General features: G+C 39.3%; 2 protein-coding genes across 5 annotated transcripts; one reads left to right on the top strand and one right to left on the bottom strand.

Moving 5' to 3' along the window:
- Positions 1-47428: 47428 nt before the first annotated feature.
- LOC101685991 (APAF1 interacting protein) lies at positions 47429-67722 on the bottom strand. Of its 3 annotated transcripts, none has more exons than XM_004755977.3 (7): positions 67506-67722; positions 57782-57882; positions 53026-53074; positions 51819-51936; positions 51337-51472; positions 48371-48538; positions 47429-47750 (listed from the first exon to the last, which is right to left on the bottom strand). In XM_004755977.3, exons 1-7 carry the CDS (start codon positions 67560-67562, stop codon positions 47651-47653), a joined length of 729 nt encoding a protein of 242 aa, XP_004756034.1. In that variant the 5' UTR covers positions 67563-67722; the 3' UTR covers positions 47429-47650. The 3 variants fall into 3 exon arrangements, with proteins under 3 accessions (XP_004756034.1, XP_044921976.1, XP_004756035.1); XM_045066041.1 differs by having other exon boundaries at positions 51337-51409; XM_004755978.3 differs by lacking the exon at positions 67506-67722 and having other exon boundaries at positions 53026-53218.
- On the top strand, positions 67521-137112 carry PDHX (pyruvate dehydrogenase complex component X). Of its 2 annotated transcripts, none has more exons than XM_004755975.3 (11): positions 67521-67647; positions 85113-85193; positions 97590-97690; positions 103575-103774; positions 106503-106601; positions 115860-116040; positions 117604-117751; positions 124973-125031; positions 129022-129180; positions 133345-133409; positions 136002-137112. In XM_004755975.3, exons 2-11 carry the CDS (start codon positions 85133-85135, stop codon positions 136258-136260), a joined length of 1332 nt encoding a protein of 443 aa, XP_004756032.1. In that variant the 5' UTR covers positions 67521-67647; positions 85113-85132; the 3' UTR covers positions 136261-137112. The 2 variants fall into 2 exon arrangements, with proteins under 2 accessions (XP_004756032.1, XP_004756031.1); XM_004755974.3 differs by lacking the exon at positions 67521-67647 and adding an exon at positions 67885-68106.
- Positions 137113-144179: the final 7067 nt, after the last annotated feature.

Here is a 144179-nt window from a genome sequence, read left to right as displayed (position 1 = left end):
TGACTTCGAGCTTCTGTGTGTGTGGACGTGTGTGTCAAACCTAAGTCACGGGGTACAAGGATGCCTGGATGCCTGGAGAAGAGAAGCCATGTTTCTGGAAGGATCTAGAACATGGTACAGTCTATGCCGATTCCCCAGCCCCCAGCTTTCAAGGAAGGTGTTCTCTTAGTAGCCACTCAGAATCAATCTTCTCAAGGGGCTCCACCAGGACGTCCCCCAGACATGGCCGAGCAGGGGTCAGGGAGGGGAAGGGACATGGAGCAACATGGCGGCGCCCAGGGCGAGGCTGCCACGGGCACACTGGCGGGCGGCCGGGCCAGGCCTCCCAGGTGTCTGACAGCCTGGCTTGTTCTTTCCGGTTAGCTGTCAGAAGTGAGCTCACTGTTTTGCTAACCTTCTCAGCCTGCACATTTTTGTGATGCTCTGTCTAGCTCCTTTTGGGTCTGGCCCCACTCTTTTGTCTCTTTGTGTTTTTATTGCAGGGGCTTTATTTTTTTAATCTCCTGGATTTTATTTTCCCTCACTTCATTTCCTAAGCAGAAGCCAAAACCCTCCCATTTCTCTGGGCTTAGTTTTCTTGTCTGTAAAATGGGGGGAGGGGCAGAGGGTTTCTTTCAATTCGTTCTGTGTTCAAAGAACGGGAGGTTAGAGTTTTCAAAGTTTTTTCCCCACGTATTTAGAGACTACTAGGGACCATATGCCACACCATAACCCTTCGGGGTGCTGTCATTACCCCCACTTTACATACAAGGTGACTGAGACACAGAACTTACCAGACAACCCCCCCCCCCACATCACATAACCGGTCTGAGGTGGCAGACAGGAAGGGTTTGAGCACCAGGGTTCATACTCTTTTTCCCCTCAGCTTTTCTGAGGTGTGATTGACAGGTAGCATTGTACAAGTTTAAGGTGCACGATGGGACGGTTGGATGCAGGTATATATCTGCCCTGCCCAAACACGCACAGACATATGTGTGTATATTGGGAAATGAGCACCACAGTAGGGTCAGTTGGCATCCCTCACTGAGCACAGTTACATCTGTGTGTGGGTGTGTGTGTGGTGAAAACTCTTAATTAAAAGTCTACTCACTTAGCAGTTTTCAAATACCCAATACCTATTGTTAACTGTCATCACCGCGCCATGGAACGAAGAGACAGCCGCACCCCCATGTTCACTGCAGCATTGTTTGCCAGAGACGAGACATGGAAACACCCAAAATATCCATCCGTGAATGTGAATGGATAAAGGAAATGTGATATTTTGGGGCGCCTGGGTGGCTCAGTTGGTTAAGCCTCTGCCTTCGGCTCAGGTCATGATCCCAGGGTCCTGGAATTGAGTCTTACATTGGGCTCCCTGCTCAGTGGGGAGTCTGTTTCTCCCTCTCCCTCTCCCTCTGCTGCTTCTTTCTCTGTCAAATAAATTAAGTTTTTTAAAAAAGAAAACGTGATCTATAATGGAATGGAGTATTGGAATATAATGGAATATTACTCAGCCATAAAAGGAAGGAAATCCTGAAGACAAATACTGAATAATCTCACATGTGGAATCCAGAAAACCCCAACTCATGGAAACAGAGCATGTTGCCAGATGCAGGAGCCGGGACAGGGAAGCAGGGGTCAGTAGTACCAGATGCAAGGTTCATACTCAACCACCCCACTATTTCCAGGCCAGTTAGATGTTTCTTCTGCTGTGTGACCGCTGACGCATTGTGTGGACTTCTGGGCTGAACTTTCCTCATTTGGCAAATGGAGACATTTGCAGAGCTCCTGTCAGAAATACAGAGCTGCTATGTATGTAAGCCCTTTAGTGGTCAAAGTGCCCGCAATGTCCTGTGTCCGCAGCAGCTCTCTGCTCACGCCTACCTGTTCTCTCTCCTTGCCTCCAAGCTGGCAGCTTTCTGGGTGATCGGGCTGCTACCTTTCCCTGAGCATTCTACGTGAGAAGAGCTAAACGTTTGGGGCACCGATGACACACCAGCACTGGGTGTGCTCTGCTTTCTCTGCCTTTCATTTAACTTCAAAACAAAGCCGGGAGGCAGGTGCCATGATTCTCTTCACTCCACAGGGGAAGCTGAGGCACAGAAAGGTTGAGTAACTTGCCTAAGGTCACACAGCAAGTTAGTGACAGAGCTGGCACTCAAAATGAGACCTGTCTGGCCCATTCTGTTACCCAGTGACGCTGCAGCTCCAAGACGGGCACTAGGGTGAGGGCAGCGGGGAGAGAGTGTGGCTGAAACTGGAGGCATCTTATAAGCTCTCCCCATAAGCAAGGGGATTTGCTCAAAGATTTAAGTTGGGAAAACAATTCTCACTTATTTTATTTTTTAATAACCGACCCTGTCACCTTTTTGTGTTCAGTCAATCAGTGCACTTCTCTAAATGTCCAGATACCAGACCCGCGACTCTTGGGTGAGTTTCTGGGTGTGCATATCCAAGCAGGTAAAGATGGGGAAAAGAAAACAAGGTAGGTAATTGCTCGTAGCCTTTGGTCTATTTCTGAGTCAAAAACAAGACTGAAAATACTGCTGCTACCGGATTGAGATGTCAGCTCCTCACTTTCAAATCCCTGCTTCGCACTTTGTGTTGCCCTGGCAAAGACAAGGTCCTTCCTAAATTGTTCTGGGTGGCTGAGTTTTTTCTAGCCCTTCTTTCTACCCACTGCTGAGGATCTGAGTTACCTCCATTCTGGAAGGGGAGAAGGCAGAGCCTTCTAGGGGAATGGCCTAAGAAGAACAGTGTGGTGGGCTCGACTGGGCTCACAGACCCGTGATGCCAGGGAGCACGGGGTGGGAGGGCGGTCCCAGAGCTGAGCGGGAAGAGAGTCAGGGCCTCTCTCAGGCAGGGCCGCCCCCACCCCCCTGCACTCAAGGCATAAGATGCATAAGTCTAGCATCAGTACCTGGGCAGCCAGCCCTTGGAGGTGCATCTCCAATGCCCATCACCTTCTGGCTTCCCAGTACACTTTCAGTGACTATTCCCGGGAGGTCTTGCTCCCTCTCAACTAATTTCTGCTATGATGTTTATCTGTGAATTTCCTTACTCGGACCAGCTACCCGACTGTAATTGAATTCTCGTAGAAGATCTTTGGAGATCCAGGAGAATTAATCATCAAATTACAGTCTCTCAGAAGGGAAGGGACGAGCCATCACCCGATCCAGAGGTTACACACTCTCGAGTCCGGGGCAGGCTGGTAATCAAGGACGCCCCACGCAGGGACTTGACATTAGAGAGTGGTGACCCACTGCGGCAGCAAGGAGAACCAGGCCCCTGTCTAAAGACATTCAAATTCCAGCATTGGAGAACACCTTTTGGATAAAAAAGCAGACACAGGAACAAAGTAAACTAAGCAAATATGAATAACTACACCTTTAATGCAATGTTGTATCCTGGCTTGGATCCTGGGGCAGAAAACAGACATTTGTGGAAAAAACAGTGGAATGCAAATAAGGTCTGTAGTTTAGCTAAGAGTAATGCACCAATGTTAATTTCTTGGTTGGCAAGCCTACTGGGATTGTGTAAGACGTTACTATCAGAGGAGATGGGTCCAGGGTACATGGGGACTCTCTGTCCTATCTGCGACTTTTTCGGTAAATTAAAATTATTCCAAAATGATAAGTTTATTTTTAAAAAGCAGCTACCTCCATAGGTGAGATCTAGGATTATAGTAGCCATCGCTCATTCACAAACGGGCTTACTGTGTCTACGCGCTTTATAGATCCTTGTGACAATTCTATCAGAATTATCCTGTGGCAATAAAAATTGCTGGCCTCCTTTTATCCATGAGAAATCTAAGGCCCAGGCAGGTTAAATATCTTGCCCGAGGTCACACAGCTACCGTGTGGTGGAGCCAGGCTTCTAAGCCAGCACACAGCATTTCTCTCCTAGCCAGACCCCCTGTGGGATTGTAAAACACACCCGTCAAGATCAGAGGCTCACTAGTGTCAACTTGTGACAGGGGAGGGGGGGGACGCGACACCTGTAGGGAGATGAATGAGACACCTCCTCCTTACTAAATTGAAGGAGTTCTTCTACCTCATACCCATTAGGATGGCTACTACTTAACAAAGAAGAAAAAAGAGGGACGCCGGGATGGCTCAGTCAGGGAGGCGTCTGCTTTCAGTTCAGGTCATGATCCTAAGCATCCTGGGATCGTGTCTAGTGTGGGTCTCCCCTACTCTGAGGGGGGTGGGTCTGCTTCTTCCTCTGCCTCTCCACTTGCTCATTCTCTCTCTTTCAAATAAATAAATAAAACCTTTAAAAAAGAAATGAAAAAAGAAAGGAACAAGTGTCGGCAAGGATGAGAAGTTGGAACCCTTGTGCACTGCGGGTGGGAATGTAAGGTGGTGCAGCCATTGTGGAAAAGAGTGTGACAGCTTCTTGAGAAATGAATGCTAGGATTAGCACATGATCCAGCAGCTTCTCTTCTGGCTGTCTACCGAAAAGGATTGAAAGGAGGATTTCAAGCAGATATTTGCACCCATGTTTATAGCAGCATTGTTCTAGAAAAGCTGAAAGGTAGCAGCAACCCCAGTCCCTACGACTGGATACAGGGCAAAGCAGATGTGGTGTTCACGCATACAATGGAGAATTGTTTGGCTAGAAGAAGGCAGGAAGTGCTCACACAGGCTACAACATGGAGGAACCTTGAAGACATCATGTTGAGTGAAATAAGCCAGTCACAAACAGAAATACTAGAGGATTCCACTTACATAAGGTACCTAGAATTGTCACATTTATAAAGGCAGGAAGTAGAATGCTGGCTGCCAGGGGCTGGGAGGAGGAGATGGGGCATTGCTGTTTAATGGGTATATAGTGTTTCAGTTTGGGAAGAGGAAGACCTCTGGAAATGGTTGGTACTGTTGTCTCCACAAGAGGGTGAATGCACTTAATGTCACTCAACTGTGCATGGAAGCTTTTACACTTACACCTCCCAATACTTAAGACAGTAAATTTTATGTTATGCCTGTTCTGCCACAATTTAAAATATAATATAATAATTTAAGGGGCACTAAAAACCTAGGTCATGAAGATAATATTCTAATGCAATATTTAACAAAATAAAAATTAATGCAAAAAAAAGAGTCCAAAAGGAAAACATACCAACATTTTAGCTTATTTTATTAAGATTTTTATTTCTTTATGTCAGAGAGAGAGAGAGACACAGCGAGAGAGGGAACACAAGCAGGGGGAGTGGGAGAAAGAGAAGCAGGCTTCCCGCAGAGCAAGGAACGGGATGCAGGGCTTGATCCTAGGACCATGGGATCATGACCTGAGCCGAAGGCAGACACTTAATGATTAAGCCACCCAGGCGCCACTATACCAACATTTTAAATAAAGGCAGGATTAGGGGCAGTGTCATATCAAACTGTCCTGGAATCTGCCTCAGGAGGAAAAATGTGTGGCACAGATCCTGAAGGACACACTCCCCTGAGAGCTCGTGGTAATCTTAAGGGTAGTTGGGGCATGGAGTTCCCCAATATTGAAATACGGAAAAGGCTCCTAGATGATTCTGATAGTCAGCCTTCTCTGCCCCATTCCACCCACCCCACCCCACCCCCAAACAAAGGAAAAGAAAAATTTCAACATGTGTTGGAGATCTGAGATCCAAAGCACTTAACTTGGACTTACTGGAGGTCACAGCTAGTTAGCAGATGAATTCCTGGTGGAATGCCTTGTTGCTCAGTGACCAGAACTAAGGATGCATCTGGGAGCTGGAATGCCCTGGTGTCCCATTCCAGAGCGGTTCTGCTTCAGGGGCCCTGTAACTCAGTTTTGAGGTGCCCTCTAGGACACTGAGCCTGCCCGTCTGTGGCCAGAGCTTTTTGGACAGTTTCCCCCACCTTCCAGCCGCAGGCTGATTTTAAAAAACGTTTCAGACCTGACCTCCCAGCACCCAGCCACCCTTTGCCAACTCTCTTGGGAAGTCCCAGATGGGGAGGCCGCAGACAAGTTTGTGCAGCAACGCCTGGGGTGTAGGTATGACCATTAGCAATGCAAATGCAGGGGAGTGTCAGCTGATTTATTAAATGGAGCCCTTGGCACATCATCATGCCCTACTTGGGTTCATCTGTCATCCCCTCGTCAGCCCGGGGAGCCGGGTGGATGGACTGCGTGTGCTAACCCAGCTCCATTAATTTTGTCTCAGGGCTCCGGATTTCTGGAGCCTTCTTTCTTTCGGGATCCCAATGATTAGAGGCAAGAGATCTTGTCACGAACTCTGCAGGCTCCCACCCTCTCTCTGCACGTTTTCTTTACTGGGGAGAAGACCATTCATTTCCTTCTTTTTCAGCCTACGGGGTCCGGACCTGCCTGCCTCTCCGAGTTCATGGGCGGCCCCTCGAACTGCACTCTTCTCCCACCCTGGACCTTTGCAGACATGGCTCCTTTCACCTTCCTGCTCTTTTCCATTCCCAGACACCTGGCCTCTTCCCGTCGTTCCAGTGGATCTCAAGTGGGGGTGATTTGGCCCCTCCGGAGACATCTGGCAATGACTGGAGATGCTTGGATTGTCCCAGCTGTGCCATTGGGGTGGGGTTATTAGCATCTAGTGGGTAGAGGGCAAGGCTGCTGCTGAAGATGGTATAGTGCCTAGTACAGCCCCTCCCTCTCCAGCCCCCACTGAGACAAAGAATTAACTGGCACCAAACGCCAATAGTACTGAGGTTGACAAACACTGCCCCAGTTCACCAGACCCACCAGCTGTAGCTCAAGCATCATTTCCTCCCCCAGGGAAGCCATCCTGATGGAACTTGGTTACCATTGTCACCCCCCAACACAACACCAGGTATGTGCCAGACTCTGCCATTTCCAGCAGATGCCCTTATTTCTTTAGAGTACTTATCCTTGTTCGTTATTTTTCTGCGCTCCTGTTTGATTATGTTCATGCCTGTGGTCTAAGCTGCACAAGGTCAGGGACATTGTCTGTTCTCACTCACCTTAGTATCCCCCAAGCAGAGCACGTTGTTTGATGCATACTAAGTCCTGTTGGATCTATTGATGAACCAATGAATACATCGTACTTCTGTACTCCCCATGGAGGACTCACCAGGTTCAAGGCAACCCTGGGACCTGCTGGACTGAAATAGATCAGAAAGGGCTCAGCTGGTGAATACTCCTGGGAGCTGGGGGTGGGGGACAGGGGGCTGATGGGCTCTGATCAAGCCTCTCCCTCCCACTCCAATTTCCCCTTCCTCCCATACCTCCCCTCCATCATCCTCACCCTTCCTTTCTTCCTTTTCCATCCTTACCCGTCTTTACCCTCTTTCCTTCTCTCTCCTCTCTCCCTGTTCCTCTCCCTCTCTCTCCCTCTCTTTCCCCGCTCTAACCTTCCCTTTTTCCTTCCCAATAAACAAATGCTTGTTGAGCACTTACTAAATACCAGAAATAAGTAGGTATCAAGTATACGATCATGAATAGTATGGACACAGAACTTGACTTCATTGACTGTCAGTCTATTGAGAAGATAGTCAAGAAACAAGTTGTCACAGGTGTGATAAATTTCACAAAGAGGAAGGAAATGGGGTTATGAGCACCAAGGCTAGGGGACTCTTAAGCGGGACAGGGAACAACCAAAATTGCTTTGATATGGATTTCTGATATGATTAAATTTTAATTAACACAGTGATTAAGAACCTGGGTTTGCAACTGGCTCTCGGGGTTCAGATACCAGTTCTACTGCTCACCATGTGAACTTGAGCAAGCTAGTTAATTTGCCTCATTCCTCTTTCTTCATCTATAAACTAAGAACAATATGACACTTACTTCATGGAATTATTGTGAGGATTAAATGAACTAATGCATGTAAAGTGCTTAAGACAGTGTCAGACATAGTAAGCACTCAAGAGATGTCACTCACTTTCATTAACCTGCATGGTATTTTTTTCCCCCGGGAAATAGAGGACTGTTTTTTTAAACTATTGGGGGGCCCCTTGTATCAGTTAAGATTAGACTTGAATGTAACAAAAGACCTGAAGTAAGAGGTAGAAGTTTATTTCCCTTTTGTGGTATGCATTGTCAGCTAGAGTGGCAAATCCACAGTCTTCAAAGACCAAGAATTCTAGGTTACTGCTCTGTTATCTTCAACACAAAGATCCTACCTCATGGCCCCACTGTAGCTGCTCTAGCCCTCGCCATCACATCTGCATTCCAAGTTGGTTGGAAGAAGGACACCCCCTCTGCCTTACAGAACATTTCATGGTAGTTGGATGCTTGCTTCTGTATCTGTCCTTTGGGCCAGAATTTCGTCTCATGGTCAAGCTTAGCTTCATGTGAGGCTGGGAAATGTAGTCTTTATTCCAGGTAGCTGCATGTTCAACTGAAATGTGGCAGGGAGTCTATTGCTTAGGAAGAAGGGGAAAAAGAAATATTCCTTCTAAGAGGACAATTAACCATATTTACCAATAGTCCTGACTTTGCTCATAACATTGGAAGGGCAGGAAGGCACAGCCCAGTATCCAAGGTGCTTCACTGATAACTAATGATGAATCCAGAAGGACATATAGAACTATTCCCTCCTTTGGCCTGAAGTTGCCCACTGTGGTCCCTCAGAGTATACATTTGGATTGAAATCTGGAATGGATTCTGACTGAGCCACCTGTTGAAGGGCTTCTCTCCTGGTGCTTTAGGGAACCACTGTCTTCTGGGCTGTCTCTTAATCATACAGCCCTCGGGGGTCCTAGATGCCTTAACCCTGTCTATTCTCTTCCTCATTCCACCTTTCCCCTTCCTTTAAGTCTCGCTTTTAAGTCTGATTGTCCAGCCAGTCTTTATATATATATATATATATATATATATATATATATATAATTTATTTATCTGACAGAGATCACAAGTAGGCAGAGAGGTAGGCAGAGAGAGGAGGAAGCAGGCTCCCTGCTGAGCAGAGAGCCCGATGCGGGCCTCGATCCCAGGACCCCGGGATCATGACCTGAGCCAAAGGCAGAGGCTTTAACCCACTGAGCCACCCAGGCGCCCCCAGCCAGTCTTTATCATTAGGTTTTTAGTGTTGTGGTCATTTTCCCTGGCTGGAGGTAGAAAACCTTAGGATGGCCATGCTCCAAGAGGAGGGGTGAGGGAAACCAGACCCCAGAGGCCAGCCTCTGTCAGAATTCCTCAGATGTGGATATGCCAGCTGCATAGGAACTGCCTCCTTTAGCCACTCCTGTTGTCCTGCAAAGCCATCTCAGGGTCTTCTCCACCTCGAGGTCCTTCTGACAGAAGCCCCCTTTCATGAGCCTGCCCTGGTATGTGCCTGGCTCAGAAGGACAGGGTGGGTTCTCAGCTATGTTCCAGGACAGGCTCCCCACTTCCCCCTTCAGGGACCACTAAGGATTGCAGCTCAGAGTTGAACATAGCACTGTGGATTCTCCAGGATCAATAAACTTTGTTCCTTATCAAGGCCCAGACAACAGCCTAGTCCCACCAACTCTTGTGTGACCTTTGACACTCAGAGAGGTTGAGTAACTCCCAGAAGGGTAGAGATCTTGAAAATGGTGGGGCCAGGACTAGAATTTTGTTCTGATTCCCAGACTTTGTTCTTTGTGCTATAAGAGTTGCCTCTCACCTGTAAGATTAGCCAATGGTGTGGGTTGGGGAGAGTGGAGAATCAACAAAATTAACTGAACAAGAATTATTGAGCCTCTACTAAGTGCCAGGCATGGGGGAACAAAAAATGAATGAGACACAGCCCTTCAAGAAACGTCAGATTAGCCAGGGAGAAATAGTCATAGATGAAAATTATTTTGACTTAGTTCATCAAGAGCAAATATTATGGCTACCCAGCATAGGATATTATGGACATCCAGTAGCATAATCCATCCCTGGCTGGGCATTTAAGGATGGGAGGGTGGAATGAATCATAGGAGGCTGCCTGGAGGGGACAATTTCTGAACTTGGTCTTAAAGAGTGAATTTGATATAAGTGGCAAGAGTGGAAAAGCATTCCAGACAGAGGACATGGCATATACAAAGGACAGGAAGTAGGGCCCAAATAACCAAGCATATACTCTATAAGTACTGGCTTTATTTTTTTTTTAAGATTTTATTTATTTATTTGACAGAGATCACAAAGTAGGCAGAGAAGCAGGCAGAGAGAGAGGAGGAAGCAGGCTCCCCGCTGAGCAGAGAGCCCGACTCGGGGCTCTATCCCAGGACCCTGGGATCATGACCTGAGCTGAAGGCAGAGGCTTTAACCCACTGAGCCACCCAGGCGCCCCTAAGTACTGGCTTTAGTGTAGCATTCTAATACATGCTCAGCAAATATTTTTCACCAAATTAATGTGTTCTCCATCTATAGAGCCTGAAAAAAACCTTTCCAGTCACTCAGCTAATTTGCCAATCACATTCTTCTTTCCTTCTTGACTTTTTCACCTGCCTTGGCCTGGCTTCTACCTCTTCCACACTGTCCCTAGTTCTTTATGGAGAATGGTCCTTCCCAGGAGACCCTTTTGCCATGTTCCTCAGACTCCAATTTGCTTGAGTTCATTGAAAGCCAAATGGGTGTTGCTCTGCTTGAGGTTCTGCTGAGATGTTGGGTGGATGAAAGTTGCCATCTGGAGTGAGTGAGATCTTTGCAGGGACTTTGACCTCTAAAGGAAGGCTGAGCCCATTTGCATCCTCCATTCTCTTCAAACACGGTTTCTAGGCAGCTCTGGAGTCAGCTCAGCCTGTTAAGAGAGATTCTCCTCCTGTTGGCCCAGATTTCAGTTGCCAGGAAACCTGGGAAGGGGGTGGTTGTGTGGGTCTTCAATTCCTCCAGCTTTAAGTTTCTGTGACTTCTCCACATCTATGGTTGGGTCCCAACCTCTTTAGCTCCCCTTTTCAACTTACTTCAGGCTCCTTCTTCCACCAATTCCTGGTCCCCACACACATAACCTATACTCAGAAAGCCGCAGCTCACAGGTTTCAATCGGAGACAACGGTTTCTAAGAGTGGAGTTTTATTCTTCATATTTATTTAGATTTTATTATTTATTTGAGAGAGAGAGCATGAGCAAGGGGGAGGGGAAGTGGGGGGGAAGCAGACTCCCTGCTGAGTGTAAAGTCCGACATGGGCTCAGTCCCACAACCCTGAGATGGTGACATGAGCCAAAATCAAGAGTCAGATGTTTAACTGACTGAGCCACCCAGATGCCCCATAAGGGTGGGGTTTTAATATCAGGATTTCAGGGGATCTTTCCCTCAGCATTTCCTGGAGTGGGAAATAGCACCCCTGAAACCATATCAGCCTTTTATGAAGATGGTGCTGTATAGACTTAGGAATGTATCTCGGCACTCAGACCAAGCTCTTTCCTGACTGGGTGTCCCTGAGCGGGTGACCGATACTCTCTGAGCTTCTGTATTCTTGTCTGGAATGCAGAGATGATAAAAATCCCACCTCAGAGAGTTGCTGGAGGTTGAGACTGGGACCATACATGGATAGCACTTGACATGGAAACGATTATTACAACAGCCCTTGACAGCTTGTCGGTTGCCTGTAGGCTGCTCTTGCTCATACAATGATTGATTTAGCAAAGACTGAACGCCTACTGTGTGTCACATGCTGTGCTCGGTGTTGAGCACCCAGGGCCAGACGCCATCATTGAGACCACGTGATCGCTATGTGTGAAGACATCCAGAACAGGCTTCTTGGCTCAGAGACTAGACTGTTTGTGAGGAGCAAGACCCCTACTCTGTCCATAAGCATGTCAGAAAGAAAGAAGCCATTCACCAGTCCTCCGCTCTGATCTAACATCCTCCTGAGAGTTTCTAAAGCATTTTCTTTAGGTGATGGTCTATCTGTGAAAAGCACCCAAAATAATGTCAACTGCATAGAACTACCAGTTCCTACTTTCTTGGAACATCTCAAAGAATCATCTTAGAGCTCTGGAAAATCCAGGACTCCCATTCAGGTAGAAGAAACTCGGATCCAACTGAATGTGTGTTCCTGCGGCATGACTGTAAGAAATATATTTTTAAATTGTTCTTACATTTTGTAATTACAAATTCATATATGTTTATGATAAATAGGTTGAAAAATACAGAAGACCATTAAAAAATATATAAATGGGGCACCTGGGTGGCTCAGTGGGTTAAGCCTCTGCTTTCGGCTCAAGTCATGATCTCAGGGTCCTGGGATCCAGCCCCGCATTGGGCCCTCTGCTAAGCAGGGAGCCTACTTTCCCCTCTCTCTGTCTGTCTCTCTGCCTACTTGTGATCTCTCTCTCCCTCTGTCAAATAATTAAATAAAATTTAAAAATATATATATATGTATATATATAAATGATTTATACTCATAGTTAATGGGTTAGTGTAACATTCTCAAAGTGTGACCCCCTGGAGGGGGTCTCTGAGACTCTCTTAAGGGGTCTACAGAGTCTGAATTCTTTTCATAATCATTCCAAACCATTATTTGTTTGCTTTAGTCTTACTTTCTCATGAGTGTACAGCAGAGTTTTCCAGAAGGTTTGTAATGTGTGATGATATCCTTACTCTAACAGCTTCTGTGCTGGCACAGAACTATGTATTTCCATTTTCTCATGTTAATTTTGAATATAATAACCACCTATAAGTAGAACTCATATGAACAAAAGCTGTCTGTGATCCTTAATAATTTCTAAGAGCATAAAGGAATCCCGAGCGCAAAATGTTTTTGGTTTAATGGTTACTTTTTCCCAGTCTTAGTCCTGTGAATATGGCTAATCATAAAAAAGTTGGCATCACATTGTAGGTTTATTTTGTATCCTTCATTTTCAATTAATTAATATATTATATATTAATATTTATGTAAGACATTAATATATCGTCATGTTTTCTCTCCTAAACAATAATAAGCAGTGCCGTGAGCCAGGCCCCATTCTAAGTGCTGCACATAGCAACCCTTTGAGATAGGAACTATGATAATTTCCTTTTTAAGAAAATTAATTAATGTTAATTAACTCACCCGGGGTTATATAGTTAGGGAAAGACAGAACTGGAATTGGAATCTAAACCTAGGTAATCCTACAACACAATATTTCATCGTCCAAATGTCCCAGCCTTTATGTACTCATTTTATAATTTTTTTAACATTTAAGATTTCAATTATTCGCTGACATGAAATAATACTAGATGAGTACTGCTGAACACATAGGTTTGTTGGGATCCTTGATTATTTTCTTGTAATCCATTCTTGGAAGTGAACCTATTGGGTTGGGGGGAGATAACAACTTTTCAGTTTTGAAACATATTGCCAAATTATGTTCAAAGAGTCTATACCCGGGCGCCTGGGTGGCTCAGTGGGTTAAGCTGCTGCCTTCGGCTCAGGTCATGATCTCAGGGTCTAGGGATCGAGTCCCGCATCGGGCTCTCTGCTCAGCAGGGAGTCTGCTTCCTCTTCTCTCTCTCTGCCTGCCTCTCTGCCTACTTGTGATCTCTCTCTGTCAAATAAATAAATAAAATCTTAAAAAAAAAAAAAAAGAAAAGAAAAAAAGAGTCTATACCCATTCACAAGTCCACCCCCAAAACTTGAAGACTACCTTCCTCACTTCTTCCTCATTAATATTTTTGCAAACATGATAGGCAGAGGAAAGAGAGCCCCTTGCTTTAATCTCGAGGGAAGCAGAACATTATTTAAAATCTATTTTGGCCATTTAAGTTTATTCTAGTATCAACTGTTCTTTTTTGATGATCTTGTTTTATCTAACAAGATGAACCTGATTTTTTATTCACACATTCCTGAGCTTATGTCTTAAAGTGAGTGTTGCCAATATCAGAGCTATCTCTTAGAGACTTGATCTGATAATAATAACGCTGGATAAAAAAAAATCTGGAACTCCCTTATGTCCCAGTGCATGCAAATCATTATAAGGCACAGAGGAAAGAGGAAATTCTGTTATTATCACTTAAAAAAAGTTATTGTTGTTTCTTTTAAACCCACAACACTATATATTGCTTACTAAGCTTATTCACCAAGGTGGAGCCAAACAATTTTTTGGTTGTCTGCTAATATCAAGTCTTCTCTCAGAGGATGCTGGGAGGTAGGAGCACAAGGGAGTGTTTGCTAATATGGGTTAATGGCCTCAGGTATGTCTAATATATGGCTGTGGGAGTTGTTAGTATCTTAGAATAAGTGATAGGGCATATTAAATGACATAGAGAGACCAGACTGCCTGGTAAACCTTGGGGAAGAGAGGAAAAGTCTCTGAGAACTAAGCCTGCTAAACTAGGTCAACTACATGGGACAGAAAATCCCAAAGCTGACTTTGTTCCTTTTTTTACCAACATGAAAAGGAATGCATTGGGAGGGGCCGAGGGAAGTTACCAGTACTACTGAGAAGCTGTGTAGAGGCTGCTTTCTTTAGGCTGGGGATGATAATAGAAGAAGCTGTTCCAGAAGCAGGTGCCCTAGCATCAAAAATAATAATGGTGTCCCAGAAAAGCAGAGGTTAGATGATAACTCTTAACTTTCAGAAGCCAGGGCATGGGCAGCAACATCAGAATGGTGCGGCAGGAAGGTTGACCTGAAGTTATCTGTGAAGGAGGCTAATAGGTCATGTTGTCCCTAGAGCCAAGATAGATGGACAATAAAAACATTTACTTAACACATGAAGTCAAAAGAGATCAAGAATGGATGAAGAGGGGCGCCTGGGTGGTTCAGTGCTTTTGGCTCAGGTCATGATCTCAGGGTCCTGGTATCGAGCTCTGTGTCGGGCTCTCTGTTTGGCGGGGAGCCTGCTTCCCTCTCTCTCTCTCTCTCTGCCTGCTGCTCTGCCTACTTGTGATCTCTGTCTGTCAAATAAATAAATAAAATCTTTTAATAATTAAAAAAAAAATAAAAGAATGGATGAACAGTAGCCTAAGGTCAAACCTTCCAAAAGAAAACCAGGATTTCTTGTCCAGGCTCCAGAATTCAGTCAATTCTAAAATCCAGAACCCACTGATTACAAAAGAAGTTGGGTCCCCATGTGAGAAGGTAGGGAGTTGGGTCCCCATGTGACAAGTACATAACAAGTATGTCCTGTAGCGGTTCACCAGGTCCTTCTCCAAAAAAAACTGTAGGTCTTTACACAGTAATTATACACTGAGGAAAAGGGAAATATCCAGTTCTTTCAAGTGTGTTGAATTTAAGGTCAGAGGTGATCCTGATACTAGAGAACCCAAAATGTCATCAGGACCCCTTCTAGAGTAGAGACATAGGCAAGCCAGGCAATAAGTGGAGCCCCGACCCAGGTTTGTCTCACAGCTGGTAAACTGAAACCATGAATGCACCCAGTGATCATTTTTCCAGCTCCCAAATGTATAAATGAAATGGACATTCTTAGCAATTTGCAGAATATTTATACTTATTCTTAGACCTGTAGAGTAAAGGCAATTGTAGTAGGAAAGGCTGTGTGTCAGTCTCCTAAATGACACCCTTTGGTGAATTTAGTATAGCCAGACAGTCTGCCCCATAGGGAGAATGGCAGATTGCTGCCACCCTTGAAGACATAAAGGATGTAGGGGTGGTAGTCCCCATTATATTATCATTTAATTTTCCAGTCTGGCCCCTAAAAAACTGAATCATGGGGTATAACTGTGTACTGCGGAAAACTGAGAATACCCCCAACTTCAGCCATTTTTCAGTAGAGCAGATTAACAGATCTTCATGTGCATGATTTCAACTCTTCCTGGCAAATACGTGGTTCAATACCCATCAGAAATGAGGATCTAAAGCAGTTAACATGAATATGTGCTGAACAACAATATCCATTCACAGTTTTACCTTAAGACCACATTCATTTTCCTCCTCTCTGTCCCAGTGTAGTCCAAAGGGTTGTAGACCATATGATGATTACACAGAACATCACCTCTGTCCACTATATTGACATCATATTAACCAAACCTGAGGAGGGATGACAAATTCTTTGGATAACTTGGCAAGATACAAGTGCTTCAAGAATTCAGGGACTAGCTACACTGGTGAAGTTTTTAGGGATTCAATGATGTAGATATAATATCAAACCCATGTTGGATTATCCTATCTAAGGTAAATGTCAAGTTTTTGTGCTTTGTACCTTATATAACAAAGAAAGGGGCATAGTGCTTGATAGGCCTCTCTGGATTTAGGAAGCAGTATATTCCACATGGGAATACTGGGCCATTTATTGGGTGACACAGAAGGATCCCATGGAGATTGAGTGAACAAGCTATTTATATTATGGAACATATAACATAAATCAATAAATCTCTAATACTCTATTTCCCATCTCAGGCTTTCTTTCTAAGGAACCTGATATGAGACAGCTTCTTCCAAAGAGACCAAGTTGTTCAGGGCCGGTAGATAGAACTATAGTCCTGGTGCTATAGACTTTTCTCCTGACTGAATGGTCTAGGCATGTTTTCTGCCTCCCTAGGCCTCCATGTTCTTGTAGGTAAAGTGTAAGGTTTGTGTTAGTTCAGCATTTTTTCAGCTCTTGCCATCAGATAACAGATAAGATTTACTGCACGCCACACTCCCACGGGTGTGTCCCTCCCACCAGTAAGAGAGGCTACAGGTTACGGGCAATTCCCAGCAGTCTGGCTGTTAACTCCACCCCTTCTTCCCACTCGAAATATTGGAATGCAGTGCAATAAAAGGGGGGTAATATGGTATAAATAACCTTGGCACCATTCTAGTTTGTTTTTTGAAACATCATTCACGATCTATACTACTACTGTGAGTTTTAAAATTTTAACAAATTTCACAATGTCTTGAAAACATGGTTCAGAACTGGTGGCTTTGAATGCTCTTTAAGGTTACTCTTCACCTCCAAATTTTTAAATTCTGAGAATGGGTCCCCCCAGTAAGGACTTCCAAAACCTTTCTATAATATCAAATGTCCCTGTGATAGTGGAGGCAAGAGCCCTGCTTTGTAAACATAAGTTTGAATGTAGGTTGCATGTGTATTTCATTCAGCCTCAGCTATTATGGCCCCTATATTTACTGATATTTACTGATGCCTACTTTGTGCTATATCTAAGATTTTAGAAGGGTAAGTTGGGAGAAGTTGTTTAAAATTCACTGCCCTTGTTTTATTTTAGCCTTTCAAAAAGTGCAGCTTAATGAGAAAGAAAGGGGTCTGTGGCCAGAGAACTTTCTTTACTATAGGGGTGCCTGGGTGGCTCAGTCAGTTGAGCTTCTGCCTTCAGCTCAGGTCATAATCTCAGGTTCCTGGGATCAAGTCCTTCTTCAGGCTCCCTGCTCAACAGAGAGCCTGCTTCTCTCTCTCTCCCTCTGCGGCAACCTGGCTTGAGCTCTCTCTCTCTCTCTCTATCTCTATCTCTGCGTCAAATACATAAATAAAATCTTTAAAAAAATGTATTTCTTTACCACAGCCCTTCTCCAGTCCTTTAGTTTACTCTGTTTATATGCCTTGTGAATCTCCAGGAGAGAAATTTAGTCGGCAGTGTTTGCCAAAGACTTTGAACATGGAACCCCGTAGAACAAATGCTTCCAGGAACATACTTTGGAAAAGTCCGCAATACAAGGTTTCCAAGTTTCCCAAGTAATTTGAGATAATACCGCAGTGACACCATCCATGCTGGCATATTCGCCACCAACAGAATTATACTCCTAAGTGATAGAGCTGTCTCCTAAATGTCCCTCACTCCCTTCCCCATTCCTTCTTTCCTCATCTTTAGTCCAGATTCCACAAAAGCCAACAATGGCTCCATTCTGAAAAGTGTATTGCTACCCCTCTCAAGCACTGACAGATTTTTGTGGGAAAGTGTGGACCAGTGGTCAAGATGTCCAGTTCTGGACCTTGCTGTGGCACCCAATAGGAAGATGACCTAAAATAATTAAAATACAAGTGGTTGTGTTCATGAAATGAGCTGACACGTTTTTAATGTTGTTTAGAGATGTAGTTTTAAAAATAAAAGAAATTACCTGTCACACTTCAGGCACATAGTCCGTAAGCTTCTTGAGGATAAGAAACTGGAAAGTAATATTGTGAATGGTCCCATTTATTGAGTACTCTATGCTCAATCTATGCTAAATATTTCACATTCTTAACCCTCTTCACATGCTACCTCCTCAGAGAGGCCTTTCCTGGCTATTCTATCTCAGATAGCCCCCGTCACTCTTCATACCCTAATCAGGCTCTATGCTTTATAGAATTTATTTTTCTGCTTAATGTTTGTGTCCCCAATTAGAATTTAATCTCCATGAGGACAGAGGTTTGGGTTGTTTTTTTTTTTTTTTTTCTGTGTGGTATTCTTAGTATCTAAAACAGGGCTCAGAACAATGCAAGCCCTCAATAAAGTATTTAAACAAGGAATACACCAATGAATGATCTCGTGGAATTCTAACCACAACCCTATGAGCTAAGTCCTATTATTAGCTCCATTTGATAACTGAGGAGACTGGGTCACAAAGAGATTAAGTCACTTGCTGAACGATGTAGTAAGTAGTAGAGCCTGTATTCAGATCTAGGTATGACTGACTCATCTTTAGCTACCAGGCTCTCCTGCCTTTTAATGAACCCAAGTGTTGCTTCTCAGAAGGTCATCTCTGGCCTCTGTGGGAACTCATTAAAATGCAGATGACTGGCATTCACTCAGATATATTGAAATGAGTGGAGGGAGGGCTGGGGGAGAAGAATAGGTAAGGAAAGGCAGAGAAAAGAATCATGTCTGTCTGAGATATCAGTTCCCACAAGGACCAGTGTGACCTCTTGGGGGTCCTGTTTGAATTCTTCAAGAGAGAAGGGATGCAGGAGAAATGGAAGGAGCCGTTTTCACAGGGGGCTCTGGAAGACCTGCGATACTTTGAGGCCAAGGTGAAAAGATGGCGCCCAATCTGGCCCCTTTCAGGTTAGCAGCTCTGGTAGCAGCATGGGACAGCCTCAGCCCAGACACCAGAATTGTCACAGAAACCATAGAGGGAATCTTGGGAACTGGACATCATCGACCCAGAGGCTGGAATGGAAAACAAATGCCTACGGAATGTCAGCAGGGGACTCCTGGAACACGTTGGAAGGTGGGCAGCATTTGCTAGGGTCTGAGGTCCCCGTTTAAGCAAGTGTGGGCAAGGGCGAGCTACAGACACGGGAATCGTTATTGTTACAGTGACTCCATTATTACCTTCAAATATTATTTTTCTTCTTCCAAGATTTCTGTTTTCCTTTGTCTGATTGGTCCTGGGTGGTTCTGCTCCCTTAAGTCATGCTGGCCTCCTGGCTCTCCCCATGATGTTAACCAGAGGACAAGCTGCAAGTGCAACATTGATCCTTTCCTCCCTGGGCCCACCTGTCATTCTCCAATAGTTTTAAACAGAAAACAAAAAAAGGCTGGAATAAAAACTACATGGGAGGATTCAGAACGAGCTCTGGAGTCCCACCTCTTGGCACCACATCCATATGGACATGGGTGAGCTCCAGAGAGAGAAAGGAGGCTTTTGTCCTCCCCTTGGTCCAGACCCAGCCACCCGGCTGTGCCTACATCCTGCAGTGTCACAGGACTGGAGAGAAGTTGCCCTTAATTTCCAGCAGCTGAGCTGCTTGCAAGGCGCCCCCAGGATTGAGCTGTTAACTCACCACTCCTTTGTTTACACGTTAGTTAGATGAAGTACACCCACTCAGATTGTGAAACACCATTCATTGTTTTTGGCGAGTTACTCTTTAGGTGTAGTCAAGAAGTCTTATTCGGAGGGGTTCAGAAGCGTTTCATGGCCATGTCAACTCCATAGTTATGGCCAAAGTAAAAACCTTGACCTGAGAAACAAGTTAAAACTCCCAATAGGTGAGGTAAGTAATTAAGCAAGGGACTGCATTTTATTGTGTAAATTACACTCCATTTACGGTAAAGCTCAGCTTCCAATAACCCTTATAAAGTCCTTGCAGGTAATGACTTACCCATGAATAGTGAGTTCTAGGGCTGCAGAACAGAACATGTTTGTCCTTTAAATGCTGTTGGGAAAGAGAAACTAGATTAAAATTGAAGCGGGGGGGGGGGGTGGGTGGGGGGGAGGGAGGCCGTTTTCCCAGTCTCCAGTCATTGAAGGCTTGGCGTGGGTTCAGGGGTGGAATTTTGGTTTTCCCCCCAAACCTCCCCAGGACTGGCTTATGCAAATCTTAGGTGTAGCAAGAGTTGAGCATGAATTCAGTTAGCAGTTTTGGAATGGTTGTAGCATACAGGCAAGTTGGTGGGACTTTCTCTCTCTTCCCCTGGAATATTTTGCATCTCATTTCCCTGGGAATGAGTGGCATGTAATCATTGCTCTCAGGCCCACAAGTTTGCACAATCCCACATGTGAAAGTTGAACCCCCCAGTAGTGCAAAACACCAATCCTTCTTCCTTTCTAATGGAGCCGTTTGTATCACTGGCTGCCAAAAATGAAGTTCCTATCCAGCTAAATATTCCCTTCTAGCATTCTTTTCCCACCACCTGGTTCAGGTTAAGCGATGTTTTCCAGCTCGGTCTATTTTTACCTTTTCCTGTTCATCCTTCAAAGATAAGACCTTTCAGGCAGTGCAAAGGGTTGGTGGTATGTGCCATCTGACACGAGGGAGACTTGGGGGGTGAAAAAGAAAAGAGTCCAAGGTACGTGTGAAAAGGCTGGGACATTGCTCTGGAAAAGGTGTGAGAACTTGCTTGTGACAGAAAATAGTAGTTTTGATCCTGAATCTTGTATCTGGTGTTGAGTGTTAATAGACTTTGAGTTGAAATGAGGGCATATGGCGTCCCTGGGAGGTGAGGACAAGTGTGAAGTCTCCTCTGCAGCCCCACCTCCCGATCGAAATAGATTTTTTTTTATTCTTTCTGCAACAGGCATTTACTTACAAGAACAGCTGCTGCCCTTAGGAAGGATGTACCCAACTAATCCTCCACATAAATACTTGGCTTCAACAGAAAATATACGTTTGCCATATTCAGCGTAAAGCTTGATTGCACTTGCCTCTAGGAATCTGAGCGAGCCGGGCTGCTCTGTGCACAGAAAGCCCAGGCTAGCAGCAAGGGCATTTCAAGATCCAATCAAAATATCTGAGACTTGGGGAAAAAAAGAAAGAAAGGTTATGCTTCCAAACTCTGGAAATTGTGAAATCAGAATCTTAAAATGTTTACTGACATTGCTACAAATGGCAGCATATGTCAATTTCATTGACTACTGAATTTGATATTCATAAGGATCTAATTACAATGAAAAACTGTGTGCACATTGGGTTTTCTGAATTAAAATGTCTCCTGGGTTCCCAGCAATTGCTAAGAAATCATAATGAGTGTGAATCGAAGAAGTTACCCTAGAAAAGAACTTTGAAAGTCAAATTAGAAAATGCCTTTCCCAAATGTTTTTGCCCCCAAATTGTGATGAACATGGGTATATATTAATATGTTGGATGAGAGCTGCCTCGGACTTATGAAGCTCAAGTGACCCTCTCCCCCTTGTGGGGGTCATATCTCCTTTCTGGGATTCTTTCAAATTGTATCTACAATCCATATTCTTCCACGGACTTAAACCTTTACAGGAAATGTTCCCAAGGACTTTGTTTTGTTCTACTCTACTTCTCTCCTTGACTGTTCCCATAGCAATCGTGCATGGGAGGACTTCCCAAGTAAAGCATAGTATTCGGCCCTTTCCTTCAAGATGTTCACAATCGAGAAAGGCAGATGGACAGGAAAGGAGAAATTCGAGCACAGCTGCTTTCTGGAGGCTTCCTGTCTGTTGTTTGAGAAGCAATGGGCTCAATATGTTTTTACTTAATGAGCATTTTCTGTGCATCAGGGACTGTTCTCAACACAGGTTCTTTTTAACAGTTTTACAAATATTAACTCATTTAATTCCCAAAGTAATCCTAGGGGGTATTATTATCAGTCGCACTTGACAGATAAGGAATTTGCTCAAGGTCAGTCACACAGCAAATAAGTAGTAGAGGCACAATATGAACCCAGACAGCTTAGCTTAAGAGCCCACACTCTGGCATTTTTAAGGTCCGAACCAACCCATATGACCAGAACCAGAAGCGTTTATAGAAAAAGCTACATCACTAATTATGCACAAGTCAGATGAAAAGGCATCTCACAAAGGAGATGATATTTGAATTGCTTTGTATCAAACAAGAATTCACCCAACAGATAAATATGGAGTACAGGATTAAGAAATATACTCCAAGTAGAAGAAATAGCCTATGCCATCATCTGTACATATAAAACAAACAAACCGATAAAATGATTTATTTTGGGTGATGCAGATAGTTTATAGCTTTGGGATTCAATGTGCCGGGGAGGAGGTGTAGAGATGAGATCTGAAAGGGAAGCAGGGAAGACATAAATGTGGGGGTCATTTTGAGGAGTTTGGCTTTTGGTCACTTTGGACTTTGGTCCCATTAAATGTTGGTGGGCTACCCCCCCAACTTCCATCCCTCCCAAACCACAAAAGAAGAGCTTGATAACTCAATCATGCAGAACAAAAAGTTTCAATGTGCGTGGAAGGAAATGACACCAAGTCAAAAGCCAAACAACACTCGAGGATGAAATATTTGCACTGCACGGCACAGTCCTTTTGCTTAATGTACTAAGTGTGTTTACAAATCAATAAGGGAACTCCATGTGGTGACGGATGTTACCTAGACTTATTGTGATGACCATTTCGCAACCTAGACACATATCAGGGCATTATGTTGTACACCTGAAACTAATGCAATGTTACATTGTCAATTTAAAAAAAATAAGGGAAGGGACACCTAGTTGGCTCAGTCAGTGGAGCCTGTGACTCTTGATCTAGGGAATGTAAGTTCAAGCCCCACGTTGGGTGTGGACATTAATAAAAAATAAATAAATAAGTCTTAAAAATTAAAAAAAATTTTTAAAAATTAAAGATAAGGGGAAAAAAGACCAACACATCAAGGACAAAGGACATGAACAGAGAGTTTAAAAAGCAAAGGCATCTAAACATTTGTGAAGGCACTCTGCCTTCTTAAAAGAGAAATGCAAAGGCAAATCGGAGTAAGATATATTTGTCACTGTTGATATGGCAAGGATCAAAAGGTTTGGTAACACATTGGCCTGGCCAGGGTTTGGGAAACAGCTGCTTTCATACACTGTTGGTAGGAGGATAATTTGGCACAAACTTTATGAGGGTAATTGGGCAGCATCTCTCAAAACTACACATGTGCAGTTTTTTTTCACCTGACATTTCCACTCCTGTGAATTTATTCTGAAAGCATATTCAAGCATGGATATGGTGTTGTACATACAAGGACATGTATGTTACATTATTTGTGATAGCGGATGATTGAGGGAAAAAATCTAAATCTTTTTTGTTAAGAAATTGGTTGAGTCCATCATGGCGCAATCATACCATAGAATTCTTTGCTGTCATTAGAAAGAGCAAATCTGTCCTGTACTTACTGATATGGTTGAATCTCCCAGATATAGTGGCAAAGGCAATGTACAGAATAATGGTTTAGGTTTTTGCCATTTTATGTGCATGTTTGTTTCAGGAAATGAATACATAAAGCTTGAATATGCATTAAACACTTCTGTAAGAATCGAAAGAAGCTGGTAATTCTGGGTGCTTCTTGGGAAGGAGATGGGGCAGCTTGGGAGAGAGGGATTATAAAGATCTATTTTTTTGTTGTACAAGTCTAGTGCCTTCTGAGTTTTTGCCCTGTATTTCCCATTTTTTATTATTATGCTTTACCTTGTATTATCTGATTCTTAATTGTTAAGTTTTAAAATGTCGGTTGGCCACCCCCCCCCATACACACACACACGCACACCCCCATTGCCTTTTTTGCATTTGGTAGGAAGATCAACCAATAGGTGTTCCATGGATTTAATGTTCCATAAAATTCCAAACTAAATTATCTTCCTATGGGAGAGTGAAGAAGGAGGAGCTTGACCACCATGAGCTGGAGCTACAGGCTGAAGGTGGCCTGGGGAGGAGACCGCATCAGTCCCCCTCTTCGGGCAATGCCAGGACAATCAGCCTTCCTGCAGGACGGGCAGGTGGGAGAGATCATGTGTCTGGGCAAAGGTGTGCAGCGGAGCTCGTTGGAAGATTTGTTTGATCACCCTTCCAAATGTTAGCTTTCTCTGACTTGAACCCAGAGATAAAGATTGTGAAACTGTCTCACTACAGTTTTGGTTACAACCCTCGGTTTGTACTCATGAATGCTTTCTAGCATGTAAACAGTCGTCACTGGCCCTACTCGAAGCAAGGCTCAGTTTTGCTGAAAGAGATGAATCTGTGCATCTATTTTTAGTGAAATATATCAATGCGCTTATGTAACCACCGAAGGACAGATTTCTTCCCTTAATAAGGACGAGTACAGAAGACCCAAGTGTCCATTTAAGAGAGACTGTGTTTAGACCTCTCAAGGTATAATTAATAAAGAGAATAAAGGATCAAAGATTATTTCAACTGACAAAGCCAGGCCCTTCTAATTAGTGAAAACTGCCCAGTGGCCTGGCAATATTTTCTTTGCCAGGAGACAACTCCTAACCTAAATGTTTAAGTGACTTCTTGTTGAGCTGGTTTCGGAGGATTAAGCGCAGTGTAATTTCATCTTTCCCAGGTGTGAGGCACTTGTGTGTGCAGTAATACGATTCTGTCCTGGCAGAGAAAACAGTGTGTCTTTGTCAGCACTGGCTGACAGAGTCAAAACCCTGAATCATGACCTCACTCGCGGCAGGCCTAAGTCCCATGTGGTTACCACTTGCCTTCTGCCTGCAGATGTGAGGGTTTGTGCGCTGGTACATGGTCATGCCAGTTAGCAGAGTGGAGGTGATGCGAGCCACCGGGCCCCTGCCTGGCCTTCAGAAAGCATTTCCTGTCTGATTTCTTCAGATTTAACTCCGAAGGGCTGAGCAATAATGTCTCTGTTTTCATCAAGGATGGAAAAGTAAAATGCTTGATAATTAATTTGTGTTTGCTTTAGCCAGTAGTTAGTTATTTTTCTGATTCCTTGGATAGTGTTCTCAATAATGGTTTCCTGCTCAGTGTTTGCACTTTGATGTATAGTGTGGACACTGATCTAAAAGGTATTACCTACCACCTATCAATAATAATGGTTAACTTTTCCCGAGTTCCAACAAGCGCCGGGGACTGTTCTATGTGCTTACATGGGTTATTGCATCTGATGCACACCACTGTGATGATCATGTCCATTTTACAGATTGGGAAGTGAAATTCAGGACAAGTTAAGTAAGCTGACCAAGGACACAGGGATGATAAGTGGTACATGTGGGATTCAAACCCGGGTGGATGAGTCCAGCATCTTAGCACATAACCAGAAAGTTATCTTTCTGTATTTATTGTATTCCAGACACAAGAAAACTCTGAGACATGATGACTGTCATCCCCATTCTACGGATAGGCAAATAGAGTCTTTGAGAGCTGAAACCAGCTACCCAGGTCACACAGGTAGTAAATGGCTCTGCCTAGCTCACTGGGATCCAAATCTGAGTTCTTAACTCACAAATCATCTGACCAAGAAAAGTGAATCCATTCCTGTCTTGGTTGGTCCACATGGAGCACATGTGATGGACAGAAAGATATGGGCTGTATTGCCGTTTGTGTGCACCTGTCCATAGAGGGAGGCATAGGAAATGAGAGATGGTTGTACTCTGAGCTGGGAATTCTAAAAACTTGTTACTGTGAGTCTTACTGTCTTACAGTAGCAAGGAGTAGAAAAGAGTCTTGAAGGATGGAACCTTAACCATTATAGCTCAAACCCCTAATTTCACAGAAAGTGAGCTATCATGTCCAAGACAGAAAGCAACTTAGGCAAAGTCGCAGAGGAAATATTGTGGTCTTGCTGGAGTTAGAACTAAAGTCTCCTGACCCAGTCTAGTAGTCTTTTACACCTTTCTGTTACTGCAGAGTTTCCCTGAACATTGTATTGCAAAATACCACTGGGGCACTGTTCCTCATTGCGTGCTTTAAGCTCAGCCCTCCTCTCTAATGTCAACACTTTAAAGTTCTTTATCTGAAGTCTTTATACATTTAGTCCAAACCGTATGATTTTGCTGTGATTGTGTTTCAAAAAAGATTGAGTATGGTCATTGTCCTGGGATTCTACCCGATAGGTTTTCATTTAGATAGTAGCAACTAGCAGAGTAGGTCTTGAATTTAGTAAATCAAGAAATCATGTTCTTTAACTGGATTACTTCTTTATCCAAATATACCCCCCTAAACCTGTGTGAATATTTTATCATCTTCTCTTTCCACTCAGAAGAAACATGGAACAACCTGAGAAGAATAGAGGAAGGAGGCCATATCTCAAGACTTTCCCAAGATTACCAAGTGGGATGAGCTATTCATGGCCTTAATTCCACCATCATTCCCACCAAAACCAGGTCAAACTTCCTTCTCATACATTCCCATATACCCTATAGCTCTCTTTATAGCATTGAGCTTTTCTATTTACTTGTAAAATGATTTACCTAAATCCTTCCAGCTCTTTGAGGCTGGGAATCTGACTGGTATTGCTTGTTCTACATCTCCAGCACTTAGCTCCATATCCAGCACATAGCAAAGGGTCAAGAAATACATGCTGAATGAATGAATGGACAAAAGTTAAAATGCAATGCTTTGTTTTATTCCTGTCCTCACCATCCAGCAACCTAATGTCAAAATTTTTTATTTAAGTTTAATTCCAACAATGGAAATCTATAGAAACATCCCATTTTATCACTGTGATAGGCTGGACTGTCCTATGTCAGTCCATGACCTATACCAGGTATCAATGTACTCAGAAGGGAACCCTGGAAAGGCCTTGAAATTTCTTTGTATGGCCATGAGGCTAATATGCAGATTTACATACAATTTGGACCATAAGCCATAAGGGGCTTTCAAATCTCCTAGCCAGACATCCCTATAAACTCTTATTCCTTGTACTTTCCCACTATTGGGGGGAACGTTCTTGTAGTTCCCCCTTCACTGCCCTGGCTGGCATAGATGTACACACAGCAGGTCACAGGTAGCCCCGGTGGCTAATCTAGCCATGTGAACCTGGGCTGGAAGTGCCACTTCCATAAATGAGGACAGAAATGGAAGTTTCAGTCTCTCCCTGTTCATTAGGATCAGAGTTAGGACCAACTGGAACATAGTAGAAGATGCTCTGGGGTAGATTTGGGATGGGAGGGAGATCTTAGGAATTTTGTGTCAAACTATAGTCTTCATCCTCCTTCACTGACCAGAACTTCTTTGAGAAAATGATCTGACCATAGAGTTGATCTATAGCCCATCAGTGATTTGGAAGGCCAAATATGGAGATGACCTAGATGCTGTTCTACCTGCATTCCAGAGTGGGAGCTGACCTGAAACCTGGTGTCACTGTAGGAAATGGGACTTTCAGTGATTGTTTTATTTGCCTAAGCAAAGGCATAGAAAGAATGGTCCTCCCCCACATGGAATAAAGACAGTGTGTTCTGGCACCCTCGTTGCTCTTACTGGCAGTCTTCTGAGCAAGATCATTATCTGCAGAGTGGGCATACGAAAGGTAGAGTCTTCTCCACTGACATCTCAGTAAGGATTACAATCTTCTCTGCTTATGGAACACAAGAAAGTCAGGTCCTGGGAAATAGCTGAGACAAACTGCTTGTTTGAGAAACCAGGTCATCAAAGAGTACGTAACTAATTGATCTTAAACTTGGGCTGAAGTTGACGGCAGCACAGCCATAACTCCCTGTATCTGTTTTTGCATTACCAAATTTCTCTGAGTGTTCTATGCATGCTTCTCAAGGTCTTCTCCTTAACCCTTCTCTACCAAGCTTTCACTTTTCAGTCTTCTCCAAACCTATTCGTCTCCCCTTTTGGATTTGTATTTGTCAGTGGTTTCCATAGTTGCCCTGCTATTTCTTTTAATGGTTCTCTGCTATTGTCCCTGCCTCCAAAGTCCAAGTTAAGGGCAAGAGAAAAATAATTTGTAGCCTTCCAATTTGGGGTGAGTCTCATGCTGGATTTATTCATATGCTACTCTGGCTGTGTGAGACAGAACCTAATTCAGCCCCAAAGTTCTGAGTTGTAAGAGGCTGGATATAGACTTTGCTTCAATTTCTAGCAGTTTAACTGATCACATCCTCCTCTAAGCTAAATTGAGGCATCTGGGTACCAAATGGTGGCCCTAAATTATTATCACAAATGTCCCTGGTATTGCCCTTCCTCCTACATCTTATCAGAGGGGTGTGTAGTGGAAGACTGTTGGTCTGAGATACATAGACTGGAGGGTTTTATGAAGAGTCTTTTGGATTTTAAAGTTTAAGGAATTAAGGCAAATTTTTAAGAATTCATTGATTCTCCTTTTTGCCAAATTCAAAGGTGTCCAAAAAAAAAGCAAAATAAAAAACCAAACTTCTATGTATTAAGCAGTATGGACACTTTTGCATACATGATCTCACTTACATAGCCCTTAAAAGAGGCATTTTAATCCCCACCAAAGTCACATCCATAGCAAATGGACTAAAAGTTTATTTTTCTGAAGTTAAGTCCGTGTTCTTAACAATATCATGCTCTATTTTTTTTTTCCTCAGTCTTACTCTTGATTTTTCTCTTTTCCTTTGGAAACTCTCACATTTTAAACTGAATGCTATGCTCTTCTGGTTTCCACCCACTTCCTCTTTCTCTGTTTCCCTCGTTGGTTTATTTCCTCTTTTAGACTCTAGAATGTGCCCTCAAAGCTCAGTCTTTCTCTTCATCGTTAGAAAGATCATCTTTACTCATGGCTTCAATTAATTCTTCTATGTTCTCACCAGATTCTAAGTTCCAGAACAACAGAGACCAGATTTGTCCTATATACTGAAAATCTCAAGCATCTTGCAGAGTGCTTGACGTAGAGTAGGTGTTCAATAAATATTGTTAAATGAGTGAATGAGTGAATGGGTGAGTCACTGATCTGCTGACATCTTTCAGATACTCTTTTTCCAAAGTCTAGACCCTTATTTCCAGCTACCTTTTGGATATTTACCATAGTGCCCTGCTATTGCTAATGAAATGGCAGTAAGAGTTTAGCAGAATAATTGACAGTTTGCTAGGGCAGCCACACCAGTTGGGTTCTCTTATGTTTTCCCATTGAAGGAAACTATATAGACTTTCTGCAAGGGAGAATAGAAGGTTGTTGGTTCCTTCCAATGATTTGAGCTCTTTTGGGATGATGTCAGTGCAGCTACTGGGTGGAGTCCTTTGCTAAGTAGACGCGGATGAAGAAGGATCACTGGATCCAAAGCAACCAGTAGCTCATTTGAAGGTGACAATATCACCACACTCATTGGGTAAATTCATCCTAGTATTGAATGCCCAGGAAGACTTATGTCCAGATCAAGTCTAGGCATGGAAGAATAATGAGCTCATAGCCATGAAGTCATGATCCTATCAGAACTTCCAGATGTGTCCCTTTGTTACCTCTTCCTGTTGTGAGTCTTCAGATATTCCCATAAAATTTGGCTGTGAATGCCAAAATTGGTGGCTAGCCTTAGTTACTAAGGGCATGGTCCATTGAGGATTTGTTCATTCTTAAATAATTAATCAAACAATTTGTGGGAAGTATAATCAGAGAGAGAGAGAGAGAGACTTAGAGGCTGGATAACATCTACTGGCTGAGTCATGCTGTCCATTTGTTTCATGCCTTTTCTATGTTATGTGCTTCTGGTGGGCATTACCATGGGATCCAAAAATCTGCACACTTCATTATGCTATTTTGTATTTGTTCTCATGTTTCCATTCCAGACTAATTTGATCCCAATTTTCCCACGTTCCTTCTTCCAGACACCTGATCAGCCAGTCAGGCCATTTGCCATTGCCAGTGAGTCCATATATATTTTAATGCTGGGCCACTTCTGTCCCTGCAAAGGGGATAACAAATTCATCACTGGATACTCTGCCAACTGGAAGAATTTTTACCTCACCACTGTCTTTCAAAGCCATCCCGGGTGGGAATAGAGTGCAGCTTCTTGTCCTTTTTGGATTATATCCATATGCTGAGATTACCTATGTATGATGCAAACCCAGGCTTGTTCCTTCTCTGTCAGTTGGTTGTAAGGAATCCACAATGAGACCATAGGTGTGAGCTAAGCCAGAAGTGTTCATGTGACAATAATACATGGATGAAAGGCGGAGCTATCTGCTATGGCAGATTTCTTGTGACCTCTGGCCCAACCCATACTTGACCCTAGGTCTTCCACCACTGTCTTGTGAATTGTGGGTGGGTCTGAAAAACCCAGCATGATGATGGATGATGGTTGTTCTGGATGCATGATCGTGTGACATACTAGTCAGGGTTCTCCAGAAAAACAGAACCAATAAGACAGAAACATTGGTTATATATTGTATATTTTAAACACACACACACACACACACACACACACACAGATTTATTTTAAGGAACCTGGTTCCTATGACGATGGGCCTGGCAAGTCCAAAATCTGCAGAATGGGCCAACAGCCCAGAGATGCAAGGAAACATTAATATTGCAATCTTGAGACTGAAAGCAATCCAGAGGCAGTATTCTTTATTCATCAGAGCACCACAATTTTTTCCTTTAAAGCCTTTGACTGATTGGATGAGGCCCACTCATATTATGGAAGGTAATCTGCTTTACTCAAAGTCTACTGATTTAGATGTTAGTTATATCTAAAAGAAATACCTTCAGAGAAACATCTAGGCTGATGTTTGACCATACGTCTCAGCACCAGAGCCTAGCCAAGTTGACAGATAAAACTAACCATCACTATCAATGTCCCAAGTTCTACATATCTACAAAGGCCCAGAAGCACACTAAAGTTTTTCAAAAGGCAAGTAATTTTCCACTGCAGAAGTCCAGGACTTGCACTGTGACTCTTGCAATGAGACTTGCCATAAACTATTCATGACATCTTTTTCACCACAGATTCTCAATACAAGAGGGTCTTCTGGGTCATGTGGCCCAAGCACCAAGGCTGCCAGCACCACAACCTAGAGCTGTGGCAGAATTCTTTCCTGCTTTGGGTCCCACTCAAAGCTGGCACCTTCCAGGATATTCAGCATATAGACTGGAATAGTATTTCCGTGTGTGGAATATGTTGCCTCCAGAACCCAAAGGAATCTACTAGGCATTGTGCCTCCTTCTTTTTAGTGGGAAGTACAAGATGTAATAAGTTGTCTTTCACTTTGGATGAGATATACTAACATGCCCCTAACTATTGGACTTTTAAATAATCCAGCCAAGGTTGTACTGGGCCCCAGAAGAGAGGAAAGAGACCCTTAGGGAGCCACAACACCATCTATAGGTATAGGCAGGAGCCAGGGGAATGATTGTTACAAACAAATGCAGTTGCCATATCAGATACAACATCTTTGCTAGAAAGGATTGGCATGGCCTAGATACTATGGAGACATTGATTTCTCTATCAGAAAAGAGGGTCACAAAGACTTTGCCTTCATGCTCAATGGGCAATAGTTAGAGCTCTCCTCCAGGACTGTGTTAGCTCTCACTCCCATCATAGAGTCCAGAGAGATTTTGACTTCCTGCATATCTTATAGAGCTTTGATGACATTATGCTGAATGAGCTGAAGGGGCAAAAAGAAACTAGCCTCTGCTTGGGCAGATGGGAGATAAACTAGATTCTGAGGCTTGACACAGGGGAAAATTTAAAGGTCCAACATGGGGCTCAATCCCAGGACCCTGGGATCATGACCTGAGCCAAACACAGACACTTAACCTACTGAGCCACCCAGGCACCTCATGTCTTTAAAAAATGCACTCATTTATCAAATATTTATTGAGCGAAGGTAAAGCTAGATAAAACCTTCATATTTACAGATTTAGAAGTCTACCATACCTCTTGATAAACAAATGGGTAAAAATATTTCAGTTCTTATTTTTCAATCTAAACCAACGTAGTTGAATGTGAATGTTCTTTTTCAAGCTAAACCACGATAGCTACATGTGCTGGGTAGCACAAGATGAATGGTGATATTAAACTGAGGTGTTAGGGAACTGCCACCTGATTTTTCACAAAATCTAAACAGTATATCCACCAACACTAGGCTTTAAACATTCTTTTTCTTTTTTTAGCCTTAACGTTAGCCTTCGATGTTAATATTTACATCTATATTTCTTCCTTTCCCACCGCTTATCCCACAAATCATCTTATGATGTAAATTTGTACATGGTCCTCAATCTTTTTTAGAATGCGTATAGGTAGGTGATATATAAATGGCATATGGGATCTACAGGGCTGAGGCAGACCACCCAACGTGTTACCATGTTTATGGGACTATGACACCAGAGCACAAATAAAAATAATAATATCACTAATAAAAACACCAGCATGGTTAACTCTCTTCAGTGTTCGAATGAGCATCACCATTAGCTAATCATTTGTTTCCTTAGAATTCCTTTAAGATGTGGTTCTTATGAGGCATTTCCTACTAGAAGACTCTATTTTCATCAAATTTAGAATCTGATCCTGTCTGAGGCCTTCCTCATGAATCCACTGTTTTATGTTGGGGGAAATTTCTTGGGTCTTCATGCACACCTGCCCCGGTCAGTGCAATGAAGTGAAAACGGTGACAGCTCGTGAGATCATTAGATCAGCCCCACTCTAACTCCCCACCCCACTGCACCACTTTTATCCTTTGACTTCAAGAATGAACTTCTGCAGGATTTTCAGTTTTTCCCCAAGGTTTCCATGTATTTCTAAAACACTCTCATTAGTTGTGAAAACTTGCCCTGGTTGCTTTAAAACAATGTGCGGAGAAAAACTATGTCTGAACCAACCCAGTTTCCAAGACACACTGGGACACCAACAACCTTTCTCTGTTTGCTAATTCTCTACAAAATCATGCACACAGAAACCTATGTCTCCTCAGTCTTCATGTGAGTTAGCCATTCCTCTCACATGACTGCATAGCTTCTGCTATTAGTGACACAGGATATCAGTTGAGATACCTATATGCTAGCTAGCATATAGGCTGAGAATCTAAGCATCAGGAGAGACAGTAGAAGTCAAGACAGAAGATGAAAGGAATAGAATAAAAGATATATGTTCAACGAATAAAAAAGAAGAGAAACAAGAAAAAGGCCTCCCCAAAAAGTGGGAGGGGGGGAATAAAGCAACAAATAAAGCCTCACGTCTTGATAATGGGTGGGCAGAAGAAATTAAAGAAAAGGAGAACGTGCAGGAAAGCCTCATTCTCAGGGTGTGAAAGCATTGCGAAAGATTTGAAGTGATAATACATACTTTTGTGTTTTGTGGATTTGGGGTAAGGGTCAAGTTTTCATTTCATATTGGGACTTCAGGTGGTGGTGTGTTTTGTAAGTAAATAGGAAAAATGCCTGAAGACTATGTGAATGGCATTGAATGATTGAAGATTAACAGCTAGAAGTAGTTAAGGCCTGGGTTAAAAATCACACTTACTTGTAAGCATGGTGAGTCAGAATCATTGTAAATGCAAAAAGGTAATTCTTAGGCCAAAGGAGTCTCCTTCACAGCAGCCAGTTTTCACAACAGAGCAGGGGTTTTTTTAACAATCATTCTTGGCTGGGAAGGGAAATCAGCAACACGAAGTAAGAGCTCAATTTTGCTTTCTGGATAAAAAGGCGTCAAGGAGAAGATGATAGGAGGTTCTGAAATGTAGGAGAATGGAGGAAGAAGTCTTTTTCAGAGAATTTCTATTAAAAGCACCCAGTGATTGCTGCTGTGACATTGAGGAGCAGTAGACTGAACTGAGTTCATTCATTCCACTAGGTGATAAGATCACCAGTTAGAGATCCCGCGTGATTAAAATAACTGCAGTAATGGCTGTGAAGAGAACTTAAAGGGCAGACTTCGATTTGATATCCTGTAAAACGAATGGTTTTGAAAGTACCTTTGGGAAGTATCTCTTATGTGCAGCGCCCTTAGAAGTTTGAGCTTAAAACAGAATCAACACATTTATTTCTAACTTACATGAGACAGAGGCTTATCAAGATCCTCATATCCCTGAAAAAATATTGGAACAAAGCAGGAAGAAGAGAAATGTGCAGACTTATCAGTTAGTGTAAGTTCATTATTAGGAATTGTAGAGAAAGGAATATAATTGTTTCTGTAATAACATCCTAATACTCTAATATTGTGATGTTTATCACATCTATGAATATTGTTAAAATATGCATGCAGTTTTACTAAAATGTCAGAGAGAATATACCTGAAATTTATGTAAGGAACAAAAACAGATGGCAACCAAAAAATGTCCCTATTGCATTTTAAGTCTTGAACAATTTAAAAACGTTACAAATCAAGTGCATATTGCTGTATTTGCTGAGAGATAATTGTTCATCCAGTTTGGACAAATGTCACAGACTTTAGAGGCAAAGGCTTGGGACAAATTCTCACCCCTGCCACTCACAGGTGTTGAGCAATTTAACCTTTTGAAACCTATGTTTTTATCTGTAATATTGAGGTTTATATTAAAAAACAAGCTTTTGGGGGTGCCTGGGTGGCTCGTGGGTTAAATAAAACCTCTGCCTTTGGCTCAGATCATGATCCCAGGGTCCTGGGATCGAGCCCTGCATCAGGCTCTCTGCTCAGCAGGGAGCCTGCTTCCCCCTCTCTCTTTGCCTGCCTCTCTGCCTACTTGTGATCTCTGTCTGCCAAATAAATAAATAAATAAATCTAAAAAAAAACAAAAACAAGCTTTTGGGGGGCATCTCGGTGGCTCAGTTGGTTGAGCAGCCGACTTTTGGTTTCAGCTCAGGTCATGATCTCGGGGTCTTAGGATGGAGCCCAGCATTGGGCTCACTTAAGGATTTTCTCTCCCTCTCCCTCTGCCCCTCCCCCTGCTCGCTCTCTCTCCCAATCTCTAAAATAAATACCTGGGGTGCCTGGGTTGCTCAGTGGGTTAAAGTCTCTATCTTCAGCTTGGGTAATGATTCCAGGGTCCTGGGATGGAGCCCCGCATCGGGCTCTCTGCTCAGCAGGGAGCCTGCTTCCTCCCCTCTCTCTCTCTCTCTGCCTGCCTCTCTGCCTACTTGTGATCTCTATCTGTCAAATAAATAAATAAAATCTTTAAAAATATACAAATTAACTAATTAAATAAAATAAAATAAATACCTAAAATCTTAAAAAAAAAAAAAAAAAACCTTTTTGATTGTCTGCTATGTGTAAGAACAGGACTATGGGAATCAGTGGGACAGGGTGCCAGTTCCCCAGAAGCTTCTGTGTGTGGGCAGATGGTGATAACAGTGCAATCACAGGGATGTCAAGAAAATGACTAGGAGAGTGGAAGTGTTTGCTAAACTACAAGATTTTATGCAATTATTGTTATTAAGCATAGTTAATGACTAAAGTGACTCATAGTTTGTTAATGGGGAGACTCATAAAATATAAAGACATTTCAATAAAAAGATTAGATAAGCTCTATTGCTTCAAGATTTTAGAATCCTATTCTTTCTAATCTCTTCTTTTGTGATGTAATATATGACTGATTTGTTTACCTATAACTCCCCCTTCCAGTGCTGTCCCAAGCAGGGATTTAAGACTTTCCCAGTCCTACTCCATTAACTACCATGGCCAATTTTGTCCATAATATAAAAGTTAATACAGGGCGCCTGGGTGGCTCAGTGGGTTAAGCCGCTGCCTTCGGCTCAGGTCATGATCTCAGGGTCCTGGGATCGAGTCCCGCATCGGGCTCTCTGCTCAGCAGGGAGCCTGCTTCCCTCTATCTCCCTCTCTGCCTGCCTCTCCATCTGCTTGTGATCTCTCTCTGTCAAATAAATAAATAAAATCTTAAAAATAAATAAATAAAAGCTAATACAGTAATACAGCATTCATTCTTCTTAGGCTCATTTCTCTCCCAATGGAATTGGGAGGAGGAGGTGAGACCAATACTTCATTTCATTCCTAATTCCTAGCTGCTTTAATATTTATGGGGCAGGGGCCCAAGAGTCATTCATTCAACATCTATTGACATCTACTTACTATCTTAGGTTTGCAGCCATATCATTTGAAAGATCAAGATTTCCCACCCAGTATTAGATAGGAACATTCAGTGCTCTGGAAATGTTGATCTATTTCATTCCTTTGCTGTATCCTTCTTGTGGTTTCTTTTAGTTCATTTATATCAAACCAGTAAGTTGACAGATGGCCAGAAGTACTTCAACTGGGAGAACCTTATATTGGACACCAAAAGAACTGCCTGCTTCCAGAGAGAACTTGTTACACTAATATATTGTATTTCCTTGGGATAGGATATTTTGCTTTTTACCCAGTTTTCATAAAATAATGGAAGCCAAAATGAGCATAAGATTACACACACTCACACACACACCTTTTTATATTTAGAACATAGGAAAGAAAATTTTTCAACTGAATAGTTCATTCATACCAGAAAGAGAAGGAACCTTAACTAGCTAGTGAGTTCCTGTTACAGTAGTATGTTATCATGTTCAGGGTAATTAAAGAGGTTGTATACCAGGACAAGAACCCTTTTTTCTTATATTAAAAGTGATGGATGCAATGAAACTTGAAACCAACAATGAACATTTGTGAAACCAATGGAAAACATTTTTGAGTGATTTTAAAACACATTACTCAAATAGAAGAAAAATTGTTGGTAATAATTTAGTCCATATCCTCAAGATGGGAAATACTTATGACTGAGGGCCATATGTGAATACTTACCAATGAAAGAATGAAAAAAACTAGGCTAAATTCACAAATCACATATATAATGTTATACTTTACAAGTGATTGAAAGAATTTTTAAGGTAATTTTGACATTTGGAAGTTTTCACTTAATCAACTTTCAAACCTAAGATGTAGCTCTACTGTACATTAAGAAATTGATTCCTTAGTTTTGTTGTCAAAGATGTGGCCCCTCTTGAGATAAAAGTAATATCAAGTAGGAAAGTAAAAGTTAGTTAATAAAAGTATAAGTAAACTAATAGAAGGAATAGAATGCTATATTTATATTTAAAGGAATAAAAATTAATCATACAGCTGAATAATAAATGAAAACTCAATGTACCATCAATAAATGGTCCCCAAAGAAATTTTGGAAAGTATTAAGTCAGTAACACCAAAGATGCTTCTTTGTGAACATAATAAAAGTTCTTAAGTTCCTAAGTCTCTAAGACCTATCTCAGAAACCACATATACTTTAAGAGGCAAGCTCTTTTTATAGCCATAAGAGTAGAATTATATCACACTGACAAGATCAAGTTAGTTAATGTGGAAAGTGCAGAGAGCTTACTGAATGGGCTTGGTAGATTTTTTATTTGGATAATTTAACCTCTGGATTTTATTTTCTTCATCTTGTAAAATGAGGGGTAATAATATCTTCAAGAGTTACTATAAAAATTGAATATAATGTATTTAAAGGTTCTTACCATATATGCCAACAAACTGGGCAATCTGGAAGAAAACAGACAAATTCCTAGAAACATACAAACTACCAAAACTGAAATAGGAAGAAATAGGACACTTGAACAGACCCATAACCAGGACACAAATTGAATCAGTAATCAAAAACCCCCAACAACAACAACAAATCCCCAACAAACAAAAGTCCAGGGCCAGATGGCTTCCCAGGGGAATTTTTACCAGACATTTATATATTTTTAATTTATTTGAGAGAAAGAGAGAGAGAGAGGTAGAGGGAAAGATAGAATCTTGAGCAGATTCTCTGTGGGGCATGGAGTCGAACCCGGGGCTCAAAGCCTGATGTGGGGTTTGATTCCACAACCCTGAGATCATGACCTGAGCCAAAATCAAGAGTCAGACACTCATTTGATGAGCCACCAAAACACTCATCTCCCAGACATTTGAAGAAGAGTCAATACTTATTCTCCTCAAATTGTTTCAAAAAATAAAAATGGAAGGAAGATGTCCAAACTTCTTCTAAAGTCCAGCATTACCTTGATTCCCAAACCTAAGACCCCACTAAAAAAGAAGAATTATGGGCCAGTATCTCTGATGAACATGGATACAAAAATTCTCAACAAGATCCTACGAAATCAAATCCAACAGTACATTAAGAATTATTCACCACGATCAAGTGGAATTTATTCCTTAGCTGCAGGGGTGGTTCAGTATTTGTAAATCAATCAGTGTGATATACCACATTAATAAAAGAAAGGATAAGAACCATATGATCCTCTCAACAGATGCAAAAAACAAAGCATTTGACAAAACACTGCATCCATTCTTAATTTAAAAAAAAACCCTCAACAAAGTAGGGATAAATTGAACATACCTCAACATCATAAAGGCCATATATAAAAGGCCCCTAGATACTATCATCCTCAGTGGGGAAAAACTGAGAGGTTTTCCTCTACAGTCAGGAACATGACAAGGATGTTGACTCTCACCCTTACTATTTAACATAGTATTGGAAGTCTTAGCTTCTGCAATCAGACAACAGAAATAAAAGGCATCCAAATCAGCAAGAAAGAAATCAAACTTTCACTATTTGTAGATGACATGATACTCTATGTAGAAAACCCAAAAGATTCCACCAAAAAATTGCTAGAACTCATATATGAATTTTGCAAAGTTGCAGGATATAAAATCAAAATACAGAAATCTGTTGCATTTCTATATATCATAATGAAGTAGCAGAAAGAGAAATCAAGGTATCAATCCCATTTATAATTGCACCAAAAACAGTATGATACCTGGGAATAAACCTTTATCCAAAGGGGGAAAGGATCTGTACTCTGAAAACTATAGAACATTTATGAAAGAAATTGAAGAGGGCACAAAAAGGTGGAAAGACATTCCATGCTCATGGACTAGAAGGACGTTGTCAAAATGTCTATACTACCCAAAGCAATCTACACTTTTAATGCAATCACTGTCCAAATACCATCGGCATTTTTCACAGAGCTAGAACGAACAATCCTAAAATTTGTATGGAAACACAAAAGACCCTGAATAGACAAAGCAATTCTGAAAAAGGAAAGCAAAGTTGGCGGCATCATGATTCCAAATTTCAAGCTCTATTACAAAGCTGTAATCATCAACACAATATGGTGCTGGCACCAAAACAGACACATAGATCAGTGGAACAGAATAGAGAACCCAGAAATGGACCCATAATTATATCGTCAACTAATCTTCTTTGACAAAGCAGGAAAGACCATCCAAAGGAAAAGAAATTTTCTTCAACAAATGGTGTTGGGAAAACTGAACAGCAACATGCAAAAAAAAAAAAAAAAAGAAATGAAACTGGACTCCTTCCATACACACAAAAAAAATTCAAAATGGATGAAAGACTTAAATGTGAGACAGGAGTCCATCAAAATTCTAGAGGAGAACACAGGCAGAAATCTGTTTAACTTCAGTTACAGCAACTTCTCACTAGACATATCACTGAAGGAAAGGGAAACAAAGGCAAAAATGAACTATTAGGACCTCATCAAGATAAAAAGCTTCTGAACAGAGAAAGAATCAATCAACAAAACTAAAAGGCAGCTTTCATAATGGGAGAAGATATTTGAAAATGACACATGTAATAACAGGATAGTAGCCAAAATCTATAAAGAACTTATCAAACTCAACACTTGAAAAACAAATAATCCAGTTAAGAAATGGGCAGAAGACATGAATAAAAATTTTCTAAAGACATTCAGATGACTAACAGGCACATGAAAAATGCTCAGCATTACTAATAATCAAGGGAATACAAATCAAAAATATTTTATATCTATCAGAATGGCTAAAATTAACAACACAGAAAACACAGATATTGGTGAGGATGTGGAGAAAGGGGAACCCTCTTACACTGTTGTTGGGAATGCAAACAGGTATAACCACTCTGGAAGACAGTATGGAGTTTCCTCAAAAAGTTAAAAATAGAGCTACCTTATGACCCAGCAACTGCAATACTAGGTATTTATGTAAGGTATACAAAAATAGTGATTCAAAGGGGGCACATGCTTCCCAATATTTATAACAGCATTATCAACAATAGCCAAACTATGGAAAGAGAAAAATTATACAGTTAGAACTGTGACAGGGCGCCTGGGTGACTCAGTTGGCTAAACATCTGCCTTCAGGTCAGGTTGTGATCTCAGGGTCCTGGGATCAAGTTCTGCATTGGGGTGGGGGTGGGGGGGGGTCCTTGCTCAGCAGGGAGCTTGCTTCTCTCTCTCTCTCTCTCTCTCTCTGCCACCCCCCCCCACTGGTTGTGCTCTCTCTCTCTCTCCGTCAAACAAATAAATAAAATATTTTTTAAAATATTTTTAAAAACATTTTATTTATTTGTTTGATGGAGAAAGAGAGAGATTATAAGTAGGCAGAGAGGCAGACAGAGGGAGAGGGGGAAGCAGGCTCCCCTCTGAGCAGAGAGCCCCATGCAGGGCTCGATCCCAGGACCCTGAGATCATGACCTGAGCCAAAGGCAGAGGCTTAACCCACTGAGCCACCCAGGTGCCCCAACAAATAAATAAAATATTTTTTTTAAAAAAAGAATTGTGACAGAGTAAGAGAGGAACACTGCTTATAACTTATAACCACATAAGAAGTTACTTATTTCAGTGATTATCATCCAAAATGTGATGATTCAATGCTTATAGATTATAGATCAATGAAATAAAGCCAAATTCTCTTTCTGTCTTAAACTTGGAGGAAGAATTCTAAATGCTTATAGATTATAGATCAATGAAATAAAGCCAAATTCTCTTTCTGTCTTAAACTTGGAGGAAGAATTCTAATTGCTTCTTGAAAAGTGCGACCAATCATGACTCCCATATCTGACCACCTTGACTAGAATTCCTGATGAGATACCCATTTTCTTCATGCAAGGGGAAGTATTTGAGCAAATTGAAATACAAGATGAAACTTTATCTTTCTTCTTGTTTGGGACATTCTCTGGGGAACTATATTTTGAGAGGGGGTGGGACAAAACAGCCCTAAAATCAGTTGAGAAACAGATAACATACTCTTGACTAAACTATGTTAATCCTTTATTCAATCTGAACGTGAATGGAATGTCCTGCACTTAATGAAATAAAAGTGTTTGATCCAGATCTCTTACCAGTTTAATCCTTCATTGGTAACAAACCTTTCCCTTCCTTGTTTAAGGAAGTAGGAATAATTGGGAGAATAGTCACAAGGGCAACTGAAGAATGCCCGTCCACGCCCACCCCCCCAAATCTTCACTCAACACCTATGTGTCAGACACTGAGAATAAACCCTCCCACAGCTGTATTTGCATTCACTTTTGGACCTCAGCTCCTAGAATCCACATTGTAAGGATCTTAAAAAAAAAAAAAATACTGGGTCATACAGACTTTCAGCAACCATTTCTCCACCTCAGGTTTTGCAAATCTTTTCTGCATTTCCAGGGGTAAGAAACACACAAAAGGAGAGGTGCTATGGTGCAGCCAGACATCAATGACTTCTTGCATTACAGCTATCTCCAGGATAGCTAAGTGAGGGCTATTTAGGAGAGAAATTGAAGAGGTTGAGTTGAATGCCTTGGGTGCATTTCTAGTTTGAGGCACCACGGTAAGACGTTTATAGACTTCTTATATTCTATGTAGTTATTATTATCTGAGCTTCAATTTCCTCACTCAAAAAAAAAAAAAAAAGGACAATACCTACCTCCAAACACTCTTATGAGAATTCGATGGGACTTATAGAAAGAACGTTAATTAATTTTTATTGAAGTATTGAATACCTGCCAAAGGTCGAGCACTATGGTCTGTTCTTCTATGTACTTTATCTCATTCATTAACTTCAAAGAGCTGGAGCAAATAATCCAAAAATCTGTATGGAATCAGAAGAGACCCCAAATCGCTAAGGAAATGTTGAAAAACAAAAATAAAACGGGGGACATCACGTTACCTGATTTCAAGCTTTACTACAAAGCTATGATCACCAAGAAGCATGGTACTGGCATAAAAACAGACACATAGACCAGTGGAACAGAGTAGAGAGCCCAGATATGGACCCTCAACTCTATGGTCAATTAATCTTCGACAAAACAGGAAAAAATATACAGTGGAGAAAAGACAGTCTCTTCAATAAATGGTGCTGGGAAAACTGGACAGCTATATGTAGAAGAATGAAACTGGACCATTCTCTCACACCATACACAAAGATAAACTCAAAATGGATAAAAGACCTCAATGTGAGACAGGAATCCATCAGAATCCTAGAGGAGAACATAGGCAGTAATCTCTTTGATATCAGCTACAGCAGCTTCTTTCAAGATATGTCTCCAAAGGCAAAGGAAACAAAAGCGAAAATGAACTTTTGGAACTTCATCAAAATCAAAAGCTTCTGCACAGCAAAGGAAACAATCAAGAAAACAAAGAGGCAACCCACGGAATGGAAGAAGATATTTGCAAATGACAGTACAGACAAAAGGTTGATATCCAGGATCTATAAAGAACTCCTCAAACTCAACACACACAAAGCAGACAATCATATCAAAAAATGGGCAGAAGATATGAACAGACACTTCTCCAATGAAGACATACAAATGGCTATCAGACACATGAAAAAATGTTCATCATCACTAGCCTTCAGGGAGATTCAAATTAAAACCACATTGAGATATCACCTTACACCAGTTAGAATGACCAAAATTAGCAAGACAGGAAACAACATGTGTTGGAGGGGATGTGGAGAAAGGGGAACCCTCTTACACTGTTGGTGGGAATGCAAGTTGGTGCAGCCTCTTTGGAGAACAGTGTGGAGATTCCTCAAGAAATTAAAAATAGAACTTCCCTATGACCCTGCAATTGCACTACTGGGTATTTATCCCAAAGATACAGATGTAGTGAAAAGAAGGGCCATCTGTACCCCAATGTTTATAGCAGCAATGGCCACAGTTGCCAAACTGTGGAAAGAACCAAGATGCCCTTCAACGGACGAATGGATAAGGAAGATGTGGTCCATATACACTATGGAGTATTATGCCTCCATCAGAAAAGACGAATACCCTACTTTTGTAGCAACATGGACGGGACTGGAAGAGATTATGCTGAGTGAAATAAGTCAAGCAGAGAGAGTCAATTATCATATGGTTTCACTTATTTGTGGAGCATAACAAATAGCATGGAAGATATGGGGAGATAGGAAAAGGCAGTTGGGGGAAATTGGAAGGGGAGGTGAACCATGAGAGACTATGGACTCTGAAAAACAATCTGAGGATTTTGAAGGGGCGGGGGGTGAGAGGTCAGGGTATCAGGTGGTGGGTATTAGAGAGGGCATGGATTGCATGGAGCACTGGGTGTGGTACAAAAACAATGAATACTGTTATGCTGAAAATAAATTTAAAAAATTAAAAAAAAATGAAAGAGAATGAAATGAAGCTGAAGTAACCAAAACTATAGAACCTAGAACCTAGAAAAACAAATAGTTATTGGATGCTTAAAATGTATCAGGCATTTTTCTTATTGTAAAGAACAAGACAGGTCAGTCTCAAAGAGATTTTAGCATAAACCTCCAGAAAATGTTTGGAAGTGGGGAGGGGAGGGTGAAGGTTTATAGGGAAGAAAAATCAATAGCACTGTTTTGGGCCACAGTGGCTTTTAGATGCCTGTTAGACATCCAAGTGGTGAGGAGTAGGAGGTAGAGACAAGTCTGGAATGTAAAGGAGAGGTCTGGACTGGAGATAGAACACTGAGTCATCAGCATGTAGATAATATTTAAAGCTGTGGCACTGAATGAGATTTCCCAGGAAAAAAGTAAAGATGGAGAACATGGTTAAGGGTGGACAGCCTTGGGGCCCCCCAACATTGTGGTCTGAGAAAGGACAAATACTCAGGAAAAGAACTGCAGACATGGCCAATGAGGTGAGTGGAAAATGACCTGAGTCTGGGGTCGTGGAAGCCTAGAGAAAAACATTTCAAGGGGAAATAATCACTAGTCATGCTACTGTAAAGTCTCGCAAATACAGAGAACTAATCACGAGTTTTGGCAAAAAGTTGCTCTTTTATTCAGCAAATTTTTATTTAGTACCAACTCTGTACTAGATACAAAACAGACAAAAGTCCTTGTCCTCATGGTGATCATTTTCTGGTGAAGGGGGAAAGGTGAACAGTTAAATCACAGTGTTAACCAAAAAAGTAAAAATTGCCAGTGATTTTACCTGCAAAACATAAGTTTGCAAGGGAGTAAAAAGAATTGCAATCTGGGACAAACAAGCTGCAGCAAACCATAGGCACGTGGGTTTAAGGAGAAAAAGGGTAATTTGAAAAGGCTGTTAGGAACTAAAAGTCCACCGGAGTAAACTGGGAGTTCAAAGCGTTGTGGCTTCGCATTGGCTGAGCTGTTGCTAGGGCACAAGGAAAGCTTGTCCTCCTCCAGCTGGAGCATTAGATTACCACCTATGTGCAAAGTCAAGTCCATCTCTTCCTGTTGGGTCTGCAGTTGACTACTGAGTGGTAGGTGTGATCGCTCACCCTGTGGAAAGCTCCTGACTTTATTTATCCCCCTTACTAATTTTCACAATAGCATGCTAGTTGGTTATAAGGGCTTTACAACTAAAACTAAAACAAGGTAGGAGAGAATTCTGGATGAGGGGAATAGAGAAGTGTTGTGATTACAATAGGGTGGTCAGGGAAAACCACACAGGTGAATTTGAAGACCTCTCTGAGCAGAGGGCATGAATGAGCTATGCAGGTGTTCTGGAGGAAGAACATTTAAGGGGGGAAAGAACACCTGCCAAAGAAATTGCCTGAAAAGTTTAAAGACTCACTAGGATACTAGTGTAACTGGAGCAGAGGAAGTGGGGAGGAGGGAAATTGAATAAGGCAATGGGGTTGGGGCGGAGGGGAGGCTCTGTGGAGCCTTTACTGTGAGACCGGAAGCCAGGGAGCAGAGGAGTGACACTGGCTGGCTTCCGTGTTGACAGGATTGTGCAGGCTGCTGTGTTGAGAATAGATAGATGAATGGGGGCAGGAGTCGGGAGCTGAGCAAAGACTATAGTGGAGAAGTTGCTTAAGAGGCAACTGCAAGAGTTTAGGTGAGAAATGGTGGCCCTTGGGCCAGGGGGTTAACAGTGAACCTGGTGAGAAGGTGAGAGATTCTGGATAGGATTGGAATCCAAAGCTGATTAGCTAGATGTATAGCCTGTTGAAGAAACCACCAAACATGATAGCAAGATTATGAACTTGAGCAACTGGAAAGATGGCATTACCATTAACTGCGTTGGGGAGGACTTCAGGAAATTGGAAATTCTGCCATGGATATTGTCCTTACATGAGAAGGGGGTGGAGATTTATTTACGTGAAGAGGCTAGCCTTAGTGGGAAGCATGGACAGCTCATCATCAGAATCCCAGCAGAGATGTACAAGCCCATGCAAGCTTTTTTTTTTTAATTATTATTTTTCTAATTGAAGTATAATTGACACAAAATGTTGCATTAGTTTTAGGTGTACAACACAGTCATTCAATAACTTTATACATTATACTACGCTCTCTCCTGATGGCTTCTATTTTTTCAGTGAAATAGCTCTCAGGGTTGTCAGCCAAGAGTGAATATGCAGGGAGGAGGAGTTTGAAGTTTGCAGAGACACTTGTCAAGAGAGTGAGAGAATGAATGGATGAGGTAGTGAAGTAAAATGCCCAGGCAGCATTAAAAACCCACTCAACCTTGTGACCTTAACATGGTTATGAGTTTTCCTTCAGCCACCTTAAGGCACACAGGTGTGGGTGTGGAGTCAGAAGAGCTGGAATTAGCTGTGACCAAAGGTTTGCTGAATACAATGGAATGAGAAGGGGAAAGACTTTTAATGTTCAAGGAATTCACTCACCCCATGCCTGAGGGTACAGGAAGTGAGAACTACCATCAATTGAGAGACTAGCCTCAGGGGAAACTGTGTCTTTGGGAGAGTTTCATTCTAAGCAAAGAAGTAAAAGAAGCATTCAAGGAGGCTGGGGGGTTGTTACTCTTGGTAAATCTGTTTCAGTGGCGTGGTGTGCCGATTGGAAGGAGTGGGTCAAGGAACAAGTGAGAGAAGAGCTGAGAGAGAAGTGGACAACTCTTTTTTTTTTTTTTTTTTTTTAAAGATTTTATTTATTTATTTGACAGAGAGAAATCACAAGTAGATGGAGAGGCAGGCAGAGAGAGAGGAAGGGAAGCAGGCTCCCTGCTGAGCAGAGAGCCTGATGCGGGACTCGATCCCAAGACCCTGAGATCATGACCCGAGCCGAAGGCAGTGGCTTAACCCACTGAGCCACCCAGGTGCCCCAGAAGTGGACAACTCTTAAAGAAATGTTTGCTCTGAAGGTGCTGAAAGAGTTGAAGGTTGAAGGCCAAGTTTGTGTGTGTGTGTGTGTGTGTAAGATAGATGATATTTTAGTAGGTTTTTATACCAATAGAAGAGATCCAGTTAACAGGGTGAAAAAATGTCAATGCAAGAGAAAAATGGCATGTGGGCATCCTTGTAGAAGCAAAGCCCTTGAGAAGGTCAGAGGGCATTGGATTCAAGGGAGAAGCGGCAGAATTGGCCTTAGAACCAACTCCGTACAAGGAAGGTGGCAAAGAAGACTGTAGGCAGGAAGGCTGGTAGAAACATGAGCTGGAAAGGTTAGTTCTCTTTGCAATGAATCTATTTTATCTCTTCAAGTATGAGAGGTTGTCATCTGGTGCAGTGGGTTGGGGGGTAATGGTGGAGATCTGAGGAAAGACAAGGGTGAGGAGAAACTGTCACGAGGTTGGGAAAATGAATTTACTAAGGAATTATAGGAAGTTTGTTTGGCAGGATCGAGTGCCCACCGGAGATTTGTGGTCCTAACTCTGAAGTGAGATCAGTCAACAGAGTTGTGTAATTTTCCCCCATCAGACCTTGCTGTGTGGGTGCAGGTACTAAGTAAGTGGCTTCACAAGCACGGAGGGCTGTCCAGGTGAGCGTGATGGAGGGAGCACAGTTAGGATGTTTGCTATGAAGTGGTGCAAATATGGGGCTGCCACCTAGGCTTCGTAAGAGAAGAAGCAAGGACAGGAATGGGGTCTGGATAGTGACAAAGAGTATGATCCAAGGGCTGGAGTGAAAGAACTGGGGTAAATGAACTCAAAGGGTAGAGGACAGGAAACTGAGAGGGGGTATATGAGGTTCAGACTGATTTTTCTCCCCCAACTGAAAAGAGCCTTAACCAAGTGAAACCTTTATGATCAAGCTGATGTTGCTTTTGGCTGCCCTAAAGAAAGCACTTTCTGATTATATCACTGGTTTGGTCGGGCTTTGTTTGGCTTGGAGAGTGGGAGTTAATGGGAACCTCACAATCGGTTCCAATATAAAATGAGTGCCTTTTGTTTTATCAGAGGGAAGCAATACAGCATAGAGGGGAAATCTATAAATTGCTTTGACATCAATATTGAGAGATGCATTTGATTTTAACTCTTCACATCAATGTTACGATGCCAATACTAAAATAAGAAAAATGCTCATTTCATAATGAATGGAAATTTTCTCATGATGTCTATGTTATCAGTAACTTTAAAGAACAAGAGGAATTCTCTGGGAGTATATGTAAGAAAGGAATTAATTGAGAGGGGAATATTTTGCTGTTAAGGATTTTAAAGTAAACATAAAAAAATTCATTATGAAATAATTTTTATTCCACTGCAGTGTCATTTAAAATTACAAAAATATAAGCAAATATCATCCAATGTCAGAAGAGATTCAGGGTGGCCATCTTGTACTTAGTGACAAATTAATAGTATCACAGAAATGTTCAATTCATTAAAAAGAATAGTCAAGTTTCATTTGAGTCATAATTAAGAAAAACTTTGTGTATATCGTTAAACTTTCATTTGGCTTATACAATTCCATTTTCTCCAACTGGAAGCTGTGTAGGATCCAGGCCGACTCTCTTCATCGATACAGCAATATCAAACAAATAGTCATAACACTCACACCTATAAAAGAAAAAGCAAAGAACTGAAGGTCTCAGTGAAACAGAGTTCTCCAATCCTACCAGCCACGTTTCTCCTCTCCATAAAGCCAACCTTGTTTCTCGTGCATTTTTCCCCCCTCAATTCCAGGCCAAATTTTTCTCATTTTGCCCCCATTATTAAAACATGGACAGGAATCCTACTGAATCATGCAATCATATTACATGCTTCCCAGGATATAAAGGGAGTACAAAATATACTACTTATATAAATGTAAGTTGTTGTTGTTGTTACCATGTGTCACTTTTTGAAAAAAAGTGTAGCAAATCATTATATAACTTGGGTTAGCTTTATTCTTCCTTCTAGCCTTAAACTTGGAGAATGAGATCTGTGTTTCCTTCTTTTTTGTCAAGTGCATGATGGCGCCTTGCCAAATAATAGCTTGTCCAATAAATATTTCTTAATAAGTGAATACATAATACAAATCAAATATCTAGAAATAGTAAGCTACTTAAATTTAAACCAATCTGACCAATAATACACACACACAAAATCATACTTCCTTTCAGATCACAAAACATACTTCATTCCCTTTCACATTTCGAGTGTGGTGACTTTCCAAATGTCCTATGATTGATACTTACATGGTTTTGGCCTTCTCCCAGGTTTCTCCCCAGACATACATGCCATGACGCCTGACTAGGACTGCGCAGGAGTCAGGGTATTCATTTATTGCACGAGCCATTCGTTCTTTGAGGTCTTTCTCCTCAGGTGTATTCTCAATAATGGGTACCACTAACATATCATCATATCTACAGGACAAAACAAGCCATTTTTTCCCCCATTAAAACAAATAAAGGTATTCATATGTTAGGTTTATAATTTTTTTTTTCAAGTAAGCAGTTAGACATTCTCTTTATATCTGAAAGCCACTCCAAATTACAGACAAGATGTTGCATGTTATTCTGTATATCTTGCATAAACAGCTGTATCAAAAGACGCCTTGGGAGTTTGGCAGGTATTATTCTAAGTATAAGTGGCAGAAATTTGTACAGGATACCAAAACCTAACAAAGAAATGATCAAGATCATACATGTATTTCCTTGAAGCAGAGACAACCATAATATTTTCAACAGGTGATGAGACAATGATAGATCGGATAACCAGAAGCATAGAAAGGATTAACAATTTAACTACTTATTAAGTATGAATTTTCCAAAGATACAAAATCCATTCCTTTTATCTCTGCAAGACCCCAAAGTGTTTGAGGCAAATAAATACAGGTGTGGTTTGCGGCACTGGGATAGCTAGAATCTTCTGGAAATAACTCTGTATATGATGTGATAATTTTTTCAGAACAGTCTCAAGTTTGTGGCATTAGAACTTCTTTAGCTTCCACCTTGTTTTCAGGAAATACATGTGATAAAATTGGCACATGTGTTTCCTTTCTGTTTGTGTAAGATAATATTTAAGTGAATAACTTAGTTACTGGTAAAATTAAGTCTATCTCTGAGGTTGTTTATACCCAGTCAAATTCGGACATGTTTTCCCTTTTACATGAATTTCTCTTGCCTTGTTAATATAACATCTGCTTTTTCACTACCTTTGTAATGGCCAAACTAAACAACAAAGAAGTTCTAGGTACAGTTTTATCACAACCTGCAACTTTAGGACAGGAATAGGTTAAGTAGCTGTCATGTAAGGAGATGTTTACTATTTCATTTAAGTAAAATAGAAGTAATTAAAGAATATTCTTTTTTTTAAAAGATTTTATTTATTTATTTGACAGAGATTACAAGTAGGTAGAGAGGCAGGCAGAGAGAGAGGGGGAAGCAGGCTCCTTGCTGAGCAGAGAGCCCGATGCCGGACTCGATCATGGGACTCCCAGATCATGACCTGAGCTGAAGGCAGTTGCCCAACTGACTGAGCCACTAAGGTGCTCCAATTAAAGAATATTCTTAAATATGGAAGGAATGAATTGCTAATCCCAAACATTTCCTAATTTTTGCCAAGAGAATCACAAACATGTATCTTCCTTGAACCTATACTGAATAGTCAGACATCTTTTCAGGGGTAAAATAGTATTACAGCACAATAAGACCTGAAATTCAATCCGAATCACCCACTTTACAGAGAGAAAACTAATTCTTCTGAGTTAAATGAGGAACAGAGCCAGGATGGTCCTTTGATCATTAAATAGTGTTCTTTTCGGGGTGTTGCTGCCAGGAGAGAGGACAATTACACTTACATGTGGGAACCTCCCCTGAGGAGAATTAGGTATGTATTTGAAAGTTTTTGTTTTTCAAGATGGACTTAAAAAAAAAAAGCCGTATCTCTGCCCCCTGAGTGGTGATAATGAGCCTGTTTCTGATTTCCAGGCTCAAAGAGAACTGGAAAGAACATTTCAAAAAAGTTTGTATTCTTTAAGTTCCAAAACATTTAAAATAATATATGAAATGTGTATGTTATGGTGCATAAGAAATGGTATCTTTTCATTCATGACACTCTTTTCCTCACAGAATTCCAAAGGCTGTGGAATTCTACTGTGGTGTTCCTCTAGGCACCCTGTTATACCTCCTTCTGACCTACTTCTATTTCTTCACCAAAGCAATCAAATGCTGAGGAAATTAAAAGCACACATATTGCTTCTCTTTCAAGACCCAAAATGGAAAAGGCAATGTGAAGCTATACTTTCTTTAGTATGTACACTTCCATAATTTAAACATTTAACTTTTGTAAATAGGTTTTTCACAGTGCCAAGGAATGCTGTAGGCATACAATAAATATTAACTAAAATCAAATCATAGTAAGTTCTCAGCACACTAGTTTAAACTTGTACATTCTACGACGTGGAGTAACAATAAGATATTGCCATCAGAACACTTTAGAAAAACTGGCACCCATTTCCTCTAAGCAAGATAAGGTAGAATCAGGCCCTTTAGCAAATTAATAAGCTCAGAAATAGAATGCCAATACATTCAAAAGAAATGCTTAGCTTGTACCTGAGCACTGAGAACACGTTTCTTCCTGTCCCTGTATTCTAGATTGGCAAATAATTACTACATTTTTGTGGGCTGGTGGATTTGATTTTATCTAGAAGGTTCTATTAAACCATCTATGCCACTTTCCATTCTGAAAAATAAAGAGATCTACTTAATTGAAATAATTGCCCAATGTTTATAAATACTAAAATGTTCTGGAAATACTTAATTAAATCAGGATGAAGTAGAAACTTCGTGAGGGCTGAAGCTTCCTGGAGACCAAGTGAAAGTAAGGGGATCTTGCTCTCTGGGTGAGTTCATATGGAACATAATCTTTCCATCTCTACAGAAAGCTCAGCCAAGGGTTTTTTGCTTTATTCTGACAAATGTTTCATTATTCATGTTGCTAATAATTTACCAAGGTTGGGGCAGGAGTAGGGAAGGAGGAGAAGTGTCTGATTTGTGTCACTGAGAACAGATCTATATAATAGTATAATAGTAAGTGGGCTATTATTTAACATATATCCCACAATATCTCATTAAAGGCATAAAAAGATCAGCAGCCTCTTTATCAGAAGACAGAAAAATACTTTTCAAATTACTTAAGCAAAAATAGAAAAAAAAAATACCTGTAATACCCTCCCGAAGTACATTTCCTTATTCCTTTGATCATCTCTTGATGGGTAATTTTAAACTCTCGTCCTGGAAAGAGAAGGGTGGCCATGACAGCAGCTTTTGAGTGGGTATGAATCACTGCACCTGCTCCTAGAGGAGGAAGAAAAAAGTCACATGCCCAGTGAAAACGAAATGTTACCTTTTAGAGAAATATCTGTATATGTATATATACAACACATATATTTATTTGTATGTAATTTTGAACTTGTTTTTCTTGGCATGGAATCATAAGTTGGCAGCAGACAGGAGGGTAGGAAGGGAAAGAGGAAGAGAGAAATAGTAACAGAGAAGCTGGAAAGCAAAAGGCATTTAACTTTTATCTACATTGGGACAATGCTTAATACTTTACACGTGGCTCAAGAAATAGCTTTAGATGGTCTGAAGTACAGCTGTAATAATCAAGATCAGAGTCAAAATGGTACCATTTTCTGCCTACCTCTCATTGTGTAAGCATTCATGAAAAGAGGAGTACACTGGCTTTTTTTAAGATTCTTACATGGCGGAGGTCCACTTATGTCCTGTTCATTGATGTCACAAACAAACATATCTTCAGGCTGTTTATAGAGTAGGGAAAAAAAAAAGGCTTATATAGTATCAGTTAGAAGTGTCCCTTTCTTTGTGCATGTTAATATATATGTGAGCATACTTAACTCACATTTTAAATATCCATATACAGTTTCTCTTTGAAAATGTTATAGCCATTTTGAGAAATAAAAAAATGTTTCTACTGATGAACTATTCTCAAGAGCTAAAATTCTTCCTTTAGAATTTGAAGAAACAATTGATGTGGAAAATTTCATATGTTTGTAATGAGATTGCTGTTTTCATTAATATAGCTTCTTAGATTTTCCCTGCAATTTCACAACTATATTTCAGGGAAGCTATACAAAGACGTCATCATTCTGTGATGGGTGCTACAATTCTTTTTTTTATATTTCATGACATGAGGAAAAATCTAGAGTAGAATTTCTAATCTCTTGAGAAACTTCTCTGGTAATCAGAACCATGTTCACCTCCATAAAGCATATTATTTTAAAGTTCAAGGAGTTAAGCAGATGCATGGATTTTTCCTAGTAGGGCAGGCATACTTCTGACTTGTGACTTTGACTTGCCAGGGTTTATTACAAACTACAGTCTAAATGTTTTATTAATGAAGCATTATGCCTTAGCTAGAAGTTAAGTGCTATATGTTTGTTCTAACTAGATTTTGAGTCTTCTAAGCATGAATGTGGAATGAGACTTCTCAAAGATTTGAAATAAAGTTTTATAACTTTATATTGGAATAGCCTGGCTATTGCTAAATATGAGCCAGTTTGGTCCATTTGAGACTATCAGTGTGATTCCCCTACTATTCTGATAAAGATGGTGGTATAATGCTGCAAAATTAGAATCACTTTGTAAAGATTGCGCTATTCACTTGTGCCCTCTAGAGGTAGAATGAGAATTCAAAACATATTAGCTGGATGGAGATGAATCACCTTAAAAAATTGTTAATAGTCACTTAACAAATGTTTGTTGATTATTTAAACTATAGCAATATTACCCCCTTCAAAACTTCTTTTGAAATTAATTCCATTTCATAAAACAATAGTCAAGTAGACAAGACAAGTCATTTGGTGTTAAGAAGGATGCCTTTAACATACCTGAATCCGTTCCTTTTGCACTCCTGAAGGAGCAATGTAGATTTCATTGCTGGTAACACAAAATATAGAAATTGGCATTTATTTAACTCTACTGTTCTGCTTTTGACCAAAGACAAGTGTATTCTTGCAGTCCAATCATCAATATTCTTTATACATCAAGTCACACAGAAAGCTGCTTAATTAATGGCATATGCTGTATAGAAAGAATATCAAATTACTGTAATGTCTTTATAATGCCAGTGACGCAGCAAAATGTTGATAGTTTTCATATATAATATGTATATTATATATGTTACTATAATAGGTATAATTTTTCACATATATTTCTTTTTACAGTGCAAAATCAATGGTCATCAGAACTATCTGGTTAGGGGAAATACAATTCTAAAAACACAAGTCTTTAGCATCTTTAAGCGTGAGTAAGAAGTTTATCTTATTACACACGGAGTACTTATTATAAAATCCATTCAGAAGAAAATATACTCATGAGGAGTAGATCTCCATCTTAAAAGGGATCAAGTTTAATTTTATTGCTTCAAAAGCTCTTCTTATAAAACACGAAGTTCAGGGACCCCTGCTGGACAACTTGTTAAATTACAGCATTAACAGGTCTACTTTCTGGGTGGAACACACACTTCCTATTTGAAAAGCACATCTTTCTTGTGAAAATATTTGGTAATAAAGCTAAAACAACAGCAGAAAGTTAAAAATATAAAAGGCATGCTTACATCTTGAGATCTTCCTGTTACAGAATGTTGTGGTCCTAAGGGAGATGCTATATATTCCACTTAACAGAAAGTACTCTCAAATTTGATTTGGAAATCAATTTCAGAACCTTCGCTAAATTCTCTCTGCTCTCAACAAGGTCCTTTGGCTCCTTTGCCAGTTTCAGCTCCTGCCAGAGGGTATTAAAGAGCTGCCATGTACATGCAAATGAAGGAAATCCCAGCACCTGCCCACTCCAGCTTCTGCCTCTGAGGCATGCATAGAGGGACACTGAATATTAACTGTCCTAGTGAAAATGAGGATGATGGTCTATATTGAATCAAGCTATCAATCCAGTTGGGGTTTTTAATAAACCTACAGACTTGCAACTGACAGAAATGAAAGTTCCTTTAAGGGTCCACTTGTAATCTAAGGTCTACAAAATAAATGCCTGAAAATGGGAGAGAAATCCAAAGCACAGCAAGCTATCTCAATCATTTGTTTTCACCCCACAGCTCAATTTAAGGCTTTGTTCCATAAGAAAACAAGGAATGGCATTCCTCCGGAATCAGTGGAATTGGTAGGGGTCATACTGTTGAAAAAGGGCCCTTTGCAAATAACAGGGATCCAAATCTTTTGTCTTTGGGTAACATGGAAGCAATTCAAGAATCATATGTAGTACGAAGTCAGTGGATTTGTAGGGTAAGTCTTCTTGTGTGGGGAGAAATTTATGCAATCCTGGGAAGAGACTCAAATAAAGTTCAAGAGTCTGCTGGTAAATAAAATCTACCTACAAAGTGGGGAAATCCAGGGTATTGTTATTCAAATGATTTGGCAATCTGAGTCTGTTTTTACTGCTGCCCTTCTGAAAACTAATCAGTTTAGACTGATCAACTTTGGGTAATTAAAAGATAAGCTAAATAGGTTGTGGAAAAAACATACTAAAAAAACATACCTAAAAGAAGGAGCTATCTGGATAAAAATAGGAAGATGATAGAACCTTTATTTTAGGAGGGAAATATGCCAAGGACTAAAAGTGAAGTTTTTACTTGGTGCTGTAAGCTGCCAACAAAAAGCATTTTGAAATTTGAAGGCATTAAATTTTGGCATTTATTTCTCCATACTCCCTGCTCTTTCACTATTTGGTAAGGAAGGGGACAAAATTCAAGAGTTCCCAATACATCTGTTTTCAGTTGCTTCTATTTTTATTTACTGTCTAGTTATTTAAAAAAAAAAAAGTTAAATCTTAAACCTCAGTTATCTTGTCTACAGTATGAATTGATTAATTTTAATTCTAATAACATGCCACAGGATTAGTGTCTCTGACACATGATGGTATCATAACATGAAAACAGGAAATGTTCAATGTGAATGACAGTGACCCAACCTAAACACAGAGGCTGCTGAGTATCCTGGAATTGCTTATGATTACTGCCATTTTCTTGGTCTTCCGTTTCCTCCTTCTGATTTGACACTTGTATGGATCTTAAACTGTCTTTTATATACATCTTTTGGGATTACACAGACTACACACAAGTAGCATAATCTAGGATCACATTGGCCAAACCTTGGAATCAGTAAATAATTTTATGTTCCCAAACACAATCTATTTATTGGGTTTATCCTTCATTCCAAATTTATTTGCTTTAAGCTTCAGGCAAAGAAAAGTGAAGTTTTACTAACTGCATGGGTATAACATAGTGGATAAAGTTAATGATGGGGACTTACGAAGTCATTTAAATATTAGGGAAAAAACTGGATGTTTTACTACAAATTACCCATCTTTGTAAAGCACAAATTTAGTGAGATTCCAAACAATGCCATATAATTGTGGCTGCTTCCACCTGTGACCTCCAGGAGGAGCTCCTCACCTATTAAGAATCTAACTAAGGGCAAAGCATTTTATGCTTATGATGCAATGTCCCCATTAATTGATTGTAGTGCTATAAAAACCATTTAATTTTAAAAGGTGCCAGTGAGTGTTTTAGAGTGACCACCCACAATTTCAGTGCATGGGTTAACACAATTCTTCTAGAAAGAACACAGTCTTTTATGTCTTTATGATAAAAAAAATGTGGCTGTTTCTTTAAAAAGCCACTTAGTAAACAGTTATTTTAAGTGAGCTGGGTAGAAAGCTCTATTGTGTACACGCATAAACTTTCTGCATATATGAATAAAAAGCAGTTAACTAAAGACAATGTTTAGAGTATAATTTATCATAAATACAGCTGAGAAACCAAATTACTGGGAACTCCATGAAATGAGTGGATAAATGAAAACAACAATGACAAACGTTGTTATCATAGGGCTTTGCTCTGAACAGGTCAACTTGGGAGGTTCTGGCAAAATCACCTGAAAACCTGCAAAGTGCTGAACTGACAGGAGCACAGGGTGATGGTAAGAGGGGAGGCACAGAGGACGTGCAATGTCCCATGAGGAACATGACCCTTCCAGACAGAGCATATCCCTACACATGTAACTGTGACAGTTAAGGCCCCATAGTTGAATTAATATTCGATGAGTAACTTGACAATTTGAAACAGGTGAAATTTCACTGGCATCATCTTGTAGTATGCCGAAAAACCCCTTTTGTTCTAGATGTTCTGATTAAGTTTTGCGTTCCATTCCTTTCTAGGAAATGCAGCCTCCTAGGGGGTGTTACTATATATATTTGAGATTATACAAGTGTTATGGTAACTCAATTTTGCTATAGAAAGTGAATTAGGATAAAGAGATAAATCAAGTTACTTAGTTTAACATTCAGCCTCCAGACAATACTATTCCTAAAACATTTCAGGAGAAAAAAATTCATCCTCTTTTAAAACACTGGAAAGAACGAGATTCCACAACTTGCATTTTCATCGTTAGTAGGTTATGTACCACTTCATCTTCTTGAAGGAAAGACACTGACTAAATCTCATGAACAATTAAATACTATTCATTCCTTCTGCTTCAGCCAGTGCCTCGTGTTTTGTCCTCTGAGCAACAAAGACCAGCAGGTGCTGTCCATTGATGATGACATACGATGCATTTAGAAAGGCATATTGCCTGTCTTTTGACTTAATAAAATGTATTTTTTAGTATTTTTTATGGCTTGTCATCTGTATTTAAGGGACTTTTAAAATATGTATCTGAACCTTTAAAACAAATCCTGTTCACTTAGAGGTCGGGGACCTTTTCTAATTCTAGCCATATAAACATACTTGGCAGCATGTTATTTAACTTTGGTACTCCAAAGTACTGAGGACCAAATTATTCTGATTAGAAATTGTGGTTCTTCGTGCACCCGAATGTTTATAGCAGCAATGTCCACAATAGCCAAACTATGGAAAGAACCTAGATGTCCATCAACAGATGAATGGATCAAGAAGATGTGGTATATATACACAATGGAATATTATGCAGCCATCAAAAGAAATGAAATCTTGCCATTTGCAACAACATGGATGGAACTAGAGCGTATCATGCTTAGCGAAATAAGTCAAGCAGAGAAAGACAACTATCATATGATCTCCCTGATTTGAGGAAGTGGTGATGCAACATGGGGGCTTAAGTGGGTAGGAGAAGAATCAATGAAACAAGATGGGGTTGGGAGGGAGACAAACCATAAGTGACTCTTAATCTCACAAAACAAACTGAGGGTTGCTGGGGGGAGGGGGTTTGGGAGAAGAGGGTGGCATTATGGACATTGGGGAGGGTATGTGCTTTGGTGAGTACTGTGAAGTGTGTAAACCTGGTGATTCACAGACCTGTACCCCTGGGGATAAAAATATATGTTTATAAAAAATAAAAAATTTAAAAAAAAATGAAATTAAATTAAAAAAAAAAGAAATTGTGGTTCTTAAATCCTTAGGTATTTTTTTGTGTGTCTACAACTTCTGCACACTTACTATTCAGTTATGCAAATATTCATTTCTCCATTTAGAAACTAAATATTTCTAGTATCACAAAAAACTGGCACCAGGTGTTCTTTTGACATAACACATATTAGGCTTTTCACTGGACTACTTATATGGATAATTCCCAGAAGTGAAATCAGCCCCAAACTTACCCATGTTTCAAGCTAATTCCTCCTCCAGTCCCAGTGACCCAACCCAAATGGTAAAACTGTTTGCAAAGCTCTGGAATCAGGTATCTTGGATGTTCTTTGTCCTTAAAAAGAAGATAATGATTTTTCTAAGAGACCTTATATTTATCAAGTGACTTTTCTAGCTGACAACTCTGTTAAGAAGCCTATGTAAGGGGGCGCCTGGGGGACTCAGTTTAGCGTCTGCCTTCGGCTCAGGTCATGATCCCATGGTCCTGGGATTGCTGGAGTCCCCTGTGGTTGGCAGGGGCGGGGTGGGTTCCCCCCAACTGCTCAGCAGGGAGTCTGCTTCTCCCTCTCCCTCTGCCCCTCCTCCATCCCCATTTGTGCTCTCTCTCTCTCAAACAGATAAATAAAATCTTAAAAAAAAAAAAAAAAGACTGAAGGAAGTTTAAGAAAATCTAACATAGAGAAGGTACCACGAGGGAGGAAAACTATTTGAAGACATGCTTTGTTTTTAATGCTTAGAAGGTGGATCTCCTACTGTTATTTAGCAACGTGGAATTATTCAGAATAGGAGCATTTAGAACAACACCATGGGACAGGCTGCAATAACAAGGTGGGGAGATGCCAGTATATGTAAGTGTCTACCACAATGGCTGAAATAAAACAGAATCTAGTGCTGAGAGGAACATGCTTCTGTCTGTCCAGCGAATTTTTTTACACAAAACATTACTCAATTAAGTCATGATCTATGACAGCTTTGTGTTCATATTTTGTGTTGGTTCAATTTTATTTTTATTCTAAGATCTTTTTTCCAGTGATTACACTGTTTCCTCTTATTACAAAAGCAGTATCTACTCACTATGGAGTATAAAGTCAAGAAAATAACATGAAAAGGACTCACTAAGAAGCAATCACCATAAACACTTTCTGGGCCCATTCTGATGAAGGTATGTGTGTCCGGGAACAAATGTATGCAGGTTGGGATAAATTTCAAGCTTTATGTATTTTTATTGAAGTAGAATTGACATTTGACATTATGGTAGTGGATAACATAAAGAGTAGATATTTGTATATATTGTGAAATGATGAGTATAATAAGTCTAGTTAAAATAAGAGCTTATTTTTATTAAGTCTAATGATTACTTTTTTAGGAAAAAAAATCAATGTTTTCCCCATTTTTAAAAAATAAAATTAAAGAAAATGAAAATAATAAAGAAATACAATGAATTCTACTTTTGGCCGTGTGAAATACAACCTTTAACTTGAAAACAACTAAAAATGCTAAGTAATTTCTTTTTAAAGCATTTTTTTTTAAGATTTTATTTATTTATTTGGCAGAGAGAGATCACAAGTAGGCAGAGAGGCAGGCAGAGAGAGAAGGGGGAGTAGGCTCCCCGCTGAGCAGAGAGCCCAATACAGCACTTGATCTCAGGACCCTGAGATCATGACCTGAGCCAAAAGCAAAGGCTTGCTTAGCCTACTGAGTCACCCAGGTGCCCCTTTTTAAAGCATTTCAAATTGCTAGGCTGGCAAGAAAGTAAGGTTTCACAGTAGCCATAAAGAACCCAGGGTGAGTCTACCTGGGAGGGAAGCTCTGAAGTCATAATTTCCCTGAAGGTATTTGCAGAACTCTGGTGAGCTTAAGCTTCAATTTTGATAGCTCTATAAGCCATGAGAAATGTGAGATAAAACCTAGGATGGCCTCAGAATGGGATACCTGATAGAAAATCCCTCCATAGGCTTGTGACCAGACATGGAGCTACACCCTCCAGGTAAGGGTGAACAAGACATAGTGCTTGTGCACAAAAGCACAGCAAGGAAGCTTGCCTGGCTAAATCTTGGCACTGAGTAAAGGGAAAAAACATCTTTGAGTCCAAAGAGAATTACTGAACAGACCAAATTTTCAGCTATTTAACTGGCTTTTGGAAATTATGGTGTTTTCCAAAATTCACTGTTAATATTTTACACATACACTGTATTTTGGTATAATTGATAATTTGATGGAGTAGACTTCAAAATATAAAATTAAGAACATGGGAATGTTAAATGCTTTTGAAGTTCTGAGTTAGCATAGGCTTAGGAGTTAATGGACATAAAGTGAAAATGACATTATAGCATTTATTGCTTATATGACTTTGGATTTCAATTTAATCCATAAAATGAGAACGTTCTGAGGATTAAAAGGAGATACAGTGCTACAGGATTCTAGGTATGGGATGAAAAAGTTTTTTTTTTAAAGAGAGAAAATAATGAAGATAAAGCATCCACCAGGACAATATGTGACACAGGGTTAGTTTTCCTCCCATTTTTTTTTTCAGTGTTATGTTAGTTCAGGTGTACAATATACTGTATTTGACAGTTCTATATATTACCCAATGTTTACCACAATAAATATAGTTGCCATTGTTACCATATAGTGTTATCACAGTATTATTGACTATATTCCATATGTTGTACTTTTCATCCCTGTGACTTACTTATTTTATAACTGGAAGTTTTACTTTCTTTCCTATTCTAATGTGTTAAAAATTCTTGAATTAAAAATAGTAAGAACGCTGTATTGCCTTTCCTTATATCTGTCCTTACAAAATATAGCCAGAATTATCCATGCCCTGTATAATTTGCTATTTCCTTTTTTGGTGATACAAATGATATTTTAATTATATATTAAAGTACAGCTAATGAGAAGACTCCTGCAGTCTTCCAATCCTTAAAACCATCAATTTGCATAGCAAGTTGCAAACATTATAGAAAATGGTCTGTTATTATGGGTCTCTCCCCTTTTCCTTTTGTCTTTTCCAGTACTGAGTTATTACAGCAATTAGCCCGCTTCGTGCCACAGGAATAACAATGATAAGGCAGCTGTTGTTAATAAAGTTTCATTCAACCGTTCAAACCCACAAAATTACAATTTCAGGGAAAATAATCAAGGAGCAGTGGGAACTAACAAATATATTGGGTAAAATGCAGTCATCTAAATTGTTCAGAATGGTAAGGAAATAAATATTAGAACATATATTTCAGTAAGAACAGACAAGAAAAAAAAGTTAACATTTACTTCTCCCTGGAATGTCAGTAATATTACTTGTCTGTTAACTGTTATGTCTGGTTTTCAATTAGAGTAAGAATGTTGAAAGACATTTCTAAAGTTGGATTACAATTGGCTTCTTATAGTAGAGGTCCTATACCATGAAGGAGAAAGATTTAACAGTATTTTTTGCATATTAAAAACAGTAAAGGCTAAAAAGTTGTTGAATCAATACTTTTTTAAAATTTTCCAATCCAGTTGCTTTAAGGAAATCAGCTCTACTGTCACTGAGATACCTGGTCCCAGCCAACAATGACTCTAAATCTGCCCCTCTCCCCCTTTTCTTTCAATTAAGCATAAGAGAGACATGTACCGCTGGGATAGAGAACCTGGAGGACTCTCCCGCAACTATAAAATAAACATATCAAAGATATTATTTAACCCATCAACTAAAGACAGAACCAGAAAGATGATCCAACTATGTCCAAAGACAATGCAAAACACACATCCTTATAAAATAATCAGGAATCCTTGATTTACAAACAAGGAAAAACTGGACAATATCCACCAGGCAGCAGCAAATCCAATGTCCAGAATACAGGTCACTTCTCTGATCAATAATCATCTGCACTGTTATCGGCATTCTACAGTTTACAGAGCTGCACAATAGCCCTAAGACACCTAGTGATTTTTTGTTTTGGGGGGTTTTTTTTTTGGTCATTTCAGTCTTTTATAATTCTTGACACTGGCCTAAGGCAGGGACTGGATGCAGGCAGAGCCAAGCTGTCAGCATCTTCTCTGTCTCTGGGCTTGCAGAGTCTCTCAGTCTCGTTCTCCTTTCTATGTGTACCGAGTTTTCTTTGCAACTTCACCTCCCCTCAGAGCCCTATTTCTCCCTTTCGCCTTTACCATACTTCTTCAGGTCAACGGAACACTAAATAGAAGAAATGAGAAGGAGCACCTGGGGGGCTCAGTGGGTTAAACCTCTGTCTTCAGCTCAGGTCATGATCTCAGGGTCCTGGGATCAAGCCCCACATCAGGCTCTCTGCTCAGTGGGGAGCCTGATTTCCTCTCTCTGTGTCTGTCTCTCTGCCTACTTGTGATCTCTCTCTCTGTGTCAAAAAAATAAATAAAATCTTAAAAAAAAAAAAAAAAAGGGGAAGAAATGAGAAGATCTGAAGCCGCTTCAGCTTTGCCCTCCCACTAGCTGAGTGCCTTCAGGCAAGTCAGGGACACTTCCTGGGTATCAGTTTCCTTATGTTCATAACTTGAATCCTTGATTCCCACACTTCCCTAGATAGGCCAGCAATTTGTTGTTTAAATTTCAGCGACTGACATAAGTTAGAGCATTTATGTCATTTAACCATCTATTATCACCTTCCTCCAAAAAGAAAGGGCATTTTTAACATAAAAAAAGTAGGATCATCTCAGAATAAAAGGTAGTCCTTTAAATTGAATGCATTAATTTTGTGAAATTCACTTTTTCATTATCCTGAGTTTTCTATTTTGCAATAATTGAGTAAAAACTCTCCAGGAACTCCGATTTGGGGGAGGAATAGGGTGATCTTTTCCTATTTGGTCTCCTTGTCTACAATTTCTCCTTCCACTCCTTCTTCTCTGGCTTACCCTCCACTCTCCTGTTGGTACTAAAAGGATACACTACTTTGATCACTGAACCCCTATTTCTCCAACCACAGAAAGCTCAAATGCAACATCCTTGGTCTGTTACTTAAGTCCTTCTGCTTTCTTACCCCAGTTTACCTTTTCAAATATTTTCTTTCAGTTTATGTTTATATAAATCTCTTGTTGGTATTCAACCTAGTTGTGGTAGTCAGCCTCCAGGATGACTCTCAGTGGTCCCTGCCTTCTGGTATTCACACCCTGGTGCACAGTCCTTCTCATCATATACCAGGGTGGGGCTGCATGAACAGGGACTGCAGTAGCAGGGCAGAAGAGATGGTAGGTCACTTCTGACATTAGCCTATAAAACACTGAGCTTGGTTGCTCTCTCTTGGCTCACTTGCTCTAGGGGAGCGAGCCAGCTGCTAAGTAGTAATGGTACTCGGCCTATGCAAGAAGGCCATGTGGTGAAGAGGTGTATGGGTAAAAGTCAGTGAGGAATGGAGGCCTGCCAACAACTACACGGGCAAGCATGGAAGCAGACCTCCAGCTGCAGTCAGGCCTTGAGAGGACAGCAGTTCCAGCAGATGGTTTCATGGTCACCATAGGAGAAACCCTGAGCCAGAACCTTGAGCCAAATGCTCCTGGATTCCTAATCCTCAGCAGCTCTGTGAGATGGTACATGCTTGTGTTTTAAGCCTAAGTTTTGGGGTATTTGTTATGGAGCACTAGTTAACTAAGACATATTTTCTTAGTTTCCAAGTGCATCTTTTTTTCTTCACACTGTAATTGCTCATGCTGGATTTTCAATTATCCCAACTCCAGTTGTGGGACTCCTGCTTGTTGGCCATTATACCAGACTCCCTACCCTCTTCACCTGGGATTCCTTCTCTCATCATCCCAGCAGGAAGTGATCACTCCTTCCTTTAATCCTGTGCCACAACATTTGCTCTATGTATCTCTCCTTTGGTATTATAGAGCCTTCTTCTCATTCATTCTTTCAGTAAATTTTTACTGTAAGCCCTGAAGAAATGAATATGAGTAAGATAAAAATCCTTACTCTTGAGAAGCTCACAATCTAGTAAAGAAGTTAGGAAAAGACAAAGCAATACATAATACAAGATAGTCCAAGGTAGTTACTCCTGGGGGGGGGGGGGCGGGGAGAGCTAGTGGTGGGAGGGAGCAGGAGCTGGGAAAACTTCACAGGGAAGGGGATGGTTGAACTAAGCCTTAATGAGGCACAGTCAGAGTATGCCAAGCATTTCCTGGCAATTCAGCCTTGAACACTTCACAAAGTCCCTGCCCTAAAGAAATTTACATAGGAAGAAGGAAACAAACTAAGAACATAGAAACATAGCAAAGATCAACTTTGATTGAGGTGGTGAAGGATAGCCTCTCTGAGCACATGAGGATCTAAAAGCCTACAAAGTGTGGAAAAAAAAAACCAGTGTAATGAATGTGTTTGTACATGCAAGGTTTTTTTTCTTAAATGTTTTATTTGTGAGATAGAGAGCACACACCAACAGAAGCAGGGGAGAGGGGCAGAGGGAAAAGCAGACCCCCATTGAGAAGGGCTCAATCCCAGGACCCAGAGATCATGACCTGAGCAGACAGATGTTTATTGGACTGAGCCACCCAGGCGCCCCTCTCACGCAAGGTTTTATCCGGGGGAGCGGCAAGCACTCCAGTCCAAAGAGCACAGTGAATGTGAAGGCTGTGGAATGAAGACAGTGCTTTACATGTTTAAGGAATAGGAAAAAGGCCAGGTGGCCAGAGCAGAGTACTGACAAGGAAAGTGCAGAGGTGTTTGCAGGGGCCACATCACAAAGGGGCCTGGAAGCCATGCTGGTGAGAACAGTCTCGCTGAGAGGGAAGGCATTCATGGTCGGAGAGACAGGGAGAGGGGGAGAAACAACTTCTGGATGTGAGAGTGCAGGGAAATCCTGAGTGGAGGGATTGGGCTTCTTCCACCTTGAGAAATGAGAAGATGGGTTCATGTTTAGGCAGATCAGTAGGTTTGGTGGGAGGAAGGTAAGTTCACATCCAATGTCTTCTATTTTCTCAAGTATGAACAAAGTCATCAGCCAAGTAACAAGGTGAGGACAGGGTATGTATGGGAGGCTTGAAAAGATAAAAAAGATAACATAAAAGATAAATACCTTGAAAAGGTATAAACTAGTAATTTCAGGGAGTGGGACCGTAAAGCACTAGGGAAACCCAGGATGGTTGCTGGGCAGTGGTAAGTGCCAATCTGAGGCGGAAACGTTGAAGATGAAGCGACGCCGATCCATGTAGTTGTGTAGTTTTCTCTAGGAATGTGGCTCAGAGCAATCACAAAAATGATAGTCAGTAGGGTTCATCTTGGGCTGGGGTTTCGGTAGGCCAACTGTATTTGTAAATTAGGTCAACCATGACCTTAAGTAAGAATTGTTTCAATAGACTGGGTGTAGAAGCCAGATCTCAGTGGATGAAGTAGTGAATAAAACTCAGAAGCTGAGAATTCTAAGGACTCTCTCAATAGTGTGGCTGTGAAAGGCTGGATAGGGAAACTGGTTAATACAGAATTTTCTTTACAGGCTAAAAGGTAAAATTAGGAGAGAGGGGGAGATTAATGACATAGGAAAGCAAAGCCTAAAATAGGTCAATTTTTGTCCAGACAGAGCAGCTGGAATTAGACCAGGGAGGTATTTACCTTAGACAGGAGGAGGAAGAAAGATGCCGGAAAATATGTAATAATATAATTAATAACAAAAATAGTTAACATTCACTGAATATTTATTTTATACCACATACCAAAGGCTTTATATGCACAATTTAACTTACTCCTAATAACCGTATTATGCTAAAAAGATTAATGTCCAAGAGCACTTGGATGGCAACTGGCAGAACCAAGATTTGCACAGGCAGTCAGATTCTGGATGTCTTATTCTTAACCCTTACATTTTAATGTGGATGTCTTGTTCTTAACATTTACATTATAATGTAGGTGGGAACAGGAAGAAACTGAAGAAGTTCACACCTAACAGCTTCATTTTCTTTGTGATTTTGGAGGCAAAGTCCTCTTCCAAACAGGCTTAGAGGAGAGGACAAGGTGAGATGGCGAGGTTTGGGGATAGTCACTTAAGGTAATGTGAAGGGAAGCCCCTCAGGGCACTACCCAGAGTTGCTCAGGAGCTTGCTGCAGTAGGACACAGTAGTATTTGTAGAGACGCAAATGTATATCGTTGAGTGACACCCTCCCCATCCCTTGGGAGTTCTGAGTGGGAGGCATTTAAGTAAAGGCAATTATTTGCCTTTACTTAATGGAGGATCCTATGATAGAGGCTACACAGAGAGACCTGTATGAGTAAAGAAAAGAAAATCCTTCACCCCAGAAAGTATGGGCTAATGGGGTAGTGGTTGGGCAGGGAAGGATATGGCCGTGGGGATGGGCTGCTAGAGCAGAGGAGAGGGTGGAGATCTGATGAGGTCAAGGAAAATAGAAGGGTATTGAAAAACCTTGTGTTATTGTAATATCAAAGAGCAAGAGTTATTCAGGGTTCACACATCCAGGACACTGTGATAGGTAAGGTATAATTAAAAAATACAAGTAGTTCCTGGTTTACTTCCGAGCTAAGCATAGCTCCCTGAAGGGCAGGGAACATGCTCTTGATCTATCAATATACCTACCACAGTGCTTTGCTCAATGAACACTGGGTTAAGATCACATCTACATTAAGAAAAGTCCTATGGCACAGGTTACAAACCGGTGGCCCATGGCCTGAACTAGACTTACAGGAAGTGGTTTACTGAAGTGCATATCCAAATCTGTTGAGTATGGAGCTATGGTAACCTGGCGAGCACATTTAGGTGGTACTCACTGGTCAGCTTGCTCCAGACTCTGAGCCGTCAGATGTTCTAAAGTTTTAAGAGAAGTCTGAAGTGTTCCCCATTTTGAAAGGTCGGCTCAAATTTGTTATGAACAATGAAGTGAACTAAACTTGCCAGGTTTGGTATGAGAATTCTCATTTATTCTCATCCGCCTTGATAAAGGCTCTCCCTGATGCTCATTTAGATTATATTTCACCAAGATTTATCTACTGGGGGCATTAACATATGCGTTATCGAATCGTCTTAGCAACGATTCTAACAGGTTGCTTTTCTCACTTTCCACACACACCTGCCTGGCCATCTGACCTGTATCCAACGTCTTCCCCCTTCTCACCCAAATTTCCCTGTCCAGCATTCCCTCCTCACAGTCGTTTCTGCTCATCTAGGGAGTTACTTATTCATCCGAGATTGACAAGTATTTCGCAATAAAATCTCCCACGTGTTACTACTTTTTAATTGGAACCTTCAGTCCTAAGAGAGAATAACATGGGGAATAAGAAGGCTAATTTTAGGGAGGCTGTCCCTGCCTCTGAAGCGGGGTGCACTGCAGTTATTTATCCGTCTAGTTTTCCTCCAGACCCCAGGCCATTTGTCTTAATCACTGCCGTATCCCTGGGCACGCAGGTGTTCCATTAAACTGTTGGGGAGTATACCCAGTGAACGAAAAGCAGATGCAGCCCGAGAGTGGATTTTCCTTGGACTCCTGCTCAAGGAAGCAAGCTTCTCCGACCATCCCACAGTCACTCTAAACTGAGGCAGGCAGAGAGGGAAAGCGCGGGCTCCTGGAGCACAGCCCCGATTTGGCCACCGTTTCCAGTGCGTCCACTGCCTGCCAAACGTCCGGCTGGTCGCCAAGGGCGCAGAAAATAAGCTCGCGAGCAAACAGCCTTAGTTCCATTTGCACTCCAGTGTCTCCCGTTGCCTTGTTTGGCTTGTGTGTCCCCAAAGTTGTTTCAAAACACTCAAGACACCCGGCGCTGTCCTCCGTTATTTTTCCCTTTAAAGTGTCTGGCGCCCGGTGCCCGCCGTCGGAGCCCAGCCCCGGGAGCAGGGACCGCGGCAGGGCCGTGGCCTCGCGTCCGCCCGGGGAGCCGAAGCGGCGGAGAGCGAGGGCCGCGTCCGCACTGGTCCCAGGCCCCGCGGGTCCGCGCTCCGCGCTCCCGCCGCCGCGTGCCACCAGCGCCTCACCTCCCGGCTAATACCGCAGCGTGGCCCCGCCCCTACCTGCGCGCCGCAGCGCCGCGAGCCGCAGTCTCCCTCCGGAGCGTGACAGCCCGACATGGCGCGGATGAGGAGAACCACGACCTCCTACCCTCGCGGGCTTCGGAACCCGCGCTCACTCTGGGCTAAGGAAGACCCGTCTGTGGTGAGGCCGCAACTACAAACGGACGGGCACTGAGGGCAGCCCGAGGGCTGGGCGGACCAGGCGGAAAGCGGGTCTCTGAGGGCCTGGCGGACGCGAGATCCGGAGGCGCGGCCTCCTGTCCGGGAGGTGGGGCGAACGAGGTTGGAGGCGGGATTAAGGAGGGCCTCTAGCCTCGGAGAGGCACAGACGCCGCAGGAGTTCGGAGGCGTGGCCAACATGACAGGAGGCGGGGCCCGGGAGGGTCTTGCTGACGGGGCCATCAGGCTGTGCTGCGGACAGCCCGTGACAAGGCCGGGAAGATGGCGGCCTCCTGGAGGCTAGGCTGTGACCCTCGGGTGCTGCGCTACCTCTTGGCCTTCGGCGGGTGCCGAAGACTAGAGCTGGTGAAGGGCGCTTCCGGGTGGTCTGTCGGGCGCGGAGCTAGTTGGAGATGGCTTCACAGTACGCAGCGGCTGCGGGGTGAGTGGTCGGGGTCGCTCAGCTTCTCTGTGTAGCTGAGTAATGGGCCTGGGCCACGGGCTTTTTGATTCAGGGCCCATCTGGGTCTGAAGGTGCCCGGGGCTCTCTGTTCCTGAGACCTTTTCTTGGGGAGGGGGCCGCCGACATGGCCTAGTGCATGCCGCGGAGGGTTTTCTTGGGAGCTGGAAGAACCTGACTCCGTTCCTGGGCCCCTGGTTGGTATAGCTTCTCTGTGACCTTGCCTTGGAATTTGGGTTATTTGTGACGCGCAGAGACAGGTCCTAAACGCTTTTCTTCAGGCCACTTCTCAGTTATATCTCAGGTTCCCCTAGAGCTGTCAAGCTTCCCAAGGTTGCTGAAATTCAAATGCCTCTGGTAGCAGTTCGTATTCATTCTCTAGGCCCATCTCTATGGGGAGGTCTTTTCTTCCAGGCCCCTCGGGTTGCCCCGCGCGACGACTCCCAGAAGACTTAATCTGTAAATACCTACGGCATCACAGTCTTGGGGTACAAGAATATTTTAAGCAAAATATGCGCCTAAAAGAGTGGCAATTTAGGAGGGGAATCATACCAAGAAGTTATTAGAAAAAAATTGGCGTTAAGTAATGACATTAACACTGTTCATACAATTCTTTTAGTATTTAACAGGATGCAATAGAGTATGCCAGGCATTGTTTTTCTTTACGGGGGCGGAGGGGGATATGGCTAACATTATGTGTGTGTGTAATGTATTACCTGCCAGTCATCCTGGCACTCCACAGTATGAAACGAGGTGCAGTAGGCAGTGCTTAAATATTCAGAGCTACCTGAGACTCAGAAAAAAAGTAGGTTACGAAGAATCACAAGATGAGTGCCCTGAGATTTTAAGATTTGGTGAGAACCAAATCTTTAATGAGAGCAATTTATTTGTTTCTTCAGCTTAATATTTAATAAAATACCTCTAGGAGTAGTAGTATTTTAGCTGTGTATAGAATTCCCTGTTTTCCCTTTCTTCACTCATTTTGTTAAAGATTAAACTTAACTATAGCCCCCAGATATTCCATCTGGGGTGGAGCTCAGCCATCTTCATTTTACAAACTACCTTTGGTGAATCGTGATGTTTTATGTTAGTGTTTGATGGGCTGCACTTTGACACTCACTACCTTCAAAAATCATGAAGCAGTAAAAGCTCAGTGTTGGAAATAATTTAGGAAGAGTGTTGGGTTTTGTTTTTTTTTTTTCAAATTCTTATTTAAATTTTAGCTAGTTAACATACAGTGTAATACTGGTTTCAGGAGTAGAATTCAGTGATTCATCACTTAACATATAACACTCAGTGCTCATCATAACAATTGTCCTTAACACCTGTCACCCACTGAGCCTGTCCCCCACCCAACTCCTTCCATTAACCCTTAGTTTGTTTTCTATGGGTTAGAGTCAATTATGGTTAGTTTCCCTCTCTCTTTTTTTTCCTTCCTGTGTATTCATCTGTTTTAATTCTTAAATTCCACATATGAGTGAAATAATATAGAACTTATCTTTCTTTTACTGATTTATTTCACTTATCCTAATATACTCTAGCTCCATCCACATTGTTGGAAATGGCAAGATTTCTTTCTTTTTGATGGCTGAGTAATATTCCATAGTGTATATATACGACGTCTTCTTTATCTATTCATCAGTCATTGGACATTTGGGCTCTTTACATATTTTGGCTATTGTGGATATTGCCGCTATAAACATCAGTATGCATGTATCCCTTAAAATCTGTATTTTTGTATCCCTTGGGTAAGTACATAGTAGTGCAATTGCTGGGTAATAGGGTAGTTCTATTTTTAACTTTTTGAGGAACCTCCATATTGTTTTCCAGAGTGGCTGCACCAGCTTGCATTAGGAAGAATGTTCTTAACCTTGTTTGTAAACCAGATTCTTTAGAGAATCTTTGAAAGCTTTAGACCTACTCTACAGAAAAAGGTACAAATAAGTGCATGCAGTTTCATGGGTTTTCTTTTTTCTTTTCTGCCTCTTACAGTTCTCCTATATTTATTTTTTAAACATTTTTAAATTTAAATTCAATTAATTAGCATGCAGTGTATTACTGGTTTCAGAGGTACAGACCTGTGATTCATCAGTCTTAATATAATACCCAGTGCTTATTATATCACATGCCCTCCTTAATGTCCATCGCCCAGTTACCCCATTTGTCCATTCCCCTTCCCTCCAGGAGCCCTCAGTTTGTTTTCTACCATTAAGGGTCTCTTATGATATGTCCCTCTCTAGTCTCATTTTGTTTTATTTTTTCCTCTCTTCCCCTGTGATGCTCTGTTTTGTTTTTTAAATGGCATACATCAGTGAAATCAGATGATAATTGTTTTTCTCTGATTGACTTATTTTGCTTAGCATCATACCCTCTAGTTCCATCCATGTCATTGCCATTGCAAATGGCAAGATTTCAGGGGTTTTTTGATGGCTGCATAATATTCGTGTGTGTGTGTATGTATACACACCGTATCTTCTTCACCATTCATCTATTGATGGACATCTGGGCTCTTTCTATAGTTGGCTATTGTGGACATCGCTGCTATAGTCATTGGGATGCAGGTGCCTCTTTAGATCACTACATTTGTATCTTTGGGGTAAATACCCAATAGTGCGATTGCTGGCTTATAGGGTAGCTCTATTTTCAGCTTTTTGAGGAACCTCCATACTGTTTTCCAGAGTGGCTACACCAGTTTGCATTCCCACCAACAGTATAGGAGGGTTCCCCTTTCTTCGCATCGTTACCAACATCTGTCATTTCCTGACTTGTTAATTTTATACATTTTGACTGGGTTGAGGTGGTATCTCACTATGGTTTTGATTTGTTGTTTCCCTGATGCCAAGTGTTGTTAAGCAGTTTTTCATGGGTCTGTTGGCCACTTGGATGTCTCCTTTGGAGAACTGTCTGCTCATGTTTTCTGTCCATTTCTTGATTGGTTTATTTGTTCTTTGGTTGTTGAATTTGGCAAGCTCTTTATAGATTTTGGATACTAGCCCTTTATCTGATATGTCATTTGCAAATATCTTCTCTTAGGGGTTTTCTTTAGACCTCATTTAAGGACTCCTGCCTCTGGAAACTCACTTAGACAATCCTCATCTGAAGCAGCATGACATTTTACCCAGTCCACTGTGTACCATGAGCAACATGTCTAACTCAGCCCGAACGTCATCCATAAGAGAGAGAACACTATATCCCAAGAAAGCCGTCTTAGTTTCCTAGTTCCTCCTCCTTTCATGTATAAGGATCCTGGTGATTACATTGGTCCCACCAAGATTCTTTCCCCATCTCAAGGCCAACTCTTCAGCAATCTTCTCTCCTCCTTCAACCTTAATTTCTCCTTGCCATGTAACATAACATATTCACAGGTTCTGGATATTGGGATGTGGGACATCGAGGGGGGAAAGAAGGTGGGAGAGAGGCAAGGGTATTATTCTGCTACCCCAGTAGCTAACTGCTATTTGGGTAGCTTTAAGTTATTAGGAAATCTTGGGGTGTATTTTTTTCCCCTAATACTGAGCCCAAATTTGTCTCCTGACTTTTAACATATAGATTTTTTTGTTTTGCCATGGTGAATGCACGTGGCAGTCCTTGAACTATTTGTTTTACAAAGCATGAATTACATGGTATTGCCTCATTTTTCACTGAGCTTGGTAGAAATTATAATTTCATAAAACGAAGCAACTATTTGGTAATATATAGACTATATGAATTAAGTACACTTCCTGAGTAATTTCCACACTCCTACATCAACCAGGATCTTAAAGTCTGTCCATGGAAGTCACACTTGGAGTTTTGGTTTCCTTAAGTGGTGTTTGTTGGCAGCATTTTTATGAGTAATGACCTATGCCATGTGCTTAGCATAGCACTGTCTATGAATTGGGAAGTGGACCCTCGTCAGCCATCTCACATCTGTCAGCGTCATGATCTTGCCCTTCCCAGCCTCCAGGGCTGTGAAAAAATAAATGTTGCTTGTAAGCCACCAGTCCCAGATATTTTGTTATAGCAGTCTGAAGGCACTGAGACACCAAGCAGTGGGGTCCTTTACTCAGAGCATATGTTCACAAGAAAGGCATACAAGTGAACAAAATTTGGTCCCTTCCAGCAGGAAAGAAGTTGGGGGAGTGGGTTTGAGTATAACAAGTAGCATCGATCACTTACTATGTACCATGTACCCTTCTCAGCACTTGACATGACTTACCTCATTGAGTCCTCACAGTAGTTAATGCTGTGCTCTGGGGATAGAATGATTTCAGCCCAGCTCTGCCTGACACCAAAGCCTGTTTCCGTAACCACAGCCTACCTCAGTGTCTGTGGTGGCTTGGCCTTAGCCATCAGCAGAGCAGTGCCTGTGCGCTGAAGCTGTGTTTACCAGGTGTGTATTCTGTGTGAACACCTGTCCTTTTTTTTTTTTTTAAATAAAGTGAGACATATTTTAGTAATAGCTACACTGTGAAATAGTATTTCAGCAATAGTCCTGATAATCATACGGTTTAACAGTTACAAGTCTAGACTGTATAAAGGGTGGCAGAACCATTTAAGAGTTAAGAGTGTATGTTAATGTTCTCCCATCTCTAAGTTTCTAATTGATAATTGATGTACAGTTGATCTTTGAACAACATGGGGATTAGAGGAATTGACCTCTCCATATACAGTTGAAAATCCATGTATGTTTTTTGACTGCCCCAACTTAGGTATTAATAGCCCACTGTTGACAAAAGCCTTACCAATAACATAAACAGTGGATGAACACATATTTTGTATGTTATATGTATTATATACTATATTCTTATATATGTAATTTTTTCTTTAAATGTTTTGGTATTTGGGCACCTGGTTGGCTCAGTTGGTTAAGCGACTGCCTCCGGATCAGGTCGTGATCCTGGACACCAGAGACAGAGTCCTGCATCAGGCTCCCTGCTCGGCAGGGAGTCTGCTTCTCCCGCTGACCTCTCTCCTCTCGTGCTCTCTCTCATTCTCTCTCTTTCTCTCAAATAAATAAATAAAATATTATTTAAAAAATGTTTTGGTATTTCTGTCTACATGATTTATCTGTGAGTTTTTTCAAATTTTTGCAAATCTCCAAAAAATTTCCCAGTATACTTATTTTTTAAAAACCTGTGTATAAGTGGGCCTACAGAGTTCAAACTCAAGGGTTTCCTGTACTCTGTTCAAGGGTCACCTATACTCTTAAGTGTTTCTCCTTGTCTCTGGCTTCATTTCATTTGCCTTTTACAGTAAAATGCATAAATGCCCAAACTTACACATGTGTTCCTTTTTTTGCGAGACTCATGTGAGTGGTGATTTCTTTTTGTCCTGTTCCAAGATTGCAAAATAAATGGATTCAAGTAGAATTTTAATTTTATGATTTAATTGCAAGACCAGTGTTGCAAGCTGAAACCGCTTGTGTGGTGTTTGGTTTTTCTTGCTCAGAGGAGGTAGTTCTGCAGCCACAGACTGACTACCTACAGTTCTGGCCAGCTTCCTTACAGATGCACCATTGGATACTACATGTATGAAAGAATCAGCAAAGCCCTTAAACAAAATGGGGGCAATGGTGATTTAATTTAATTTAATTTAATTTAATTTAATTTTAGTACTTGGTAGGCAGTACATTTACTGTAGCTAGTGATCTGCTCAATACTTTGCTGCAATCAAGGGTATTCTTGTATTACATGAAAAATTTTAGGGGAGAATTAAGGTTGACGTATTTATAATTCAGGAGAGCTTCCTTGGGAATCTCCTAGTCTTGGTTTTTAGGGGGGTGCAAATCTATTTGAAAAATGATAAAGCTCTACCACTTTTTGAGACAAATGTGTACATTCAAAATTTTCTGTGTGGTTCCTGGAAGCCCATGGATCTCCCTATAATTTATCTATGAACACTGCCTAGTCTCCAGCCTATTTCCATAAACAAGTCTGTCATTTCCTGTAGAGAATGGTGCTACTTTGCAAGGATATTTGCCCTCTCGGAAAACAAGAAATATATGTTTTTTATAGGGGTTCCCATTAGAAACAAATGGCTAGAGAATACCTTTATAGAAAGCCAGTAAATTTGGAAATCTGGATTCATACTATTCAAATGGGGGAACCTTCCCTGTGGTTTGAAATTTTTCTCATTACTTGAGTGCCAGCCTCCTAAATCTTTATGTAGGGTCCTGGCAGGGAATAGATAGCGATCTAAAAATGGCTGATTTGAGGAGAGTTTACTAAACGATTTCTGTGAATTCAGGGTTTAGAGATGGTGCTATACTAAGGGGCTGTTTAGAGTGAGATGCTCTCCCTACTCCTTAGCATGGAGAGGCTTGGGGAGAGAGCAGTTGCCACACTAGAAAGGATGGAGCCTCAGAGGAGGATCCCTGAGGGGAGGATCTGTGGTGGATGTGCAGTCTTTCAGTTAAAGGATCCAACCAGCCTACCTGACCCCGTAGGGATGGAGTTGGGGAAATAAATACCCTGACCTTGCTCTCCTTTCTCCCTTCATCTCCTGCTTATCCTGTCCATTGGCTGAACCAGCCTGTGCCCAGGGAAGCCTAATGAAACACACAATGGTATGGGCAAAGCTGACGAGTAGATCTACAGGGGCGAATGGGAGATCTCTCCTGTGCCCTCTGACTGACCCCTCCCTGTCAGTCATCACACTTTACACTTCAGGTGAACACTGAGACTACCAAGTACTGTAGTGTTTATAAATATGGTGGTTCTCGTGCTATGAGGGAGGAAAAGAACAAGTATAGTTGTTAGACTTGGAAGAAGTCAAGTATAGTTTCCCTGGATTGTGGTCCAAGGCCAGGGCCAGGCTCAAGGGGGTAAGCACAGGGTCTATATAACTGACCTGATGTTCCTATTTTTGTATAGGCATTTTACAGCTGAATAGAAACCAAATCTATGTAGTTTATAGAGCTCTTGGGGCACTTTTTATAGGAAGAAAGATTTTCTTTTTGGAGCTGTGGCATCTAATTTTCATTTTTGTTATTTCACTTGTACTCATGATTAGAGTCATCCCTGACTCCTGACTTTCGTATGGCACTTCCAATCTATCAGAAATTCCTGTTGGCTCTAGCTTTTGTATGTAATCTGGCCATTCCTCGCCAGCCAGCCTGGTCCAGGCTACCACTACCTCTATTCTAAATTATTGCAGGAGTGTCCCAGGACATAGCCCTACCATCACCCTTGGTTCAGTACAGACTGTTCTCCATACAGCTTTGCGGGCTGCTTCCTTTCCTCCTTCCTTCCTTCCTTCCTTTCTTTCTTTCTTTCTTTCTTTCTAGAGATTTTATTTATTTGACAGAAAGAACGCACAAGCAGGCAGAGCTGCAGAGAGAGTGGGAGAAGCAGGTTCCCCACTGAGCAGGGAACCCAGTGTGGGGCTCCATCCTGCGACCCTGGGATCATGTCCTGAGCTGAAGGCAGATGCTTAACTGACTGAGCCACTCAGGTGCCCCCAACCTTTTTTCAAAGTAGGCTTCACTCTGGGCCTACTCATGATCTGAGAACTCATGACCCTAAGTTCAAAATCTGAGCTGAGATCAAGAGTTGGATGCTTAACCAGCTGAGCCACCTAGGCGCCCCCAGAGTTCTTTTAAATTATAAATCAGATCATGTCAGCTCTCTGCTGAAAATCTCCAGCTCTTCTCTTTAAACTCAGAATAAGGTCTAAAGTCCTGACCCTAGTATACAAGGCCCTATCTTCAGAAATGCCACTCATTTCTTTCTACCACTGCTAGAATGAAGGCCAAACATTTGGACGATCTAATGGAAGATTCTGGGTGCCTTTTCAGTCTCTCACGTCAAATGGTCTAAATAGATAAAGGAGAATAGGTAACAAATTCATGGGTAGCTTCACTTTGTACTTAAAATTCTATTATTTTAAATTTTCTGCAACATTTGTAGTTGCTACCATCTCCAAACATATGCAGTTTTAATGTTTTTTCTGTAAATGATACAAATTTATGAACATAAGCCGTTTATGTGGAACTGTAACCAAGCTGTTTTTAACTGTGGTTATTTCTCTTACTCAGAATTTTTTTCAGGGTTTTCCATTGCTGTTTAAATAACATCAAACCCATTAATGAGGTATTAAAGTTAAGTTACAATAGTACTGTAAGGTACTGTAGACAACCACAAGGTGATAGTCCCAACATACTTTTTTTTAATTCACATGCTTATTTTTCATTTTCATTATATTTTGCACTCCAGCCAAACTAAGCTGTAATTCCCACCTTCTTTGCAAATGATGTTCCCCTCATCTGAAATATCTGCTCATTCCTTCACCTTTTCTTCTTTGCCTGGCATACATTTTTTTAAGTTAGAAAAATTGTGGTAAAGATATGTAAAATTCACCATTTTAATTATTTTTGTGCATTCAGTTCCATGGCATTAAATACATCTACATTGTTGTGAAACCATCACCACCATCCATGTCTAGAACTTTCTCATCATCCCAAACTGAAATCCCGTGTTCCTTGATACATCCCCTTTCCCCTCGCTCCCCAGCCCCAGGCGACCACCATTTACTTTCTGTCGCTGTGAGTTTGCCTGTTCTGAGTATCTCACAAGGGCAGAATCCTACAACATTGGTCTTTTTGTGTTTAGCTTATTTCACTTAGCGTAATGGCTCAGGTTTCGTCTGTTTCCTTGCAGGTATTCAAATTTCATTCATTTTTAGGGCTGAGTCATGTTTTAGTGTATGTCTCTACCACATTTTGTTTATCCATTCATCTGTTGTTGGATGCTGGGGTTGCTTCCACCTTTTGGCTAAAGTGAATGATGCTGCTGTGAACATGGGTGTACAGATATGTTCCAGCTCCTGCTTCCCCTTCTTCCAGATGTATACCCAGACATAGGAGGCCTGGATGAAATGGTAATCGTGTGTTTAATTCTTTGAGGAATCATTTTATTTTCCCTAGCAGCCACACCATTTTACTTTCCCACCAGCAATGCACAACGATTCCAATTTCCTCATCTTGCCAACACTTGTTTTCTTGGTTTTTGATAATAGCCATTCTAATGCGTATGAAGTCAACTGGTACTAGATCCCCTAGTACTTAGGTATGTATCTAGACTGCCCAATTAAACCATAATCCTTTTGAGGTCAAGATTCTGGTCTTGTATTGGTCCAGGGCCAGGATAACAGGAGCTCAAGAGGCACTTACTGAGGGCCTAATTGGCTCATTACCTTTTGGTAGAGAATGTTATGGGCAGCACTACTGAAAATAAAACATTTGCTGCTGATTTTAATGAGAGTTTGGTTTTCAGATGTGCACTTCAGTTAAAATAGAGGTCAAGAATTAGTAGACTGTAACTGTGAGAACAAAGGCCAGATTAGGTAAAGGAGAGAGTAGAAAGGAAACCTTCACCTTTAGGCCGGGGATGTGAAAGCAACTGTCATTCCATTTTCTATTACTTGAGGAAGGAGGTGTAAGGCAGGATATTGTGATACATCTAGCCAATTCTGGATGTCTGCAGAGTCCTCCCTGTTAACCATTTCTATGCTACCTATTAGTAATAACTAGCGAATGTTTTTGAGACTGACTTTTCGCCTCACTGTAAAGACTTTGTATGTGTTAATCTCCTTTAATCCTTACAAAGTCTGTATTTTACGGAAGAGGCGACTGAGGCACAGAGTAGTTGAGTGACATATTAAGTAGTGGATCTGTAATTGAACCTAGGCAGTTTGGTTCCAGTGCCTGTTCTCTGAATCACCACGGTATGCTGCTGCTTACTAGGACTTTTATAAAATTAACGAATCATTTTATTAAATAATAAAATATTTACCTTAACACAGTAATAGATGCGTATAGTTTAAATAGTCAAAGTGTACTAAGAGGTTTATAGCAATGCAGTGGATCTCTCCCTACTTCTTTCTAATAAGCACTGATAATGCTTATCAGTGGTGCTTATTATTAACTTGGTGCTTATAAGAAAGAAGATGGGGAAGCACTGATAATAAGCATTATTATAATAATATAATATTATAAGCATTATATACATTATAATAAGCATTATTATAATAAGCATTATCAGTGCTTCCCCATCTTCTTTCTTATAAGCACCAAGCTTCGTCTCTTAGCTTCATTCCAGCATGTGCTCATCTCCCTATTTCTGTTTTACATACTACCTTTGGATGAGTGCTGGACAGGGCCATCCCTTAGGCTTTTGTTCTGCCAATGTAATTATTTTTGCAATTCTTGGTTAAATCCATATTCAGTATTTACACCCAATAAATGTTATACACAACTCGGTATTGTCCCAAATTATGATTGTTACCTTTCTTACTTTTTTCTTTTCCTGACATTATTGCCTTTTAAATTTTTACTCTAGTTTCCTCTGTCACTATTGCTGATTCATCCCACGCCATCTCATAGCTTCTCAGCGTGACTTTATTGTCAGTCATATCAGATAATTTCTCAGTTAATTTATTTTTTGCAGTTTCTGCATGCCTCCAGATGTGTAAGTTGAACCTCCATTTTAAAGGTCTTTTACTTTCTTCAGAGAAACAGTCTCCAGTGTCCCAGTGTGCTGTTGAAGGAGGGTGAGCTGTTACCTAGCACTGGACTGGAGGAGGGGGTGGAGGGGATCCGCATATCTGCATCTCAAATAGCATTCACCCAAAGGCCCACCCCCATTCCCCAGTTCCAAAGATTCTCAGGACTGCCAGTTCCTGGGCCTTTGGGGGATTCTGTTGTATGAACAGGTGATTAGCCTGGCCTTCCCTACTTCTGGCTTAGGATTCAGCTTTCTAGAATCTCTTCAGTCAATTAGTACTCATCCGTTTACTTTCCTACTTTCAAAGTTGTGTGCTGTTATTCCTTCCTTTCTGTCCTTGTGGGTTTGTATCTAAAAATAACAAAAAACAACACTACCTTTTTTTTTTTTCCCCTTAAGTTAGATTAGTATTGGGCAGGGAGTAAGATTGAATAAACTTAACGGGAGAAAACTGCTAAAATGTAGATTATAAGAACCAAAAGAAATAAAAAGCGCTTATGCAATATCACCAACCAGAGAACTAGTTCTGCCATTTTGGAGTATATCCTCTCAGTCTGTGTGTGTGTACAAGCTAAGCAGGTAGGAAATGGGTTATGCCATACATAGTGTTTGTGGGCCATCTTTTACCATGGCAAGACCTGTAAATGCTGTTTTTACAAGTTATTCATGCGTCTTCTGTTGTCCTTTGGCCTTTTCAGTCTATTCTTACACTGGTAGTACACCAAAGTCACTGTTTGAATAAAGATGATATATAGGGCAAGCACTCATTTTTTTAAAAATTTGCTTTAGCCTCCTTTATTCAAAGCTCAGTGTTAATACTGTTTTGTGCCCTGGTGTTGATTTTTAAATTACCTGTACTTCTTCATTGTGCTTTATTTCATCCAGCCTGCAGATGGCAGAATTGTTTTATTTTTAACAGGTATTTTAAAGGCTAATTATATTTAATGAGTTCCTGCATTGGAAAGAGAGGTGATTAAATGAGCAGCATCTCTCCCTATTAGAGAAGAAGCAAATTAATGTGAAGAACAGGGAGGCACACTAAGAAAGTATTGGATAATTTACTTCTTCATTTGGTCTATCTTCACGATTTTTTATGTATTTGCATAATGGTACTATAAATGGACTAGAGCCTGATGCTGGAGCGTTATCATATGTAAACTGCTATGTTTCCTTAATTTCCTCAGGCACAGTAATGGAACTCAGATCTGCTTCATATTAACCACAAAGCAATTTGGTCTGCTTTTATATTTTAAGAGTTTGCATATATTGTTGTTGTTGTTTTAATCTGGAGATCTCTTTGAAGTGATGTATAGAACATTAGTTTAAAGGTTTGATATAATCAATTTTATGTGAAGTATGAGTGTTTTGTTCTTAGCATAAAAGAAGTTCTTTAAGGAACAAGAAGTAGAATTAGATTAGTATACCACATTTAAAGTTGAAGACAGAATTATTCTGCAGAAAGATTAGAAGAGCAGATTTGAAGACATGCAGGAATTGCTTAGAGAAGCTTATAAAATTCAGTGATTGGTAAATTGCTTGTGTGCTTGATAGGACAAGTAAAACAACAATACACTAAGCAAAAAATTTTAATTTATTGTGTCATTCTGTCGAAGAAAAAAAAGATTAGGACAGTTCTAGTGATTTTTGAGACTCCACTTTTAAAAATCATATTTTAAATATAAACTGGAAATGTACATTGCTGTAGTCATCTTAAAACTTTTTACATATGTTTTTAACTGCACAAGTACAGACTTCATAAGCAATTAGCTATAATTTGTTAGTTTGCTAGAAAGGAGTAAAAGGCTAAGACTAAAATAACTACCAAAGAGTTAAAGTCTAACTAAAATTTGGGTGTATTTTTGAGTATTTGTTGAAATAACTGGTATTACCCATGGAGAAGAAAACACATTTCCTTTATTCTTATTCATAGTTGTGCCCAGTTATTTGTAGGAAATACAGTTGGTGCTCATTTCACGGCCTCCTCGACTTGACAGGAAGAAGGTCGTGGGATGCACTGCTTACTGGAATGAAAAGGGAAGCTATATTTAGTTTCTCTAATGAAATTAAAAATATTAAGTATAGGCCAAAATTCCAAGAAGTCTAGAAAAAAGCCCAAACTATCTGAATAGAATTGACAACAGCCATAAAGGGCAGATATTAATAATGTGCAGCCTGTCGTTCAAAGCTGGTATGATTGTATACTTGTTTTCCACTGGAAAAATACATTTGAAAAGATATATATAATGTTCCAGTCAAACGAGAATATACTAGAATGAAATATGTACCATTATGAGTAAATTGATGTTTATGTTTTGAGGTGATTTTCTGGTATTAAGGGTAGATTGGCTGGATTAATCAGAAAATACATTGCACGCTTTATTTCTGTAGTAAACTAGTATAATCAATCAGGAGGTACTACCAAACAAGAGAGATGTCCAAAATGTCTTTCTTTGGTTTTTGTCACCTTCTTTTCAGAGTCCGGATGGTGATCTATTACAGAATTTTTCTATTTTATGGTCGTAATTCAGAGAAGAAATTTCAATTCATCCTTGAGGGGTGGCTGCATGGAGAATGATTATGTTCTTTTTATTTTTAAAATATGAAAATTTTTGAGTTTGTGATATGGTAATTTGGAAAATAATACTTAATAAATACAAAAGTTTCATAATATAGTCCTTAATGTCAGGAATAATGGTAATGCGAATGTCTCATAGGTGAGAGATAATAAGAGATAGAATCATAAAATAAATATGAATTCTATCTTGGCAATTGGAACCAAGGTATAAAAATACTGAGGGGAGATTTTGTTTTGGAAACTTGATTTAGTGTTTGTCAGAAATTTGAATCTGGACGTAGAATCACTGAAGTCCATTTATTTTGTTGCTTTGAAATGGAACTCTATTTGATATAAATTTCATATGTATGTGATTATGAAATAGTCTGTCTCATAATACCAGCCTTGAGCTGTTTGAAGGAAGCAATATATTGGGCCTTTTTTGGAAGCTGTGTTTTTCAAGAAGAGGCTGACCTCTTACCATGGTGCTATTAGAAGGTAAATTTTTTATTTGCTTTTTTTTAAAACCCCATTTGTCACTGTGAACTTAAATTAAAACTGGAGGCTTAGACTCGCCAAACATTTTGAAGGCAACTGTTTTTATTTGTTTTCTACATCAAGCCATGAGAAAATGAAAGAGGCACGTGCAATGTAATGTAAGGGATAAGAAAGCTTATTTTATTGTTTTTTAATAGGGTTAGTTTATCAGCTTCAAGCACTTGGAATTAAGCATAGGCTTCTTACAGTTCAGATTTGGAGATGTACCACTAATATTGTTTGCCTTAACATTTGCTAATGTCAAGTTTGCCTTGTGTGTGTTGTGTTTTCTCTAAGTGCATGTCCCTGAATTCTAATTCACTTAAAAATCTGATACTCTGGTGTGTTCTATAGACGGCACTGCGCTAAGGTCAGGTGTAGTAGTTTGCATTCTTTTCCCATTCAGTGTCTTAATGTGTCTATTTTAGTCCACGAGGACTTATTTTACTAAAGAAAAAAATGTGCAGATGTTTTTAAGCTGTATTACATTCATGGTTTGAATCTTAACTAGACGGAGCTGGGAAATTAAATGAAACTGTGGCGGTAAGAGTTTTAGAGAGATGTAGTACACAGGAGTTTGATGACCTGTGTTTGCCAGTCTCTTCTGTGATAAATGTGTTTTAACAATAAATCACATTTTAATAACAAATACATGTGTTAGTAATAATACATTAATAATATATAATAAATAAGGATTTATCAGGAATTAGGATAGTCAGTTGTGGCTGTTTTTCCTCCCTTATTTTCAAGATATAATGCACTTAATGATTACCTGCTTTCTTCTACATTCAAAATATTCAGTATCAGTAGTAAAAATGGTTTTTTGATACAGGAATTTTTTTAAGCCCAAGGTAGGGAAAGGGCTTGTTGGGAAATTTGACCGAAGATATGTTCACATGGATTTGAGATGTCTGATTTGCTGTGTTTGGATTTCTGGGTGAGTAGACTATGAATAACCAGTGATTAATTGATGATCTGTGTTTGTAAGGATCATCAATTAATGATGAAAAGTATCTGTGCAGTATAGTCGAGTATAGCCTTGAGGGTTAGGCAGGAGGAATTCAAATCCCTTAAGCAGTGGTTTGTAGTTGTCTCGTGGATGAAATGGGTGTGTTGACTTAGAGTTTAGTTTGGGCCCCACCATGGTTGGGGTATTAGGAGTGAAAAATTCTGCTTTTCTGTCCTTTTTTGAGTTTGGTACCTATTGAGAGAAAGGCTAAAAAGTCAGCTGGAGATCAAAGTACCAGTTTCAGTGTGGTGGTTTTATTGGATTAGAGGATGTGACTTCTATCTGTGGCCGTTTGCAAGTTGTGTTTTCCAGTTTAACCGCATATTGAGACTTTGGGCTTTTGTTTGAGGAGTGTTCCTGTGTATAAAGCAAACACAGATACCTGAATTGCTCCGGTGGGGCCTGATGGCCTGAAGAGAGGTAGGCCTGCTATCTGCCTTTGAAAGGCAGGGCCAGTTACACCTTGCACAGGAAAGAGTTGAAGGGGAGATGCACGTTCCTCACGGCAGGCAATTCTCTCTCTCTCTTTTTATTTATTACTTATTTTTTTGAAGATTTTATTTATTTATTTGGCAGACAAAGATCACAAAGGGCAGAGAGGCAGGCGGAGAGAGAGGAGGAAGCAGGCTCCTCGCTGAGCAGAGAGCCCGATGCAGGGCTCAATCCCAGGACTCTGGGATCATGACCTGAGCCAAAGGCAGAGGCTTTAACCCATTGAGTCACCCAGGTGCCCCGATGTTTTTTTTTTAAAGATTTAATCTATTTACCTGAGAGAGCGAGAGAGAGTGAGCAAGCTAGGGAGAGCGAGCGTGCTCAGGTGGGAGGTTAGGGACAGATGGAGAAGCAGACTCCCCCGCTGAACAGGGATTCCCAGGATCCAGGGATCATGATCTGAGTTGAAGCCTGACACTTTACTGAGGCACCCCAGTGCGTAATTCTTAAGAGAAAATGAGGAAGGGGCTGAGGCAGGTGTGTGTGCTTGGTGGAAAGAGAAGATAGAAGTTTCTCTCCAAATGCTTCCGAGACGAAACTCCTTTACCATGAAGCTGTAAGAACTCTGTGCTTGAAGTCACAGTAAATTAGTTCATTTTCCTGAAAGAAATATTTAACCTCCTTTAACATTAGTGTTCAGATCCCTTGTTTTAAACCCTAAAATGGCAATGGATAAAAAGAAACCCTATCCTGTACTTTTTCACATTTGAAATGTATTAGATGTGCTTTTATAGTGTTTTGCTTTTTGGGGTCAGAGAGTGAATGATCTGAGAGGATAGGTTCTGTGGAAGGTTTCAGGGAATGTAATTTCTTACCATGGCTACTGCTAGGAGTTGGTATATGCTATTAACTGCTTTATAGGATTTGAATTTTCATATACATGAATATATATTCAATATATTCATATATACCCATTCATATATATATATGAATATATATATTCATATAGGATTATGTTAATGTACCAGCTGGATGCTCCTTGAGTATGGTCCTGGACACTGGATGACTATTGGGAAGCACATCTGGACAAATACAGAATAGTGTGTCCTTTTTGATATCCAAGGAGAAAGTAGCTTTGTTTCCCTGAGGGGTCACCCTAGTTTGAGTCTATCTTTTTGGATCCCTAATTGAAATGTATGGAACAGTCTGAGATTAATTTAACCATGCAGGTTCACTTTCCTGGTCCTCTTTGACAAAGCGAATCTTTTCTTTTCATGCTTACCAGCAAGAACCTTTGATTCTTGAATAGTGTAATAGTAGAGGAAAATAAAAAATATAATCAATTTCTTTTTTTTTTTAAGATTTTATTTATTTATTTGACATATCACAAGTAGGCAGGCAAAGAGAGAGAGGGAAGCAGGCAACCTGCTGAACAGAGAGCTGATGCAGGGCTCGATCCCAGGACCCTGAGATCATGACCCGAGCCGAATGCAGTGGCTTTTACCTACTGAGCTACCCAAACACCCCTATAATCAATTTCTTAAAGTCTAATTTGATTACTTTGTTGTAGGTTATCAGAACCCTAGTATTTTTTTTTCTTTCTTATTTGTTTTTTCCTTTGGTCATTTTACTTGTATTTTTTATAGTGATGAACATGAAGGAGGTGAAACATAAATTAGCTTTTTTTTTTTTAAATCTTGCATGCATCTGGCTTGAAAATATACATGACTGGGGAACTATGAAAAAGGAATTGAAAGTATTCCAATAAGAGTTTTATGTTGTTAAAAAAAATGACAGCTTTATGTTTCCATACTGTTTACTAGACACTTAGTTTGACCACTTGAGAGTCTTTTAGGTTTTAGAGTATTTTCTTTCTCAAATTGAGTTTGATTTTAGCATATTTGAACTTTTCATTGATGCCTCATGAGTTGCATTATTTTTTTGTGGCTAATCTTTCCTTTTTCATTTTCAGCTGATCCCATTAAGATACTGATGCCGTCGCTCTCTCCTACAATGGAAGAAGGAAACATTGTGAAATGGCTGAAAAAGGAAGGTGAGCAAGTACACTACTAATGCCCTGTGTTATTCCGTTGTTTGGGGTTCTTTTCTAATCAGCTGTATTATACAACACATGAAATAAATCACATCCTCCGCTTGTTATTTTAAGTTTGCTCAAATAAACTTTTCCCATGGTAATATATAATGTAGGGAAGGTTTTCTGGGTTCAACCTATTATCTTTTCATAAGCAGAAATTGGTTAAATATTTTGAGACATGTTTTTCTGAATTTTAGTTTTTATACTTAGTTTTTAGTGTCAACATCATAAATTTGTTGATCCCCTTAAGTTAATTTGTGATTTTATGACAATGCTATCTGTGTGTTTGTGTGTGTGTGTGTGTTTCCTGAAGCTAAGCAAGATAATTATAAATTTCATTGGCAAGAACAAATAAGAATAATAGAGAAAACTCTCAAGAGCAGTAGAGAAGGATTCTAGCCCTACTAGATTGTGAAATGTATTACTATGCCTCCATCATACAGAGGGACAAAGGAATGATTAATGTGAAGCCATCTGGAGAAGGAGACTTTGTATTTCTGGTTGATGCTTTCTCCCCACCCACCACCTCTGGTCATTGCCACATGTGGCAGTAGAGTAACGTTCCCCAGTACAGGTATTGACTGGGGACAGCTTCCTTCTGCACTTGATGTAGCTGTGTTTCCCTCTGCTTTACTCATTCTGCAACATGTTTAACTTTTGTGGAGGAAAGAGGTTGTTAGATATGCAGAGAAATGGACCATGTGAGTTCCCACAGCCGTTATTATGCTTCAGCTTGAAAAATGATGAATCAAGTGTTAAAAACTGAAAGAGGAAAGCTTAGTATGACGTGACTTGGGATGCCATATCTGATTCCAGAGACTAGCCCTGGCAAGGACTTGTATGTGACTTGGTGGACACAGATGTTATCCAGGCAAATTCTGGTATTGAGTGGTCCAGTCTAGCACTTATAAAATAACATTGAGAGAGTTTCGGCAGTGGACGAGAATTCAGTCTGACAGTTATCCTCTGATTCCAGGAGATAGAGCCATTCATGGTTTCACTTTTGCCAATGATGAGAGATATGGGGATTGGGAAGAAGGCTACAAGTATTTACTTCTGAACCGTAGCCAAATAAGCTTGAGAGTTTACGAGGAGGCCTCAGTTCTTTGAGGGAGATTGGGGTGCTAGGTAACACAGCAAGATAGATTACAAAATGGACCTCACAGCAGGAACTTGGGACTAGGGATTAGACCAATATGGAGGTTAGGAGGTGTGGTACAGTGAGGCTGTGTAGATGACTATGACTGGTTCTTGCTATGTTAGATACCACATCTGATTGGAAACACTACTTAATTCTGTTGCTCAGTGGGGAATGTCTTGATATGTCTTCTTTTCCTTTTATGACTAGCATGTAATTGGAACACACCCAGCAACACAGTTAGTGGTTGATCAGTAAATATATTGGCAGGGGAAGAATAAGCCAAAAGCAGGAAATGTGACAGGGATCTAAGCTTTGGAGATGAGGTACTATTTGACCTGGCCCTTGTAGGGTTTTTTTTTTTGTTTTTTTTTTTTTAAAATAAAAAGGTGTGAAAGGCCATCCTGGGTAATGTTAACATTTTGGCAAAGTGTTGGAAGTGAGGTATCATGACATATGTTTTGGCAATAGTAAGTAGTTCAGGCTGCATTAAGGGCATAGTGTGTGTGATGTCATATTGATTATAGGAAGGATATTAAATACTAGTCATCAGTTTGTCAGTTTGTGAAGGTCTTTATCCTAAAACCAAGATATAGCCACACTCATGGTTATTTTATAGGAAGTGATTTCTATGTGCTTTCTTGAGCCTTGTTTGTGGCATTACACAGAATGGAGAGGCCCTAACGGCAATCTAGTGTCAAGAGCAAACTCTAAGTCATTTAATTGCCCCCTTTTCCCACTCACATTGGAAAGGTCCCTGAGGACTTTCAGTCACTATGACCATCTAAGCAATGGGGTAAGGCTTCTGCTCACTACTAAATAGAAAATTATAAAGCAAATTTCTTAATGGTAGGTGGTGCTTAAAATACAAGAAAGGGGAATCATCAAACGCTAGCAGCAACCCACAGTGGTGAGTAGGAATAGGAGCCATGTGCCCTGTGGTGACCGGAAGTGGAAAGAATAAATGAGATTGGGCACAGGTGTTTTTGAGGGAAGAAGGAGAGAGCAGGAGGAGGGGAAATCAAGAAGTTAGGTTTAGGCTTTGATATGGCAAATTTGAGATGCTTATTAGACATTGAAGCCAAGGTATTGAATAGATGATTCGTTGTAGGATTTGGAGTTTATGAGTGAAGACTGACTTAGAGATAGAAATTTGAGTGTCATCAGTATTATATGGATGGAATTGAATGCCATATCATAGATAACAGGTAAATTCATTTGTTTGACTTGAGATCTCTGTGGAATAAAAAATGCTTACTCCCTTGAAAATTTGCTTTCATAGCCTGCCTCATGAGGCTTTGAGGTCCACATTTATAATACTTGCATTTTCTGGGAACCCACAGTGGAGATAAAGTGGTTCTGAGCTGATAATCTTTTTGGATTACCTAGCAGAAGCCATTATTTTGGAAAGACACAGTGTCCAGTCCAAGCCGTACAAGATTACTAGATAAAGTCCCACTTACAAAGAGTTCATAGTCTTTAATTTAATAATATGCATGGAAGCCATCTTTTAGGAGCAAAGGGCATGAGACATAACAAGCAGCAGGTCCAGACCTACAAGAACTTCAGTTAATTAGAATTACTAGATACATAAAACTGTCTGTTTGAAATGACTACACACGTAAGAGAAGGAATTGGAAATCTGAAAAGAAAAAAAAAAATCTGAAAAGAAAAATCCAAAAAGTTTAGGCAGATTTGAAGAGGACAAACAGAACTTCTAAGAATGAAAAATACTGTCTCTAAAATAAGAAAACAAAAAACTTAAGATTGGATTAAAGTGTAACTGAGCAAAGAATTAGTGAACAGAAGTTCAACCTGAGAAAATAAGTTTGCATGCAACCCAGAGAGATAAAGCAGTAGAAAATATGAACTAGAAGTTGAGACATGAGGAATAAAATGAAAATCACCCAGTAATCCAATAGCAGTAATTCTAGGAGGAGAAAAAATTGAATGAGGAAAAGGTAATATTCAAGGCAAAAGTGGCAGAGAATTTTCTAGAATTTGAGGAGGACATAGATCACATAAATAAAAGAGCCAGCACTTCATTAGAAAGTACTCTGAGCAGTTGGCTCTTCATGGCTGCTATCTTTTAAAATAATTACCAGTATCTAAGGAAGTTTCACCTTTATAAATAATGTAATCAATTGGAATCTATTTTTAGGTGTCTTTTTCCTGATGAATTACAGAGCTTTGGCTGTTTCCGCATTCAATATGACAGAGTGTTGCTGTCATTACATAATGATTCAGACACAGAACAGCCTTTTAGAGTTATTATAAAAAGATTAAATTTTTTCACATTTTGAGGCAAGTAGATAAGAAGGATTCTTTGGACCACATTTATCTTTCAGACTTCTAGCTCACTGGCAGCCTGATAACTTATTCACATCCATTAGAATACAGAGAGTATGATGAAGAGCCAGCAGACATGCGGTCTCATCATTCTGTTCTTTTTTCCTTTTGATGACAATGTGCTATTTTCACATAGGACAAACCAGGATATGCTGTAAGCCCCTGGAGCATGTTTCCCTGAAGGTTGCTCTTCAAATTGTGTTCTGCCAACTGAAGAGAAATGTTCCTTTACTAATATACTATAAATAATTGAGAGTAATTGAAATCTTTGGTCTTTAGTAATTCACCGTCTTCCTTTTCATTAACATTTATGTACAGTACACATGTGACTATACATTTACGTATGTGTGGGGCTTGATACGTTTATGATAACTTGGTTCAGTCATTCTGTATTAAAAACATTTCAGTTCTTGTATCAAATTTTATGTATACCATTTTGTCTTATTAGCTGTGTTTTAAAAAAATTTGATCTTGAGATCTTTTTAATGCTTTTTAATGCAGTCACTGTTATTTGAAACAATGAGTTTAGACCTTCAAATGTTAAGAGGATTGAATGAAAAAAAAAAAAAAAGAACAGTGTTTACCTAATTATAAATCTAGTTTATTTTTAAGGCTAATGATCTGATAACCTTTAATGGATAGCAGTTCAGCCTTACAGACTTTTAATGATTTCTTGAAACTTTGAGATCCTTTAATTCACAACTATTATTAGGATGCTTTGAAGGGGTATTGGGAAGGTGTATGTTTTAAGCGAAGGTGATAAAGATTCAATGAAAGGAACTCTGGCTTGAGAATCACAGTTTGTCTTTTGGGGTTCCCACTTTGCCATGAAATATCCAGGAGTCGAACTAGTTAAAATCTAAGGTAATATTCCTACTTTTAGAATTCTATGATAATTCAATTTCATTTTGTTTTGTCAGTTTTGGAAATATACAATAATATATAAATTTTTCCCATTTTTGTTGATGAATGTTAACAAAGCAGTTTTCTAATGAATGTTATAACACTTAATTTTAGTCTGAGATTAAGTAAAGGATATGCATTTTAAAATTGGTGGAGAAGATACTTCAAAAGTGATAGGTAACATGTACAATGTCAGAATCTCTTGAAAGGTAAACTGAACTCTAGTTCCACATCTTTTTTTATAAGTTTGTTATTTGGAGGGAAAAATGTGCTTCAGATATTTTCAGTTTAATGAGCATGGATATAGCTTATTTTTTTGTCAGTTGAAATCAAATCTGTTAAAATAACAAAAGGAAGAAAATAGTCGTGTGTCCGCCCTTTTGTGAGAGAATATTTAAGGGTATGAAAAACACTGTTTTCTCTCTTGGGATATGTCAGGGCATACCATGAAATACTGGAAGAAAAGTTGGTGGAGGTAGTCGCACAAAGTACTTCCTTAGTCACGGTGTCTGGAACGTAGCGCGGGCTTCCTCAGTGATGTTGGCTGCTGCTGCTGCCCTCAGAGACTGTCATGTTATGTGGACATTCCTCCTGTCATGTGACTGGAAACTGTGACTCTCAAGTAGCTTTGGTATAAGTCTTTAGACAACATCTCATTAATGTAGAGTGTATAATTCTGAAGTAAAACTGTGTTGAAGTTCTTCCCTATTGAAAGTGTAATTACAAGGTACCTTTGGGGAATCACATGGGTCTCTGAATTTTACTGAAGAAGAGCTCCCACATCTGTTATTTCTGGGGATTTGTATCCATGTTTGTGGTGCTAGAATGGAAAACTGTTGAAACATGTGTTTCATAAATAGCTTCACCATTTTTTTCAGTCTGTTACTATTTTAGCAGCTTTATTGAGGTATAGTTTACATACCATAAATTTTGCTCATTTTAAGTGCACAATTCTATGGTTTTTAGTTAGGTAGAAAGAGTTGTGTGACATCACCGTCCAGTTTTTCAGAACATTTCTGTCACCTACAAGATCTCGGGTGCCTGACTGCAGTCAATTCTTTCTCCCATCCGTAGTGTGATCTGCTTTCTGGCTCTACAATTTTGCCTTTCCTGGACATTTTATGTAATAGACTCCTATAAGGTGTTGTCTTTTGTGACTGGCTTCTTCCGTTTAGCATGATGTTGGGGTTCATCCATGCCATAGCATGTGTCAGCAATGTCTTCCTTTCAGTATTGAACAGCACTCCTTCTGTGCTCTTCTACATTTATTGTTAATATTGCTATCATGTCAGGATTTTAGAATTGTTGGATGCAGTTACTGATGGCCGCTTTCTTTAGTAGAACTTTGTGTGGCAATGGAAATGTTCTGTGTCTGCCCCGTCCCATATAGTGGGTGACCCCTAGCTACCTGTGTGCTGAGCACTTGAAAGGCAACATAATAAAATGTAAAGGGTCAGGAGGATGTAAGGGAGGTTGGCTTGGCCCAGCCATTTCCTTCTGGTAACTGCTATTCCTGCCTTTAGCTCTCAGGGCATAGCCTCAGATAGCCCAGGAGCACAGTTGTCTGGGGTCTTTGGTCATGCAAATAATATTTTGTGTGTGTATGATGAGGTGAACAGGATTCACAAACACTGACTAGAGGCCCCTCCTTTGTCTTCCCACACTGCTGTAAGCCCTGATTGGGTGGGATGGCCATGGCCTGCTTGTTTGTACTCTTTGGTCTCATTAAGAACTTCATGAAGCTGGTCTATCCGATTTTATTATTTTTTTACCTTACTGTCTTGTACAATGTCATTTACATACTCAACCAGTAAGTATTTGTTGTATAAACCATTGAATTATTTTTCTCAAATCATAGCTGTCATTATGCTTCAGCTTAGTACTGAGAAAAGGTTTTTTTCTTACGGAGATGTGATTTACTTGGTCTTACAGATAAAAGCTAGCTCTCCCCATTACCAAGACCATATACACCTTTATACCTTTTGAATAAAGACTTTTATTCTTAATTTTTGGCAGGACAAAATTATTTTGTTAAAGTCACAGGCTGTTATTTACTTCTTAAGCATGACCATTGTGTTTTATCAAGACTATACTTCATACCCAGAATTTAAAAAGAGAAAGGGAAACCTCTGGAACTCCAGGCCTCAGCTCCAGCAGCAGCCCATCTGGACAGAGGATCCAACGATGATGCTGGCTTCGGTGCTGGGGAGCGGCCCCCGGGCGGGCCTCTGCTCTGGCCCCTCCTGGGGCCCGCACTCTCGCTCCGGGCCCGCTCCACCTCGGCTGCTGACATAAGCCACGAGGAGATGGGGCAGGGACACTGCAAAGCTGCCATCTCCTGCAACAGGGCAGCTGAGGAACCGTCTATCACCTCACACCATCCATGATATTCTGTCGGCTTCTCGGCCTTCTCCTTTGGACTACAAACTCTTTGTGGACAAAACCACGTCTTCTCCTGTTGATAACCAGTGCTTAGTATGATGCCTTATATACTAATGGGTGTTGAATGATCTCTTTGAAAGGACAGTACGGGATAGAGAGTGAGAATGAGTCCTGGTTCTTAATGGTTCTCAATAACATACCAATGCTTTTATCTAAGATCTTGTGGAGTGTTCGAAGATGTATATGAAGAGTTAACCTAACATTTCTAGTTCCATGATCTTTCTTTAACAGCTAGGCTTTCAAAACCTTCCTGAGAGAGACATTAACTAATTTGGTCAAGATTACTTGTGTCAGAGCGCAGAATCAGACCTGTGTCTGAGTTGGAAAAGTTCCTTGTAACCACTCTGCTTCACAGCTTTTCTCAATTATAGCACTAACTTGTTATTCGAGGCCAAAACTGAGGCTATTTAGAATCATCATGGCTTTTTATTAGTCTCAAAATTTTCTTTTGGTATTTATGTTATGTTCGCTTATTGATAGCTAGTACCTTAGTTTCATAAAATTAGGGATAATGTGCCCTTATGTAGTAATGCGATGTTTCAAACTTTGCTGTGGTTTCTGGGGAAAGTTCACTGTGTAAAGGATTGATCCTTTTCTATGTTTCTTTCCATTTTCTCTCTCTTGCCATACTCATATAGCAGCTATATGTGTTAACATGAATAGGTGTATATAGAGTTAAAACACCATAAAAAGGAAATAGGCTACCTGAGCTATTAACTGTTAGGAGCATGCCACAAATCAAATGTTAGAACCAAACGAAATATAAATGATAGTTTGGTGTATACTTTATGATGACATGAGGATTTGTGAAATTACTGCAGTTTTTTTTTTTTTTCTTCAGGTGTTTTAATCTCAAGCTCATTATGTATGAAACCCTAACTTCAGTCCAGGGTAATGAGGTAGAATGTAAAACACTTAAGATGTATCCTATTCATATTGTGAGGAAGCTCATAGCAAGGTAAACAGAGAAAAACTCAATTGAAAACAAAAAGTAACAGTAGCAACATGACATTTTAGAATGCAATTTGTGATTCATTTCAAATTAATTACAACTGTTGTGGGAGTTCTGGAATAGGAACAAAGTCATCTAGATTGATTGATGGCTGATCTATGGTTTGTTTCTGTGTGTGTGTGTGTGTGTGCGCGCGCGCGCGCTTATCTATGGTTCTTAAAGGGTGTTTGGAATTTGCAGTAGGTGAGCATAATTGATAAAACATTTTACTGTTTTCTTATGGGGAGAATTTCTAGGTGTCTAGAAGATGTATTTAATTGCTAGGTTGCCTAGTTCAATTGTTTTTTTCCACGGTTACAACAGAAACATAAGGGTATGATTTTTTTTTTCTTTTTGAAATACAATCTATTTTAACTATGAAAACATGTGTGAAGTGTATAAGATGATATAATCTGCTTTCTCTGTGTGACATACAGGGTTCCGTTTGGGTCTGATTTGTGCTTACCTCACCAGCCTAACCTCTCATTGCTTCTCTCAGGTACTATTAGCCAGCTCCTCCAAAGTTTCCTGTTCTCTTTTGCCTCCTGGGCTTTGGGTATGTTTTGCCTTCTGCTTGGATCACTGCTTTACTTGATTGTCTTCTCATCTTTTCAGGCTCAGATTATCTATATGTATAAATAATAGTATGTATATAATACATATAATTCTGTAAATAAATAAATATTCTTTTTTTAGGAAGCTTTTCACCTTGCAAAAACTAAATTAGATATCCCTCCTGGATGTTCCTGTGGCATCCTAACTTGACCTAATCCCACCATAATCTCCAGTTAATTGTCACTAGATAGTAAGCAAGCTTGAGGTTAGAATCTTAACCTCCCCCCACCACTGCTGTATCCTCAGTGCCCTAAAGTATTTTTTAAAAGTTTTATTTATTTATTATTTGACAGAGATCACAAGTAGGCAGAGAGGCAGGCAGAGAGGAGGAAGCAGACTCCCTGCTGAGCAGAGAGCCCCATGAGGGGCTCGATTCAGGACCATGGGATCATGACCTGAGCCGAAGGCAGAGGCTTACCCTGCTGAGGCACCCAAGCGCCCACCCTAAAGCATTTTTAATAAATATATATATTTTTAAAGATTTATTTTATTTATTTATTTGACAGACAGAGATCACAAGTCGGCAAGAGGCAGGCAGAGAGAGAGGAGGAAACAGGCTCCCTGCAGAGCAGAGAACCCGATGTGGGGCTCGATCCCAGTCATGACCTGAGCTGAAGGCAGCGGCTTAATCCACTGAGCCACCCAGGCGCCTCAATAAATATTTTCTGAGTAGAAAAATCTCTTTGGGGCTAGGCCAATAATCTCCTTTTAGGTGTTTCATAAATATCATCTAACAGATAATGTTGATTCCATTAAAATAGTTTATATTGGCGGTTCCAAACTGTTAACCGAAGATAATATAACCGTCTATGTGACCATCTTGGTGTACAGTATAGTTTCTGTACAGTGAACTTCCTTCCAGAGTATATTTATCGTAATGTTTTAGATTTTTCTTCATGTTCTTTTATTGAGTGTGCCTATGAATACTGCTGAATTAGCTATTTTTGGTATATGTGGAAGGGAGTGTATTTGTATATTACATGTTTCTCTGTACCTCTATTTTTATTCTGGTTTTGTTTTAGGTATGTCTCTGTAAGCCACATTTATCCAGATTTTATTTTTTTGTATTCATTTGGGTAATTGCTGCTGCTTTTAGTAGGTTGTTTTAATCTATTTATTTATATTTATTACAATTACTGATACATTTGGACTTATTTCTACAATTTCGGTGTATTTTTAATTTTTTTCTTTTCCACGTGTCTGTCTTCAGTTGGATGATAGTTTTTATTTCATTTTTCCTCTGCTTTGCGGAATGCTGTAGAATATATTTCTACTTGGGGGGTGTACATCATTAAGTATTTTGGATGCATATTTAAGTCTTGGTAATAAAATCTAGTTATTTAGCATTTTTCCTGCATATTTGTATCAGAAGTTTTGCATGCTCTAACCATCAACTAAACGTTTTCTTATCCAGCTCACTGTTTTTTAGAGTTTGAGTTTTACATTTTTTAAACCCTCGGAAATTAGCTTTTAAATGATTCATAGTTACATTCTATCAATTTCTGTAGTAACTTGTTTCATGTAGTCCATTGATCCCCTCCTGTGTCCATTTTTCTTCTTAATGAACTGCATTTTTTAATAGCTCATCAGTAGGTGGTATTTCTTAGCCTTTTATGTCTAAAGAATCCTTTTCCTTTAGTCTCTCTCTCTCTCTCTCTCTTTTTTTTTTTTCAATGAAAGAAAGGATGGAATAAGGGCAGAGGAGGAGGAGAGAGAGAGAATATTAAGCAGGTTCCACACAGAGCAGAGCCTGACACAGGGCTCGATGGCAAGCCCACAACCTTGAGATTATGACCTGCTGAAATCTAGAGTGACACACGTAACTGGCTGAGCCACCCAGGTGCCCCACTTTTCCTTTATTCTTGAATGATGGTTTGGTTGCGTATAACATTCTAGAAAGTTAGTTTTCCTCAGCTTTTTGAAGATATTACTCCATTGTCTCTGACCTTTATTACAGCTTCTGAGAAGTATGCTCTCTGTCATTTCCATTGACATAATCTTCTTAATATTCCTCTCATAGATTTTAAGGTTGTTTTTATTGTATAGAATTATTGTATGGTATTTCACTGCAGTGTATGTAATGTGGATTCATACAGTCTTAATACTTTTTTTCTGCTTAATTTTTTTAGTGAGGTATAAATTTTAGGAAATATGAGCTCAATTAATTTTTACATACACGTATAACCAGGTTACCACCACCTAGCCAAGATTAATAATATTGCCAGCAAGCTACAAGGTTCTCAGTGCCCCTTCCTAGTCAATACAGTGTAGTTTACAATGCTCTAAACTCATTCAGAGCTCTTTCATGTTGAGGATATGTATTTTCCATTGTAGAAAATTCTCAGCAATTATCTTCTCATGTATTGCTTTTCCATTATTCCCTCCAGTCTTCTCTTGGAAAATCCATTAGACAAACATTGCAACCTCACTCTGTCTCTCTCTCTCTCTCAATCTGCTTTCTTCTATTTTTAATCTTCTCTGCACGTAGTAAGTTTCAGGTAGTTCTTAATGCTGCCTTTAATTTACTAATTCACTTTACTATGTCCAGTCTAGAATACATCCCATTGATTGTTTCTCTTTATTTCAATGACTGTATTTTTCATTTCCAAGATTTCTAATCAGGTTTTTCCTTCATATGTGATGTCATTTGTTTCATTTCTGTACATTGTTTTTTATCTCTTGTTCTCATGATGGATCTTTTACCTTCATTTGTATTTCTGAACATCCTCGGAATACTTACTTAAAAATCTCTGGCAGGTTGCACTGAATGAATTACGTCTGAAATAAATTTCTGTTTCCATTATTGGTTTTGTGGTTTTCTTTCTTAGCATTAAATTTCCTAAAATGTTTTGGAACTAACTATCCCTTCCTTCCTTCCTTCCTTCTTTTTCTTTTAAAAGACTTTTTGTTTGTGTTTCAGTGTCTTTCCACCTGCCCCCCACTCTTCCTTTCCCCACCCCCAGTCTAGGAATTTTGCTGTTGATACTGGAAGTATCAGCAGATGCAGTAATGGAGCCAGAGAGTGGCTTGGCTCAGATCCTGGTATTGAGATAGTGTTTTATTCCCTACCTTCCTAGACCTACAGTTCTGATTAAAGCCATAATCCTACTCTACAGGTCTTGATTGCCCCCTTTATTGGCTTCTACTATGAGTAGAAAAACTGACCCAGCCCAAGCTTTAAGAGGACATTCTGATCTGCAACCATGTCTGCAGCAAATCACTTTTCATTTTCTTTATTCCAAAGGAAACCACTGCATTCTCCCTGCTAACCTTTCCCCCTTCCTAGCCCCTCCACCCTCACCTGCTTCTAGATCCAGAAACAGCAAGTCAGGTCTTGCTCAACATTTTTGAGTTTCCATATTGTTTCTGTTGTACAGAAATGTTTCTTATTTGACCTCAGTTGTGTCTTTGACATTGTCTTTTTTTGTTTAATATGCTTTATTTATTTATGCTCTGCAGTGCCAACAGGGTTTCTGAATTTATGCTACAGTGTTAACCCAGAAGAGGTATTAATTGTAAAACTTTTCTCCTTGTGGAATAATAGTCAAACTATATTAAAAAGAAAGGAATAGGTCGGGAATTGATTTGTTTGAAGAGTCTATGCATTCATTGCTATTGTTTCTAAAATGTGATTTCATTTTTAATATCTGTTAATAATCTTTTGTAATTGCTATTTTTATTATAACAAATGTAGTTTATGTCTATTACAGAGCTTTTGGAAAATACAACAAACCATACACACATGCAAACCCACTCACATACACAGTGAAAATTACTTGTAGTTCTACAGCCCAGAGCTAGCTACCAGATATTTTGGTATTCATTATTCATGTTTTATGCACTTAGCACACACTCCAGCCCACATAATTAACATTCATATTTTAAAAAACAAAACAAACCCAGTCTTGTTTTGTAGGTGAAGCTGTGAGTACTGGAGATGCCTTATGTGAAATAGAGACTGACAAGGCTGTGGTTACCTTAGATGCAAGTGATGATGGCATCTTGGCCAAAATAGTGGTAAGTTTTTATTTTGATTATCTTCAACGGGATAAAGATCTCTTAAGTGTGAAGTTCCTTTTATTTTTACCACTGTATTAATAGTGTTGTTTCATCTATATCTACATAGTATGTTTTTATCATTTTTAATTGTACTTTTTAAATTTATTTTAAAAAATTTTGTTTATTTGAGGGAGAGAGAGAAAGCACAAGCAGGGGGAGGAACAGGAGGAGACAGAGAATCTCAAGCAGACTGCATGCTGAGCGTGGAACCCAGCCTGGGGCTTGATCTCACTAACCTGACATCATGACCTGAGCTGAAACCAAAAGTCAGATGCTCAACTGACTGAGGCACCCAGGCGCCCCGTGATTGGCAAACTCTTTAACCTCTGTGTGCCTTTTTCTTCATAATAAAGTAGAGTCAATAATAATATATGCACCATGGAGCAGTAGTAGAGATTGAGATAATACATATACACTCATTACAAGACTTGTCACCCACCAAGCATCAATAAATATTGCTACTTTCATTATTATTATAATTACTTACTCAGCTCTTGGTGACCATTAGCCCCTATGTCAATCTGTATGTTTATCTAATAATTTGTATTGGTTGTTTGCAACTGAACAGTAAATATCCATTCATGCCTCTGTAGTTTGGTTTGCACATCTGCTCGAAGTCTATTGTTGATATGTTTTTAATTCTGAGATACCGGCTCTCCTCTGTTTTGGGAATGGATACAGCACCTTCCTTTGTACATTTCACCCAAATGTTATAGTCTAATTAGATGTAGATCTAGACAGGGTTTTTCACTCGTGTTTCTTACTAGAAAATCCTTTTCCCTCTTTTCATCATTTATATGCTGCTTTTTAAATTCTAATTATCAAACTTCCTTTACTTGTCATCTACATTATTAACAGTGTTGAAAATACTTCCTTGGAGGAAATATGAATGAAAAGTAAAATTAATGAGGAAAATATAAATATTCATACCAAGAATAGTTTCTTCAACTAATTTATGCAGCATTTTTAAAAAGGGAAAGATTGTTTGAATTACCATATGTAATAAACCCAGCTACATTTTATTGTGAATGCTTTCGGCAAGCTGTGTTCTTGGCCCTGGCTCTGGATTGTTTGACTATGAAAGGCTTCCAGAATTGATAGCTTTTCCCACTTAGCTGCTTAGTAATGCATTTCAAATTGCTAGCAGTGTTAGAGGTCAGTAGTGCCTATTTCTCTGGGCCCTAATGCTCTAAAAAGGTAGGGGGCTGAGGGGAGCGTATGATTAATAAGGGCTTTAGCTGCACAAATGGCTACTTCCTTGCTAAAGAAAAGATTGTGTGTGTATTTTAGGGCTTTATGGCTTTATTATTATTCCACATGCGTTTTGAATAATAGGAATGGGAGTATATGCATGTCACAATGTAACCGTTTTATGGAGAAAAAAAATCAAAGTGATATTCGGTGATATCCCTGGGGTTTTTAGTCATTCACCCCTCTCTACTCTCAGCCCTCCCACCTCCATGCAGGTTGCACCTTTGTCTTTCATTGTGGAACAGTTCTCATATGAGTACATATCAACTGATTTTAATAAGAATACTTATACGAGATCTTTACTTTCAGAATCAAGGATTTGGAGATTAATCAAATTAAAAGGCAAGTGATAATAGAAAGCTCTAGTTTTTAGCTTGCACACATTTTTTAAACCATCAGAAATTTTAGCTATCATGTTCTTCATGGAGATTTGTTTGCCTAGTGTTTGAAAGGACTTTGTATTCTTCCCCTCCCCCTGCCCAGTTTCATATCTCTTTGTTCTCATTCGTAAGTTTTGCATCCGATTTCCATTTTATATGAAATAATATTTATTATGTTTCAGTTAGAATCAGAAAAAAGCTTAGAAGCTTTTAATAATGTTAATAAAGAATAATTGCTGTCAGTGTAGATAATTTTAGGATTTATTTCCAGTTTAGTTCAGCTAATGAGAAAGTTGTTAAATTCTTACTTAATTACTAGTAAATTGTACAGAAAACCTTAAATTTTTACACATGTATCCACTCATAAGCTTAGTCTTAAATTAATTCAGCAGGCATTTTAAGTGATGTTAATAAAGTAGAATATTAGGATGACATATTTGGGGTTTTTGTTTGTTTGTTTGTTTTGGGGGGGGAGGGCAGATGGAGAGGGAGAGAATCTTAAGCAGGCTCCACGCCTAGTGTGGAGCCTAATACGGGGCTCCATCTCACAACCCTGAGATCATAACCTGAGCTGAAATCAAGAGTCAGGTGCATAACTGACTGAGCCACCCAGGAACTCCTATTTGAAGAATTTATTAAAGATTGTCTTGTTTGACTTCTAACATTTTAAGGTTATTATATGATTTATTACAAACCAGGATACTTTTGGGGATGAAAAGGTTGTATGACCTTAAGATTATTTAAATGTACATAATTTTTTGACATTTTAATGTACTGACTGTCAAAACATTCATTGATTTTTATAGCATTGATAGACCATTATTTTTCAAAATCATTTTCAAAAACAGAATTCTTGGGCACCTGGGTGGCTCAGTGGGTTAAGCCGCTGCCTTCGGCTCGGGTCATGATCTCAGGGTCTTGGGATCGAGTCCCGCCTTGGGCTCTTTGCTCAGCGGGGAGCCTGCTTCCCTCTCTCTCTCTGCCTGCCTGCCTCTCTGTCTACTTGTGATCTCTGTCTGTCAGGTGAACAAATAAAATATTAAAAAAAAAAATCAAAAAAAAACAGAATTCTTTCTGAAAACTAAAATCCACGAATATTAAAGCAAAATTTTAAGAAGTCCTTCCTTTAGGGATGTCTGGCTGGCTGAGTTGGTGAAGCATGCAACTCTTGATCTCTGGGTCATGAGTTCAAGCCCCATGTCGGGAGAGTTTACTTAAAAAGGAAAAAAAATGCTTCTTTTTGTTGATCATCCTAAAATTAAAAAGTAACAAAGAATATTTTTGGTACTATTCATGTTCTTCAGTTTCTTAGCTGCATCTCACTCTAATACTGTGTCACTGGTGTTTTTCTAAAGAATCTATTTTTTTTAATGTATTTTTTCAGTATGACTTTATTGTTAGGTCCCATTCACCCTTTTTTTTTTTCATTAAATTGCCTGAGTCAACTTCAAAGTTGCATTTCATTGTTTGAAAGTTTATGGTTGAAATTGGACATTGTGAGACCTTCAATTGATTCTTCTCTGTAGACAATAGCATTTTTTTTGACAATAGCATTTTTAATTGACAAAATAACCCTCAAAATTCAAAAAAATTCTGCTAAATGAGAGATAGTCTCAGTTCTAATTTTTTCATGTTGAAATGGATAAATGACATATTAAAGTGGTAGATGAGTCTGTGTTCCCTCTGAATTAAAAGCTGACTGAACTGTAATCTGGTCTATATCTTCCTCTCTGTTAAGCTTGTTTTTTAAAGTAGGAGCATGATCTTGAACTGCTGTAGGATAATTTTGGTCCTGTGAATGCAGTTTACAGATTTGGTACTTGGTGTGTTGAATGCTACCTGTAATGTCAGATTACATTTGAGTCTCGGCTTGGATACGTACTGGTCTTACGATTTTGAACAAGTCGTTTTAATCTTTCTGTGCTTCAGTTTCCTTATCTCTACTTGATTATTAACATCACTTACCTCCTACAGTCGTTAGGAGAGTTCAGTGAGTTGACATAGTGCTAGAACAGTGCCTGGCACTTCACTGTCAAACTGTTAGTCAAGGACTTAATGAGTGTTTTTGCTCCCCCTCTGCATTTTTTTTCCCCCTCTGCATTTTTAACTTGTTGTTTCAGCTTCAGTGTTTCTTATGTATCTTCCTTTCAGACCGAAATTCATTGTGCATTTAAGTTAAAATGTTTATCTTAAAGGATATAGGCAGTTTCAAACTATACGATGGTTGAAGCCATGATGGAAAATACCTACTAAGGTTTCAAACCCGATCAGTCAGTCATATGTCTGCTTCTCTCCCCTCACCACAGTGCACACTCCTTCTGTGCTCAGCAGCTCTCACACTATTCAATTTTACAGAAGAAAATACTTAACTTACTGATTATTTTTTAACTTCACATCAAAACACAGTTTTTTTACCACCACCTTAAATGGAGTGAACTCCCTCAAATAATTTCTCTGTTGGGAATTTCTGCTGTACAGATCTTGTCTCTCGACTTCCCCCATCTCACATCCTCGGGGGACGCTGCTGAGCTTGGGTGGGCTGTCTTTAGTACATTTGCAGGTGATTCATGTCCACCTAATGGAATGTCTCTTGTAAAGAAAGAGGCTCCATCCTAGGCGTCTGTCCCTCGGGATAGAGTTCAGCCCATGTGTGGGTGTTTGGAGAAGCAGGTGCCTCAGGCTTCTGTCCTACTGTCCCATGTTGCTGTCTACTCCCCAGTCCCGCCAGCCTGGGGAGTTGGGGTGGGCCTTGAGGTGAGACTTTCCAACGCTTACCAAAGAGCACTCTTCTGAAGTCCGTTCTTGACCTGTGTTGAGTTTGGTTTTTGTATTTAACAAAATTTGTATTTAACATCATATTAACTCATCTTTTTGACATAATAGTACAAAAACTCTTGAGTAGTACACAGAACTAAAGCTTTTTATTTCAGTGTGTTGACAGACAGCTAAACAAATTGTTCTTGAGCTGTTTATTATTTTTTCACAGCTTGAAATTCATTAGATACCCCTATATTCTATACTTTTTTCTTATATATATGTTTTTTGCTTCACTGAAGCATTATTTCTGTTCTCCATCAGTAATTAGTAAACTTAAAAAGCTTCCTAAATCCCATGGTTTATGCCTTATTTATTTTTAGAATAGCATACATACTAATAAGCATCAAATTTAATGTTAATCAGAAATGTCAAGCCCATTTTAGAGTTATGTTCTTAGTTATAATTACTATATTAGCGAACATCCTACAGCTTCTCATTCTATTATTCATTAAATTATATCTGTAATGAGCTTTATTTAATGTAATTGAAAGATAATAATAAAAATTTTAAAGGAATGACATTTTCTTCCAGTACTGAACTTTAAAAACATTGTCATCTGAAGTTTCCCTAGGAACTTCTTTAAGTAAATAGAAATCAGTCCTTTGTCTATGAGTTAATGTGCTGAAATGTTTGAAATACATATAAGTTTTTTTAGAATTCAATCTTACTTACCCTTTTAATTGACATTAGCTATGAAAGATTGATTAGCTGAGACACCACCGTGTTTCTGATGTACTTGTAAAAATTCATGGGATTTTATTTTATTTGTCAGGTTTTGTAAATAGATATGTATGGGGAAAATTGGGTGTAAGGAAAGACAGAAACCAGCATTAACCAGAGTAGTTAACCAATTCTGTTTCTGTGATGGCATATGCTTTTTTCTAAAGACTAAGTTTACAGAATACATTCTACATTAGGTTAATGTTAGTAAAAGGACTAATTTAGGGTACTTAATTCATTGTGAGCTCTTGGGATTCCTAAGCTATTGTAACAAGAAGCTATCTGAGAAAGACAAATAGTTGAAGTAAACCACAGTCTCCTGGTTTGGATTTGTACGGCTGGACGTCAAAAGGAAGATGGTAATGTGTGCTCTTAGATATTTGAAAGCTGTCAGAGGAGAAATTCTCGTGTTTTGTTTTGTTTTGTTTTCCCAGGATGTAGCATTAATAACTGGGATGGGAAGAGCAGTGAAGGAAGGTATCCTGGGGTATAGCGGTATAGCAGGTATAGCAGTAAGAAAGGACAGTGGTGGGTGGAAGGAGGAGGCAGGCTGACTTAGAAGCAGATTTTAGCTCAAATTAAGAGATCTTTCTAATCAGTACAGAATTACCTAAACTACTTCATATGATCATGAGCCTTTCCACCTCTGCAATTATTTTCTTTTTAAAATACAGGTTGAAGAAGGATCTAAAAATATACGACTAGGTTCACTAATTGGTTTGCTAGTTGAAGAAGGAGAAGATTGGAAACATGTTGAAATCCCCAAAGATATAGGTCCTCCATCACCAGCTTCAAAACCAGCAGTGCCTTGTCCTCCACCCGAACCACAAATTTCTCCTCCCGTCAAAAAGGAACACACACTGGAAAAACTGCAGTGAGTATGTTTATTTGGATGCTGATGTTTAAAAAAAAAAAAAATTACAGCAGCTTTTAGGATATTTTAATTATTGTCATATTTAAAACATTTCTGCACCTTACGTAGGAAGTAGGTGATCTTCCCTTTTTCTCTTAGGTAACTGAGGCCTAGGATGATTCTTTTACTCTCATTGTTCATTCAATAAACAGTTATTGAATACCTGTCACTTTCCAGGTAGTATGAAAACCCTGCTCACCTGGTGGAGAACAAAGCAAATAGTCTGTGTCCATGTTGAGCTTGAAGTAGGTTTTAGGATTATAAGATGGAATTCAGTACACCAGGCTTCATACTGTGTTCTAGTTACCGTAATGGGAATTCCAGTTCTAAATGGATAACTGACATAAAATAGAATTGGCACCCTAACATGCATTCCTTTACATCTATATTGCATTCGAATGTCTGACAGAGACTGGAGCTCAGTTTTGGTCCTGGATAACACACAGACTTAGTAAACACCATTTCACTTCAGCCTTACATAGCTTTAATTGATGGATTTGGAAAATTTTAACAGGTTCATTTATTTAATATTCTCTGTACAAGATTAAGAAAGGTCCTCTTAAGTACCGCTTTTGAACTTAAAACACAGATCCTTCAGCATTTTAAAATGTTTTTCCTTACATTACCAGTGTCAGTTTTTGTCAGTGATTTTGAAGTGCTGAGTTGTAAATTTCCATCCCCCTCCCCACAGCATTTCTCGCTGTGTTGCTTTAACTTCCCTTTATTTTCTCTTTCATTTACCATGGAAATCAGAAGGTAGAGTCATGGAGGTACTTAACTGCTCTTCTCCTTAGGCAGAGATCATGGCATGTCCTCCATCATTCTGGAAGATCCATCACTAGAGACTTAATGTGCATCCCCGTAGTATAGAAAAAGCAGCAGACCTAGGGCACCTGGGTGGCTCAGTCGTTAAGCATCAGGCTCTTGATCTCAGTTCAGGTTTTGGTGCCAGGGTCGTGAGTTCAGGCCTCCTGCATTGAAGCCCCATCCAGTGTGGAGCCTACTTAAAACAAAACAAAACAAAACAAACAAACAAAAAAAACCTCCTCAGACCTGTGAACTATGCAGTGTTGGCCCACACAGTGATTTTTTTTTTTTTAATAAATTTTTGAATTGGTTGTAGTTAATCTTACATTAAGAAATCTAAAATTTCAGTTTCTTTTTAAAAATCTGAAGACTGATAGCAGTGAGCCCATATCACCGAGAGCTATTTCTCTGAAATACAGCAAGCACAACATTTGTTCTCCATTTCTTGGTTATAAAGTTCAGGACTTAGCCCCTTTAACTCATTTTCTTTATCTGACTGTATAGTCTTTTGTATTTGCTGCTTTATTTAAACATCTTACCTGAAAAGTAGATACTTAGTAGTTGTGTCACTATTTGGTGTATCTCTTTCCATGTCTAACAATCAACATAAGTTTTTGCCACTTACTCTCCTGACATGTGAAATAAAAATGCTTTCATTTAAATAATAATGACTTTTAAAAATACATGAGTGATAAAATTCAGCAACACAAAACTAACAACCCAATTAGAATAGGCAAAGTACTCAAATATACATTTCGTCCAAAGAAGATGCGTGAATGGCCAATAAACATGCAAAAAGGTGCTCAGTGTCACTAGTCATGAGGGAACTGCCACTCAGTGTCACAGTGAGCTGCCACTGCACATTCACTGGATTGGCTCCTGTTAAAAATAGTAATAGTGTGTTGATGAGGATATAGAGGATGAACCCTTGTGCACTGTTGGTGGGAGTGTGAAATGGTGCAGTCACTTGGAAAACAGTACAGCAGTTCCTCAGAAAACTAAGAATAGAATTACCATATGACCCAGCAATTCCTTCTCTGGGTACACACTCAAAAGAATTGAAAGCAGGAACTCACTTTGATAATTGTACAGCCGTGGATAGCAAGCAGCCTTATGCACAGAGGCCAGAAGGTGAGAACAACCCATGTGTCCAAAATGTGCTATATACATAGAATGGAATGTTAATGTTACTCAGCTTTGAAAAGGAAGGAAATACTGACAAACATACGATGATGTGGATGAATCTTAAAGAAATTAAAGTAAAATAAGCCAATTACAAAAGAACAAATACTGTATGATTCCACTTTTATGAGTTACCTAGACTAGTCAAATAAGTAAAGAGAGTAGAATGCCAGCTGCTTGGTGCAGGGGGGTAGGGCAGGAATGGGGAGTTACTGTTTACCAGGTACAGAGTTTCAGTTTGAGAGAATGAAAATTCTGGAGATGGATGATGGCGATGGTTGCACAACAGGGTAATTGTACTTAATGCCACTCAATTGTATGCAAATTGTAAATTTTCTGTAAATTTTACCACACACAAAAAAATGAAGGAGCAGTGTGGTTAGTTCCTTATTGATGTGTTTGATGAGGAGACATGTGAAAAGTTATTAGTTAAAATAGAAGCTCTCTCCTTTTGAATATATACTCTTATTAAAAGAATATTTTGAAATAGTAACTAATTAAATTTGTATGAAAATGTTTGGGTGGTAAAATAAACAAATTAGTATGGATTAGTTTATTTGCCTGTGACTATGGGAATAATTTTAACTTTATTATAAATTTTTATTTTTCTAATTATCAGTAGAATTGTTGATGTTTAGGTATATTTGGTTCAAATTATGAGTGTTTATTGATTTTCTTAATCATCACGTTTTCTTCTTAGGTTCCGTTTAAGTCCAGCTGCCCGTAATATTCTGGAAAAACATGCTCTGGATGCTAGCCAGGGGATAGCCACTGGCCCTCGGGGGATATTCACCAAAGAGTACGTTTGTGCTTTTTGTAATAACCAATTCCATTAGTTATCATGATCATCTTTTTCTGGAAGTATTTAAAGAAGAGCTTATTCAGTGTTAAGATTTAAAAGGACGTACACTGTTCTTTTGTATTTTCAATTGCTTTTGTGAGTGCAGACTTGTATTCTATACAAGACTTATTTCGGAATAATTACAACATTAGTGAAAAATGGTTCTGATTCAGTAACTAAGCCAGATCCTTAGAAATAGTGATAAATGCAGAAAATTATAGAGTACAGAGTGATGAAACTTTATATTTTACGGTTGTTTGAAATAAGATTAAATCACATTTAAATTTTTAAAACCTGGAAATATACTTTTAAAAACAGTTTCATTCTTACCTGTTTGGATTTTAGTCACTTGTATGATCCAAGTGATTTCCATATGTGGTTGGCTCTTTTTGGATTTTTTTTTTCAGTTCCACTGTCCATGAGTTTCACCTGATTTGTTCAGTACCACACTCTTAATTATAAATACTTTATAGTAAGGTTTAAAATTTGATAGTTTCCTTGTTCTTTTTCAATAGACCCACTTTTCTTGGTTTATTCTTATTTTATTATCTTCCCAAATGAATTTTAAACAATTCATTTGCCCTGATGGTACAGGGGAATGATGGTGTTTTTATTGGGATTGTATCACATTTTACAATTAACTTGGGGAGGGACTGATGTCTTGATGATCCTGAGTCTTCCTATTCAAGAATACTGATATGTTTTTCTATTTGTTTACATTTTGTTTCTTTTAAGAGTGTATAAGAACAGGGGTGCCTGGGTGGCTCAGTGGGTTAAGGCCTCTGCCTTCGGCTCAGGTCATGATCCCAGGGTTCTGGGATCAAGCCCTGCATGGGGCTCTCTGCTCAGCAGGGAGCCTGCTTCCCTTCATCTCTCGCTGCCTGTCTCTCTGCCTACTTGTGATCTCTGTCTGTCAGATGAATAAATAAAATCTTAAAAAAAAAAGAAAGTGTATGCGAGCAGATGGTCCCTGCTCTATTGAAACTTAGTCTAGCGGTGAAGACAAAGATTAATCCTTTAGACGTATGATTGATGTAAAATTGCTATAGTGGTGTGTGTTATTTTAGAAAGAGAGAGAGTGTGAGGAGAGGGCAGAGGGAGAAGAAGAGAGAGTCTTAAGCAGACTCTGCACGGAGTGTAGAGCCCAGAGCAATGCTGAAATCGCTGAGACGCTGAGATCATCACCCTGAGATCATGACTTAAGCTGAAACCAAGAGTTGGATGCCTAACCATCTGTACCACCAAGGTGCCTCTCTGTTACATTTCTATTGGTGGTAGTAACTCAAATTGAGTTAACATTTTAAAGCAGTATGCTTATTCCCCATTTACTATTGATAAAAGTGATCAGTAATATCAGATAACATTTCTTAAGTTGAGAAAGGTTATGAAATAAAGTGGCAGTGCTGGACCAAGGGACATTTTTTTTTTTCCACTAGATTATTTTACTCTTCATTAAGGCATTGATTTAGGGTGCCTACATGGTGGCTCAGTGGGTTAAGTGTTTGCCTTCGGCTCAGGTCATGATCTCGGGGTCCTGAGATGGAATCCAGGATTGCATAGTGCTTCCTGCTCAGTGGGGAACCTGCTGCTTCCTCTCCCTCTGCCCCTTACCCCTACTCATACTCATTCTCTGTCTCTTTCAAATAAATAAATAAATAATTTTAAAAGAAAAATAAAACATTGGTTTATTTCAGGGCATTTTTTTTATGGTGAGCAATCCAGGTTTGATTCTTAGGTAGCCTCATTTACCTGTATTACAGCTGTATCGATATGTTCATCAGACGTGTATGTGGTTCTCTTAAATGCATACCGTGAGTTCTGCCATACTACATGCAGCGTAAATCAGCTGTCCTGCCCCATGACTGAAAAGTAGTATCCTAGACTGTGAAGTTTCTTTTTTTTTTTTTTTAAGATTTTATTTATTTATTTGACAGACAGAGATCACAAGTAGGCAGAGAGGCAGGCGGAGAGGAGAAAGGAGGAAGCAGGCTCCTCACTGAGCAGAGAGCCCGATGCGGGGCTCGATCCCAGGACCATGGGATCATGACCTGAGCTGAAGGCAGAGGCTTTATTCCACTGAGCCACCCAGGTGCCCCAAGACTGTGAAGTTTTAAAGGAGTTAAAAAGTTTCACTTAGCCATAAAATGTTAAAATTAAGTATCTTCATAGCCAGTTAAGCCTAGTTTTTCTCCCACATCCATCCTATTTGTTCCTTGATTTTATTAATCTACCCGTCTGTGTTTTAGTAAGCTTTCCATAAAAATGGGATAAAGCAACTTTTTTTGTAACCAAATAGACTTACCTGTATTTCTGAGGGATAGGACCGAAAGTCTGTATTTAATTCATTAATCATTGATCAAGATTTGGTGAAATCTTTGGTAAAGTAATCATAGTAATCATAGCTGTACTTTGGATTAATTCCATGGATTTGTAGAAGATAACAATGGAGCAGAAAAAACCTTGAGGTTAGGAGATAAATTAATAGGCTTATAAAGTAATTCAGGTGAAAGATAAAAAATGCTTGAATGTAGGTCAAAGAAGTAGAAGGGAGATTATTGACCTAGACAGTGTTGTAAGGACAGAATCCAGAAGCTTTCATAAAGGATCAGATGGAGAGCCTAGACCAGGATAGCAGCAAATCAAGGAATGAATTTGGGATTCTGGTCCGGATAATGAAATTTTGGCTCCATAAGTGCAAGTAAGGGCTTTGGGAAACTGTTTGTCTTGGTGGATTGAGTGATGTGTTACCTCTGAAGCCTGTCATCAGAGCGGACAAGCCCACAGGCATAAGGATCAGTGAGGTGAAGGTTATTTGCAGGCGATATTTTGGGAGTCGAGAGGAGGTTTGATAGGTAGTAGAGCAGTAGTTATAATTGAAATAATCAGGAGGTAAACATTTAGAAGGCAACTTTTCTTGTGTTGGAGGATATCTAGGAGCTGGATAAAAAGTTAAGGTATAATCCGAGAAAAATCTTGAAGTCGGTTATTAGGTGATATTTTAGAAGGCAGTGCAGTGGTGTGACAGCAAAGGAATGAAATAGCCCTTCCTTCCCTTCGCCCTTCTCTTGCCACATGTTTCCTATATATCTATGACGAACAAATAGCGCTTTTTTTTAAAACCTGAATTGAAGTTATAATAGTAATGTAATGTTTATTAAGGAAAACAAAATGGTATTGTCTTGCTGTATACCCAAAGGAAGCACTATTAAAGTAGAGTTATATTTTTAATATTTTTGCCATCTTCCTCCTCCTAACTTCCAGTTTTCTTTCCTGTCCTTATTCTTTAACTCTGCACCAGAAGAGAGTCAGCCTTTGGTCTTCAAAATCTGACACATTACCAAAGATTTCATGAGAAAAGTTGATCCTGAAGGCATGCATTATTTAGGATTTTTGCTTTGTATACTGCTAAAGATGCCTGTGTTTTAAGTTTAATATTAAGGTGGACTTCGGGAAAATACTTTGGCTTGCTGTCACCTACAGAAATACCATCTTCTGATAAGACTGAAAAATTGCAGGCTAAGCTTCCCCCAAAATACCTCAGCACAAATTCTTGAAATTTGGAGGGACGTCTTTGCTCCTTCCACTGTCAACTAAAAATGCAAGCAGAATTAAAAAAATCAGTTCCAACTGCTGTGGAAGTGCCTCTGATCTATTGTGTTTATGAAGTAAACTCAGTGTTAGGGTTGCTATTTTAAATGTTGCAGCAGAGCAAACATATTGCTGAAACATATTGCTGAAAATGTATGTTGCACAAAAGCATATAGACCTGACTTTGCCTTTTATGTGATTATTTTAGGAAAGCTAGTGCAGGTCCACAGTTAGAAACAGAATACATTTAAGATCTTTGCCTGTAACCTAGTATCTTTTGTATATCTATGTCTTAAGTCATAGCTGTAGCTAATGTTTGTGTTTATATCATAGCATGAAAAGCTCTGATAGGTGTGACAGGGAAGTGTGTAGCATGTTTGCAGTGGTGTTTCTTTTTAAAACTAAGTCATAGCACACCCAAATGAATTACTCTCTAAGGATCCTCGTAGAAAAGGTTCTACCCTGAATGAACTACCAGGGTTTCTTCTGCTTTTGTGCAGAAGTATGTGGTTTATTTGTTTTCCTCCTAATTTTTACAGCTTTCAGTGCCCACCCAATTCTTCATGTAGACTCTTACTCATTATTTCATGGACAGAAATCATTAAAAGCATTCTCTGCATTATAGAAACTAAATTGTTGGCTGTTACTAAACATGAATGAATATTTATACTTTATGACGTATGTAAATGTAAAATCAGCAGTGAAAGTTTACTGTGAAGCAGTGGCCAGAATTGATTTCCTGTTTACTTGGTTATGATTATTGACTTCTCCTTACTTTTATTCTTTAGAGCGTTTATACCCAGGAATCTTAATTACTACAAGAATGAAGCCAAATTGCCTATTTCTTGACAAAATAGTAAATAGTAGTTATGCTGTTAGTGAAATAAAAATGTGTCAGTTTAGTGTGAGCAGTCTTTTCTTAAATAGACGTATTCAGACAACTGTTATTTTTGTTTATTTTTAACTCATGCCTGAGAGTAAACTGGTGATCCCCATATAAAGAAATAGGGCGTGGACGCCTGGGTGGCTCAGTGGGTTAAGCCGATGCCTTCTGCTCGGGTCATGATCTCAGGGTCCTGGAATTGAGTCCCTCATTGGGCTCTCTGCTCAGCAGGGAGCCTGCTTCCTCCTCTCTCTCTCTCTGCCTGCCTCTCTGCCTACTTGTGATCTCTCTCTCTCTCTCTGTCAAATAAATAAATAAATAATAAATAAATAAGTAAGAAAGAAAGAAAGAAATAGGGCGGGCTGGGGGAGGGCGCCTCTGTGGCTCAGTGGGTTAAAGCCTCTGCCTTCAGCTCAGGTCATGATCCCAGGGTCCTGGGATGGAGCCCCACATGGGGCTCTCTGCTCAGCAGGGAGCCTGCTTCCCTCCCCTTCTCTCGCTGCCTGCTGCTCTGCCTACTTGTGATCTGTCAAATAAATAAATAAATCTTAACAAAAAAAAAGAAATGGGTGTGTTTTGGGCATGACATTCTTATGCTAAACTTTAATTTGATTTAAAACCCAGATTAGTAATAGGTTTTGTTAGATGTATTTAATTACCTTATATAATGGAAAGAGACTAGTATTGTTAGGCTATGACATGTAAGAGCTCTTAAAAGCTAGATACCTTTTGTTGAAAGCATTTTTTTTCTGAATCAACAGAATATATCAATGCTTATTTTTTATATATCAATGCTTATTTTTTAAGGATTTTATTTATTTATTTTATTTTAGAGAGTGCTCAAGCAAGCACGTGGGGAGGTGGCAGAGGGAGAGAATCGTCAGTCAGACTCTCTGCTGAGCGCGGAACCCAGCATGGGGCTCCATCCTACCACCCTGAGATCATGACCTGAGCCGGAATCAAGAGTTGGTTGCTCAGTTCACTGAGTCACTCAGTCGCCCCTCATTGCTCATTTTTTTTGTTTATCTGGCTAGGATTTTAGCTTATGGCATAAATCCCCAGAAATGTTATTGGCAGCCATTTATTTTACATGTAAATATTATCATAATTAACTGGAAAATGGTGCTTTCGGTTGTAAATATGAGTAAATTAAACATTGACTTCCAAAGTTGTCAAAAGCCTTAACAGTACATAAGGTCATTCCCTCCTAGGCCACGTACCTCCGCCTTGCCCTTATTCTTTGCATTTCCATCACCATGTTGTGGCACCTGCTCCGAGAACCAGCACTGCCTCCAGTTACGCCTGTGCTGATTTTTGTGTCATGGGTTGGAGGCCATGGTCAGGAGATCCTACATTTGGCTTTAGATGAGGTAGATCACATTCTGTTGCTCAATCTCAGACTTAACTGTTAATCTTAGATGTACTGCATTCTATCCCAGTTTGTTCATGTGAGAAAAAAAAATTGATCTGACTCTGCCTTGGTTTATATTTGCATGCTGTGTGCACAAGTATGAGAAAAGTAGTAGAAAATGCACAAGCTCTGGAGTTGGCCACACCTGGGTTTGATGCCAGTCCTGGCTTCATCTTTTAACCCTCTCCTCCTTCTGCACTGCTCTTTCCACACTGGCCTGCCTTCTATTGTTAGAAGCAACTGTATTTTCCCTGTCTAGATACATGCTTTCCTAGGTCTTCTTGTGGCTTCCTCCTTCAAATCATTCCACACAAATACCACATCCTCAGGTCCTGACCATCCATCCTATTTTCAAAGAACCCCTCCTCTCACCTGTCATTCATGTCGTTATTCTGCTTTATTTTCTTCATAGTGTGTCATTATCTGTCGTTTGTTTGCCTGATTAATATAGACTGTTCTGCAGAATAGTGTCTTGTTTAAACCCTCTATCCTCCACACCTAGAGTAGAGTAGGTGCTTGAGAAATTCTAACTTATACTTGGAATTTAACCTCTCTGAGCCCACTTAGTCACCAATGGATTGGGAGTAATAATACCTCCCTTACAGGGCTCGTGTAAGATGCATAAGCACAATACAAGCATAGAGGCTTATTTTCTCACTTTTACTCCCCTTTCAATGCTTATTAGGGATCCAAGATGGTAAAACGTTTAAGAGTTCTTCGCCAATCTGACCTCTCTTGTTAAATGTCAGCTATTAATTTTGAAACAAGTTAGTTCATACTTAGTGTTAATTCCATGTGCCCCTTTTTGGACCAGATATAAAGCATGGACTCTCCTTCCTAAAAATGGTATGAGTACACATGGGGGGATTCCTCTAATAATGTGCTCCCAGTTGAAACATGTCTGCCCGGGTCAATTTTCTATTACTGCAAAACAAATTACTACACACATACCAGCTTAAAACAGCACCCGTTTATTATCTAACAATTCTGTAGGTCAGAAATTGCGAACCAGAATGGCTGGGTTCTCAGCTCCTGGTCACAAGGCTGAAATCAAGGTTTTGGCCAGGACTAGGGTCTCATCTATTGGAGACTTCTTTTAGGCACATGGTTGTTGGTAGAATTCAGTTCTATCAGAACTCAGTCTATCTATCAGAATCCAGTCTTTCACACTCTGGCCCCTGGTTGGCTCTTAGTTAAGGACTGGTGCCAGCTCCTAGAGGCCGCCTTCAGGTCCTTGCCCTGTGCTTATCTTCACAAATGCCCATAGGCTCCTCTAGCGCCAGCGGGAGAATCTTTCTCCCTTCAGGTCTCTTCTAGGAATTCCTGGTTTCTTTTAAAGGGCTTATCTGATATGTCTGATCCCACCGGGGTAATTTTACCTTTTGCTTTTTGGTGAACTTAATGCCATCTGATTGAGAACCTTAATGATGTCTACAAAGTCCATCACCTTTGCCTTGTAATGTAACCTAATCAGGAGCTTATCCATCATACTCGTAAGGGATTATGTGGGCTGTGTACACCCGGTAAAATTCTGTATATACAAGAATATTGGAGCTGTCTGATAAAGTTCTAGAACCTAGGTGAGGTTGGGTGTGCTGAGGTCCAGAGCCGATGACCAAGAAAGAATTCTTGAGACATCTTTGGTGCAAAATGGTGGTTTATTAAAGCACAGGGACAGGACCCGTGGGCAGGAAGAACTCCTGCCCCAGGTTGGGAGCGATGGCAGGTTCTGTACCCTGCGGTTGGGGAAAGGTGAGGGGAAGGGAGGTTTCAAAGGAGTTTTCATATGCTAAGGAGGGCCTGCAAGGTGCCAAGATATCGGAGGCCTACCTGAGGCCTTGCCCTTGCAGCTTGGTCAATGTTGTCTTTAGGCCAGCCATTAACATCAAGATAGTTGGGAGATTCTTGGTGGGATGTCACAATCCTGCTATCAGTCATCTTTGTTAGTGAGATTTAGGTTTAGAAGAGATTTAACTATATATTCCCTTCTACCTCAGCCTCCTTCAGTTTTGTTTATGGAGGGGAGGGTTTGAGGAACTGAGTTATTTGCCTCTGGAAATTGTGCTATTGATAAGGTAACTTATTTGTTTGTAGATCTCTAGGACATTTGTAAACCGAGGGAGACTCCTGTCTTGCAGGATTGTGATCTCTGCAAGTTAACTATTTGTTTCTAGTTTATGGCAGTCAGGGGTGCCTGAGGAATGTCACACACATTACCAAGGGGAGTGGGAGCGGATGGAGAGGGGGTGCAAGGTGCCAGCTTTTGCTTTGTCCTCAGCCAGCCTCCTGCTCCCTCATCATGTCCATCTCAGAATTCTGCCTACCATGTTGCCATAAGATATTAAGTAAAAGGCTTTGTTTAGGGGAGGTTGATTGTCATTTCAAATATGCCCAGCTTGCTAGGTTTTCCCCCTCATAATTCTTTTGATAAACAATAATAATTAAACTGTGTTTGAGAAGGTTAAGGAATGTAATTGGCCTTTAAATTGTGTCACCATGATGTTTTTAGATTATGTAAAACCCTTTAAAATTTTTTTTAGATTAAAAACACTTTTAATCTGTAAAATGTTGTTTTTGGAAAGGGTTCTTTTGAATTGTCAAATATTATAATTTTTGTAAAAGCCATTTTGTTTAAGAGAATGTATTACTTCATACCCACTATAACTTAGCATAGATTGAAAGCTTCACACACACACACACACACACACACACACACACACACACATAATAATCTAATTAAATCCCTTTAAAAACCAAAGATACCTTTAATGCAAGTTAAGTCTATTACTAGTTTAGTTACCTTTCATTCTGAATGATGCGCTGGGTTAGGTCTATTTCATTAGATGGTGCTGACAACATATTGAGCAATTCAAAATGGTGTGATATCCTGGCTATAAACAAGGCAATCTGCACTAGAAAATCTAATAATTTAGTAAATATCCTAATAAAGTTGTGATAAATTTGATGTTTTCTAAATGCCATGTGAAAGTTATTTGACCAGTATAAAGAACAAGAGTATGGTTTATGAATTGTTCATCTATCAGATGATAGCCCCCCTCAAAAAAAAAGATTAATTTCCTTTTTAAAGATACCTACACCCAGTACTTTGATAAATTTGAATGGTTGTTTGGTTTTTGAAAATGTCCAAATATTGTAGTGGGTGAATAATATGAATCAGTAGACCAGATAAGATTTGCTTGCTTAACTCAAGCCATTCATTTTGCATTATTTTGGCCTTGACATCTCTCTAGTTCAGTACCTTCTCTCCACAGCTCATCTCTGCTTTCTAAACACTCTGTTCCTTGTTTCTAATCATGATTCTGTATCTCTTAAGGGATGCTCTCAAACTGGTCCAGTTGAAAGAAACGGGCAAGATTACTGAATCCAGGCCCACCCCAACCCCTCCAGCCACTCCCACAGTGCCTCCACCCTCACAGGCCACAGCCACGCCACCGCCACCATATCCACGGCCAATGATCCCACCACTGTCAACTCCTGGACAACCTAATGCAGCGGTAATACCATTTGAGTAGACTCAGTTTTTTCCAGACTTTAGTGAGAAAGAAAACAAGAGCCATTACTATCTCTTAACAAGTGATTCTACTAATCCATTTTACTAGTACCTGAAAGTGATAAAGAGGAAATACTCCAGATGTTTTGTTTTTCGCAAACTTGATTTGTTTGTATGTTGCTGACTTCCAAATTCATTGCTATATATGTATGTTCTGTAATTATGATACTTTTCATGTAGCTTTTCTTGGGTGTGGCACTATTAATGGGTAGCTGCCACTAGCCCTCTTCTGTGGCTGTTTGATTCTGACTGAGAGAATGGATAGTCTCACTGTTAGAGACTGCACTGCTAGACATTCTTTTTCGGATACAGGCAGTGTAACAACCCTTTTTTATTGTCAAAATATTCCATTTTTGCCTCTTTTTACCTCATTCTCTTAGTATATTTCATGTCATTTGCTTCAGAAGAAATGCAGGATAATCAGGTTTGTGGAAAAACTGAATGGGCACTTGGGAACTAAACACACAAATGTATCCTCCTCTTTCTTCTGGGGAAGTATATCCCAGTAAATTTCAGAATAGTTGCAAACAGTATAAATTTCTTGGGAAACAAAATTCTTTAGTGTAAATTCATGATTCATGATAGCATATAGAAAACATTTATGTGTAATCAGATCTTCTATTTTTAAGAAGTAGATTATTCAAATTAAGAACATAAACCTGACTTTGAAATTTTTATGGTATATAGAGAGCATATATTCTGTTGGAACAAGTTCTCTGCCAACCTAAAATGTTTAGTTTTGAAAATCAGGTGTATTTTCAGCTGCGTAGTTATTACTCTGAGGTGATTTTGATCTGGTCCCAGAATGGCGTGAAGGTCAAGGAAGGGATCACATGTGGTTTAAGGTCCATCCTGCTTTTGGTAAAAGCTTCAAGGAACAGAGAAGAAAAGCTGCAGTATAGAGTTATAGGAAGATTTTATTATCTCACCTATACTTTATATTGTGAATTTTTAGGAAATATGATACTCATGTAATTTCTTTTAAAATTAACAAACCAAAGAAGAAATGGTTTGGCAGATTATCCAATATATTGAATTACCTTTTTCTACTGCAGGCCATTTGTAAGTAAGAATTGTCTGTTGCTGTTTGTTGAATTATTGTATGCTTTGAGTTTTATTAAGAAGTGATATTTGTAACAGAAGCTGCTTACAGGCGGTATGAGTGTGTATCTATCTCTCTGTTTCTGTTTCACACAGACACCCGTGGGAGAACTATTCACGACTTGGGAGATTTCTTTTTGATCATCTTAAACATAGTAACATAAGATGACCCATTTATAACTAAAACATGAATTATACTATTTTCTACAGTTGTGTACTATAAAATTAAAACTCTTTGGATTTCTTATATTCCTCCTTATACTAAGAATTTTTACTTGTACTTTTCCTATAGTAATTGTTAATTATTACCGAAAGCTAAGTCACTGAGACTAGATTTTAGTTATGGAGTTTGTTTTTTCCATTTCCATATTTATGGTTTAATGAACAGATTGCAATTTCTTTGCAGGGCACATTCACTGAAATCCCTGCTAGCAATATTCGAAGAGTTATTGCCAAGAGGTTAACTGAATCTAAGAGTACTGTACCTCATTCATACGCTACTGCTGACTGTGACCTTGGAGCTGTTTTAAAAGCTAGACAAAGTCTGGTCAGAGGTTAGTAAAGTTACATTTACTTAATACAATACACATGAAATCCTTTACTTTATAAAGGTACATTGTATAACTTTTTATTTCAGTATCATCATCTGGGTGTATTTTAGTGCTAGAGAAAAGAATTGGCTCACTTTTCCTATGAGAAACAAACTGGTTCCATAGTACTGAGTAAATCATGCTTTTAGTATGATATCTGAACAAAGCAGTAATTATTAACATTTTAGAAAGTATAAAATCCCAACTGATTGAAGAATGCTTTAGATTTTACATAGACCTTAAGATATTCCTGTGCTTTATACAAGTTTTAATTTTTTATTTCTTCTTCCAAGTGAACTTCCTGGTTATGAAATTTGCAGTGTACCTCCCAGCAGTCAGTTAAAACTAAGGTTGCTGGGAGACATACAAATTTTTTCTTTCTTTCTTTCCAATCGGTATGGCTTTTATTTCATTTTCTTGGTTTATTGTACTGACTAAGACCTCTGGTACATTAATGAATGTCAACGGTGAAAGCAGACTTTTTGCCTTGTTCTTGATCTTAGGAAAAACATTCATTCTTTAATGTCAGTTATAGGTTTTTGTAGATTCCTTATTTTAGGTTGAGGAAATTTATATTCCTAATTTGCTGAGAATTTTAAGCGTAAGTGAATGTTGAATTTTTTCACTTTGTGCATCTTTTGAAATAATCTTTTCCTTTTTCACTCTGTTATTTTGGTCAGTTATATTGGTTAATTTCCAGATGTTGAATTAACCTTGTATTCCCCAAAATCATTAATTTTCTCACCTATTTCTTGATCTCATTTTCTAAACGTTTGCTAAGAATTGGGGCACCCAGGTGTCTTAGTTGGTTCCTGGCTCAGTGGGGAGCCTGCTGCTCCTGCTCCTGCTCCCCCTGCCTGTGCTCACTTTCTCTCTTTCTCTCTGTCAAATAAATAAATAAAAATCTTTTAAAAAAAATAAAATTTTGCTGAGATTCATTATATCTGTGTACATGAGAAAAGCTGTAGTTTTCTTTTCTTAAAGAATTTTTTTTAAGTTTTTTTTTTTTTTTAATTTATTTGACAGACACAGCAAGAGAGGGAACACAAGCAGGGAGAGTAGGAAAGGGAGAAGCTGGCTTCCTGCTGAGCAGGGAGCCTAATGTGGGGCTTGATCCCAGGACTCTGGGATCATGACCAGAGCAGAAGGCAGATGCTTAATGACCAGACCACCCAGGCACCCCGTAAAGATTTTTTTTTTCCTGTATTTGTTACCAGGTCTCGCAGAATGAATTGGGAAATGTTCCCTTCTCTTTTATTTCCTGAAAGAGTTTGGGTAGCATTGGTTTATTTCCTTTTTAACTGCCCAGTAGAATTCACCATTGAAGCTCTCTAGGCCAGTGATTTTTTTTGTGGGGAGATTTTTAAATATGAATTTTTAAAAATAGGTGTAAGTTATCTGTTTCTTCTTGAATGAGCTTTAGTAGTTTTTGTCATCTAAGGAATTTGTTTATGTTATCTAAGTAATGAAATTTACAGTAGTCCCCGCTCATCTGCAGGGAGTACAGTCCAGGACCCCCAGTGGAGGCCTGCAACCCCTGATGGTACAAACCCTGTATATACTCTGGTTCCTCCTCTGTTTACATACTTAAAAGCTAGACACAGTGAGAAATTAACAACAATAATAAAATAGAACAATTTTAATGATAATGCTGTAATAAAAGTTAAGTCAGTGTGGTCTCTCCGTCTCTAAATACTGTATTGTACTCACTGTTTTCATGATTCTGTGAGATTACGTGCCCATGTGATGAGATCACATGAAGTAAATGTCGTAGGCATTGTGACATAGCGGTAGGCTACTGCTGGCCATCTGGTGGTAAGTCAGGAGGATCATCTGCTTCTGGGCTGCTGTTGACCATGGATGACTGAAACTGTGGAAAGCAGAACCATGAATAAGGGGGTCTGCAGTATTGGCATAAAGCTGTTCATAACAGTACCTTATTATACTTCTAATGTCTATATAATCTGAAGTAAGGCCCTTGTTTTCAATGTTAGTAATTTGTGTCTTCTTACTTTCTTGATCAATCTGGCTGAAGATTGCTCAGTTTTATTGATCTCTTCAAATAATCTGCATTTGATTTCATTAACTTTCTCTATTTTTATAATTTTCTTCTCATTGATTTCTGCTCTTGACCTTTATTACTTTTTTCTGTTTGCTTTCGGTTTAATTTGCTCTTTTGTTTTCTGGTTTCTTAAGGGGAAAGCTGAGATCAATATAATATAATAAACCTTATTCCTAACATAAGCATATAAGGCTTTCAGGGTCCCTCTTGGCAGTACTTTAGATGAATGCCACAAAATTTGATGTGTTTTATTTTTCTTTTCATTCAGTTCAAGATGTTTGCCATTTTTCCTTGAGATATCTTTTTTGATCCATGAGTCATTTAGAGGTGTAAGTATAGTTTCCAAATATTTGGGGACTTTTCAGCCTTTCTTTTATGATTTCTTGCTTAGCTACATTTTGCTTAGAGAACACTGTATTTATGATTGAAATATTTTTAAATTTTTTGAGATTTTATAATCGTAATATGGTCTATCTTGATGAATGTTTCATGTGTAGTCGAAAAGAATGTGTTCTACTTTTTATTTTTAAGATTATTTATTTATTTGTTTATTTGAGAGAGAGAAAACAGAGCAAAGCAGGAAAGAACATGAGTCAGGGAGAAGGGCAGAAGGAGAGCAAGAAGCGGGATCCCTGGAGCAGGGAGCCCTATTCGGGGCTCAAACCCAGAACCCTGGGATCACGACCTGAGCCAAAGGCAGATGCTTAACCAACTGAGCCATCTAGGCGCCCCTCTACCTTTTTTTTTTTTTTTTTTAAGATTTTATTTATTTTGAGAGAGAGAACGGACAAGCAGGGAGACAGGGAAAGGGAGAGAGAGCAAGAAAGAGAAAGAATCTGAAGCAGGCTGTGCACTGAGTGCAAAGCCCAACGTGGAGTTTGAACTCATGACCCTGAGATCATGACCGGCGCTGAAATTGAGTCAGTGCCTAACCTCCTGAGTCACCCAGGAGCCCCTGAAAAGAAAGTGTGTTCTACTTTTCAGGAGTGTTTTTTGAATGTCAGGTGAAGTTGGCTGGTAGTGGTATTCATGTCTTTTATGTCCTTACTGACTTCCTATCTGTTCTATCAATTCTTAGAAGAGTGTTGAAACCTCCAGTGGATTTGTCTAATTCCCCTGTGAGCACTGTCAGTTTTTACATCATTTGGAGATCTGTTTGGAGGCACATCACACCGTTAGGGTTTTGGTGTGTTCCTGATGAATAGATCTGTCATGGAATATCCCTGTCCACTCCTGGGGTAATCTTTTTTTACCCCAAAGCCTTTCTTATCTGGTTTTGCTACAATTACTCCAATTTTCTTTGCTTAATGTTTTTAAAATCTTACATCTTTTTACTCCTAACTTATCTGTGTCTTTATATTTAAATTGACTCCTTGCAGATAACACATTATTTTTCTTTGTTTTTTGTCTAATCCTGTACTGTCTTTTAATTAAATATTTAGACCATTCTCATTTAATAATTTCATCCTTTCTTTCGCTTTGTACTATTGTCCTTTGTACCATTTGTTCTTTGTCTTTATTTGTCCCATCTCTTCCAATTTTTTCCTATTTTCTTGCCTTTTTTTAGATTGGTTATTTTTTAATTTTGATTCCACTTTAATTCTATCTTACTTTCTCTCTTTCTCTTGTGGTGGTTTCCTTAAGGTTTACAATATAATTCTTTAACTCATCATGATTTACCTTCACATTTTTATCACATCCCTTCATGTATAATGTAAGAACTTTACAACAGGACATTACATTTTCCTCCTTCTGCCCTTCGTATTCTTATTATCATGTTTTATTTCTGCCTATGGTGTAAGCACCAGCATATATGTTTGATTTTTTTTTTTCTTTAGCAAATTAGCTGTGTTTTAAAGAATTTTAAAAATGAGGGACACCTGGGTGGCTCAGTAGGTTGAGCATCTGACTCTTGATTTCAGCTCAGGTCATGATCTCAGTGTCTTGAGATCAAGCCCCAGGTTCAGCTGTATACTGAGCAGGGAGTCTGCTTGGAATTCTCTCTTCTCCCTCTGCCCTTCCCCCCTGGCTTGTGCACTTGCTTGCCCGTGCTCGCTCTCTCTCAAAAACAAACAAACAAACAAACAAACTAACTGCGTTTATCCTGTTTGGGTTTCTCTCAGCTTCTTGGATTTTTGATGTGTTCTCTTTCATTAATTTCGGAAAACTCCGAGCCATTAGTTTTTACAGTATGTTCTGCTCCATGTGTTTTCTTTTTGGAACTCTTGATTATAAATGTTCAACTGTTTGAATTGTCCAAAGCTCTTAGATTCCCTGTTCTTTTTTTTGTTCATCCTTTTTTTTCCTTTGTGTTTCTGTTTGAATAATTTTCATTGACCTAATTTCAATGTCACTCTTTTCTCAGCTATGTTTAGTCAGTGAAGCCTAACGAAAAATGATTTATCTTTAATTGCGTATTTTTTCCTCCTAACTGTCCATTTGAATGTTTTTTAGAGTTTCCATCTCTGCTGATATCCCCATCTGTTCATGGGCATTGTTCCATGCTTTGTCCCATACTCCCGCACTCTGACATGTGTTTATCCTTCTTCAGAGGGGAATCATCACCCTTGATTTTCAGTCACTTGTTGGTCTTGTAACCTCAACTCCCTAACAGACTCAAAAGAAGTTTCGATTTTGTAACTTCTCCTGCTTTTCCCCCCTACTCTATTAGGGTGGGAAAAACATTCTCTTGTGGCTTTCTACATCTTAAGTAACAACAGGACTGATTATTTCAATTTAAATACAGACTTTGAAGAATTCATATGAAGACAGCCTGAGAGATTTTAAAAGTTAAAGGAAATGAATGGAAAGCTTGCCTCACAGAAAATTAACAATATTTAAAAAGTTTATCCTAAAAGCTCCCCTTACAAGCTTTAAGCATACTTGCTTAGTCATGGTATAGAGATCGTTAAGGGAATAATTTTTCTGGTTTCTTCCTTTCATGAGGCAGGAAACAGTACTATTTCAATGGAGAGATGGATTAATTTAGTATCTTTTCATGGTTCAAGTTTGGTATGTCCTTGCAGCTAGGAAGTTTCTAGGGGGTCTCCAAAGAGCCCACGTTATTTGTCTCCAATCTTCTTTCTTATATAGTTATGTAACATTAGATAAGTATGTTTACAATATTTTGTAATGATTTGCAAATGAAAATATTTAATATTCCCTTAGAAACTACTTCCTATTCTTCTCAATCGTGTCACCAACAGTCTCCTTACTATTTGGAAATTTCCATAATAAAGAGTTGACAGTAAAAGATCTTGAAAAAAAATCTCCTTTGTACTCTTTTGATTTCCAATGCCTGTTAGAAATGTTATGTGAGAAATTGAACATATAAGTCAAGCTTCTGATGCATCAGGATAAGAGGTAGCATTTGGAGGAATCATCAGCATATGGATGGTATCAAAACCTTGGAACAGAAGGTTCTTGCTTGGGAAGATGCCACCATTAAGAGGAAGGGACAGAAAATGAGTGAGTGGTAGAGAGAAAGAAAACCCAGGAGGGTACCGTGACATAGAAGACAGTAAGAAAAAGTGTTCGACAATGAAGAAAGTGATCAGCTCCAAAGTACAAAATGTTGGATATGATGAGGACAGAGAATTTAGGTGAGCATGGGGACTCCAGCAGTATATAGGGAATCATTAGCTGTGGGGTGGTTTGGGAAGTCTTCACTGTAGATACCTATAGATATAGATAAAGTACGAGGGAGGGTGAGGGAGACACAAGAGGTAGGCATAATGAGGTCATAAAATATGTCCACATATTTGAATTTATGCAGGCCATGTCTTTTATATGTTATCATTAAAATTCTGTAAGCTCTGGGAAACTACTTATATTTCTACTCCTAAAAGGGTTTTAAACAAGCAAACAAAAATATTTATATCTCTGGAAATCTGAATTAAAAGAGCTATGAATTAGATGAGCAGGTGGTGGTTACCATGACTGTTTGGCAGTATTTGGGTTTATGGTAATTCATCTAATGTCTTTCTGAAATCCCCAGCATGCCTTTGTAATGAGCTATTGTTCATGTAAAATTCCATGATACTATAGTAACAGGATTTGTGTATCTTGCCACATACCATTGACTAGATCTTGATCTTAAAAATTCTTTTTCTAGAAGCTTTTGCAATAGAAAATCAAGTGTAGTTTACATTTTTCAACACTTTCCTACCCATTGGGAAAAGCAAAAGTGTATATCAGATGCTTTCGTTATGATCAGCTCTGTGGGAAGGGAGGGTAGCTTAGCTTTATCTTGAAATAATTATGTATACTGGGAGGAAATTGATTCAGATGGAATCACCATACAACTAGACAGAAAACCTCGTCTTGTTCATTGCACTAGGATCTGTGCCAGCATTGCTTCATCTTTGGCTTTTACTATATATCCTGTTTTGTTAAGTGAAAAAACAGCTTGGTGGTCTTAAATTTTTTTGGTACACACTTCATTAGTAAAAAATCTCTCTCTAGATTCAGGTAGATACATAGATAGGTACAGATATCTTTAAAATGACTGTAATGTTACCACTGTTCTACTATAATCAGTGTATCATAAAACATATGCAGAATGAAGACATTTGGAAAGGGTGAGAGACAGTTGAATCACGGTAGAGACCATTTGTGTTTTTAGAGACATAGAAGTGGTTCTTTTCTTTCTAACTGGTTATAATGTGTCAAGTTCTCGAGTATATCTGAGTAGTTTAAAAGACTTGTAATTCAGAAGTAATCTTTTACATTTATGGTCAATATTACTTCTGCAGAATCTCATAAAAGTTTTTCTAATCGGGACTTTTTTTTAAAGATTCTATTTATTTATTTGACAGAAATACAGCAGGAGAGAGAACACAAGCTGGGGGAGTGGGAGAGGGAGAAGCAGGCTTCCCGTTGAATAGGGATCCCAATGTGGGGCTCGATCCCAGGACCCTGAGATCATGACCTGAGTGGAAAGCAGACACTTAACAACTGAGCCACACAGGCACCCCTAATGAGGGAGCTCTTAACTGACTAAGCAAACAAAAACCTACAATATTTTTCACTATAATTCGTTAATGAACAAGTTGGAAATCCTAATGGCCATTGTTAAAGTTTCATTATGAATGCTAATTTTGATATGCTTGTTTTTCTTTCAGATGACATTAAAGTATCAGTGAATGATTTTATCATCAAGGCAGCAGCCATTACCCTTAAAGTAAGTAGCAGACCCTAAATCATTTTGGCTTATACAATGGTCTCATGTCTTGGGATTTTTATATGATAAATAGAACTGTCATTTTTAAGTCACGAAAATTAAGTAATTTCATTGCTAAAAATATACCATTTAATCTCACTCCCTCAGTTTTATACACGAAACTAAGAATCAAGGGGGCTATAACTAATTATAGTTTATTCAGCAAATACTAACTGATCCCCTGTTGCGTGCTGAGTACATTATAGGCATTTAGAGAAACGGTAGTGAACGAAAGTGGACATGTTCTCTGTTCTCCTGGAGCTTATAGTATAGTTGGGAGAGACCAGTAGTTGTCAGATAGTGAAAGTGTAGTGGAGGAGGAGAAAGCAACCCTGCTGCAGAGTAAGTCAGGGTGTCATGGTGCACACAGTTAGGCAAGATAGGCCTCTCTGTCACAGTGGTAACTGAGTCAAGGCCTGGAAGAGAGAGCTATCAGAAGAGTGTGCCAGGCGGAGGGAACTGCCCACGGAGGCTGGGGGGAGGGGCCACTGCCTTTCAGACCTGGTGGCCAGCAGGGGATACTGTTTCTGGAGGAGAGGAGGTAGCTGAAGGGATTAAACAGAAGAAAGAGGGAGGAGTTGTGCTGCCAGAAGCTGGTAAAGCCTTGGCAGCCGTGGTAAGGTCTAGGGATTTTATTATGAAGGAGAGGGGAGGAGCCTTTGGAGGGTTTTGAGAAAGGATTGACATCCTACTTAAACTCGGAAAAGAAAAAGGAGGGACTATTCTGGTGGTTTGTGGAACACAGCCTGCAGGGAGGCCAGGGGGCAGCAGTGCGCTCCCCTGGGAGGCCATGGATGGCCACAGTGGTTTGGGCTAAGACAGCAGCTAGTGGTGAAGCTGGAGTGAAGGCGGGATTTAGGATACATTTCAGAGGTAGAGCCAAAAAGATTTGCTGATGGGTTGGCTGTGGGGTGTGAGAGAAAGGACCAGGACTTTGGCCCAAGCAGTGGGAGGGATGGAGTCCCGCATGCTGACGTGGGGAAAGTGGCAGAGGAGCAGGAGGCTAGAGTTGGACTTGGATCTGGAACCTGGGCTTCTTGCTTTCTTGCTCTTCTCCATTTTCTGTCCTTTCTCTCTATGACTAGGCCATTTTTCTGGTTCACTGCGTGTTAGGTGCTATATTTAATATATATATTTATAAGGAATTTATTATTTCTTGAACAGTGCAATAATAGAGAATTTTAAAGTCCTGCATTTTCTTAGCCTTTCATATCTAAGTGTTCATATGGCTTTTGTCTTTTGAGCAAATAATATTTTGAATTATATTAGTGATTTTCTAATTATGAATCATTCTTGTCCTCCCTATGTGAATCTCTAGTGGTTATTACATTTCATTTCATAATTTTGTATCAGGAGCTGTAAGTAATTATAATTTATATTTTGTGCTTTTCTTTTTTAAAATCAATGTCTTCTTAAAGTGAATTTGGGTACTTCCTCCTTTCCGTTTGTTGTGCCCAAATTTTGAGACCCCCCCAAAGACAACCACCAGAGTCCAGAGTCAAAGCCAAACAGCAAGGGTCGTTTATTACGAGTTCGAACCCGAACCCGGCACTCCTTGCCGGTGATGCTAAGAGGTCCCGAGCTCAGGATCACAACACTTTTTATACACTATTTTTGGGGAGGCGGGGACTTAGCATACATCATAGTATCTTGTAACAAATCACCACATACCGCGGGAAAATCAAAAAGGAACTCTATAATATGACTGGCGCGCTACAGAGCGGGAAAAGCCTGGGAACGGATTATTGGTTAGGGCAAAGGGCTCTTCAAACAAAGGGTCGTTCTTCAAACTGCTGAGTTGGCGCCACTAGGGTATGTGTCACCTCAGGATTGACCAGGGTCTTCCTGTCAAAACGCCGGGCACCAGATGGTTGTTATCTCTAGGCCCAGAGCCGGATGGGGGGGTCCGGGAGCAGTCATTATGTTACGTCCAATTCCGGGTGGGGGTTTCTCGGGAGTCAGATGGCTGTTATCTCTTGGCCCAGAGCCGGGGGCGGGGTCCGGGGGCAGCCATTCTGTCAGGTTCAATTCTGGGAGGGGGATGTGTGGTTACAGAGTGTCTATAGAAAGTCTGCTGGTATTTTTCCATCTTTTCATGGGTTAGCAAGGGAAAGTACAGAAGCAGAAATAGCGGTAATGGTTATAATTTAGGCATCTCACCTTTCTCTGTGCATATTTCAGTATTATAACGGTTTTTATTTCTTGAAGCTTCATAGAATCCACCAGTAAAAATATCTGAAGCCTAGTTCTGTTTTGAGGAGGGAGCTTTGACAACTGCCTCATTTTTCCCCATAATTATTGAGCGTTTAATTTTCAGCTTTTTCTTGAATCAATTTTGGAAACATATATTCCCAGAAAAATCACTCATTTCATCTGGATTCCCAAAAACTTGCTAGCCCAGAGTCATTTAAATTTGCTTCATACAATATTTTAATATAATAATCCTCAACACTCACATTGTTCTCAATTCTGTCTTGCTCTTATTATTACGCATTTGTGTTCTCAGTTCATTTGTATTGTTACCTTATGTATTCCTTCCATTATTTCCTTCTGCTTTAGATCGGAATTATTTTAGACTTTGGTTGAAAATACTTTGTTAGGAAATGGGAATGTGTAATTATTATAATTTTGAATATGAAAAAGAGGTTTTAAGAGTATGAATGTTCCTCTGACCACAACTGAGGCCAGATCCCGTAGGTTTTTGTTGCATAGTTCTGAAATTACATTTATTTGCCAGATATTCCTCACTTGGGAGGGTTTTTTTTTTCTTCTTTTACTTTAGTGCTCTCCATGAAGAACTTAAAATCTTCTCGGGGTTTGGGACTTCACTGTTTATTATTTTGACATAAATGAGCTTTGCGTACTTTGAATGAACCAGCTGAACCTTGAGAGATGGAGAACTCCATGCACAGAGCAGCTGAAAGCAGTGCAGTGGAGGAGGGCCTGGGTGGCTCAGTTGGCTGAGCATCAAGACTCTTGATTTTGGCTCCAATCATGACCTCATGATGTGAGATTGAGCCCGACATACAGGGCGTGGAGCCCACTTAGGAGTCTCTCCCTCTGCCTTCACCCCCGCCCAGGACTCGAGCGTGTGCTCTCCCCAAAAAAAAAAAAAAAAAAAAAAAATGCAGTGAGAGCGAGCATAGCAGGATGATGAGAAGCTGGAGTACAGTGGGGAATGCATCTCCAGGGAGTGGTCAGTGTACAGTTAGGTAGGCTATTACTAAAGCAAAGAATTTTTGAGAAGAGAAATTAGTTTGTGCTTTCTGTTTTTCACCATCATTTTTTCTACAATATTTGTACAGTACATACCGTCTCCAGGAGTTTACTGATTTCTTCTGCTCTTTTCATCCTCTGTGTAGTTTTGTGTATGTTCAGTACAAGCATGCTCATACATTTATCTTATGTTCATGAAGCCTAAGAAGTCTTTCTTCAAGAGGGAAGTCATTTATTAAAGGCCGGATGGATCTTCCAGGGCTATACTAGAAACTTGGGCTTTCTACCTTCCCAGTGGAAATAATGTGGTTGAATTGTTACCCTGTTCCCTCCCTCTTCTCCTCAAGGCTATCTCGGTCAGCATAAGAGACAGGAAGTATAACAAACGTCGAATGCTTTTTAGCAATCAGGTTGAACAAAGGGAGACCTTTTTTTAACCATTATTTATTGTAAGAGATCAAAACACGTACATTAGCGTTTCCTCAACCTTGCTTCAAAAAACATGGTATGCCTATTCTTCCCAAACATAGAAGCCGTTTAACACAGAGATCCGAACCATTGTTTCAAACCAAATCTTCATTTATTTGCTTCTGTCTACCTATGCTCACTTTCAGAAATGCATAATAATGCTATTTCTCTGTAACCACCTTGGTCTAAAGCTGCTTTTTAAAACAAACAAACAAACAAATAAATCTGCTTCTTTAGAATGACATGTTTTTTCTGTTTGTTCCCTAGCAAATGCCAGATGTTAATGTAAGCTGGGATGGAGAGGGCCCAAAGCAGTTGCCCTTTATTGATATTTCAGTGGCTGTGGCAACAGATAAAGGTTTAATTACACCAATCATAAAAGATGCTGCTGCTAAGGGTATACAGGAGATTGCTGACTCTGTAAAGGTATGTCTTAAGAAATATTATGCTTTTGGAATGTTAGTATTTACTTTCTGGTTAAGTTGTGGCATCATCTAGTCACACTGTGATGTATTTCCAAATGATCATCAGTCATATATGAAGGTTTTTTAAGTTTTAACCTAGGTATGACCCACTTTAAGAACATTTAACCATCGGGGCACCTGGGTAGCTCAGTGGGTTAAAGCCTCTGCCTTCAGCTCAGGTCATGATTCGTTGGTCCTGGGATCGAGCCCCGCATCGGGCTCTCTGCTTGGCGGGAAGCCTGCTTCCTTCTCTCTCTCTGCCTGCCTCTCTGCCTACTTGTGATCTCTGTCTGTCAAATACATAAATAAAATATTTAAAAAAAAAAAAAAAAGAACATTTAACCATCAAGAGTTCAGAAAAAAACATACAGATAAATGAGGATCAACTGTATTCAAGTTATAGGTGAATGCTTTATTTCCCAAAGTCTAGAATTCAACTCTAACAAGGATATTTTAAATGGTTTTAAAGTTAAAGCTGAAACCATATTCCTATGAAGGTGGTAATGGAGAGACCTCACTGTTCACAGCTTTTTATTCTTCAAATTTGATTTCATTCATTTCCTCTCTAGAATTGAGACCACTAAACTACTTAATATTATAGAAGCAAAAGTACGGAGTTTTTCCCAAGTTTCTTTAAAAGCAGTTTTTATAGCTCCCAATATGGAGGAGTCGATTTCCCCCAAAATATTCCATTGAATCGGCAGGAACCAGACAGTAGGTCACCTCTGACAAACACTATAATTTCCAAAGGTACTTTTTTGACAGAAGTATCAGCTCTTATAGTGTTAGAACTGAAAATTTCAGATTCATTTAGATAAGTGATTCTTTTCTCTTTCATTTACCAAAGACCAGTTGTATATATAGTAGATGAAAAGTTATAAGGAGGAATTAAAAGTAGAAGATAAGATTTCTTTGGAGAGCTGACAGTATATACACATATCGATGAACTTGCTCAAAATACATGAACACAAATTAATCTACTTTTAAAAGCATACTGTTGAATTTTCAAGTTAGATATAATTAAGGGTGACCTTAGTGGAGTAGACATTTTTAGATCTTCACTCCTCTTTGAAAAGATTTGCAGTGTGTTTTTATAGATAAAAATGTAACTTTTTCTTAATTGGGTGGTGGTATTAATTTGACTGATTGAAAAGTCAAGTAATTAGATTGGTTAATAAGATAGTTATATGCCTTTTGTTCATCAAAAGTTTTCAACAGCAATGAGAATTCATGTATTTTAGTGTTTTTGTGAAATTCAAATGAGATCACATTTAACTATAGAGTTAGAATTTTCTTAAATATTTATATATTTTTCTTATTTTTAATATTTGCATATTTCATACATAAAAATTTTTTAATTAACCATTTCAAGATGATTTCTTTGATTTTGACCAATTTATTAATTTTAATATGATAATGCATAGTCTGTTCCTTGTATCCTGGAAGAACCTAGGTTGAGGTGGTAAGGAGGCAGCGTGAGCAGCCTCTGAGCGATGAGAAGGGCAGTCTTAACCCTTTGGAATGTTCCAGGGCCTCTGGTGGTCCTCGAGGCTTTCCTCTAATTCCCAGCAATCCTGCGCTCTGGCTACTCTGTGCTTCCCATTCTCTCTGCTTCTCTCTCCCACCCTGCTGCTGGTGTTTAACACTCCACTCTTTCTTGTTCCTGGGATATACCAACCATTAGGCTAAACACTTTATTTAATTCTGTTAGCCCCGTGTTATAGTGGAAACCTTAATTTCCCCATCTGAAGTTGAGGAAACGAAGTTTTAGTAAAAGCTTTAGCAAGTTTGCCCAAGGTGATCCATCTAAAAAGCAGTAGAAGAGAGGATTTATTTAAATCTGGGTGTTTCTCAGTTCAGGTGCTACTTTCTGAGGTCTTCTGTGGCTTCCATAGCTTAAGTAGCTTCCTGGCCTTACCCTGTTTTTTTATTGTATGCAGTTGATCAGTCTTTGAAGTTACCTTGTTTATTTGTTGGTCCTTCTCTGCTCCCTTCTGTCTGACCTTGAGGGCCTTGTTCTTGCCATATAACCAATTCTGCAAGAGTGCGTGGAAGGAAGATCATAGATGCTCAGTGAATTTATTTTTTAAATTTTCAATAAAAAATGTTACTAAGATTAATTTTTTAAGGAGTTTGTGGGTCTCTGGAACTCCATCCGTGGACCCAGGTTAAGAATATTTGCACTAAGTTTTTACTTCCTGACCATAACAAGCCTCAAGGATGTCATTATGTGGTGCCAAAGTCATGTCTCAACTGAGTTCAAGTTTCTAGTCCCTAAATAAAAAGTAATACAATAACAAGCCTTAGAACCCATGTTATTCTTAATTCTTCATTAATTATAACAGTCTTAAAAGACAGAGGCCAAGTTTTCCTCTGTTTGCACAGTAAATTTTTTAAATGAATTAATAAAGAATGTGTATTTGCTGGTCATCTTGTATTACATCCTTTCAGCTGGAGGCTTGGGATAGCATATGCTTTGATTTTAAGTGTGCATTGCTGGGAAATCCCAGTGAGAATTAGCGATTTTCAAAACCAGTAATCCTCCTCAGAATTATTCTTATTCTAAGCTTTTAGAATTCATTGGTAGGAATATCCTGCTTGATGTGTTTAGGATCTACAGAGTTTTGTTTGTTTGTTTTTTCTTTTCTTTCTTTCTTTCTTTCTTTTTTTTTTTTTTTTTAAATGTGGGCTTGCAATCCCATCTTTTAAAGAATGTCTGTGTTATTTGCTTTTAGCCTGGTAACAGCAGGTTTGTTGAGATCATGTGCCTTTAAAGAAATGCCTTTCAGAGTTCATATGATACATGTCTGTTTATATCATGTGAGCAGTCACATTGCTTAAGGCAGAAAAAACACATTTGTAGATTGTCCTATTTCTGATAGTCCAAGGACCACACAAGTCTAAATTCATCTTTTCAGTTGTCATTTTGGATCCAAGTAGTTTTATAAATAACTGCATCCAGATAACTACATCTGTCTCAACTGTAAGAAAGTCACAGTGATACATTGAGATCATTTTTAGAATGATCTAAATGACTTTTAAAAGTCATTTAGAATGACTTTTTAAAGGATATTTTTGGTTTTCAAAAATTAAGTCCTCTCTGGTTTAAAATTGAACAGTTTTCAACGGTGATTGTAATTGTACTTATGTTAGCTGTATAGAACAGAAAATTAAGCATCAGATTTATTTCATCTCCCAAAATGACAATAGTTTAATTTTTTTCTTCCACTCATGAATTAGTTCATTATTAATTTTTCATATGTAATGACTCAATCTCCGTTCCTTTGTTTTTGAAGCATTAAAAAATAAAAGTTAACGTAAGTGTGATTAATTGCAAATGCAAGTAAAGGAAAATTTAACTACTTAAGGTCACTCTCAGAGTGTCTGTCTTTCCCTCTATCGGTTTTAGAAATCAGTTTTGCTAAAGTGATAAAAAAATTACCACATTCTTCTATTTCTCGTGGCAGTGCAAATTGGACTAGCTCATTCAGGAAATGCCTCAGTTGTAAAATTAAGAACCAAGAAAATGTTTATGTACTAGGACTTTGTAATTCCACTTCTGAAATTTTATATGAAATAATTGAAAAACCAGCGAACCAAATTAAAACACTGGGGACGTGACTGAATTGTGGCAGACGTAGCATCTTTAGAATGTTTACAACTGTCTGTAGTTATGTAGCTATATTATATGTGAAAAAGAAAGATGAAAACTAATACATTGGTTGTGGGATTATTGCCATTGAACAATTATGTAAAAGCAATCAGGTGGACAAGAATGGCTTCATGTAATACCGTGTCTTACAAGAAAAAAACACTATAGACACAATAAATTTCACTGTTTCTATAGAAAACACTGAAGCATTCTGCATGGTAGTGAGGTACAGAGTAATTCTAGTACTGGAAGAATTTTTAAAGGAAAGCAGTTTTTGTAGAGTATCAATTTACAGCGTTAGCTTCTTACGACTATCTGCTCTCTAACTTGTTCATTTTTTAATTGTATTAGAGAAAGTGAAGTTAAATCAAGGCACGTGAGAGATGAGTGTATACCCTCTACAAATATTTTAAGTGACAACAGGCTGTAATGTGGTGTTGGTTGTCATGCTGTATTTGTGTTTTTCTTTCCCAGGTCCTGTCGAAGAAAGCAAGAGATGGAAAACTGTTACCTGAAGAGTACCAAGGAGGATCTTTCAGGTAATATTTAAACTCTTAGTTATCAGTAGCATCAAACAGGTATCTAGGAGTCTGTGTCACTTTTGAAACACTTTATTTAATTGAAGCGACCTGTCAGGGCTCGTAGGAACCCACTAGGATTAGCTAGTTAACCCATTCAGTTATTCTCAGAATGACTTCTAGGTTCTGAAGCTTTAAAAAAATATATTTATAAATATAATAGATTTATAAACCTCAACTTTTTCTATTCATGATCTCTTATTTAAGTTACTTTGAAGGAAAATATTAACACATAGAGCCTTTAGTTATCATCAGCTCTATTTTTATTTTGAAGTGTCACTTATACACGGTGCAATATACTGAGTACAGTATGAATGTTTCAAGAACTGGAGAAACCTGTGTAACCAACCAAAGCAGGATATAGACCATTACCAGCATCCCAGAAGCTTCCCTTTCCCCCTTCCTAAGTATCCCCCTTGCCAAGGTAACCACTCTTCTGAAAATCATCACCGTAGATTTCTTTTGCTACCTTTTATTTATATAAATAATATATATTCCTTAGTGTCTGGCTTCTTTTACTCAGTATTAATGTCGGCAAGATTAACCATGTTGCAGTATGAAACAGTTGTTTATTATTGCAGTATATGGTATTTTATAGTATATTGTATACGTATGCCATATTACTGTTGGGCATTTGTCTTTGTTTACAGTTTGATGCTGTTACAAATAATGGCACTGTGAACATTCTTATTATTAGCATCTTATGGAGAATATATTTGTTGTATAGACTTGCAAGTGAAATACCTGAATTAAAAGTGTTAATGGATAATGTCAGTTTTCCATAATGGTTATACAAATTTATACTTCTAGCAACAGTGTATCAGAATTCTCATTGCTTCATATTCTCACCAATACTTAGTATAAATGTTGGTTTTAAATTATAACAGTTGTTGGGGTGTGTAGTGGTACTCTTTGTGGTCAGGGAAATGCAAGTTAATGATGTTTAATACTGTTTTCATTTAATAACCTTTTGAATATCTGGTAAAGTTATCAGATAAAGTACCTGTTGATGTCTTGTGTCCATTTTTAAAAATTATATGTAGGAATTCTTATTTTCAGATACACAGACCTTTATAGCATACATATTACTTCAGATATCTTTTCCCACTCTGTCCCTTGCCTTTGGAACTTTGTTTATGGTGTTTTTAATGAACCCAAGTTCTGAACCATAATGAAATTCTATTAGTATTTTTTTAATAGCTGGTACTATTTGTTTTATGTGTGGAGTTATTGCCTGTCCCAGAATCATGAAGTTATTTTTCTGTGTTATTTTCTAGAAGCTTTAAAACTTTTCACATGTAGATCACCATCCATCTAAAAGTGGATTTTGTGTGTGGTGGGAAGATAAAGGTCAAGATTCTTTTTTTCCCCTATATGGATTTTACGTTGACCTAGCATCACTTATTGAAAAGCTTACTCCATAACACTGAGAAAGTGACTGTGTATGTTTGGTTTGTTCTGTGTTCTGTTTTCAATTGACCTATTTGTCCATCTCTTGCTCAGTACCACTAGCTATAACTTTTAATATCTGGTAAGGAAAATCTTCTAGTTTAGTTCACCCTCAAGACTCTCTTTTATGTCTCTTTCTTTTTCCAAATGAATTTTCAGAATCAACTTACCACTTTCCATATACAGACACACAGAAACCTTGCTGGAGCTTTTTGGGTGTGTGTGTGTGTGTGTGTGTGTGTGTGTGTGTGTGTGTGTGTGAAGATTTTATTTATTTATTTATGGAGAGAGCAGGGAGCATGAGTGGGGAGAAGGGCAGAGGGAGAGAGAGAACCTCAGGCAGACATTGCGCAGAGGTACTGACATAGGGCTCCAGATCCCACAACCCTGAGATCATGACCTGAGCCAAAATCAAAAACTTTGCCAGAGTTTTGATTGGGATTGCATTAAATCTTTTGATCAGTTTGAGGATTCAGTCTTTACAGCATTGAGTCTTCCAGGCAGTGTACATAGTATAAACCATTGTTTATTTAGTTCTTTGGTTTCTTTGAGTTCCATTTTATAGGTTTCTATACAGAGGTCTTAAATTTGTTTCATTAGATGTAATTCTTCATACTTGGTTTTTGCTACTACTATAATGGTGTTTGTTTTATAATTTCATTTTCTAACTACAGCAATCTGTATATATAAAAATTGGATTTTTATGTTGACCTTTTTATCTTGTGACTTAGCTAAATTCACTTATAAATCCTATCAGTTTATCTGTAGAGTCTTAAATTTCCTATATACAGTCTGTTCATCTGTGAATAATGACTTTTATTTCTTTATTCCTTTTCTTCTTAAATTTTATTATTTCTTTTTCTTGTCCTAATCCACTCTCAAGGACTTCCAGTCCATGTTGAATGTATGTTTATATTAGATACACTATTTATATGTGTGTTGTTTCTTTGATACCATTGTACCTGGCATCTTTGTTTTTGGTCTTTGAATAACTTGCTATAAGGTTCAGTGTCACAGTTTTTCAGTAGGGCCAAAACATACACTTCTGGGAAAGGGTTCTTTGATAGAGGACATGCCGCTCTCAGAGCTTTTGTTTTCCCCTAGTATTTCCAACTTGGGCATGTTTGGCATCGACGAATTTACTGCGGTGATCAACCCTCCTCAGGCCTGCATTCTGGCTGTTGGGAGATTCCGACCTGTGCTCAAGCTGGAGCAGGACGAAGAGGGGAATCCCAGGCTGCAGCAGCACCAGCTTCTAACAGTCACCATGTCAAGTGACAGCCGAGTGGTGGATGATGAATTGGCTACCAGGTTTCTTGAAAATTTTAAAGCAAACCTGGAGAATCCTATCCGACTGGCCTAGTCCTCCAAGATACGAAGTTGGTCTTTGGCTTAGTTTATCGTATAGCTGTTACCAGAACTTACACTGTAGGAAAACAAATAGCTGTGTAAGCGTGAAGTGGGTGAATTGTTTATTTATTCAAGGTGAATGAGTTTGGCCCGAGTTGTCTTCATTTTCAGTTTGGGTTTAATGGTGTAGAAATAAATAACAAACTGTAACTAATGAAAGAGAACATTTGGTTAGATCCCTTTTTAACCTCCGGTGCTGAACTAAAGTGGAGTTAAACTCAATGTAAATTAAATGTTTGGCTCATTTGAGCATTATAGACTATTTGAGAATGTATGATAAATTGTAAAATTGAAAAATTGTTAGAACTAATTAGACATGATCTTCTAAGAGAAGCCCATCGATTTAATTAATGGGACCTCGCTTTTTATAAACACTGCTGTTACTTGAACAATTTAATATGTACAGTTTATTCTAGATAATAGTAAGGATCACATTATATTAGGGGTTATGGCAACATTATTGAATTTTTTATGTATATAAAGCCATAGGTCTTAGAGTGGTTTTTGTCAGTCTTATTTTTCACTTCTATGACACTGTGAACTTCTAAAGAGGAAGAATTAAAAAGTCAAAAATAAGAGCAAGAGAGAGAGACCAAAAAATTTGTTTCAGTAATAAACTATAGGTAAAATATCTAAATTTTCTAAAATAAACTATTCACCTTCATATTAAGTTGCAGTATAATAAATTATGCTATTTCATGCCAAACATTTTAAATTTTTGTTACTTTAAACACAAAATGTTGGGGGTTTTTTAGTGCATTTTAATCGTTTGTATTGTGCAATAAAATGTGAGAAAATATAAAAATTTCTATTGGATTTTAAATGTTAGGACACAGAAGTTTAGTGAAACCTTCAAGTAGGTTGGTAATTTGCTTGGAACAACTTATAAGAAATTCTACAGGAAGAGAGAAAGAATTTAAACTTCATATGAATTAGGAAAACAATGAACAAGGAATGTGAAACTTTGAAAGAGAGTGGAAGGGAAAACTTATGAAGTAGGCAAGAGCTCTCCTTTTTACTCCATCAACAGTATGAAATTTTCACTAATTATTGTAAAAATTAGAAGAGCTTATTTCTCTCTTTTAACAACTTTGCTACAGTTGGCAAGTTAACTGTACTGAAATTGGGTGGTAATTTAAGTAACCAGTCCCAGAAAGGCTTGTGTTGGTATCTGCTGCCTGCAGTCGCCAGAAAAAAAAGACCCATGTGGTATAAAGTGTGTGGTATGACTTAGGCCTGAAACAAAGAGCTTCTAAAACAATTAGAGCCCCAGTATATCAGCTGTTAAGAATATACTTAACTTCATTATTCAGTTTCAACAAGCTGTTTTTCCAAAGTAGTCTTCCAAACTTTTGTTACGTTAACAGTTACACTGAAAATTATAAACAAGTGCTGTTTTCAAAATAACTTTTATACGTTTTAACTGAAATGTTTTCCTAATTTTTAAAAAAATTTTGTTTATTTTTTAGAGAGTATGAGCAGGAAGGAGGGGCAGGGGAGAAGGAGAGAAAGAATCCCAAGCAGACTCCAAGCTGAGCACAGAACCTGACATGGGGCTTGATCTCATGACCCTGAAATCATGACCTGAGCCAAAATCAAGAGTCGGACACTTAACCAACTGAGCCACCCAGGCACCCAGTGTTTTTTCCTAATTTTTATATCTGAGGAACAGAACGCGGGCTAGCCATAAACAGGCCTTGGCTTGAAGTTGTGTTGTGCATCAACAGTAGTGCCTCTGTTTTCCTGTCAGTGAAATGGGTGCTGATATCCACCACAGCCTCCCTTATAAAGTTGCAAACTGCACAGGAGAAATGACATGTACATTTAAGACATTCTGATTTTTCATGGGTTGACCTCTCGGCTTTTGGTACAAATGGTTTTTGGTTCTGACTAAAAGCATTTTCTCGAATATTTATACTGATTATGTAAGGAAATTGCCATAGCACTGATTTGAGAAAGAGGTATGGTAAACTGGGCTTGGGTTCCTGCAGAGAGCAAACTATGCGCTGCGTGGGCAGTCTTCCTTCCCCATTTTATTTGTTTATTTTTATTTATTTACAAATAAATAAATATAGTGTGTATATATAGATAATATTTATTTGTACTGCTGATAGTTATCACACAGAATATAAAAATGAAATTTTATGTTTGGTCATCTTTTTTCTCATTTAAACAGGGAAAAGGTAAAATATTGGGAAGACTTCTAAGGAAAAGGTGACATAAGTCAAATGGTTCTGTTTCTCCAATTGCAATTTCTAGTTGACATTTACAGATAGATTTTGTGGCATCAGTATACTGCTTGCTCAACTTCTTTGTTTGAAACATATATAAGTCTTTTATATGGACTGGAATGGGTACCTTACAAATGGTGTCAAATGAAACTTATTTTTAGGAATTTTTTTTCTTTTTTGCATTTTGGACTTAATTCCCACTGATTTATATAGGCCAGACATTTGAGAATTGTGTAAAAAGTAATCCTAGTTTTCTAACCTTTTAACTGAAAGATAGGTGGTGCTGTAAGTTAATGGATTGTAGTTAGAGTGTGAGAGAAAAATTAACATGGCATTTAAATCTTCGTGCTCAAGGGAAATATGTCCTCATTACACACTGCCTCACGATGGACTTTGTCTCAGGTGATGTGAAGAATAAGTGAAAGAACCAAGTATGTTGCAGGTAAGAATTAACCATTAATTTAAATATGCCTTATTAATGGGAAACTTCTGTTGATTTTTGAAGAAGGAAATAAAAGTACAGAACTACTGTAAGGTTAGTGTGGCCACAATGTGCAAGGTAGGTCAAAACAGTGCGAGGATGCAGGCAGCAGGAACCATCTGGAAGCTTTTGCATTAATGAGAGTGTGAGTTGAATAGATTCTGCACTAGGTCAGGGGACTTTAAAGAAGGGAGAGAATGAAGAATATTGTACATGTCAGTTTGCTGTGGTGTATTATGAATGTATGGGGTAGGTGTGTTTGCTGTATCAAGAATGATGTAATTTCCCAGGCCAGAACACAGTCCCCCATGGCCCACATCACCAGTTGGTATATCTCCATTTAAACTTTTTATATATGGAAAAAACAGTGGTCTTCCAATAAAATAATTTTAAATAGTTTTGTGGACTTTTACATTGTATTTTCTGGTGCTTCCATTGGTTTCATCAGATGGGGATAGGTGCAGTGTTGGAGGAAAGCTGTGGTTTGTCTAGACTTGTAATATTGAATGAAATTATAAGGCATAAAGATGTGTTTTGAAAAATGATGATTAGACTCTGTTAGTAGCAGTCTTTTATTTCTTTGACTGTATGTAAAGCTTACTTTCACTTTTTATCACTCATCTATATTTTTTGCAACAAGTTCAAGCTGCCTATTCTTCCCAGGAAAGCAGATACTTTAAAACCTCTAACTTACCCTCTACTACATATGACATATATAACTAAAGGAAACCTGGACTTCTTTTAAAAGTTGAGATATTATTCATAAAATCATGAATAAGTCATGATTTGTCTTTACTCACACATAAAATTTATTCTTTCTGAAATTTCTTGATTTATTAAATTCTTTTATTATGAAAGAATTTTTATCACTAAAAATCAATCTTTTATTTTTTTATTTTATTTTTAAGGTTTTATGCATTTATTTGTCAGAGAGAGAGAGTATGTGAGCACAAGAAGGGGGAAAAGAAGGCAGAGGGAGAAGTAGGCTCCCCACTGAGCAAAGAGCCCGATGTGGGACTCAATCCCAGGACCCATGACCTGAGCCAAAGGCAGATGTTTAACCGACTGAGCTACCCAGGCGATCCCAAAAAGCAGTCTTCTGAAGAGAAGGCTGTTGTGATCAGGTGAAATATTAGTCATAGCACTTCATAAAACATAGAGTACTCTATAAATGTAAGTTGTTCAATGTTGAATCACATAAATTGCCCTTACTCTATACTTCTTTTCAGTGGCTCATCCACAGTCTGGTAAAGGAAGGTATAGGATAGCACTTGATACATTACTCTCCTCAACAGAGTTACTGGTCTTTAATTGGTTATGGCAACATAATTTGCTGCCCAAGTTTGCACACTTAAATCAAGAACATTTTAGCCTGCTTTCAGCTTTATCTATAAATGACTGTGCTCTTGGTAGAAACTTTGTTTCCTGCCTCAGTATTGGCTCAGTATTCTTACCTAGAAAATGAGAAATCAGGAGGGAAAATTAACCATGGTAGTTGCTGATCTTGTTTAATCTTCTCAATTCTCTAAGGTAAATATATCTGACTTGAGCTTCATCCTTGCCAGACAGCGCAATGCAACAGACTCAGGATGTCATTTGGCCAGAGGCACACAGCTCGAGTGCCACAACTGGGATTTGAACCCAGGTCCATGCAGCACCCAAATTCAAGCTGGCTGCAGCGCAGGACAGTTTGTAGGGTGTAGTACTGTTGCTGAGACCGTTCCATATTAACACATAGCATTTTCCACCTGGAGTAACTCCTTGGCCCTAACACTGATGTGTTTGCTACATGACCGCTCTAAAAATCAGTTCACAGTTTTTCTATAGTAGTTCTCCTGGTGTCTTTCTGGTAATTGTATGCACAAAGAGCTGAGGGAATTTTGTTTTAATATGGACAATGCCTATTAACCTGAAATGAAGAACTTAAGTATTATATTCTCTCTCTGAATGGAAGGCTTAGAAAAATAGAAACTTAAGAAACTAGGAGCTTAGTTCCTCTGAAGATAAAAACATGATATATAGAGCATTTCACTTTTAAAAATTCCTTGGAATCTAGTCCAAGTTCAAAAGCAAAAGTAGTTACCCATTTTTCCTCTGGAGGCTCCAGACTTCTGTGTTGACAGCCATCTCCGTCAGGGTCCAGTCTTGTGTATCGATCTTGTCAGTCAGGGACCCCTGGTTGCAGTTCACTGTCGGGCAGAGTCCATTGGGTTGTCGAGGGCAGATCTCTCCACATGCGCCAGGGAAATAGGAAGTGGCCCTCTGGGGCACAGATGAGCCTCAGCCACTGGGCTGATCCACTGAGGGGGTTGGAGCGCCACAGTGGGTGGGAGGCCTGGAGCACATGGTATGTAGATGTTGAGATGGCCATGGGGACATGGTGTTGGGAGGGCCATTCTGGACATACATCAGGGGCAAAGACACCCACTTGTTCCTTAATGCGTCTTCTGAGAAAGCCTAACGTTGTTCCTGCTGTAAAAGGAGAAACGCTTACAAGAATTGTATTTGTTGTTTTAGACCAGGCACTGAAGGGTAAGTTTGAAGCTGAGAGACAATGAATTAATAACTGGCACAATCATCCCAACCAGAAAGGCTGGGAAATAAAATGCGATGTCATTACTTGAAATCATACTAAATAATAAGACAGCTTAGGCAGGCATAGCAGTCTATGTAAGACCTGCTTTGTGGGTAGAAATTACCTGAAAGAGAGGTAATATTGAAAATATCATTGCTTCATTTCAAATAAGTTCGCCTATTTTCTAGGCGAGACAGTTATTAAAGTGTGAAACAGAAGTAAAGTGTGAAATTCAGTGTTCATTCAGTTGCGGTGAGCATCTGTGCATCAGCACTCGGGATTTACAGCTGATGGCCCTTCCGCTCAATCAGCTTAAACCAGATGAATGATGGGCAACTCGGTCGCTTCTGTATTCAAAGTATGTGCATAGCGGCTGGGTTGAGAGGTAGACTTTGTAGAGGAGGTAACATCTGAAGCAGGTTTTTACTGGTTTTAACCCACGTCCTTTTTGCCTCTGACTTCTCTAATTTCAGTAGCTAAATATTTAGCCGCTTTTGTATGCCTAATGTATGGGTGTCAGCAGTCCATCTTTGTATGACTCTGACCCAGGTACCTGTACATATTGTTCTAGTAATGTTAACTCCAACATTGCTTAGAAAGTTAGTTGGAAGGAAAGCTACTCCATGGGGGCAGTTCATGAGCAGAGAAAGCTTTACACCCCTTTATCTACAAGATGTTTTTGCCAAGGTCATCATGCCTAAAGAAATGTTAGTTTAGGAATAAGCGCTGTTTAATTGAAATGTATTTTAATATTACCTCCATTCCTTTACCCCTTGCCCAGCCTCTGCTTTTTTGAAGATGTATGTGCAGATGCCTTCTGATAATGGAGTAAGTCATCAGTCAGGACACGTACTTCTTCAGGTATCTTCAGACTCGCTGTTTCACATCTCAAAGGGGACCATCTGTTGAATTTATTTTTAGAGAATCATGATCATCTTTGGGCTCTCCAGCTAGCTGAGCAAAACGATAGGTGCAAGTGAATATCAAGCTTTATTTCTACCATTCAGTATCTTTGATGCTGAGTATCAAATTAGTGGGATCTAAAGCCAACTTGATTTGCCCACTAGCACCATAAGCCTCCTCTCTCCCTCCCCACAAGTTAACTTGATTCCATTACTTTATACATTATGCAGTCTGTGGGCATTTTTGTTTTGGCAGCGAACCATCTATTAATTAGCTGGCATGTAATAAGAGTGTATTTTATCTCAACCTGTTAATTAAATGCTAATCAGAACTAAGTTTCCAGGTATTCTCTTATACTTTTAATGCTTTGATATAATTTCAGAAGAATGAAAATATGTTAAATTTTATGGATCTATCTGTTCCTGAAAGCAGACTCAAACTCTCCTTTTAAAAATTTCAATATTGGGGACGCCTGGGTGGCTCAGTTGGTTAAGCAGCTGCCTTCAGCTCAGGTCATGATCCCAGGGTCCTGGGATCGAGTCCCACATCGGGCTCCTTGCTCGGCAGGGAGCCTGCTTCTCCCTCTGCCTCTGCCTGCCTCTCTGTCTGCCTGTGCTCGCTCGCGCTCTCTCCCTCTGTCTCTGAAAAATAAATAAAATCTTTTAAAAAAAAAAAGAAAAAATTTTTCAATATTGGCCAATTTTCAGAAGCCATTATTCCTTTATGCAGAAAATATATAAGCCTATGAATTGGGCAAATTGGAAACTCAGTATTCTTTAGGGAATAGGGCTTTGGTATGTGTGTGTCCTCATTTCCTGAAGGAATCCTCATGACTTTGAGAAATATTGGGAAGAACAGCTTTGTAAAATGTTTTAAAAATGGGAAAACTGATAAAAGAAACATATCAGTAAAACCCAGAGTATTCTTTTACTTGGGAAATCCTCTACACGACTTTTATTTTCCAGGTGGATATTTTAATAAAATTTTTCTAGTTGCTTACTTAATACTCTTTAAGTGGGTATGGACCTTTTTTCCATTCTTCCAACTACACATACGCTGACCATGAAAATATAATAATATGATTCAAATAGGTGACTTAATGTGTTCCATGCATTCTCCCAAATGCTTTGCAAAGTATTATTAACTCATTAAATCTTCACAACCGCCTGAGATAGGAATCGGTCCTATCAGTACTTCACAGAAGACACATTAGGTAACGTGCCTGAGAGCAGACAGCTAGCAAGAAGTGATGATAGGAGTCAAGGCAGGCACTCTGGCCCCAGAGACTTGCAAAAGAGTTCTTTTTTTAAAAAAAAAAAACAAAAAACACAAAACCATCTATTGGGAAATTCTGGAGCTTAGCACATGACAAAGATACGAGTTGCAGAAATGCCTCTGTATTGATAATAGTGAAGACAGCTTATTGAACTCAGAAGCATCTCCTACAGGAATATCATACAAATGAGTCTGGCTAAAGCCACAGTACTCTGATGTTTAGTGCCCTCTAGATTTGTATATTAATGAGTGATGTGTTCCTTTAATCTTCTGATTCATGAAGGGGTGGTGGCTGATGTGGATTAGTAATTAGTCAAACAGGAAGACACCTCTCCCTTCTTATTTACAGGGCAAGTTTTTGAGTGATAACCAGAGTTCTTCAGTTTTTCTCTGAGATAACAAGTTAC

This window comes from Mustela putorius, unplaced genomic scaffold (assembly GCF_011764305.1).
Source record: "Mustela putorius furo isolate JIRA1106 unplaced genomic scaffold, ASM1176430v1.1 tig00003859_pilon_pilon_pilon, whole genome shotgun sequence".
Classification (NCBI taxonomy): Eukaryota; Metazoa; Chordata; class Mammalia; order Carnivora; family Mustelidae; genus Mustela; species Mustela putorius.
The sequence above is the reverse complement of the archived record's forward strand: the minus strand, read 5'-3'. Positions and strand labels throughout refer to the sequence as shown.

Coding starts and splice junctions, on each gene's coding strand:
- LOC101685991 (XM_004755977.3), bottom strand. CDS start 67,562: ATGTCGGGCTGTCACGCTCCGGAGGGAGACTGCGGCTCGCGGCGCTGC. Junction 51,937..53,025: donor TGCAAAAGGAACGGATTCAG/GTATGTTAAAGG, acceptor CTCTATAAACAG/CCTGAAGATATGTTTGTTTG. Junction 51,473..51,818: donor GAATGCTTACACAATGAGAG/GTAGGCAGAAAA, acceptor TTCCTCCTCTAG/GAGCAGGTGCAGTGATTCAT.
- PDHX (XM_004755974.3), top strand. CDS start 67,947: ATGGCGGCCTCCTGGAGGCTAGGCTGTGACCCTCGGGTGCTGCGCTAC. Junction 85,194..97,589: donor GAAATGGCTGAAAAAGGAAG/GTGAGCAAGTAC, acceptor CTTGTTTTGTAG/GTGAAGCTGTGAGTACTGGA. Junction 117,752..124,972: donor TAGACAAAGTCTGGTCAGAG/GTTAGTAAAGTT, acceptor TTTTTCTTTCAG/ATGACATTAAAGTATCAGTG.